The sequence below is a fragment of the Chionomys nivalis genome, chromosome 17 (assembly GCF_950005125.1).
Source record: "Chionomys nivalis chromosome 17, mChiNiv1.1, whole genome shotgun sequence".
NCBI lineage: Eukaryota > Metazoa > Chordata > Mammalia > Rodentia > Cricetidae > Chionomys > Chionomys nivalis.
The window spans coordinates 57,782,583-57,925,173 of NC_080102.1; the positions used below are offsets into that span (position 1 = coordinate 57,782,583).

Below are 142,591 nucleotides of genomic sequence, written 5' to 3' on the forward strand. Positions count from 1 at the left end.
GCAGCTAAAATGGAGTTCTTTCTCAGAATAGAGTTTGTCCTGCTCCTTCATTCTCTTTCTTGTGCCTACGAGAACCCAATCATGGGTCTTTGTTTTGTCCCAGATCATCTAATTTCATCAAGCCCCCCTGAGTTTCCTCTGAAATCTGGCAACCACTAGTTGAATATTTCCAAGTCTTTCTTTGATCAGCCTACTTAAAAGAACTTCCCATCCTTCTCTGTAGTCTTTGAGTGCGAAGGGATCTGCAGGTCTGGCAGGAGTGTAATAGATTCAGGAGACTGTGCCGTCAACCTTAATGGCAGTGGGTGTTGTCAGCAGGGTGACGAAAGGTCCCTTCTACCTGGGCTCTAGCGATGCCTTCTAACATAGACCCAGTCCCCTGGCCAGAACCTGTGGGTTCAGGAGGCACACCAGACTCATAAAGGGCCCTGAGCTTTGGCCGTACGTGCTTGTGTGCCCATTGGACTCCTTGTATGGCATCAAGGAGGTCTCTATCATCCAGCTCCGCCAGGAGATCTGTCTGCAGGTTGGGAATAATAGGGGGTTGGGTCCCAAACATAATCTCAAAGGGTGTCTGCGCCATCTGATGGGGCAAGTTCCTAACCTTACACAAGGCAAAGGGGAGGAGGATCGCCCAGTCTGCGCCAGTCTACGGGGTTAATTTGTTTAAGGTCTCCTTTAGAGTTCCGTTCATTCTTTCTACCTGCCCTGAGCTCTGGCGTCTGTAACCACAATGTAATTTCCAATCACTCCCCAGTGCAATGGCTAAATTCTGACTTACATGGGACACAAAAGCTGGTCCATTGTCTGATCCTGTCATAGTGGGAAATCCATACCTGGGCTGGATATCTTCTAGGAGCATTTTTTGCCACCACCTGTGCTGTCTCGTGCTTGGCGGGGAATGCTTCCATCTACCCTGAGAAGGTGTCTATAAACCCTAGCAGATATTTCTGCCCATACTTGCCAGGTTTAATTTCTGTGGAATCTGCCTCCCAATACACACCAGGCTTCTCTCCTCTGAGCCAGGTTCAGGATCTTTAGGACTGGCAGCAGCATTGGTCAGCACACAGGCCTTGCACTGAGAGACTATGTCTGCAATTTTTTGCTATTCATCTCTGACTTTAGTTTTTGAGTGTCTCAATAGATCTTGTATCCTACAAATCCCCATGTGAGAGGAGCGGTGAATCTTTTGGAGCAGTGTTGGCCCAGATGGTCAGGCAGAATAATTGTGCTACCTGCTGATCGCCACCATCTTTCCACGCTTTGCACCATGGGGAGGGATTTTATCCAGGCCAGATCCTCCATGCGTATTTGTGAGTTTCAGGTAAGGCAGGGGATCCTGGTTCTACTAGGGTTGTAGCCAGGATCAGGCTGGTTTGCACTGCTACTTCCTGGGCAGTTTTATCTGCCAAATTGTTGGGCCCATCCCCTTTCTGGTGCTCCGGACGATGTATGATGGTCACTTTCTTGGGTTTCCATAGGACCTTGAGGAGGGCCAGAATTTCTTTATTATTTTTAACAGTTTTTCCCTCCACAGTCAGTAGTCCCCTTTCTTTACACATCGCCGCACGTAGATGAGCAGTGGCAAACGCATAGCAGCTACTGTCCCTGTCTCAGTTCTAGAGCTTTGGTCAAGGTCACTAATTCTGCCAGTTAAGCGGAAGTTCTTGTAGATGTTGGCTCAGCCCAGATCACCTCCTCTGAAGTGGTCACTGTCCCTGCACCCCTCTGTCCATTTTGTACAAAACTGCTCCAGGTGTACCGGGTGACTTCCACATCAGGCAGAGGAGCGTCCCTCCATATCAGATCAGACACAGTGTACCTAAGCCAAGATTCCAGAGAAGGCATGCAAAGGCACTTCCAAGTCTGGGTCAGGTAGTAGGGTGGCTGGGTTCAAGGCTGTGGGCACCTGAAACGTTATTCTGGCGGGGCTGAGTAACAATGTCTGATACTGAGTCATGCTGGCGTTGCTCAGCAGCCTGTCAGGGGGCTGCTTGAAAACTCCCTCCAAAGCATGATGGGTAGTTATGATAAGATTTTGTCCCAGATTCAATTTATCTGCATCCTTTACCAGTAAGACCACAACAGCTATTATGCAGAGACAGGGGGCCATCAGCTGCCACAAGGTCTAACTTTTTGGACAGATAGGCCACAGGTCATTTTCAAGGACCCAAGATTGGGCCAAGACACTTTTAGCTATTCCTCTATGCTCACCCACAAATAAGTGAAAAGGCTTAGTCACATCCAGCAGACCCAATGGTGGGGCTGAGAGAAGATTTTATTTGAATTTGTCAATGGCCTACTGATGATTCTCTGTCCATAAAAGGTTCTTGTTGCAGGAGGGCCCGCGTGTTCATCCTGGCCACCTGGCTAGTTTAGCCCTAAAATAACCACACAGAAACTGTATTAATTAAATCACTGCTTGACCCATTAGCTCTAGCTTCTTATTGGTTAACTCTTACACCTTAATTTAACCCATTTTTATTAATCGTGGCCTACCAGCAAAGTTCCAGTCTGTCTTTGGTGGCAGATCCATGGCGTCTCCCCTGACTCCACCCTTCTTTCTCCCAGCATGCCATTTAGTTTTCCCTGCCTACCTAAGTTCTGCCCTATCAACAGGCCAAGGCAGTCAGTCTCTTTATTCATTAACCAAGAAAAGTAACACACAGACAGACCTCCCACACCAGGTTCTGCCCTTCCTTGGTGGCCACTTATAGAGGCTTAGCCAATTCAGCAAAGCCTGGAATCCATAGTGGCAGAAGCTCGCTGTACCTCGGAACTCTCTCACTTGTCTAGCCGTGGTGCAGGTCAGGATCTTAAGCACCATCTTTTTGCGTGCTTCTGAGAGCCACCACTGTCATTCCTTCAGGAGGTACCTCAGGTACGTTACCTGCTGCTTACAGATTTGGGCCTTCTTGATTGAGGCACAGTACCATAGGCCCCATAGAGTTCGCCTTAGCCATTCAGTCCCAGTCAGGCAAGTCTCCCCATCCATGGCTGCAATCAGTAAGTCATCTACATATTGCAACAGACTAACATCTGGGTTCTATGCCCGGTACTCACCCAGGTCCTCATGTAGAACTTCATCAAAGTTGGTGGGAGAATTTTTGAATCCAAATGGTAGACTGGTCCATGTCAGCTAACTGCTGACCCCAATCTCTGGGTCATGCCATTCAAAGGTGAAGTATGGTTGGCTTTGGGGGGCAGAGGCACCCTGGAAAAGGCATCTTTTAGGTCTAGAACAGTGTAGCACTGTCAGTCTGGGGCAACGAAGTGAGTAAGGTATATGGGTTAGGCACTGTGAGGTGTATGCCAATCCCCTTTTATTGACTTCCCTTAAGTCCTGAAGTATAGGCGGAGGCTGCTTGTTCAGTCCTGGCTGCCCAGACCAGAAATAGTCACACAGAAACTGTATTAATTAAATCATGCTTGGCCTATTAGTTTGTGCCTATTTCTAGCTAGCTCTTGCATCTTAAATCAACCCATCTCTATTAATCTGTGCATCACCATGAAGTCATGGCCTACTGGCAAGGTTCTGGGGTTTGTCTCCTCCAGTAGCTACTTGGTGTCTCCCTGACTCTGCCTACTTTCTCTTCCTCTATCTGCTTGGAATTCCTGCCTTGCCCAATTCTGCACTGCAATAGGCCCAAAGCAGCTTCTTTATTATCAAATAACATTCACAGCATACAGAGGGCAATCCCACATCATTGGAGTGGCCTGATATCATTGGTATGAGATTTCTTAATAGACAGTAAAGGCATGTTCCAGACCGATTGCATGGGCTGTAGGACTCCCAAGTCCAGCAGCTGTCTGACATGTGGGGTGATGTCTTTCTTGGCCTCTGAGGGCACAGGGTACTGGGGGACTTTGACCAGATCTACCCCCGGGCTTAATTTCCACATAAGCAGGGGACAATGCACTGCCAGTTTCAGCCCTCCTGTTTGGCCCAGGCTGATGGAAACTCCTGAAGTCATCTCTCCAACTGTAGATCAGGTTCAGGGCCATTGGTGCAGCCTATACTCTTCAGTCAAGCTGCTAGTTACCAGTACATGAATAGGTTTCCCGTCTTTACTGAGTTTGTCTTCTTCATCAGAAAAGTGTGTCTGAGCCTTCATTTTAGCCAATAGATCAAGGCCTAACAAGGGATAAGGACATTCTTGGATTACCAGAAATGAGTGGGTTACCCAACCCATTCCTAAATCGGTGATCCATGGGGCCCCTTTGGCCCCTTGAACCCAGATCTTTTTATTTGTCATAGGCCCACTGGCCTTTAATAATACTGAATTCTCAGCTCCTGTATCCACCATGAAGTCAGTCTTTTCCCCTTCACTCTCAGGGTCACCCTGGGTTCAAGGAGGGGAACCAAACCCCATCTCCCCTCATCACTGTCCATCTCTAAACTAAGGACGTTGCTGCTGCCCTTAGCTTTCCTCCAGGGGCATCATCTCGCCCAGCACCCTTCCTCCTTTCAGAAAGCACAGATTCTTTCCCAGCCAGGGCCTTTGCGTTTACTACCTTTTGGTTTCTCTCTCTCTCTCTCTCTCTCTCTCTCTCTCTCTCTCTCTCTCTCTTTCTTCCTTTCTTTCTGTGAAAGCTCATGATTTTATTGTCTTCATAACAAGATCAGCTTAGAACTGGATCACTTGGCCCTTTCTCTTCTTATCACGTCCCAGTTCAAAATGCTTGCATCTCTTAATAGCCAGCATCCTCTTAGATCTGCAGTTGGGCTCCACACATCCCATCTCAGCACAATCTTCTTTGCAGTTTTTGCCTTTTTGCGGAAAATAGGCTTAGTCTGCCACCATAGTCACTCTGTTTCCTGTCATAACGCCGCTTTCCCTGGGCATACAAAGAATCTTTGCCCTTCTTGTACTGGGTCACTTTGTGGGGTTGGTGCTTGCCACATTTCTTGCACAATGTCTGGCAGGTCTTAGGAACATTCACCATGTTGGTGGGTGCAATATCGGCACAGAAAGAAAGAGGGGGAAGGCCAGCAATGGATGTTTATAGGCGGTCCTGATGGTTCTCCTGCCGCTCTTTTCTCCTCTGCTCTTCCCTCTGCACTCTCCCTGCCATTGCACACTTTCTCAGTCTCTGCAACGAACTCTCCAACACCTTTCCCTCCTAAGTGCTCTAGTTTCTGCAGTTTCCTTCTAAGACCTGGGGCTCCCTGGTTACTAAAGGCCCAAGCCAAGGCCACCACACTTTCCCGTGACTCTGGATTGTGTGGTGTCTATCTCTTGAAAGCCTCCTGTAGTCATTTCCAAAAACACAGCTGGGCTTTCATCTGGTCCCTAATACTATAGACCTTGCTCAAATTTGCAGGCTGACCCAGGGCTGCTTTGAGACCCACCAATAGAGTCTGGTGATAGACAAGGAGACTCCTCTTACCTTCAGCCATGTTGTAGTACTTTTCGGGGTGAGCTAGAGGGAATGTGGCATTGCTGAGAGCCTGGTTGGCTGTAGGCTCTCTGTGGGGCCCAGAACCAATTTTCAGGCTCCCATCTAGACCCAGTCTCTCTCCCCCATAGTGAACACAATCATCCCAAGCGGGACGGTGGGTGAAGAACAGTTTTGAGGAGAGTAATCAAGCCTGGGGGTTCTCAGAGAAAGGAGCATTCTGAGACTTCCAATCGTAGAGATCACTGGTGTCAAAAGGCCAGTAATGAAAGGGTTGATTCCCTTATTGACTGAGAGCCCAGTGGCCCTCAAATCCAGTTCATGGATCCTTCCTCTCTATCTTCTGGTGCCCCTGGCCAGGCCTTCCCCCTGGATGGGGTCTATGGGGAGTCCCCTTGGGCCACTTCTGGCTCAGGCCTGGGACCTGGGGTATGGGTATAAGGAGGGGGAGGGAAATATCTTCTTCAGTATTCCTACCCTGAAAAACTGGAGTTGGATGGGCTGAAGGGCCCCCAGTCAGTGGGAGTTTCTTCTCTGTCACCAATACTTTAACCTGTTGGGGAAGAAAAGTGTTAACCCAAGAGGGAGGCTCTTTTACCAGACTTTTCCATGTTATTATGTAGGGTATCTGATCAGATGTTCAGTTCTGGGTTGAAACACAATTTCCTCCACAGCCCAATGGTCTGGCATCAAAACTCCCCTCCAGGGACCAGTTGAAACCCAAAGTGAGCTATTCTGAGGTGCAAAACGTAACCAACTTTCCCTTGTGAATTTCAACCCCTTGATAATGAGCTGTGGTTTGCACATCCTTCCAATGGGCTAGGCAGAGATCTAGGGGAGAAGAGGGGCCATGTCCCACTATTTCCATCTCAGTCAGATACACAAAAACACCAAACAAAGGACAACACATAAGACCAAGGGCACAAAAAAAGATTTTGCCCCAATAAGACAACCAATAAAGCTTCAAAAACCATAATGGCTTGGTGCTCTCAGCAGGGAGCAACCCTCCAGGTTCAGTCACACCAAAGACCATCCAAACATGAGACTCTGTCCTCAATCAAATGTGCCTTGGGGGTTTCCACATACCCGTATCCAGGGTGTGAAATGTCTCCTGGACCCCCACGATCCTGGTCCTCCAACGCCTCTCCTGGCTGTCCCAGACACTGACGGTTACTGGACCATGTTATAGATCTGACACACTTCAGAAAGTGAAAGTACAAAACGACATAGAGACAAAGACAGGAACAGAAACAAAGAGACATATCGGCTGGTCATGAACTCCTCAGGCCAGAGTCTGGGGGTTGTGGGGATCCCGAATGAGCCCCCAAATGTTGTACCTGCATTGAGAGACCCCCAAAAAAGACCAGCACAGAGCTTGTATCCAATGCAAGGACACAAGAGGGGTTTACTGAATATGAATCCAGCACTCTGATGCAGCAGGCAGAGAATGACCCTGAACCTCTAAAGCAGGAAAAAGTCTTAAGCAGGGTGGTACAGCCTTGGTGTTACATGATTGGATACAGATTTGGTAAGGGTAGGCAACCTTCAAGTTAATTGGCTGGGTCTAGAAGAATTTCCAAACAGCAATTATCAGATGCCCACAAGAACATCTTAAGCAAGCATTATTGCTAGTCACTGGCTGGCCACCAGGTGGGGTTACTTTAACCGTGGCAGGCACAGCTTGTTTTTCTTAAAATATTATTTGGGGAATTGAACAAGACTCCTAGGACAGAGACAGTTGGAGGAAACGAGCTCCACTGGGAGCAGAAGCCAGAAGCAAATCCAGCCCTGGGAGCCAACACAATCCTGAGACACTGGGAAACCAGGATTGAGCCAACGACCTGTTTCAGAGTCTGCAACCTCCACCAGAACGAGAGTGGGACTGAACCAGTTACCTAAGACACAGAGAGAACAAGCTCCACCAGGAGCAGAAGCCAGGAGCAAACCCACTCCCGGGACACGGGCGGATCAAGGTTGACCCAGTGACCAGATCCAGAATCAACAATCTCCACCGGAACAGGTACAGGGGAGAAACCACTGAACGAATGAGCCAGAGCCAGAGCCTGCTGAGGATCCGGACATGAATCCAGGACCTTCAAGGGAGTAGACCTAAGCCAACACCATGGTGGGTCTGGTGAGAGTCTAGGACCTCCCAGGAACTAGGCCAGAGCCAGGACCTCTGTCAGCCTGGGCGTGAGTGAACCTGGGTCCTCCGAGGCAGAAACCAGAGACCTCAGCGGGGCCAGGCCAAGAGTCTGGGACCTCAGAGAGAGTAGGCCTGAGCCAGGTCCTCTGTGGGTTCAGGCATTGGTCTGGGACATCAAAGGGAATAGGCAGGAACCTGGAACCTCTGTGGGTTCGAGTGCGAGTCTGAGACCTCTGAGGAAGTAAGCAGGTCCTCTGCGGGTTCGGGCACACCCGAGCCTGGAACCTCCAAGGAAGTAGACCAGAACCAAAAACCTTTCCAGGTCCAACTCCAACCCAGGGACTTCTGCAGGAGGGAATCCAGACCAGGATTTACAGATACAGGTCAAAGCCGGTAACCTAAGTCAAAGTTCCCAACAGCCTACAGAATGGGAAAAGATCTTCACTAACCCTACATCAGACAGAGGTGTGATCTCCAAAATATACAAAAAACTCAAGAAATTGGACACCAAAAGATCATATAATCCAATAAAAAAATGGAGTACAGATCTAAACAGAGAACTCTCAACAGAGGAATCTAAAATGACTGAAAGACACTTAAGGAAATGTTCAACATCCTTAGTCATCAGAGAAATGCAAATCAAAATAACTCTGAGATTCCATCTTACACCTATAAGAATGCCCGAGATCAAAAACACTGATGACAACTTATGCTGGAGAGGTTGTGGGGAAAAGGGAACACTTCTGCACTGCTGGTGGGAATGCAAGCTGGTTACAACCCCTTTGGATGTCAGTGTGGCGATTTCTCAGAAAATTAGAAAACAACCTTCCTCAAGACCCAGTAATACCACTTTTGGGTATACATTCAAAAGATGCTCAATCGTGCCACAAGGACATGTGCTCAATTATGTTCATAGCAGCTTTGTTTGTCATAGTCAGAACCTGGAAACAACCTAAACGCCCCTCAATTGAAAAATGGATAAGAAAAATGTAGTACATTTACACAATGGAGTACTACACAGCAAAAAAAAAAATATATGGCATCTTGAATTTTGCAGGCAAATGGATGGAACTAGAAAACATTATTTTGAGTGAGGTAATCCAGACACAGAAAGACAATTATCACATGCATTCAGTCATAAGTGGTTTTTAAACATAAAGCAAAGAAAGCCAGTCCACAAACCACAATCTCACAGAACTTAGACAACAACACGAACTCTAAGAGAGACTTACATAGAGCTAATCTACATGGGAAGTAGAAAGTAGAAAAAGACAAGATCTCCTGAGTAAATTGGGAGCATGGGGACCTTGGGGGAGTGTTGAAAGGGGGAGGGGAGCAGAGAAAAATATAGAGCTCAATAAATATCAATAAAAAAATAAAACATTGATTAGCCATAGCCAAGCAGGAAATATAGGCAAGTTGACCAGACCAGGAGAATCCTGAAAAGAGGAAAGGTTCAGTCTGGATTCACCAGTCTGACACAGAGAAGCAAGATAAGAATGCCTCACTGATAAAAGGTACAAGCCATGTGGCTAATCATAGATACGAATTATGGGTTAATTTAATTTGTAAGCTAGTTAATAAATAAGCCTGAGCTAATAGGCCAACCAGTTTATAATTAAAAAATAAAGGAATATTGTTTTGATTTTTACTGAAGCTGGGTCAGTCCTGGATCAAGTGCAGCTAAAATGGAGTTCTTTCTCAAAATGGAGTTTGTCCTGCTTCTTCATTTTCAAGGTCAAACAAAGATATATTTTAGATACACAGGTTATCTTCAAACTCTTCAGAGATCTACAGAATATGGTATTCAAGATATTTTAATAAAATAGGCTCTTTTTTATGACAATGAGAAATGTCTGCTCCTGGCAGCACAATCTACTTTAGAGAAAATAATGGGCACTGAAGAAACTCCACATGGAGTTTACTTTTTTATAAAGTTTACTTTCTTTGTAGCAAAAGTAAGCCATTGGGTAAGAAAAGCTCTTGCCTTGCCTGCTGACAGTATGCTGTCCAAACTGGATAAGCAGGACATAAGAGAGAGTGATTGCCAAACATTGTAAAGACAAGGAGAGACAGCCCTTCAGAATATCCTGCTTCACAGAAAAGTCTGTTGGATATGCTAGGCCTGTAGGTTGAAGATGGATGCCCCAACATTGCGAAGGAACTTTGGGTGTCTGTCCAGGCAGCCAGTTGTTTCTGTCATTTCTCACATTTTTTGAAAGTCACTGGCTTACACTTCCTTCCTGCTTACTCAGTTAATATTATTTCCTTCTTGGGTCTCTGAGGGAGCTGATGACTAGATAGTTACAGTTTTCCTTGTTTACCTGATGCAGAAAGCAAGTTACGATAGAAAGTAAATTAGGTACAAGACTTCGAACTCACCAAGATAGGATAAATATGGAGTATTTTCTGTGAATTTGTCAAATGCAAATGGACTAGACATTGTTGATGTATTTATTGCCTGTATATATTACATATAGTCATTGTATTTATTGTACATAGATTTTCTTATGTTAGTTATAACCTTCTTTTTCATTTTAGACAAAAAGGAGAAATGTAGTAATATTTCATTTGTATTTTAATAAATAAAACTTGCCCAAAGATCAAAGAGTTAATTAGTGACCTTGGTCACAGACCAGGCAGTAGTGACACACACACACACTTTTAATCCCAGTAGTCACACTAGTTTTCCATAGAAACCAGATGGTAGTGGTCTATGCCTTTAATTCCAGCACTAGAGAGCAATATAAGACAGGAGGAGACAGCTCTCAGGCTCAGTCTTATTCTGAGGATTCCTGGAGGCAGGATTGCCATTTTGGATTGAGGTAGAGGTAAGAGCTTGCTGTTTTTCTTTTCTGACCTTCAGGTTGAAACCAATATCTGTCGCTGGGTTTTTATTAATCGTGCTACAAACGATCTTCTCTGCAGTCATCCCTACAGCTTAGTCAGATTATCACCTACTCCTACTAATCTTCCTGTCTGGCCGGGGATACAGAGTGTCATCCTTTAAGGTCCAGCTGTCCACCCCTCAGGCCATCACCTTAGACAGAAAATGCCTAATCTAATCACTCGCAGTTCCTACCACCAAGGACAAAATTCTATCCTTCCTAGGGGGGACTGACTCTTAGATTTTTTGATCCCTTTTTTCTCCTTTCTTGCTCGCCCTTGGCCCCTCACCCAAGTTCCCTGTACCTATTGCCAAACCCTTGTGTAAACTTCACTGGGCCCTCCCAGCCCAGACTACTGGCCAACAGCTTCATCTAACAGCTCTTGCTGGGCCTTTCAATAGCAAAGGAGCGGCTGTGAACCGTGCTCTGATCTGACCCAAGCTGCAGTATGGAGTGTGTATGGATCATTTGTTTCTGTTGCCTTTGGTCACCCACCATGTTTGATTCCACATGCCAGAGTCTTCCTCTTTATCCATTTCTTCCCTTCCCCTGCTCTGACCATCTGTCTCTTCTTGTCTACTTGGTAAGTGTGTTGTTCTCTGGCTTCTGGAGCCTGCTATGCCCTCCAGAGCACTGAACACACGGGAATCTCCCTGCTGTGCCTTCCTAGGCCCTACCACATGGGATACTCTCTATACACTATGACACCTGCTCCTCTCCCTCTAGTGGAACCCTCCCTGTTTCCTTGTCTCCTCCCCTAGGAGCTGCCTGCTTGTCCTGCAGCTTCCTTAAGTCCTTCTAGGCCTCCGTGACCTTGTACCTCCCGTCTCCCTCCTGGAAGTCTCACAGCTTCTCTCTGCCTTCCTGGGCTTTTCTCTTGCCTCTCAGCTCCCACTTGGAGCTTATAAAAACTCCCTTGCATGGGCTTTGTCTGCAACCCTTTCTCTCTTCCTCTCTAGATTCAGATTTCATTAAAGCCTTGCTCTGGTACTACAAACAGGTTGACCCCAGTACAGCCCAATGACCAAATTTGCATGTTCAATCTTCAAATTCTCTCATATGGTAACTCCTTCTGCCACTGCACAAACGAATGATTTGAAAGTCTCTTTTATCTCCACTTGCCCTCTCCTCCTCTATTTCTTATTTACACCTGTCTGGGGTGGCGCTTACATGTGAGTGCTTAATGTTCAATAGACCCCTCCCTACCTCTAACCAACAGCCCATTCTAATATGTTGAGAAATTGCTTTATATCAGGCTGTCAAATGCCAGTCCAGTTCCCTATAACTCCCTTATCCATCTCTCCCTCACTGGGGCTTACTCTCATGCCTGTGTTCTCTATAACCAAAAGGAATATTACTGTAAGAAATGGCCAGAAACTTAGGGATACTGCCCATATTTGTCTTGCAAATATCAGGAAACAAATCTGGGACATCCAAATTCCCCCTCTCATCTTTACATAAGGAAGGATTGATTCTTCCACCTCTACATTCAAGACCCACGGGATATCAGATGAGAGGATGGTGTCACCGGCAAACTGTATTATGACCTGTTCAATAAGTGTACTACAGGCATGGTCAAAACACACAGAGAATACACCCCATCCAATCCCAACATCTAGGTATAGGAAAAATAGAAGGTGTGATCTCATTCATCAAAGGTTCTTGCCTCCCTAATGTCTCCCATCTTGGGTGACACTGATCCCACCTCTCAGTCCTCATGGTCACTCCATCTCTTGTTTCAGACCTCTGCATATCAGCTACTGAATAACACTCTGCCCGGCTGCCTTGGAGATTGCTCCAGGGTCAAACTCACAACTGGCATTTGTGCCTTCCCCATCAGTCTATTAGACTCTCTTACCTCGCTGCTCATTAACTGCTCTGAACCAATTATCCTGCGACCCCTCATCTTTCCCACATGTCTCTTCGGTATTGCAGGCTGCTTTAACTCCCCAGCATGCTATGGGATAATGCTCTTGTACTCTGTAAAGATGTGTCACTCATATTAGTTTAATAAAATGCTGATTGGCCAGCAGCTAAACAGGAAGTATAGGTGGGTCAACCAGACTAGGAGAATTCTGGGAAGAGGAAAGACAGAGACACAGTCACCAGCCAGATGCAGAGGAAGCAAGATGAGAATGCCTTACTGAGTACCAAGCAGCATGGCTAAACATAGATAAGAATTATGTGTTAATTTAACTTGTAAGAACTAGTAGTAATAAGCCTGAACAATAGACCAAACAGTGTATTATTATTATAAGCTTCTGTGTGTTTATTTGGGACTGAAGGGCTGCAGGACTGGGCAGGACAGAAACTTCTGTCGACACCCCAGGTACTCATTTTATGGGCGCACTGGGTTCTTCAGACTAATAATACCCTAATCCTCAGCACTACCATTCAGCCCATATCCCCAAATGTTCACAACACTTCTGTCATTTATGGCACTCAAATTTGCTGCTGTATACCTGCAGGTGGTCTGGGACTTGTACCCTGTTGTTCTCTTTCCTAAATTAGGGGTGATACCTAATTGGTACCTTTATTGGGTCACATCTTCATTCAGGACCTCCAACCCATAGCTCAGACCATCCTCACCCTCCAGGACCAAATAAGCTCACTGGCCACCATAGTACTACAAAATCTGCAAGGACTAGATCTTCTAGGGTGGCCTTTGCTTCTTCCTCAGGGAGGAATGTTGCTTCTAAGTCAACCAATAGGGCATGGTAAATAAAAGACAAGACCCAACACTCCAGACTAATCCCCAAAGTTATACTGAACACCTCCATGCTTCTGGCTGGTGGAACACAATGCTCCAATATGGAGCTTTCTTAACTCCCCTTCTCTTTCTTTTCCTAATCCTACTAATTGTTCCCTGTCTTATAAACTTCTTATCTAGACTTCTTCAGCAACAGATTTAAAAAATCTTCTAACTAACCCTTTAAACAGTTGTTATTACAGGATGATCAACCCCGCCCTACAGAATCAGAGTCCTACACCCCTGATTACACACTGACAGTGAAGATCAAGCTTGTCTCGAGGACTTCGATGCTGCCACACAACAGGAAGTAGTCTAATGATAACTTTGCCCTCTTTCCTGACCCCTTATCAGTTATCAATAATAAACACAAAGTGTGGAATGTAGGGTAACAGACCAGTGAAAAATCACCCTGCTCCCTGCCTGTCCCCAAACCCGAGACTTGGAAATCCCCACACCCATCACTCAGGATCAAAGGCCAAGCAATACTTTAGCCATGCTGTGCTTTTCCACCAGTTCACTGCACATGCTCCATGGACCCCACAAAAGTCCTCCCAGCCTCTCAGGGGCGGCCACCATTCTGTGTTTCTCCCCCAATAAATCTCTTGTGTGAGGTTTGTTGAGTGGTGTGACTCTGTGGTTTTCCTTGGCTCCCAATTGCCAAGGTATTCTTGCACTGGAAAACCATTTCATTGGTGGATCCTAGGTCCCAGGGATAGAGCATAAGTTCTCAACCATGGAGTGGATGAAGAACAAGGGTCAATACCTGCTTCCTTTCAAACATTTTTTTATTTTTTTAAAAATTTGTTTTATGTGTGTGGATGTTTTGCCTGCATGCATGTCTGTGTACTTTGTGTGTTCCTGGTGGTGCCCTCAGAGGCCAGAAGGGATGTTGGATCTCTTGGAACAGTTGCAGGCAGTCATATGGGTGCTGGAGATTGAACCTGGGTCTTTGGAAGAGACTCCATGCTCCCTGAAGACTTTATTTTTAACCATGGGGGGGGGGGCATATGTGCATGGGAACAACAGAAGCCAGCAGAACGGGACCACTCTCGGGCTTGCGCTGTACTCACATAAGGGTTCGGTTCAAGCAGTTTCTCTCTTAACCTCTTAGCCATCTCTCCAGCCCCTCCCTCCTTCCCTCCCTCCCTCCCTCCCTCCCTCCCTTCCTTCCTTCTTTCCTTCCTTTCTTTCTTTCTGACAGGGTCTCACTCTATAGTGCAGGCTGGCCACCAGCCTCCTATATAGCTCAGACTGGCCTTGCAAGTACTTGCGATCCTTATGCCTCATTTTCTCAAGTGCTGAGACTACAGGCATGTGCTACTAGGCTTGGCTTTTTATCTACTTTTTTTAAACACAGGGTCTAGTAGCCCTTGTAGACCAGGCTGGCCTCAAACTCCTATTCCCCTGATTTGCCTCCTCAATTCTGGGATTAAAGGTGTAGGCCACCACACTAAATTTCCCCGAACTTTTAGGAGTAGACATCTCTTGGGACAAGTAGGTTTCTACAAAAATAAAAGTCAAAGCAGATTGTAAAAATATTGAGATGAACTACAATAATGAAGGGCATTTACATGTATAGCAGTCTTCCAATGAGAGTCCACTTTATCGTGACAGTTTAGAGCTGCTAATTTAAGCCCTCCATCCGTTTTCTGATGGATAAAGTCTGTTCCATTTACCTGTAGAGTTTGCTTTAAGACACTAGGTAGACCTGGTTGTCCTGGAACTTGCTATGTAGGCTAGCCTGGCTTGAACTTGTGTTGATCCTCCTGTCTCAGTCCACTGAGTGCCAGGGTTATAGGAGCGCCCCACCATACCCTATTAGCGTTCTAATTACAAGCCCGTCTTGAGGAATTTTAGTAAAGTAATACTGTTCATAGCATACAGGTATATAGCCAATGATTAATAAAAATGGCCATAATTTCTTAATCCCTAAAAGAGCAAGGTGGAGCTGGTACCATTTCATCCCCCTGCTCCAGGGTCTTCACTATGTAGCCCTGGCTTACCTGGAAATCAGATTAACTTGCCTGTCTCGGGAATACTAGGATCAAAGGCATAAGCCACCATGCCTGGCTACGGTTTATTTATTTACAATTAAGTAAATTCAATCTCTGTGAGACTATTCTGGTTATCGAGCTATAAATAAAGACACCAGGCCTGACTTTGCTCTGCAGATCTTTCCCCAAAACTCCTTCGTCATAACTTTTAAAAAAGCGGGGCACGGTAGGCAGAGGTTGCGAATGTCTGACTTCCAGGCCAGTCAAAACTACGCAGAGACCAAGTCTCAAAGCATCAACAAACACCCCAACAGTTTCCCTGTCTCCTGCTCGAATGCATTAGGAGAAGGGTGAAGATACGGGGCGGAAAGTGAGGAGAGTTTGAGACAGCACCAGGGACACAATGTCCCTCCAGGGAAGGAGGCGGGCGGGGTACGGCCAGACCGACAGCTCTCAGATCGCCAGACTCCCAGGCAGCGCGACCAGAACCCCACTCTAGAATCCCACTCTAGAATGTGCCACGCCGTCCACACCTGGGCAAGGCGGCCGCCCACCGCCTCGGGGGCGGGGACCATTAGCTTCGATAGCCTATCACCGCTGCGGAAGCCAAGCCAGACTCCGCCTCTTCACTGGTGCGCGACAACGTGACGTCACCTTCGGGCGGCAGAGGGCGCCATGATTGGTTGGCGCTGGGACGGGTTAGCGCTTAGAGTCTACGCCGAACTTTTCCCGTCCAGGTTTCCGGGCGCTCGGAGGCGCTCCCGAGGGCGTGGGGAGCGCTCTGCAGAAACCTGGGCTTTCTTCTGAGGACGGAGCACGGGAGAACCGGTGACCGGAAGTGATCTGCTGACCGGAAACGAGGCTTGAAGGGAAAGTGCGGCCCCCCTGGAGGGAGGCGCTCTCCGCGGCAGGGGGCGGAGGGGGAGGCCAGGGCGACTGGCGTGCTGCGCGCCTCGGCTTAGAGGCTGTGTGGAGGGCGCCGAGGGGCCCGGAGGACTTAGCCGCATTCGGGCAAGTTCGGCGTAGTTGAGACCCAGGCGCCTCGCGCTCCCGAGAGCCGAACGAGAGGGATCCTGGCCATCGGGGCACCCGGGGTTCTGGTGTGCTGCGCGAGGGAGCTTGTTTGTAGGTTCCCTGCCTGGTAGAATTACGCTCCGTGCCTTTGTACAGGGCGAGGAAGGAGCCGTTATGGCCTGGGCTCTGAAGCTGCCGCTGGCGGACGAGGTGATTGAGTCGGGGCTGGTGCAGGACTTTGATGCCAGCCTGTCCGGCATTGGCCAGGAGCTGGGCGCTGGTGCGTACAGCATGAGGTGAGTGATAGCTTCCTCGCACCTTACCTTCTCAATAACAGGCAGGATCGTGAACGTGGGGAAGGCGGGCGTAGAGTTTAAAAAACTGCTTGTAGCGGGGTGGGGAGACCTTTTTCCCTTGTGACTTGAGTGGTGAGTGAGAACTAGAGAAAGACTGTGCGAAGTGTCAGCTCTGCAGGGTCTTGGGGTGGGAGGTGTCAGCTCTGCAGGGCCTTGGGGTGGGAAGAGTCAGCTCTGCAGGGCCTTGGGGTGGGAGATCTGGCACTGGCCTTGTATGTGTATGTGGTATGGTATGCCTGATTCATGTGAGGAAAGGGTTACATTGAACACGTGAGGGGTGTCCAGGCAATTGGAGAGTTGGAAACTGGGGTTAAGTTAACTCGGGTAAGACGTCGACACATAGCCGTCTTTTATGACAAACTTGTTTTAAGGCTTCTCTTCCAGGGTTTCTGTCTTTGGAAACTTGAGCTGAGAAGTTTTTAAACAGTGACAAAGTCATTAGAACTACATGAATTATCAGGGGGTAGAGGCAGGGGAATCAGGAGTTCAGGGCTATCCTCGGCAACATAGCAAAGTTGTCATGGGCTACATGAGATCCTGTCTCAAAAAAATGTAGCAAAGATAACTTCTAGATATTTCTAGACGCCTATGTATTGAGCTAATTGTCAGGGAAGATGTGGTGGGGACAGTGCCCCACACTGCTGGAGCAGCTGGAGTTTTCTCCCCCTTAGAAATTGTTGCCACAGAAAGAGAATTTCAGGATAAGCTACTATGAAGCAGATTTGGAGTTTATTAAAATGTTTTTAAACATCCATTTAACCATGGGGACTAAAGAAAAGAAAGGTGCTCAAGGAAGACACACCTGAGATTGGGGTTCAGATCTGTCTTTACTGTGACTATATGTAGTGGTTTTGGTGGTGCCTGAGTTATACTTAGCAGGATCGCTAACCTAACAGATCATGGATCATGCATGGGATTACTCTAGGTCTCAAAGGCTGCAGGAGAAGTTAAGATGTTTTTCTGTGAACAAAAATTTAGTCTTGTTTTGTATTCCTAGAAAACATCTGGGAAAGAAGAAAGGCTATATTTGAAGATAATGTAGGCATAGGTCTTAAACATGGTTCACTATTTTAACATTTTTTCTATGTAAAAGGAATGTTATTTCTATGTTGATAACATTCTTTTTATATAAATAAATATTATTTCTATGTTGATAGTCTTCACACCAAATATAGTTACTTGTGTTGGAATGTGCCCCCCATTGATTTGTGTGTGTGTGTGTGTGTGTGTGTGTGTGTGCGCCATGGCACTTGTGGAGATATTTAATGGAAATCTGGAATAGACGGTATTGGGTCATCGGACCACATAGCAATACAGCCAATACAATATAGGTGTAGTGCGCACACACACCATCATTAAGGTTTACCTTTTTTAAAAAATATATAAGTTAACCAGACTTTCTGAAATGTACTTAAACTTGGTTTTGTTCTGACCTTTTTTTCTATTTCTGCTTTGGAAAAATCTTTAGGACCATACTTCTGTCTGAAACCCCTTTTCAGGGCTGGGGAGATGCCCAGGGGACTCTGCTTTACAAGCATGTGCTTGCTGCACAGAAACATCTGTGTTTGGATCCCCAGCACATGAGAGAGCCAGGCCCAGCTGCTCCAGCGCACTCCCTAGCCCGGTCACTGGGGCTCACTAACTAGCGTGCCTGTGTAAATGCATGTGGAGGCCGGAGGTTGGTGTCCAATGTTTTCTTCATGGAAAGAAGGTGTGGGATCCCCTGGAACTGGAGTTGCAGGTGATTGTGAGCCACCATGTGGGCGCTGGCAGTTGAACCCGTGTTTTTTGGAAGAGCAGGCAGCGTTCTTACACTGAGTCCCAGTTGATTGTTTCACTGGGCAGAAGCTTCTTAGTTTCATGAAGTCCATTTCCATTGTCCTTGATTCGTAGGCACTTGGGTCCTTCTCAGGAAGTCCTTGCACACACCTGTGTCATGTAGGGTTAGGAATACAGGCATATGATTTGCTTTATTCCAGCAGTTTCCGTGTTTCATTTGTAGGTTTTTGATCCAGTTGGAATGAGATTTCGTGGAAGGTGATAGGTACAGGTATAATTCATTCTTCTGCTTGTGGACAACCAGAGTTCTCAGCACCATTTGTTGGAAATGCTTTTCCTTTCTCCAGCGTGTTTTTGGCACCATTGTCTAACACAGTAGCTGATGTTATATGTTTGCTTATGTTTGGGTCTACAGTTTTGTTCCACTGGTCTCCATATCTGTCTTTGTGCCAGTGCTCTATTGTTTTATTGCTATGGCTCTGTGATGTATCTTAAGACTGGATCTGTAATCCCTTCAGCATTCTTCTTTTTGTTCAGGATTGTTTCGGCTATTGGGAGCCTTCTGTGGTTCCATATGAATTTTTTGTTGTTGTTGTTTTATTTTGTTTTTCTATTTCTGTGAAGAATGAGATGGGGATTTTCATTGGGGTTGCATCGACTCTGTACATAGCTTTTGGTAGAATGGTCGTTTTCACAGTGTTGATTCTACCAGTTCATGAACATGGGATGTCATTCTATCTTTGGTGTCTTTATCTCTCTCTTCAGAGGTTTAAAGTTTTCATTGTTGAGGTCTTTCATGTCTTGCTTAGGTTTATTCCTAGATATTTATTTTCTTTGAGGCTGTTGTGAATGGGAATATGTCCATGACCTCCTTCTCTGTATGTTTATTGTTGGTGTATTGAAAAGCCATTGATTGTAAGTTGATTCTGCATCCTGACACATTCCTGAATTTGTTTATTGTTTCTAGAAGTTCTAGTAGAGTTTTGGGGATCTCTAATGTATAATAGCATCATATTACCTGCAAATAGGGATAGTTGACTACTTATTTCCCTATTTGTATCCTTTAATTCCTTCACTTGTCTTACTGTTCAACCTTCAACACAGTGTTCAAAAAGAATGAGAATATTGTTTATCTATCTTGCTCCTGACTTCAGTGGGATTGCTCCAAACTTTTCTCCATTTAGGACAGTGGTTCTCTGCCTGTGGGTCGAGATCCCCTTGGAGTTGCATATTAGATATTTGCATTATAATTCACAATAGTAGAAAAATTACAGTTATAAAGTAGTAATGAAATAATTTTATGGTTGGGGTCACTATAACATGAGGAACTGTATTAAAGGTTTGCAGCATTAAGTAGGTTAAGAACCACTGGCCATCAAAATCCCAGCAAAATTCTTCAAAGACCTCAAAAGAACCGTACTCAACTTCATTTGGAAAAGTAAGAAACCCAGGATAGCCAAAACAATCCTGTGCAGTAGAAGAACTTCTGGAGGCATCACAATCCCTGACTTCAAACTCTACTACAGAGCAGCAGCAGTACTGAAAACAGCCTGGTATTGGCATAAAAACAGACAAGAGGACCAATGGAACCGAATGGAAGACCCGGATATCAATCTACACATCTTCAAACACCTGATCTTTGATAAAGAAGCAAAAAATATGAAATGGAAAAAAGAAAGCATATTTAACAAGTGGTGCTGGCATAACTGAATATCAACATGTAGAAGAATGAAAATAGACCCATATCTATCACTATGCACAAAACTCAAGTCCAAACGGATCAAAGATTTCAACATAAAGCCAGCCACACTGAACCTTATGGAAGAGAAAGTGGGAAGTACACTTGAATGCATTGACACAGGAGACCACTTCCTAAATATAACCCCAGCAGCACAGACACTGAGAGAAACAATTAATAAATGGGACCTGAAACTTGAAAAGCTTCTGTAAAGCAAAAGACATGGTCAACAAGACAAAATGACAGCCTACAGAAGGGGAAAATATCTTCACTAACCCCACATCAGACAGAGGTCTGATCTCCAAAATACACAAAGAACTCAAGAAATTGGACACCAAAAGATCACATAATCCAATAAAAATGGAGTTCAGAACTAAACAGAGAACTCTCAACAGATGAATCTAAAATGGCTGAAAGACACTTAAGGAAATGCTCAACATCCTTAGTTATCAGAGAAATGCAAATCAGAACAACTCTGAGATTCCATCTTATACCTGTAAGAATGGCCAAGATGACACTGATGACAACTTATGCTGGAGAGATTGTGGGGAAAAGGGAACACTTCTGCATTGCTGGTGGGAATGCAAGCTGGTACAAACCCCTTTGGATGTCAGTGTGGCGATTTCTCAGAAAATTAGGAGACAACTTTCCTTAAGACCCAGTAATACCACTTTTGGGTATATATCCAAAGGATGCTCAAATCATTCCACAAAGACCCGTACTCAACTATGTTCATAGCAGCTTTGTTTGTCATAGCTAGAACCTGGAAACAACCCAAATGCCCCTTGATCGAAGAATAGATAAGAAAAAATGAATTTTGTAGAAAAACGGATGGAACTAGAAAACATCATTTTGAGTGAGGTAACCCAGACACAGAAAGACAATTATCACATGTACTCACTCATAGGTGGTTTTTAAACATAAAGCAAAGAAAGCCAGCCTACAAACCACAATCCCAGAGAACTTAGACAACAATGCAGACACTAAGACTTACATAGATCTAATCTACACGGGAATAGAAAGTATAAAACAAGATCTCCTGAGTAAATTGGGAGCATGGGGACCTTGGGGCGGTGTTGAAAGGGGGAGGGGAGAGGCAGGGAGGGGAGCAGAGAAAAATGTAGAGCTCAATAAATATCCATAAAATAAAATTTAAAAAAAAAACAAAATTCAAAAAGAAGAACCACTGATTTAAGATGATGTTGGCTGTGGGCTCCTTGTATATAACTTTTATTGTGTTGAAGTATGTTTCCTCTAGCCCTACATTCTCTAGGACTTTTATCATCAAGGTTTGCTAGGTTTTGTAAAAGGTGTTTTCTGCATCTATTGAAATGATCATGTGATTTTTGTCTTTAGGTCTATAAATGTGGTTTACTGCATTTATTGACTTCTGTTGAACCATCCCTGCATTTCAGGTACAGCACCTACTTGGTTATGGCGTATAATCTTTTTGGTATATGTGTGTGCTGTTTGGAAGTATTTTATTGTGTATTTTTGAGTCTGTATTCATCAAGGATATTTGCCTATAGCCTTCTTCTTTTCTGTTGTCTTTCCCTGATTTAAGACAAGATGGAAGCAGAAGGTGTCTTGAGAGTGCTCCTTCTGTCTTCTCCCCTCTCTTTGTTAATAGATAGGAAGGACTGGCTGCAAATCTTTACTATCTAATAGAATTCTACTATGTGTCCATCTTACTCTGAATTTTCTTTTTAGCTGAAAGGTTCTTAGTATTATTTCAGCCTCCTTGTTTGTTATGGGCCTCTTTAGGTTGTTGCTTCTTGGTTTCATTTTGGTGGTTTGGGGGGAATCTAGAAATCGATTTATTTTCGGTTTTCCTGCTCAATGGAGTACAAGTTTTAAAAATACTCTTGCATAGTATTCTGGATTTCTTTGATATCTATTGTAATGTTTCCCTCTTCGTTTATGACTGTTAATTTTGGGTCCTCTCTCTCTCTCTCTCTCTCTCTTTTTTTGTGCAGTTGGACCAAGTGTCTACCAATTTTGTTTATCTTCTAAAAGAAACTGCTCTAAGATTTGTTGATTCTTTGTATTGTTTTCCTTTGTTTCTGTTTTGTTGGTTTCTGCTTTGATACTATTTCTTGCCACCAACAGGATTTGGATTTATTTTGCTCTTGTTTTTTTCCAGTTTTTAAAAATGCTTTATTAAGCTATTTATTTGTGATTTTTCTGGTTTTTTAATGGAGGCATGTAGAGCTGTGATTTCTCATGCAGGACTGCCTTCAGGGATCTGTGTTCTGTTTTCATCTTCATTTTAGTACCAGGAACTTTCTTTCTTTCTTGACTTCTTCTTTGACCCACTTATAATTTTGTAGTGAGTTATTTAATCTCCATGAATTTGCGTAATTACCAGACGGTTTTATTATTTATTTATTGCTGCCAATTTTAAGTTTTATTGCATTATGGTCAGATAGGATACAGGGAATGGCTTCAGTCTTTTTGAATTTGGGAAGATTTGTCTTTTATCCCGGGATGTGGTTTATTTTAGAAAATCTTCCATGTGCTTTTGAGTATATGTGCGCTTGTGTTCTTTAGTGTTTGGATAGCTGTTCTGTAGATGGATGTTATCTTCGTCTGATGTGCTGCTGAGTCTATGTACTCTTGTGTTCTTTAGTGTTTGGATAGTTGTTCTGTAGGTGGATGTTATCTTCGTCTGATGTCTGATGTGAGTTGTTTCTGATGTTTCTTCTTTTTTCATCCAAATGACCTGTCTATTGGAGAAAGTGGAGTGTTGAAATCAACTGTTATTAATGATTGATGTTAATCTGTGTTTTTAAATCCGCTAGAACATTTTTAATGAGATTAAGTGCACCAGGGTTTGGTGCACATGTGTTTAGGATAGTAATGTCTTTTTGATTAACTGCCCCTTGATTGGAATGAAGTGTCCCTTTTACTCTCTTGATTAGTTTTAAGTTGAAGTCTTTTTTTGTCATATAAGAGCAACACCTGCTTGCATCCTGGTCCCATTGATTAGAGTACTTCTGCCCATCCTTTTTAGTCTAAGGTAATATCTACCTTTAAAACTAAAATGTGGTTCTTGTTGTTGGCAGCATATAGATGGAATTTGTTTCTTGACCCATTCAGTCAGTTTGTGTCTTTTGATTGGGGAATGGAGACCATTGATATTTAAGGTTGTTATTAAAATATGTATGTTCGTTGGTCATTGTATTGTCAGTTTTTGGTGTTGTGTTCTCAGTGGTACTTTGTGTTTTAATCATTAGGGTTTTGTGTTCCCTTTGCTGTGCTGTTCCTTCCTTCAGCTTGAAATAATGTTTTATTTAAGTTTGTCTTTTTGGGCTGTTTGTATCATGGAAAGTTTTTCTCCTTCAGATATGTAGATAGTTTTGCTGGGTATATATTCTAGGATGACCATCATTGTCTTTTTTAGTACTTGGGATGCATTGTTCTAGGTTCTGCTGGCTTTCAAAGTTTCTGTTGAGAACCCTCCTGTTATTCTAATAAATTTTCCTTTATATGTGACTTGCATTTCTTCTCTTGTGGTTTTAATACACTGCCTTTATTATGTATACTCAGTGTTTTAACTATGATATGCTTTTTTTCTATGATATGATATGATATGTTATGCTTCTTGTCATATGGATGTATCTTTCTTTGGTTTGAGGAAGTTTTCTTGTATGATCTTATTGAAAATTTTGTCTATGCCATTGACTTGGGATTCTTCTCCCCGTCTTTGCCTGTGATTCAAAGGTATTGTTTTGGTTTTTTGTTTGTCTTGTTTTGTTTTTTACATGATCCCACGTTTCTTGTACATTTCTTTCCTATGCTTTTTTGTTTGTTTGCTTGTTTTTGCTGTTGTTCTTGCGTATTTGGTTTAGAACCTCTCTTTTATCTCTGAGACCTAATACTCTGTCTTTTGCTTGATTTATTCTGGTTATAAAGCTTTCATTTGAGTTTTCTAGTTGGGCTCTTGGGATTTTCAGTTCCATCCTCATGTCAGCTCTAGTTCTCTTCTGTGTCTCTGTCTCCGACTGAATCTCACTCTCAGCCTTGTCTAGTCGCTGTTATTGCCGTCAGCCTGTGTTTGTGGTTTCTTGTGTCACATTACGTCACTCCTCATTTAGTTTCCTTAAGCTCTTTCTCCTTGCTTCCCCTGAGCTGTTTCTTTGTATCTCCTTTAAATTATTTGAGGAGGTTTATGATGAGTCTTTTAAGTTCATCAAGGTGATTGTCGTTGGTGAGCATGTCTAAGTGAGTTTTGGAAAAAAGATCCTGACTTGATCTTTCACAGTGTTGTTATTCCTGTGATGAGATCTGGACATGTGGACTTCCTTTGTTAGTTCAAGCTAAATCCTGCTGAAGGATGTGGGGAGTCTGGGTATGGAGAGCTTACATCTTGATGTTCAAGTAGGAGGCAGAGAGAGAGTTAACTGGGAATGGTGTGGGCTTTTGAAGCCTGCTCCCAGTGACACACATTCTTCAATGAAGCTACACCTCCTAATCTTTCCTGAACACTCCTCCAGCCGGGGACCGGGTATACAGACATGTGAACCTATAGCCATTCTCATTCAAACCACTCCACACAAGGCACTGTGAGCACATGTTAACAGTCAGTGGTGCCCGTTTGACCGTCCACGCATGGACGATAACACTCGGGAAGCTGTAGACCACCAGGACATTCACACCTACTAAGAGCACCTATGTAAGTTTATGCCACATGGCATTGTAACACAGCATTGCCTCCTGCACAGTTAATACATGCACACCTGTAAAATTAGCACTTGGGAGGTAGAGGTAGGAATTTAAGGTCGTCCTCACCTACCCAGCTAGCTTGAGGCCAACCTGGAGTCTTTGAGACCCTGCCTTAAAACATGGACAAAATCTTGCTGCTTTTCTCATATTAGCCCCTCTCAGATCCTCCTTCCACACTGAATATGGGCATGTGAGCTGCAGAAAGTAGTACACTAGGTCTGGTATAGGAGCTCATCCCTAAGGAAAATTCACTTCTCCTGCATTGTGGGGAACCCTGAACTGCCAGGGAGAAGTTTGATGATATTCTTGGAGCAACCATATATTTCCATGAACAGAGAGAACTTGAGACTACAGGAGAGGTCCAGCCACCCAAGTATCCCGACAAAGCCCAGAACCAGTTTGTGAGTTTGCCATCCTGGATGCTCTAGTGTAGGGCCCAGATGATTGCAGCTTTAGCTGACACTCATGAAACAGATCATTAATCCAGCTAACTCACAAATTCATAAGAAGTCATAAATTATTTCTTAAGCCACTGTGTTTTAGGAATATTTTTGTTATTCATTAAGATAGCAGCTAAGCTCTATAGAATTTTTTTGCTCCCAACACATGTGTGATGAATAAACACATAATGGAAGATACTAAGTTTTACATTCACACACACATGGGCACACACATGCATGTACACATACATGTGTGCGTGCACACACACAGAGAAGATAGGACACAATATATTTTTAAATTGCTTATTCTAGTTAAAGAAATAAAACACATAGCCATCTCAGAATATACTATAACAGTTTTCTGAGACAAGGTCTTAGGTAGCTGAAGCCAACTTCACACTTGCTGTGTAGTTAAGTCTGTCTTTGAACCGATCCTCTTGTCCCATCTGCTGAGTGTTGGGATTATAGATGTGAGCCCCCATGCCTGCCTTCTTTTAAAAGAACAAGTTAATGCTATAAAACAAACTATATATTTTTAATAAAATACATGCATTTTCCCTCTCTAAAGAGTAGTTTTAGCTGGGCATGGTATCATATGCCTTTAATCCCAGCACATAAGATGCACAGGCAGGCAGATCTCTGTGAGTTTAATGCCAGCCTGGTCTACAAAACTAGTTCAAGGACAGCCAGGGCTGTTACACAGAAAAGAGAAAAGCCCTATCTTGAAAAACTCAAAAAAAAAAAAAAAGTTTTTGTAACAAACATAGAAGAACAGGAATGGAGAGCCCTCCTGTCTCCTTCATATTAGTAACTATATCAGAGTAAGTCTGACATCATGTTTCAGCTTCAGCTCCTTCTGAGTGTGTGTTAATGCATATTCTATACACTTTACGTACCATTGCTTCAAGAAAGTTTCCCTTTTTGTGTGTTGTGCAGATCCATCTCACAGTTGATTAGTGAGTGCTGAGTCTGGTTTTAACCTCCCTCTGTTTTCTTTGTCTCAGATAATGTGTACCTGTAGAATTCCATTCTAAGTGAGGCTTACAGAAATAAGCATGGCGGGAACCTGGAGGCAGGAGCTGATGCAGAGACCATGGAGGGGTACTGCTTACTGGCTTGCTCCCAATGGCTTGCTCCCCATGGCTTGCTCCGCCTGCTTTCACATAGAACAGGACCCCTAGCCCAGGAGTGGCCCTGCCCACCTCAACTGGGCCCCTCCCATCAATCTCTAATCAAGAAAATGCCTTAGAGGCTTGCCTATAGCTCCATCTTCTGGAGGCTTTTTGTCAGTTGAGGTTCCCTCCCCTCTGATGACTCTAGCTTGTGTCAAATGAACACAAAACTAGCCAATTTACTGGCTTTTATACTTCCAAATTGGTTTTATTTTAAATGCATTTTGTTTAAGAGACTGACTGCTCTTTCAGAGCTTCTGAGTTCAATTCCCAGCACCCACATGGTGGCTCACAACCATCTGTAATGAGATCTGATGCCCTCTTCTGGCCTGCAGGCATACATGCAGACAGAGCACTCATACCTAAAAAACAAAATACACAGGGCTGGAGAGATGGCTCAGCGGTTAAGAGCACTGGCTGCTCTTTCAGAGGTCCCGAGTTCAATTTCCAGCAACCACATTGTGGCTTACAACCATCTGTAATGAGATCTGGTGCCCTCTTCTGGTGTGTGTATACATAATAAATAAATCTTTAAAAAAGAAACCTAAAATACATAAATAAATAAAATTTAAAAAGGAAAAATAAGTAGGGACCTTGGATTGTGTTGACCAGGGATGTGTAGTCTCCATCTCTAGGACTGTGGAACAAATGCTCTTTTGCTCCAGCAGTAAAGAAATGTAGTATCTCCTCCTCGTTCACCAGTGCATGTGCTGCTCTCGGGCTCAGCTTCCACAGGATCTGGAGGCTGCTGCCATTTCACCCACGAAAATGGCAGGGTTCTGTATCCTGTTCTCTAATAAAGTGGTTTAACTAAAAAAAAAAAAAAAAAAAAAAAAAAGGCCAGGCAGTGGTGGCACATGCCTTTAATCCCAGCACTTGGGAGGCAGAGGCAGGTGTGAATCTCTGTGAGTTCAAAGCCAGCCTCGCTAGTTCCGGGACAGCTAGGGCTACACAGTGAAACCCTGTCTCAAAAAAAAGGGAGGAGGGAGGGAGGGAGGGAGGGAGGGAGGGAGGGAGGGAGGGAGGAAGGAAGGAAGGAAGGAAGGAAGGAAGGAAGGAAGGAAGGAAGGAAGGAAGGAAGGAAGGAAGGAAAACATAAGTAATTCTAGATTGTTCAGTCTCTGATGAAGGACTGGTAGACTTGCTCAGTAGATACAGGCGCTCACTGCTAAGTCTGAGAGCCTGAGTTCTGTCCCAGAAACCACATGATGGGTGGAGAGAACAGACCCAGAAAGTTGTCCTCCCACCCTAGTGTGCACTGTGTGTGCACATGTGTGTATGTGTGTGTGAATATAGACATATTTGGGGTAGTTGTACTGCTTTGAAAACGTTAGAATCTCAACCTTAAATGACAGATCTTTGTTTATCATGGAGACTTAAGTGGGGTGCCACACACTGTGAACCACGACCTGTTGCTGTATGTTAGCCTGCCAAGGCCCTGAGCTTTGAGAAGGAAAATGCCAGTGTGTGTTAATGAGGGCTGAGCTGTTGCTATGTCAAAATCCTGATTCCTGGTAATTTTCTATAATCCTTCATAGAAAGCAGCAGAGCTGACTTATCTGTCACCATGAGATCTCCCAGAGCCCAATCGCTGTTTTCTACAGTGTTGTAGCTGGTCTTGAGAATTGTGACAGAGTTCTTTTCTAGAAGACTCCATACTCCTGTGATTTGAAGTAGTCTCCAGGGAACAAGAGTATTTCTCTGATTCTGAGTAATGGCTGCTCTTCCAGAGAACATGGGTTTGAGTCTCTGCACCCACATGGCAGCTAACAACTGTCTGTAACTCTGGTTTCAGAGGATCTGACACCCTCACACACACATACATGCAGGCAAAACAGCAATGCACATGAAATAAAAATAAATAAATTTAAAAAGAGATTTTGAATAATACCCACAACATCTATGGTTAAAGCTTGTAAAAGAATGTTTTTACTACTTACGTAAATCTATTTTATTATTTTATGGTTTCTAAGGTATTTCTGATATATTTTTGTTTTGTTGTGAGATTGAACTACAGTCCTGCCTCAGCATCCTGATAGCAGAGATTATAGGCATAGGCATTGTGACTTTTAAGGATTTATAAACATTGTTTTAGCTGGTGTAGGTTGCACACCCATAAAAACCGAGGGCTTGATAAGTAAAGATAATAGTATCAGGAATTCAAGGTCATCCTTGTTGACATAGGGAGTTCCAGGCCAGCCTGTTTTTTTGTTTTGTTTTGTTTTTTGATTTCTTGTTGTTTTTTAAAATAAAACAAAAACAAAACATTAGGGAGCTGGAGAGATGGCTCAGTAGTTCAGAGTCTTCCAGAACAGTTTGATTCTCAGCATGCACATGGCTGCTCGTAACCATCTGTAACTCCAGTTTTAGGGGACCGTACACCCTCTTCTAACCTCCACAGACACCAAACGTGCAAGCGATGCACAGACATACATGTAGTCAAAACACATAAAATAAAAAACAAAGCAAAGCCAGGCTGTGGTAGTGTGCACGCCTTTAATCCCAGCACTTGGGAGACAGAGGCAGGTGGATCTCTGTGAGTTCCAGGCCAACCTGGTCTACAGAGTGAGTTCTAAGATAGTCAGGACTATCTTGAAGAACCAAAAAGAAAGGGGAGGGGAAAGAGGTGGAAAGAAACTGTTTAAGACCGTGCAGTAGATCAGCTTACGTGTTTATAGAATTGTAGTTGCTCTTTGAGAGCACGTGTGTTGTAATAAAAGCAGCGGGGCTGCGTCCCCGGCCGCATGGCTTTACCCAAAATAATTACACGGAAACTGTATTCTTTTAATCACTGCCTGGCCCATTAGTTCCAGCTTCTTATTGGCTAGCTCTTACATATTGATCATTTTTAATATTTTGTGTAGTATGACGAGCTGGCTTACCAGGAAAGATCTTAACCTGCGTCTGTCTGGAATGGGAGAATCATGGCGACTCACTGACTCGGCTTCTTTCTCCCAGCATTCTGTTCTGTTTACTCCACCCACCTAAGGGTTGGCCTATCAAATGGGCCTAGGCAGTTTCTTTATTAATTAACCAATGAAAGCAACAGATTAATACAAGACCCATCTCCATCATTTCCCCTTTTTCTGTTTAAACAAAAAAGAAAGGCTTTCACTTTAACATAGTAAGATTACATATAGCAAAACAGTTATCAAGCAAGAATTACAGTTATAATATTTATATCTATTTTATCTTTTATTATAACTAAGGAAAACTATAATTATAACTAACCATTTTTCAACTCCATCAAAGACTCCAGAAGGATATAATATTACCTAAGCAAACAAGAGATCCAAAACTCTAGAAATGACAGAGACATCTCATTGCTTGGACAGTCACCCAAAGTTTTTTTGTACTGTTGGGGCAACCATCTTCAGCCTTCAGGCCCATAGTATCCAGCAGACATTTTCATCAAGCAGGAAATTTTAAAGACAGTTTAGTCACTATCTGCTGTGTCCTGCAGAATGTCTCGCAGACTCTTTCATGAGTCAGGAACCCCGAAAGACCATCTCACCTTTAGGAAAGTTCAGTAGTCCTCTCTCTGAGGGTTCTCTGTGTCCAGTTTATGTAACAGTCCAGGCAAGAGCAGTTTCTTGCCCAAATGGCTATCAAACTCCTTAAGGAGCCTCTTTAGTGCCCATCTTCCTCTTGAAGTAGATTGGTGCTGCCAGGAGCAGGCGTATCTCATTGTCATGAAAAGCCCTAAGTTATTAAAACATTAAATGCCATATTCTGCAGTCTTTGAAAGATATGAAGAATGCTTATCTAGCTGAAATATATCTATGCACATCTAGAAAATCTAACTAACATGACTAAAAGCTTGACAATTATCTATGATTATCCATTAACAACCTATATACATTACATTTTTAAATGAGCTATACAATCACAATATCTTACTCAAGATTAGAAATATGCATATACATATAACAAAATTGACCTTTAAATCCACACCAATGTAAATTATTCATATCTATATCATATCCCCCTTTAAATGTAAAAGAACATTTATAAACAATATTTGGGAACATGGGCGTGAAAGATGGTATCTCAGAGTCATTTTGATGTTGAAGTGGGAGCGGCGGGGCTACATTCCTGGCACCCGGCCGCCCACACGGCTAGCTTTATCTGAAATAATTACATGGAAACTGTATTCTTTTAAACACTGCTTGGCCCATTAGCTCTAGCCTCTTATTGGCTAGCTCTTACATATTGATCTAACCCATTTTTAGTATTTTGTGTAGTAGTACCATGAGCTGGCTTACCAGGAAAGATCTTAACCTGTGTCTGTCTGGAATGGGAGAATCATGGCGACTCACTGACTCGGCTTCTTTCTCCCAGCATTCTGTTCTGTTTACTCCACCCACCTAAGGGTTGGCCTATCAAATGGGCCTAGGCAGTTTCTTTATTAATTAACCAATGAAAGCAACAGATTAATACAAGACCCACCTCCATCACACGTGCATCGCCCAGTGATGCTTTCACCGTACCCAGTGCTGGATAACGAGTAAAGAAAGAGCTGTACTTGTACACTGTTGTGGGATTCGCCAGCAGAGGGCTGGCCTGCTTGGCTCTGTTTCCGGCATCATAGGGTGAGAACAAGTGATACTGCCCTAAGACTGGGCTTACAGGTTATGTGGCTATGTCTAGTGAGAGAAGTGCACCTAAAGGGGAGCTAGAGGAGGCCCCTTGTGAAATACCATGCTGTCAGGAACTGCTCCACGGGACTTTACTTCTCTCTCAGTGCATGTGCAGCCCCTTAACCTTGTATTTGTTTCATTTCCCCAATTCTGCTGTCTCAGTGTTACCACACCAAGGACCAAACACATAGCCATTGCTAAACCACTGCCCCAAATGTCCTAGATTTACATTTTGGAACCCTGGATGTTATTTTCAGTTTCTGTCTGTGAGTCCTTTAACACAGTCTTGACATGTACACATTAGCAGAGAATACTGTCACTAGTTGCATACTTTGTGTGTGTGGGGGTGACACAGTAATCTATTTGGCAGTTTGGATGAGGTTTCACTGAGTGAATAGTGTTTATGGCTTTTAAAGATTTTTGCAGTTAATTTTTTTAAAATTATGTATCTGCTTTTGCACTGCTATCAGATACTAATAGCAGGCATTTGTTTTATTTCAGCGATGTCCTTGCACTGCCCATTTTTAAGCAAGAAGAGTCCAGTCTGCCTCCTGACACTGAGAACGAAATCCTGCCGTTCCAGTATGTTCTTTGCGCCGCCACCTCTCCAGCAGTGAAGCTCCACGATGAGACCCTGACCTACCTCAATCAAGGTCAGGTCTCTCTCGTTTCTTGTGCACTAGAGACCACTGGGCTTTGATTGTGACTATAGATGCTTACATGACAGTGGTTAGAGCTGTGTAATGTGGCCTGTCACACTAGCGCCATGTGAGACGATGTGTCCCTGGCTCCTTTTGTCTTCTGACCACTTCCAGTTCATGATCCTCAGTTACCTATAGTGAGGAGGCGAGCAGGCCTGCTTTTTGTCCCGCCCGGCTCCCGCATGGTTAGCTTTATACCCGAAATAACAACACACAAATTGTATTCTTCTAAACACTCCTTGGCCCATTATTTCTAGCCTCCACTTGGCTAACTTTCATATCTTGACTAACCCATTTCTAATAATCTTTGTAGCACCACGAGGGGCTAGCTTACCGGGAAAGATTCAGCATGTCTGACCTGGCGGCTGGCTCCATGGCATCTGACCCAGAGAGGAGAGGCATGGCGATTGCCTCACTTCTCTCTTCCTACCAGCATTCTGTTCTGTCTACTCCACCCACCTAAGGGCTGGCCTATCAAATGGCCAAGGCAGTTTCTTTATTAACCAATGAAATCAACACAAAACAGAAGACCCTCCCACATCAGTTACCCCCGTGGATATTCTTCTACCCAGCTCTGCTGTCCACCAGTGTCCACGTGGCCTCGGGCAGGTTGCTTTGACTTTCTGTTTTACTTTCCTTATCTGTACAGGTGGGATTGACAGTAACTTAGAACACTGTGTCTGTTAGGTGTAATAGGATTTAGAAGTGCTTAGCACAGTGCCTCACTGCTAGTCAGTACTAGTAGTATTATCGTGTCTATTCAACAGTGTTTCTTTCTGGGTCTAGATAAGTGAATTGTGATTGGTGTAATTTATAATTAATTTTCTTCTAGGACAGTCTTATGAAATCCGAATGCTAGACAATAGAAAACTTGGAGAACTTCCAGAAATCAATGGCAAGTTGGTGAAGGTAAAATAAGCAGCCTGTTTTTCTGTGTATTAGCCTTTTACTGATCCTTTTAGTTTTACCTTTGCTTTTGTGTTTTGTTTTTTGGCAAAGTGCCATTATATATATATATCCTACACTGACTCGAATTCTGAACCCTGCCCCAGCTTAGCAGAGCGTAATTCCAGGAATGCCCCACAATGCATAGCTGTTGTTTCTTTTTGTCTGTTTCATATTCTTTTGGATCCTTGCGGGCAGGGCTTGGTATCTTTTGGCTGCCACAGTTGATGGCCTGAGAGATAAACTGATGATCTTTGGGATCACAGTAAGCCTTGCTGTTCACATGTAGTTTTAATTAACTATGTGGCTGTAGGTGTGTACACATGTCACGATTTGAGTGTGGAAGTCAGACACTATCTTGAGGGACTCAGTTTTCTCTTCCTACCACGTGGGTTCCAGGGATTGAATTCAAGGTTGTCAGTCTTACCTGCTAAGCCATCTTGCTGGACCTCACATGGGTTCCGCAGACTTGCTGAAGGCTTGCAATTGCAAGTCCTTGTTCAGGAGAGATTCCTACTGGAGTTGTTTTTGGGCAATGTAAAATCAGCTTCTTAAGGATTTTAATTTCAACGATAATTTTGTGTGTATCAGGGTCCTCACTTTTGACTTGTCTGCTCAGACCTGTGTGATCTGACCTGAAGATTAGGGCAGCACATGGGTCACAGTGTTTCCAGAAGTACGAAAGGATATTGACTCCACTAAATTGAATGCATCATCCACGACTACCTACCCAGTGAAGGAGACCTGCACACTTTTTGTCCATAAAATAAAAAATTTAAAACAGAACCAAAACCCCAGAGCTACTGTTAATGAATAAAGTTCCCTTTGTCAACTGACGGTAAGAATTTGGGGAACTCACAGCACTTGGTACAGGAGTTTTATCAGCGCCTGTAAGAGTATGTGGGGAGGCTGGCAGCTACCTCCACAAAGGGAGGCTAGTATAAGGAACATAGCCGGGAGTGGCCTATCGACCCGCAGTGTTCATAGGCTGTATGGAGGATTGGCGAGTGGGTCCTAGATTGTGTTTCAGACCTACCTGGAGGCTTAGGCTGGATTACGTGATGTGATAGAAATGCTTCATAAGGCTAGCACGATGGCTCAACAGATGAAAATGCTTGCTGCCAAGGGTGGAATACTTGAATTCTGTCCTTGGCACCTATGTGGTGTAAGGAATCTGTGGTGTGCACACACACCCCCCATAAGGAAAGAAAGAGGGAAATGTAATAAGCATTACAAAAAGAAAAAGTACTTCACGTAATGGTTCTGGTGGTATAGAAATTGGAGGACTAGGAGTCCAGGCCTATACTGGGCTGTGTCACAGTGAGACCCTCTCATCTTCTTAAGAGTGTATTCTCAGTTAACTGTAAAGATGATGTATGATCCCAGCATTTGGGAGGCTGAGGAAGGAGGATCAAGAGTCTGGTGCTAGGGCTAGAGACATGGCTTACTATATAAAAGTACTTGCTGCCAGACATGCCACCCTGAGTTTGATTCCCAGGACTTACCTGGTGGAAGGAGAGAAGAAACTCCCTCCCTCATTTTGTCTGCTACACATGAGTACTGTGGTACATCCCCAGATGCACACTTATATACCCACCCATGCACACATACAGATAAACATCCATGTTTATGGCTTAAAATGGAAAATCTGATGCCAGTCTGGGCTATGTGGCTTCTAATCCTCACCTGAAGCAAACACAGAGGTCGTATGTGAGAGTGTCTAAGACGCACACGGACAGCTTGGGCGTCTTCAGAAAGGCACAGGAAACGCTAGATTGTGTCTAGCCAGCTAGCATTAACTCCGCTAGTTTTCTTTTGTCTGGACTGGTTTTCTAGACTCCTGTGGACTGACATTGTCCTTCTTTTAGAGCATATTTCGGGTAGTGTTCCACGACAGGCGTCTGCAGTACACCGAGCACCAGCAGCTGGAAGGCTGGAGGTGGAACCGGCCTGGAGACAGGATTCTCGACATAGGTGAGTCAAGAGAAGCTGCTGCTTGGAGAACATCTGCTTGGGTCTAGATCTGATTCCCTATTAGGCTTCCCCATTGAGTCCTAATGGAGTGCTTCAGGGCTAGTTAGCAGGGACCCTGCAGTGGCTTACTGCTTCACTTGTGAAGTTGGCATCAGGATTGAGTAAGACATGGACATCAAGTTCCAAAGCAGTTTGTCTATTGTTTCAAAGTGCATTTGTTTTGAACTGTGGTAATATAAAATATGTATTCATATATAATATAAAACTTATTTTTTTCCATTTTAGAACATTAAATAATATTAAGTGCATTTACTTTGTTAATTATCACTATTGTCCATTTGCAGAACTTTTTTTGTCTTGCAAGACTGAAATCTGTTCTCCACATAAATAGCTCTTCATTCTGTTTATTCCCAGCCTGTCAGTCACTCTCCTGCCCTGTCATTGTCTGCTTCAGGCACCTCATGCAGTATTTGTCCTTTGTGACTGGCTTCTGTGAGTTGGCATCAGCCTTTCAAGATTCAGCCATGTTGCAGCGTGTGTCAGAATTTCTTTTCTTTTCAAGGCAGAAGAGTAATCCAGTGTCCACTACATTCTGTTTACCCCTTACCTGTGAGGGACACGGACAGCTTTTACTGTTGGGCTCTTTTGAATAACATTCCTGTGCACATGGACATAATAATATTTGTCTGAGCCTCTGCTTTGGTTTCTTCTTTTTCTGAAGCAAGATGTCACTCTGTAGCCTGTAACCCAGGCTGGCCTTGAACTCATGACGACCCTCCTGACTGTCTTGAGAGCAGACTGCTAATAATAGCCACTACACTCAAGGCTTCTGTTTCATTACTAAGAAGTGGGTGTGTTGGACCATATTCTAGTTCTATTTTTAATCTTTTTTTCCCCAGAAATGCCTGCAATGCTTTTTACGAGTAGCATTCAAATATTCTCTATATTTGACAATATTTATAAGTTCTGTACCCAGTTCTCAGGAGGTAGAAGCAGGATGATTGAGTCTCAAAAAGTTTCCTAATTTTCATATTAGAGCTAGTAGATAGACTTAATCCATCACAGTCAGTTGCTCTCTTACTTCAAACCACGGAAGGCATGGATGGCCATGGTGACACATTCTTACAGTCCCAGCTTCTCAAGTGACTGAGGCAGGAGAATTGCTTGAGCCTAGGCAGTGAATCAAGACCCCCCCATATTTAAAACAAAAACAGGGAGTCCTCAGAATTGTTCAATGATCCTGTTATATTTCTCAGATATTCCAATGTCTGTGGGTATAATTGATCCCAGGGCCAATCCTACCCAACTAAATACAGTGGAGTTCCTGTGGGATCCTGCGAAGAGGACGTCTGTGTTTATTCAGGTAAGGCATTGCAGTTGCTATCACAGCTTCAAAGAGCACCTATTCTACCAGTTTGTATTTTTAAAGACTAAAACATACCAGGCCTGGAAATGTAGCTCAATTGGTAGAGTGCTTGCTTAGCATACATGAGGCCCTAGATTTGATCCCCTGCACCCCATAAATCTGGTGTGGTGATACACACCTCTGATCTTAGCACTTGGGTAGTAGAGGTAGGAAGATCAAAGTTGCATAGTGAGTTCAAGGCAGTGAGCTGATATCTCAAACAATAAACTAGCAACACTATAGGTGGACATGGTGGTGCATGCTTTAATTCTGACACTGGCAGATCTCTATGAATTTGAGACTGGCCTGGTCTACATATCGAGATCCAGGACAGCCAGAACTACATAGAAAGACTCCCATCTCAAAACAAAAGATTCTTGTTTGCACATGAGTTGTGTGCATGCATGTGTACTACACATCCTGGGGATTTAACCTGCAGCCTTCTGCATGCTAACCACACATTCTTTCACTGACTTGTACCCCTATTTTTCAGGGTTCTAGCCTATCAGATTCAGGCATCTCAATATGAAGAGTCTTTTAATTGCTCTTCTGATTTTACGCAATTAGAATGTTTGTTGTTGTCTATATAATATACCATTCATTGATTGTAGGTAATTTACATGACAATTATGTAACTGGTAAATTGTTCGATTTTTTTTATTGTTATCTATAGTTATTTTGAACACATATATACTTAAAGTTTGATTTGCATATGTGGTTATGTCTTTTGGATTAATTCCTCAGAATTTGTTTATTTGTAATAATTTCAATCAGTAGTTCATTGAATACTTACCATTAAGGTTATCACTATGTTACTACTTTGTAAACATTAAGACTTTGAATAATAGTTCTTTAGAATAAGGAGAGTCTTTGAAATATTTATTTTATAATTTTATATTTAAAAATATTCTTTATTATTTTTATATTATGTTTATGTGTGTTAGAGTATGAATTTGTGCATGAGTGCAGGTGCCCACAAAGGGTTTGGGTTTTTTTGAGACAGGGTCTTTGATGGCATTAGGTTTGTAAATTTCCTTGCTTACAGAGGCCAGAGGCATTTGATCTCACTAGAGCTGGAGTTATAGGCAGTTGTGAGCCACGTGATGTGGATGTTGGAACTGAACTTGGGTCCTCTGTAAGAATAGTGTGTGTTCTTAACAGCTGAACCATCTGTGTAGCCCCAAAATAGACTCTGAGGCCTATAGTGAGTAAGCAACCGAGCCAAGCCAGTGAGTGGTCAGCAGGAGCCAACCAGATCTTCCCTATTCCGTCTGAGCTTTCGTATTTACTGTTTTCCAAGCCTGATTGTGCCTCCTTTTTAAATCTAGATGAAAGTTCACTAACGTTTTGGTAGCTCAGTGTTCTCAGAGGAATTAATACATTAAGTTCCTCCAGCAGCCTTTCTTGTTGTTTAGTTTCTTTGAGACAGGGTCTTTGATGGCATTAGGTCTGTAAATTTCCTTGCTTACATTTGTAAATTACTAATATGTTTCTAATTTCCTCCATTAGACTGTAAGAAGTGGAAAGAACTTAGTATATATTGATAAATGTCTATTAAAAGTTTTGCCTCTGTTAGTTGCTCCAGAGTGTGGCTGGTGGTTTGGCTAGTGGCACTGGAGCCATGGTGTCACTTCCTTCCAGGTGCACTGCATCAGCACAGAGTTCACTATGAGGAAGCATGGTGGAGAGAAGGGGGTGCCATTCCGAGTACAAATTGATACCTTCAAGGAAAATGAGAATGGGGAATACACTGAGCACTTGCATTCAGCCAGCTGCCAGATCAAAGTCTTCAAGGTATCCTGAACCATGCACTGGCCTTAAACCTCTTTGGGGTGGGGTGTTGAGACAGGGTTTCTCTGTGTAGCCCTGGCTGTTCTGGAACTCACTCTGTAGATCAGGTTGTTCTCGAACTCAGAGATCTGCCTACTTCTGCTGAGATTAAAGGTATGTGCCGCCATGCCCAGCTAAAGCCTTTTTCTTTATCATTCCATTTTAACATGACGTGCCAAGATAATGAGTCAACTTGCCTGTTTTCAGAACTACAAACTGTCTGAGCTAGATGCTAAGACAAGCTCTGAAATACCACTTAAGGTTGTTTACATGGGGTGGGGGTGGGAAACAAGAACTTGTAAAGCAGGCTGCAGGCAAAGCTGGGTTCTCATTAAAGCCTGTTGACTTGTAAGCTTTTCTGTATCTTGGAAATCATCCAGAGTTGATTGATTTAGGTACATGAATAGTTTGTGTTTCTGCTATTTATTATTTTTGTTGTTTTGAGTCAGTCATGAGGCAAAAATATGTTTTAAGGTAGCCTACAGTGACCTCAGATTTGCTAAGTAGCTAAGGATGTCCTTGAACTCCCGATACTTTAGTTTCTGCCTCTAAGTACTGGGACTATAGGTGTGTACCACCATTCCCTGCTTTGTTTTTATCATATGAATAAATATATTCTCATTGCAAGAAATTCAGGCCAAGTGTAGTGGCTCACATCTATAGTCTTAGCCCTTGCAAGCCCGAGTCAAGATTGCTATAATCAGTACCAACCTGGGCTACATATCAAGGTCAGGTGAACTAGGAGTACGATATAGCAAGTTTCTTTCTCAAAAAATCAAGAAGGAAGCTGGGAGGGAGGGAAGGGCGGCAGTGAGTCGGTGATCTAAAATACATGGGACACTGCACTGTAATCTCCCTCACTTAACTCTTCCCGAGCCTGTAACCTCTCTCCAGAGGTTACCATTGTCACAATTTGTTACACATGTCCGGTCCCTTCTGTTCTTTAATGAACGTGTATGCATAGGTACACATATTTTCTCATCTTTGAAACGTAAGTGGGAGTATACTATGTGTGTGGTTTTGAGACTTTATGTTTTTTTCAGTTAGCTATGTATTTTAGTGGTCTTTCTATCAAATTTTCCAACTGCATCAAACATTTAAATATCCTATTTTCAGACGGTGAGGGTGATGCACAGAGTCTTCACAATACTGTGCTCACACATTTGTTTTATTTGTGAGTATTTAAGAGTTTTAAAGTATGATTTCTGGGTCAAAGTGTGATTATTTGAATTTAAAGCAACTTATTTCTCATTTCAGCCTAAAGGTGCAGACAGAAAACAAAAAACTGATAGAGAGAAAATGGAGAAACGAACACCCCATGAAAAAGAGAAATATCAACCTTCCTATGAAACAACCATACTCACAGAGGTAAAAGGACTTTTCAGTTCATAATTTTTACTCTCATTCATTCATTCATTCTGTGGGCCTGGGATCAGACCTAGGGCCTTGTGTATGTTAGGCAAGCTCTCTATTACCGAGCTGCATCTCCATTCTTGTGTCATTCAGAAAAGAAAAAATAAATTAAAAAGCATATATATGTATATATTCCTTTCCAGCCTAGTCTAAACTTGGTCCTGCACATATTTTCTTGACTGATGGTGTGCTAGTGAAGTGAGAGTGTTTAGGGGAGCACTGACTGACAGCATCCTTTCTTGTTTCCCACATTCTCCTTTGTTCAGTGTTCCCCATGGCCTGAGATCACCTATGTCAACAATTCCCCATCACCTGGCTTCAACAGTTCCCATAGCAGTTTCTCTCTTGGGGAAGGGTAAGTCTAAGAAATACATTTGGGTTATATTTGAATTAAATATGTATTCTTTTATTACATTTCCATCATCAAGTTCTTTCTAAATTAATAAGTGCTTCCATTTGGTCATTCTTTGACCAATTTTTGTACTGGTTAAGGTTTGGACTCTCCTGAAAAGAGATGGAGTTTTATCTAAGAACTTTTCCCCTCAGATGGTGTCAGGTAACATCAGAAGATGTCAGGTAACATCAGTCAGTCAGGTAACATCAGAAGATGTCAGGTAACATCAGTCAGTCAGGTAACATCAGAAGATGTCAGGTAACATCAAATGGTGTCAGGTAGCATCAGTCAGTGTCAGGTCACATCAGAGGGTGTCAGGTCACATCAGAAGGTGTCAGGTAACACCAGAAGGTGTCAGGTAGCATCAGACGGTGTAAGGTAACATCAGTCAGTGTCAGGTAACATCAGAGGGTATCAGGTCACATCAGACAGTGTCGGGTAATATCAGATGGTGCCAGGTAGCATCAGAGGGTGTCATGTACCATCAGACAGTGTCAGGTACCATCAGAGGGTGTCAGTTAACATCAAACGGTGTCAGTTAACATCAGAGGGTGTCAGGTGACATCACATGGTGTCAGGCAGCATCACATGGTGTCAGTGTCAGGTACCATCAGAGGGGTGTCAGTTAACATCAGAGGGTGTCAGGTGACATCACATGGTGTCAGTGTCAGGTAGTATCAGAGGGTGTCAGTTAACATCAGAGGGTGTCAGGTAGTATCAGAGGGTGTCAGGCAGCATCACATGGTGTCAGGTGACATCACATGGTGTCAGTGTCAGGTAGTATCAGATAGTGTCAAGTGACTTCTTCTATGGGAGATTTTAGTTTTGTTTTTTTGATGAACCTTATTTTGTTTGCTTTGTGTTTGTTCCCTTTCCTTTTCAGACTTGCCCCAGAGAGTGGACCTGGGAATTAGAAGCACAGTTGTATAGACATTTTTTTTCTTGTTTTAAGAATCGTCATGAGGCCGGGTGATGGTGGCGCACGCCTTTAATCCCAGCACTCGGGAGGCAGAGGCAGGCGGATCTCTGTGAGTTCGAGACCAGCCTGATCTACAGAGCTAGTTCCAGGACAGGCTCCAAAGCCACAGAGAAACCCTGTCTCGAAAAACCAAAAAAAAAAAAAAAAGAATCGTCATGAGGCCTGAGGTTACTCAATAGCAGGGCATTTGGCTGACATGCATTAGGCCTGGGGTTTGATCTTCAGTATCACAATTAAGAAGCATATAGAAGAAGGAAACAACAACAACCACAAGCATATTAAAAAAAAAGGAACAAACTGTTGGGCTGTGATGTTTCAGTTTGGATTTAGATTTGTTTATACTGTATTTAACCTACTTCTTAAAAGATTTAAAAAGTAGCTTAAATATTTGAATATAACAGTTACTCTTTTTGGTATTAGTTAAAAAAGGAATACATCTGTCTAAAGCCCCGATGTCATTACTGAGTTTGAATAACTATAACAGAAATGAAGAAGAAAGGGGGATTGGTTTGTTTAAGACAGGGTCTTGCTGTATACTATTTCAGACTGGCCTTGAATCATTATATAGCCAGACTAGCCCTAAGTTCACAGCAGTCCTGCTGCCAGACTCCCTAATCTTGGGGTTATAGGCATGAGCTGCCATTGCTACACTATGTTTCATTTTTTTGTCTATCTGTTTGTTTGTATACGGTGATCTTTGCTGTGTTTATAAGCTGGCCTTGAACTCCTGGAGCCAACCATCCTCCTGTCTCAGCCTCTCAGGTAGCTGACTACATGTGTGCACTACATCTTGACAAGAGGAGCTCTTGAAAGAAAGGGATTTTTATTATTATCCTTTAGGGCATGATGCTGTCCATTTGGAGACAGTTTAAAATACCTGCAGTTAAAGGGTTGAATTTTACATTTTTTTTCTCCTCAACTTTTTCTCTCATAAAGAAAATAAATATTAAACAAAAGAAACTATAAGAGAAACAAACTGTGAAGATAAATGTTGAATGACGAATTAGCACTAATTTTGAATCAACTTTAACCATAATGGATTGGCGAGCCAGAGATATGGTTCAGTAGGTGAGAGTGCTTGCTTCTCAGTCGTGAGAACCAGAGTTTAGAACCTACACCCATGAGATCAGCTAGACATCTCACAAACTCCTATAATTTAGCTTCACCAGCGCTCTCTTCTGGCTTCCATATTTATGTATATGCACTGACACGGATCTGTGAGTATACTTTCACAGACACACATACACACACTCACAGGTGGATAGATGCATGGATGCATGGATGGATGCATGGATGGATGCATGGATGGATGCATGGATGGATGGATGGATGGATGGATGGATGGATGGATGGATGGGTGGGTAGATAATTAGGTATACACACTGACATGGATCTTTAAATATACTCTCACAAACACACCCATACACACTCACAGATGGATGGATGGCTGGTTGGGTAGGTAGATAATTAGGTATACACACGACACAGATCTTTGAATATACTCTCACAGACACACACACATGTACACTCACACACACTCACGGATGGATGGATGGATGGATGGATGGATGGATGGATGGATGGATGGATGGATGGATAAGTAGGTAGATAATTGGATAAGTAAGTAGGTAGATAATTAGATATACATACTGACACAGATCTTTGCGTATACTTTCACAGACACACACACTCTCACAGATGGATGGATAGGTAGGTAGGTAGATTATTAGGTATACACACTGACACAGATCTTTGGGTATACTCTTACAGACACGCACTCACTCTCACGGATGGATGGATGGGCGGGCAGGCGGGCAGGTGAGTAAATAAGTAGATCTAAAAATGAATTGGACCAGCAAGATAGCCCTGAGCGAACAGTTCTTGCCTCTCAAGCCCAGCAGTCCTTGATCCTCAGAACCCATGTAAAGATGAAGGAGAACCGACTCCACAGGACTGTCCTCGCACCTGCACCACCCAGCAGCATATACATACAGCAACAATAATTAACCAACATTTAAAACTAACAAATAGGGGCTAGGGAGATGACTCAGCAGTTCAGAGCACTGGCTGTTTTTCTGAAAGGACCCAGTTCAGTTCTTAGCACCCACATGGTAGCTCAGAAAAATAATTGTTTTGAAGAACCACAGTAGTGCGATGGGATAGCAATTACTAGCACATGCAAAGAAGGAACTGGCTTCAACCCCCAGGACAGCAAAATAGTTACTATGTTGTTGTTGCTTTTGTTTGTTTGTCTTTAGATTTTTTGAGCAGGGTCTCACTTAGCCTTGGCTGACCTGGAACTGGCTATGTAGATTAGGCTTTCCTTGAACTCAGAGATCCACCGCCTCTGTCTCCTGAGTGCAGAGATTTAAGGCACAGGTCAACCTGCCCAGCCCCATGTATGGTCATAGCATACAGTTTCTTCTGATTCTTCTGTGTCGTGTGTGTGGCTGCTGATAGGGTGAATATAGTGATGCATAATTATAGCAGTGAAGCACTAGGACTTTTATAGCCAGTGTTTTTCCCTTTGTGGAGCTCAGAGCTTATGCAGCCTAGGAGATGCTTTACTGCTGACTGTATCTCTAGCCCCTTGCAGATATTTATTATGCCATAATTTAATCTCTCAGTTTCTATTTACTGAAATTTTGATGTTTTTCCTAGTTTCCACAGTTATAAAAAAAAATGTTTCAATGACGTAGTTTCTCCCTTTCCCTGAAATTTCTGAGTTAATCAGCACACAGCTGAAGCACTGGGTTAGAGAATGTTTTCAGATAAAGTAGAGATCCTTTTAGCTCTCAACTTAAGAGTCACCATGACACGGAAGCATGGTAATCTACAGAGTGTACCATGGACTCATCCTTTCATTTCAATGTCTCTCCTTAGAAATGGCTCACCAAACCACCAGCCAGAGCCACCTCCTCCAGTCACTGACGTAAGTCTAAAGCAATGTCAGTTATCGTAATGTGCAGTGCTGTTGTGGTGACTGTGTTTGCCAGATGCCAGTGGGCTAGCCGGCTAGAGACTGTTACTCACCCACGCTTATCGAATTTCAGCCAACTGGAAATTATCCTAGGTACCGGAAACAAAATAAATGCAAGCAGGACCTTGAAAGCTGTTGTGTTTGTTTGCTTGTTCTTAGCCAGACTTTCATGTACATCACAGGCTGTCCTTGGACTCACTATGCAGCCTGGACTGGCTTAGAATGCATAGTGGTCATCCTGCCTCAGCCTTGCAAGTGCTGGGATTACAGGTGTACATTGCCCCAGCTGGCTGCTTTTCCTTCTCTTTTTATGGATCTCATTGTTTTGCCCAGGCTGGTCTAGTGTGAGCTGTAGGCTCATGGGATTTCCCATGTAGCTGCCACTACAGGATCCCTTGACTGTGAAGATCTTATAGTTTGATAGTGAAATATCTCTGTCATGGTTAGAGAAGACCCTGTGTGATAGAAACAGTTTCCAGACACTACCTGTGTGGTTGTAGGGTGCAGAATGATTGATTTTTTTTTTTATCTAATGAGGTATCAAGTGAACTATTCAGATACAAAAGAATGCATTCTCTTTCAGAACCTCTTGCCAACAACCACGCCTCAGGAAGCCCAACAGTGGTTGCATCGAAACCGGTTTTCCACATTTACCAGGCTCTTCACCAACTTCTCAGGTCAGATTAGTTTTTCCTTTTGCCTTCTCCAGCATGGGGTACTCATGTGCATCGTAGGGCCTTTTGGTGTCCACATGGTGTATAGCGGTGTCTCAGTCTGTTTTTTCTGATAAAATGAATTTCATCAAACACTTTGAATTGGCTGCAATTGTACTGGGAGACTCTTAAAAAGAAGCAGCTTCGGGGCTGGAGAGATGGCACAGTAGTTAAGAACCCTGGCTGCTCTTCCAGAGGACTTGGGTTCAATTCCCAGCACCCACATGGCAGTTCACCACTGTCTGTAACTGTAGTTCCAGGGGACCAGCCAGGCACCCTTACCCAGACTTAAAATGCAGGCAAAACACCAATGCACACAAAAATAAATAATTAAAAAAATAAGCAGCTTTCAGTTTGAACTCAATTAAACCATAAAATGTTTATTCTATATAGCACTTTTTAAATGTGTATTCTGTGTAATACCTTATCAAGGGGCCTCTCTGCGCATCTGTGTAGGAACATATAGTTGATAAGATGTACTGATGAGAGTACTCTTTCATCATCTGTGTAAAAGAAAAATCCAAATGGAACCTACTAGGTTGTAGGGATAAGCCCCACCCATTAGGGGGCGTGTTCGCCTCGGGCTAAGTACTAGTGCAGCAGTGTGTGAGGTGACGCTGGGAGGGGCGGGTCTGAGTCTGTCTTACTGTGGAAGGTGTTTCCAACAGAAAAAGCAACCGGCCCGTTCAGCACCCTGTCTGGTCAAAGCATAGGGTTAAGTGGAAAAGTTAATTGGATGAGGATTAAGACAGAAGATGAGGCAGAGGCCATGTCACAAGGGCTTTGACCACTGCAGAAGACTCTAATGGACTGCTGATGAGGTGTCCTCAAAGTAGAGCCCACTTTAAAAGTCACTTACGAAAGTAATTTTTGCCTTTATTATTAACCTTTTTGTCCCGTATTTATTCCAGGGGCAGATTTATTGAAACTAACTAGAGATGATGTGATCCAAATCTGCGGCCCTGCAGATGGAATCAGACTTTTTAATGCATTAAAAGGCCGGTATGTGTTCTAAGATGCCAGTGGTTAAGATACCAGTCAGATTGGATTTCAGATGAATTTACATTCTGGAATTTTGCACAATATTCTACACAGATAAATACGTCTTGTCAAAACTTAAAAACAAAAAAACAAAAAAACAAAAACAAGTTCTAGCTGGGCGGTGGTGCACACGCCTTTAATCCCAGCACTCAGGAGGCAAAGGCAGGCAGATCTCTGTGAGTTCGAGACTACTCTGGTCTACAAGAGTTAGTTCCAGGACAGCTCCAAAGGTACAGAGAAACCCTGTCTCGAAAATTCTAGTCTTGGTCCAGTGACTTCAGTAGGTAAAGAGGTGAAGGCAGGTGGAGGAGGTGGAGGAAGTACTCATTCCCAGAAGTTGTCCTTTGACCTTCACCCTCCACGTATACTCTGAGATGTGCCCCACTACAAACACACAGACACACTTGCACACAGCATGTGTGCATGCTAAAGAAATGTTTTATTTCTTTTAAAAGAAAAAAAACTTGATTAAAAAAATCCCATTATGGCCGGGCGTGGTGGCGCACGCCTTTAATCCCAGCACTCGGGAGGCAGAGGCAGGCGGATCTCTGTGAGTTCGAGACCAGCCTGGTCTACAGAGCTAGTTCCAGGACAGGCTCCAAAGCCACAGAGAAACCCTGTCTCGAAAAACCAAAAACAAAAAACAACAACAACAAAAAAATCCCATTATGTACCAAGTAAATATAAATGTAGAATATCATTTCTTACATTTGATTCAAATAACTCCTTATGGTAGGCAGTTCTCAGAGTAAATAGTTAGTGTCTTTATCAGAAGACAGGTACTGTTGCAGGCTCTGGAGGTACACTGTGGACAATGTACCCATAAAGAAAAGCAGTAGTTGCTTTAGGTAGTGCTAAGAGCTTTGAAAGAACACAGACAAACTGCACGTAGCTCAGCTTATAGTTCCAGTTCCTAGGAGGGTGAGGCAGGAAGACCAAGAGTTCAAGGCCATCCTTGACTTTGTAGCAGCTTCAAGTTACCTTGGACTATCAGAGACCACGCCTCAACAAAACAAACAAAATAAAGCAAGTTTGTGGTCTAATAGAATACCCTGATGTAGTTAGAAAGAACAGTCTGTGGAGAGTATGTGTGTATATATTAAATTCCAGACCAGCTATGTAGTGTGAGACCCTGTCTCAAAAGAAAAAAGGGTCATCTTAATCCTTTTTGAGATGGGGGGATTGTTTTTTGTTTTTTTGTTTGCTTGGTTGGGTTTTTTGTTGTTGTTGTTGTTGTTTGTTCTTTGTTCTTCAAGACAGGGTTTCTCTTGGCTTTGGAACCTGTCCTGAAACTAGCTCTTGTAGACCAGGCTGGCCTTGAACTCACAGAGATCCGCCTGTCTCTGCCTCCCAAGTGCTGGGATTAAAGGCCTGCGCCACCACCACTCGGCCCTATTTTTTTTTTCATTTTTAAATGTTTCTTATTTTTTATTTTTTTGAATTTGCTGTGTAGCCTAGTTAGCCTTGGATTCAGAGCTTCCAGCTCTAACCACTTAAGTGCTGGGATTACAGGCATGTAGTATCATGTTTGGCTTAGTAATAATAATTGATAGGGAGAAAATTAGATCAGTGACAACAGAATCGAATCAGTGAATAATTAATTATTAAGAGTTTGTATCTCCATACCTCACAAACATAATGCATTGAACTGACTGTAGTCTCGGAAATCTTGTTTTTGAGACACAGTCTCATGGCTCAGGTTGGCCTCAACCTCTGTCTGTACCTGAGGATAAAGCTTTGAGTTCCTGGTCTTCCTTTATCTCCTGATGCTGAAGTTACAGGAGTGTGCTGCCTGCCACCCTGGCAGTATTGGAAAACTTAAAGGAAAGTGTGTTAGTCAGGGTTTCTGTTGCTGTGAGGAGACACCATGACCATGGCAACTTTTATAAAGGAAAAACATTTATTTGGGGTGGCTTATAGTTGAGAGGTTCAGTCCATTATCACCATCATGTCAGGGAATATGATGTGTGCAGGCAGACATGATGCTGGAGTAGTAACTGAGAGTCTTGCAGGCAACAGGAAATGGTCTCAGTGTCACACTGAGTGAAGCTTGAGCAAGAGACCTCAAAGCCCACCCCTACACTGACACACTTCCTCTAACAAGGCCACACCTAATAGTGCCACTCCCTTTGGGGGCCATTTTTCTTTAAACCACCACAGAAGGAGATAAAAATTCAAGGATTAAGGGCAAGAGAGATGGTTCAGAGTTCAGCGTGTTTCCTGCTCTTCTAGAGAACCTGTGTTTGGTTCTCAGCACCCACATTGGGTGGTTCACAATTACCTGGAACTCCAGCTCCAGGAGATCCGAAGCCCTCTTCCGGCCTCTGTGGGCACACACACACACACACACAAAACTTTTTAAATTCAAGCATGAAGTTGGAGATATGGCCTAGTGGTCAGAAATTCAAGGATTAGACCCAAGGAAAGATTTTTCAAAGACTGGGACTGTAGCTCAGTGGAGAAGCCTTTGCCTCACATGTGCAAAGCCCTGGGTTCAATCTCTAGTACAACAAAAATGAATATGATAGGTAATAGAATTAAGAATTTAAAAGTTAGTAACAGATCCTTTATTTTTAAGGGGGTTATCTAAGAAGTGTTTAGAAATGGAAAAGAACGAAGTGACCAGATGAAGAAGTGCTGAGGGTAAGTGGGAGGGAGAGAGGCTGCTCGGCAGGCGCTAGGGAGATGAGATCATCTACTTTACTGTGCAGTGTTTCTCTCTCTCTCCCTCCCTCCCTCCCTCCCTCCCTCCCTCCCTCCCTCCCTCCCTCCCTCCCTCTCCCCTCTCCCCCTCTCCCTCTTTCTCTTCCCTCTCTCTCTCCCTCCTTCTGTCTCCCACCCTCCCTCCCTCTCTCCCTCTCTTTCTCCCTCCCTCTCTCCCTCTCTCCCTCTCTCTTCCCTCCCATGTGAAGGTCATATGAAGATCAAAGGACAACTGCAGGAACCAGTTCTGTGCTTCCACCCTGTGGATCTCGGATTAAACTCAAGTGACAAGCACCTTTACCAACTGAGCCATCTTGCCCGTCATATATTAGTATTTTTAAGTAAAGAGCATATCTAGAACCTGACCCTTACATAAAACAGTGACTCTTACATTTTGAATATTTCTAACCATAACTCCAAAACTCACAAACTCCGTTGGCTTTAGGTGCTACATTGTCATGCAAAGAAACAATAGTCAAAGTCAGGGTTTAGTGAAGAAATCTTGGGAGAATGAGGAGCCCGAATTACCTGGTCTAAGCTAACATTAGGATTCTCTTCCTACTGCTCCTCTTCTACCCTTCCCCTTTCAATGCTGAGAGCAGAGCCCAGGGCCTTAAGCATGCCAGGCCAACAGTCTACTACTAAGCTGCAGTTCCAGGGAAAGCAGAATTTAGAAGCTTAAATGGTGCCTCTTGTTGGAACCAATCAACTTAAATAGCAAAGCCCACCGCTGGGAGATAGGAAACAAATAGCACTAACAGAGTTCCTCTCTGCTCTGCTCAGTGATGTAGGGACTCAAATCCTACCTGCAGGCGTGCTTACAATGGGAAGGCAGTGTAAAGCCGACGGTCCTTTTCTTCCCCTCACAGGATGGTGCGTCCACGACTAACCATCTATGTCTGTCAGGAATCATTGCAGTTGAGGGAGCAGCAGCAGCCACCACAACAGAAGCAGGAAGATGGAGATTCCAATGGTACTTTCTTCGGTAGGTTGTTCTAGGCAGACCAGCACAGATAGGAAGAAAGAAGTGATGACTCATGGGCAGGTGTAATGGAGTTTAGACCAGCTCAGCATTAGAGTTCTGGAAGTAATGGCAATTGCCCACATTTATTGAGCTCATAATCTATGCCAGGTGCTATTCCAGTACTGTTTATAGCTTATATAGTGATAGTTTATTTGAATTTTATTAAATAAAACTTGCCTGAAGACCAGAGGACAAAACTAGCTACACTAGTCAGCCATACAGCCAGGGAATGGTGGCACATACCTTTAATCCCAGAACTCAGGGCCATCCTGAGCTACAGGAGAGTGAATCAGTCTAATAGAGAAACAGAGGTCATGCCTTTGATCCCAGCACTAGAGAGGAATATGAGGCACGAGTTCAGTGCAGTCTCAGTGCAGTGCAGTCTGAGGATTCATGGAGACAGGATCTCACCCTTTCGGTCTGCAGAGTTGGTAGAGGTGAAAGATCCCTCTAGTGGTTGGCTGCTTTGCTTTTCTGGTCTTCAGCTTGAACCCCAATATCTGTCTCTGGGCTTTTTTGTTTGTTTTTTGAGACAGTGTTTTTCTGTGTGGCCCTGGTGTCTTGGAATTTACTCTGTAGACCAGGCAGGCCTCAAACTCACAGAGATCCACCTGCCTCTGCTTCCCGAGTACTGAGATTAAAGTTGTGCACCACCACCTGGCTATGCTTGAATTCTTAAAACTAGTAATGTCCATCGTGCTGTAGATTTTCTCTGCTCCAGTCTTTAGAAAAAGAAAAGGACTAGATTTTTGAGTAACTTCTGCTAGTTCACATTGAAAAAGGGCAGCGGAGGCAGGGTCTGCAGGCCGGCTGTGTGATGTGTGGGTCTCTACAGGAGCAGTTACCTGCAGGTGCAGACGGCCTTCCCACTGACTGCTGTGCTTTCTTTTGCAGTGTACCATGCTATCTATCTAGAAGAACTGACAGCTGTTGAATTAACAGAAAAAATTGCTCAACTTTTCAGTATTTCTCCTTGCCAGATCAGCCAGATTTACAAGCAAGGGCCAACAGGAATCCATGTGCTCATCAGTGATGAGGTCAGTTTCTCAGTCCTGTTGAATTACCTACCGTACCCTAGTTTGTGACGGCACCAAGACCAAGAGTACTCTGCCAGGGTTGGACTCTGTTTTCTACTGAAAGGTTTAGCTTTTTAATTTTAATTCTTTTAAAAATTTTAACAGACATGGTCTTGCAATTTTGGCCCCATAGATCCTGAACTTCTGGGTTCACATGATCCTCTTGCCTCAGCATCCTTGGTTTCTGGGACTATTGGCATGAACCATTGTGTCTGCCTTAGATTTTGTTGTTTGTTTACCTCTTAATTTTTAAAAAATTATATATAAAGTTGGGGGTGGTGATGCACCCCTGTAGCCCCAGCACAAAGAGAAGTAGAGGCAAGAAAATCATGTATACAAGTTCATCTCTATGTAGTAAGTTCAAGGCCCACCTGGCATACCATACATGAGATGGTGACTCCCCCTCCCTCCTCAAAAAAAGACAAAACCAAAGTCTGGTGAGGGAGAGGTGGCTCAGCAGTTATAAGTACTTGCTGCACAAGTGTGAGGATAAGAGTTCAGATCCCAGCACCATGTTTTGGTTTTGGTTTTACTTTTTTTTTTAAAGATAGCTGTGCTCATCCTCCATGTGCCTATAACCCTAGCAGAGGAGGCTCACTGGAGCCTAGGCTCTGCCAGCCTGGCTGATGGGACTAGATGGAGGAGTGAGCTCCAGGTTCTGTGAGATTCCCTTAGGAAAACGAGGTGGGCAGCGATATTGGAGTTTGGCCTCTGTGTGTCATTATATAGTCATACACGTGCGCATATATCTCATATATACACCATACATACATATATACCTCATACACATGCATACGTGCATGCTGGCGCGCGTGCGCATACACACACACAAAAAACTATGCTTTGCACATTTTTAAGTCAACTTTAAAAAGTTTCAACAATTATAAGTTTTATCACTTGAGTAAAAAATGTCATTCCTAGACACACACACACACCCCATTTTAAAATTAGGTTAGGGAGATGGCTCAGTTGGTAAAGAGGTTGCTGAACAGATGTTAGGACCTGAATCAGGACACCCCCCCACTACCCATGTAAAGCCAGTCATGAGCTCCAGGACCTGCTGGTTTACTGGCACATGCCAATGCTCAGCTTTTTATGTGGGTTCTAGGAATTCAAACTCAGGTCCTTACTTACAGGCCACAGCAAGCACTTTACCACTGATTTAACCATTGCTCCTGCCACTTGATAGCCTTAAACCCCTTGATAGCCAAGGATTAAACTTCCAATCCTCCCACCTCTGCTTCCCCGTTGCTGGGATTATAAATCTGTGCTAGCCTGACTTCCACAGAGTTGTTTTTGTTTTGTTTTTAAATGGTGTGTGTGTGTGTGTGTGTGTGTGTGTGTGTGTGTGTGTGTTCAGAGGAGGGTGTCCAATCCTCTGGAGCTGCTGTTGCAGGTGGTTGTGATCTGCCTAATGGTGGTAGGAACTAAACCCAGGTCCTCTGGAAAAACAACAAGTAGGTATTTATAAAATATCAAGTTAAAGGGCTGAAGTATATATACAGAGGTAAACATGCTTAGCATGTACAAGGCATCGAATTTAATCCTTAAAACCTCAAAAGAGGAGAAGAAAAAGAAAAAATTATACATGCATCTCTTGTGGGGGTGTGGTTTCTGTTTTTGATTTTTTTTAAAGATTATTTATTTATTTATTTATTTATTTATTTATTTATTTATTTATTTATTTATACGGTGCAGGCCAGTAGAGGGCACCAAGTCTCATTACAGGTGGCTGTGAGGCACCATGTGGCTGCTGGGAATTGAACTCAGGACCTTTGGAAGAGCAGGCAAAGCTCTTAACCACTGAGCCATCTCTCCAGCCCCTGTTTTTGATTTTTTAAGATGGGATCTCATATATGACAGGCTGGCTTCAAACTCACCATACACTTAAGAATGATCTTGAAGCCAGGCGGTGGTAGCGCACACCTTTAACCCCAGCACTTGGGAGGCAGAGATAGGCCGATTTCTATGAGTTCAAGGCCTGCCTGGTCTACAAGAGCTAGTTTCAGGACAGGCTCTAAAGCTTTTCCCTATTTCAAAAAGGAAAAAGCAAAACAAAACAAAAAAGAATGATCTTGAACTCCTGCCTCCATGTTGCAAATGCTATGATTACAGCATGCACTAGCATGCTCAGCTGTGCAGTGCTGAGGTCAAACCTAGGGCTTAATGCATGCCAGACGATTTCTGTACCAGCTAGGCCTCTTCCCAGCCCTAGCATCCATCTATTAGAGATACTGATGAAATCACCAATTCCCTTTGCCCATGCTATACATGCTTAATTAATCTGTGGTTGAGTGCTGCCCCGGATTGTGAAAATGGCACAGAATTCAGCATCAGTTCTGTCCCGCTTTCCGCTCTGGATGGAAGCCCTGTGAACTTGATTTTCCTAAATTGAGAGATAGGGATGGATAGTGCATTGGATTTTTAGAGGCAGGAATGGATGGGGTTTTGCTAGAACAGAATCACTGAATTTGTTTTATTTTTTAATTTCTTAGTTATGTACCAAAAATTATATGATAATATTGCTTCAACATCATCCATCTTTTTGTTTTGTTTTGGTTTGGTTTTAGTTTTTGCTCTTTCAAGACAGGGTTTCTCTGCATAATAGCCCTGGATCTAGCTCTGTAGACTAGGCTGCCTTTGAACTCAGATTCAACTGCCTCTGCCTCCCGAGTGCTGGAATTAAAGGCATGCGCCACCACTGCCTGACTCAAGCCATCCATCTTTTGACAATTGTGGTTGGGTCACTCAAGTTGGACACTGACACTCACATGTGGAGAAAGGTATATGGAAGTTGGAGATTTGGAAGTTGGGTCCCCTATATGAGCCTGTTAATATCCTTGTACCTCTTACAAAGTCTTGGGGTTCACCCAAAGAAGCGCATGCTCCACATTACAAACCATTGTTCTAGATGGCCTCCAGGAGGAACTTATCAAAACCCAGCTTTTATGACAAGGTCTTATACCCTAGAGCTCTCAGCAGCTGTGGTTTCCTGCATAAAGCTGAGCCTGGCCACATTTTGTCATGGAGTTAGGAGGCTCTCTTGTAAACGAATCCTGTGATAGGATCACAGGAATTGTAAAGGAGTGTTTTAGCCTTTAATCCCAGTTCTCTGGAGAGAGAGGCATGAGCATCCCTAAGTGAGGCCAGCCTGGTCTACAGAGTGAGTTACCCAGAGATGCCTGTCTCAGGGGAAAAAATAAATAAAAAGAAAGGAATGTCTTTGTTGTTGTCTTTTGAAATGCTGGAGTTGAGCCTAGAGGCCAGGACAGGCATGGTAGGCAAACACTCAGGACTGGAGTCTGCCCTCCTTTGCTTTTTGAGACAGTTTCACTCTGCAGCTCAAGCAGCTCTGGATTTGTGATTCTCCTGTAGAAAGGGTTCATTTTCAGCTCCTGGAAACTGCTGACCTCATTGCATCATCAGAACTCCCTGGACACTGAACATCTAGAGAAAAGGTGTCTGTAGTGGTAGCTCAGCACGGGAGCAGGGCTGCGGGCAGCAGTACTGCTTGAGGGGCCACTTCACTCTCCATCAAAGGTGGAGTCTGGACAGAGGCTGGAGAGGGGGCTCAGTGGTTTAGAGCTTTCGTTGTTCTGTGAGAGAACCTAAGTTCAGCTCTGGGCACTCAGATGTTGGCTCACAACCTACTGCTACTCCACTTCCAAGGGATCTGATACCTTCTTCTGACCTCTGCAGGGGTCACAGACAAGGATGCAGGAAAAATGATCAGCCATGTAAAATAAATAATTCCTTCGAAAAAAAGGAATCTGGCTCCTTTGGTCCTGCTCCCCCAACCCTTCTGAGGTGTCCACGGTCAGCTGATAGAGCTTGCTCAGGCAGCTGCTGCTCTGGACTGCTTAAAGGATGCTCTTCATCTTTCTTCAGGGCTGTGGGGCAGAAAGTGGTCTGAATCCTACCATGACTTGTTCAGCACCACATTTTCCAAATGCTTTGTTTCTTTTGCTATTGATTTTGGAGGAAGGCTCAGGTAAAGCTATTTTAGCTTAAAAATAGAATAGTTCGTAAAGTTATGATTTATTTTGAAAAATTTTTGAATTGATTTTAGGTTTTGCCAATACCTTCCAAAGTAAATGATATTAAGGCAGTATTCAGAGTTAGTTGTTCTTTAATTTGAAGCTTGCTGACTAATGGTTATCTTTAAGCTAACTAGAGCTGCAGTGTTATTCTTACACTGTTCAAAAACTTAGTTATAAATGTAAAATTTTACACTATTCAGAAGAAACAAAAGAGCTTAATTTCTGCTTCAGGACAATGTCATGAAAAGAAACACTGCAATGATCAGCAAATCTTGTTGCTTTTTTCAGATGATACAGAACTTTCAGGAAGAAGCCTGCTTTATCCTGGACACAATGAAAGGTAATGAAATACTAAAACATGCTTTAACACTTATTGTCTGTTCACGTGTGTGTGAGATGGGTTATCATGTGCCATGGCACACACAGATCATACGACAACCTATAGAAGTTAGTTCTGTCCTTCCACCTTGTGGGTTCTAGGAACCAAACTCAGGTCATTAGATTTGGCAGCAAGTACCGTTACCCCACTGAACCTTATTGTCAGCCCAAAATAAATACAAGAGAGTGAGTACATGCATCTGGGTGAGCATGCATGTGTTGAGCCAGAGGACAGTCTCGGGTAGTGTTACTTAGGCACTAGCTACCTTTTTTAAATTTATGTTTTCTATTTTAATATAAATCTATTAAAATTATATTTAAAGTTTTATTTTTACATGTGTACCTGTTTTGCCTGCATGTATATCTGTGCACCACATGTGTACAGTGTCCTGAGAGGCCAGAGAAGGGCCTTAGATGCCCTGGACGAGAGTTACAAATATATGAGTTGCTCTATGGGTCCTGGGAATTGAACTGCATTCCTCTAGAAGAGCAGCCAGTGCTTTAAACCACTGAGATACCGCTCTAGACCCCCTTTAAAAAATTATTTATTTTGTGTATGTGCCTGAGTGTATGTAATATGCACCATGTGTAAACAGCAGGGCTGTGTTGGTCAGAACTGGAGTTAAGAACTGTTCTGAGCTGCCATATGGGTGCTGGGAACCAAATCCAACAAGTGTTCTTAACCACTGAGCTGTCTTTCCAGTTCCATTGGGTTTTTATTTTGTGTTTTTGCTGGCTTAGAACTTGCCAAGAAGTCTAGACTGACTGCCATTAAAGATGTGTCTCTACCTTCCCAGCACTCTGACTAGATACACTCAGCACCATCAGGACAGGTTTTATATTTGTTCTGGGACTCAAGAACAGCTATTCCTTAGCTCCACAGCCCCCTTTGTAAGGAATTTTAAAGGTTTTCCAGACTAGGGTTTTAACTTAGCATACACAAGACCTTGGTATGAATTCTAGTTCCTAAACAACAAAAAGATCTTTAATGTTTTACCTTTGTGAGATAAAATAGAGAAATTTTTTTATTTTAATGTGATCTATGAACCGCAGGCTGGCTTCAGACTAGGAAACTCCTAACTCAGCCTCCCTGGTGCTTGGATTAGAGACATGCGCATCGCTCCCACTCCCAAGTGTATATTTTCTTCCCTAAGAGGGAGATGGGAAGAGTGTATGGAGAGAAGCTTGGTTAGTGTTCTCTCTGTGAAGCGGCTTCCTGACACCACTGAGGGAAGCATACTTATATTTTTGGTTGTGAGCCTAGCCTTTAACGGCTGAGCCATCCCTCCAGGCCTGAGGGAAGCATACTTGGCAGCACTACCATTCTCTTACAGCTTCCCTTAGCAAAGGAGGAATACAAGGTGTGTTGTTTTTATTACACATACTTATTCATTTATGGTAAGGCCCCATCCTGGTAAGCCCAGTATAAGTAGAAAATGCTGAAAATCGATAATGCTTAATGCCAGCACTCCGGAGAAAAGGCAGTGCAATCTTGGTGAGTTTGAGGCTAGCCCCATCTACATAGTTAGTTTTAGGACAGCCAAGGCTATTTAAAAAGACCCTGTCACACCCTACGCCACCCCCTAAAAAAAGAGTATTTAAAAGCCAGGCGTAGTGACACAGACCTGAAATCCCAGCACTTAGGGGGTGGAGACAAAAGAATTAGGAGTTCAGTGTTACTCTCTATGTAGTGAGTTTGAAACAAGCCTGGACTATGTAAGATCCTCTCTCAGAAACAAATAAGCAGGGCCCGAAGAGGTGGCTCAGAGGTTAAGAGCGTTAACTGCTCTTGGGGAAGACCCAGGTTTGGTTCCCAGCACACATACTATGTGGATAATAATTGCCTATGGCTACAGTTCAAGGGGGTCCAACACTCTCTGGCCTTAGAGGGCACTTCAGGTACACATGTGATACACATACATGTGTAGTAGGAGCTGCGGGCCTCTTCCCACAGTCCAGCTCCCTGCTCGCCTGGCTAGCTTGTGCCCCAAAATAATGACACACAAACTGTATTCTTTTAAACACTGCTTGGCCCATTTCTGTTCATGTGTGTAGCACCCCAAGGTGTGCTTACCGGGAAGATTCTAGCCTACGTCCATCTTGGGTCAGAGCTTCATCGTGTCTGCTCTGGATAGGAGAGCATGGCGTCTGTCTCTCAGAGGAGCTGCCCTGCATCTGAGCTCACTTCCTCTTCCTCCCAGCATTCTATTCTGTCTACTCCACCCACCTAAGGGATGGCCTATCAAATGGGCCAAGGCAGTTGTTTATTGACAAATGACCTTCCTCCATCATACATGCATGTAGGCAACACATACACACACAAAATAAAAATAAAAACTTTTAAAAATAAAATAACCCTTTAAAACAAATAAATAAAAAGCCTATAAAGAGCCGTGGGATGGCACCCAGCCTGATGACTGGGGTTCAGTCTCTAGAACTCACGTAGTGAAAGAGAAGAACCAACTCCCACAAATTGTTCTCTGACCTCCAAGTGCATGCATGCCATGGCACACGCTCCCCAAAAATAAATAAATGTAATTATAAATATTTGTAAAGCATTTAATAGGCCTAATCTTTCTAGCGCTATTGCTTTGCAACATAGTACATTGTAGAATACCAATATTTCATCTTGGTGAGTGTGTGTCTGATGTAAATTGTTTGTTGCCACTGCATACTGTTGTAAGAGCATCATTCTCTGTATCTCTGAGCACTGCATACCACTGTAAGAGCATCGTATCTCTGGCCCAGGAAAAGTGTAAGATTGATATCTTTACCTGCTCTTGCCTCCTGCAGAGTGGGAACCAAGGTCTGTGCCACCACACCTGGCCATCCGATTTGACTCTGTATTCTCTCCCACAAGGTAGTTTTCTTCCTTCTAAAGGTGGCTAAAGATCACCCCTTCTCACTAGGCAGTGGTAGTGCACACCTTTAATCCCAGCACTCTGGAGGCAGAGATAGGTGGATCTCGGTGAGTTTGAGGCCAGTCTGGTCTACAGAGTGAGTTCCGGGACTGCCAGGGCTACACAGAGAAACCCTGTCTCAAAAACAAAAAACAAAGAAACAAACAAAACTCACTCCTCTCTCCCATCTTTTTTACAGCAGAAACCAGTGATAACTATCACATCATTCTGAAGTAGGAGGAGCATTCCACATTTGCTGGCTGCTGCTTTCGTCCTCTTGACGACTGCCCTTTGAAGGGGACATGATCAGACATTGAAGGTCTTCTGGAACCCAGCTTATGTGAATGTTGGGCAGGGGCATGCTGAGTGACCAGGCCCTAAAGTGGAATTCCAGCCCCCTGTGTTGGCCCAAGCAGTATGGCACCCTCAGATCCTGCCAGACATGGAGTTGAGCAGCAATCTGCTTAGTTTCTGGTCCCTGTTGGATACCAGTATGCACTTCCGTCATTAGGGTGTAGAGGGCAGGGGAGTGGCGTGACGTTTAATGGGAAGAGTTTAATCTTGTGAATAGAGCTCTTGTCATTTTTCTTTTTTTGTTTTCATTTTGTTTTGTTTTTTGAGACAGGGTTCCTCTGTATAACAGCTCTTTGTCCTGGAACTTTGTCTGTAGACCAGGCCAGCCTCAAACTCACAGAGATCTGCCTGCCTGAGTGTTAGGATTTAAAGGTGTGCATCACCACCTCCCTGCCATTTTTCTAATATAAACGTGAACATGTGTATTCATGGAACTTAGGTTATCAGTCTCTTTTGTATCGAGCATATGTCAGCTCTGCTTTGTTCACGTGTTGTTTGTTTTGTGGAGTGGGGGACAGTGGTCCATGTTCTTGTGTCTACTCTCAAGTGCTGGGATTATAAGCATTTGCCACCTTCCCTGTTTCTGCAGTGCTGGGCTTGAACCAGAGCCTCATGGTGCTAGGCAAGTACTCCAGCTAAGCTGCAGCAGGCCCTTCCTTTTATGTTAGGACAGAGTCTCAGGATTTATATTTTGTTCACCTGTGATACCACAACTGAGGGTGATTTTAGCTAATATTTATTGGGGTGGGCAGAGTGATAAATTGTATAGATGGATGATCTTGTTTTCATCCCCTTCATAAACTCATAATAACTAGGGGAAAAAGTGACCCCTAACTGAAGATGAGGAAATGTGGAAAAGTGGTGGAGCTTGCTGGGGGACAGGCAGCTGCAGTGACGCTCTTGGCCCTGCCACCTGATGTCCCATCCCATCAAGTGCCGCTGTTTGTTGCCTGTGCTCACCATCACTTTTTACTAGGACTCTGTGGAAACCCTAGTAAACTAACCCTAGTTAGTCAGTCAAGAAGGGAGGACATCCCTAAGTAATGATAATCAAGACCTGAAAACCAGATAGGTGCCTGTGACCGCGAACCTCAAGCACAGAGGTTCCCGGAGGCGGGAGAGGCCAGAGTGTCTCTGACTCCCGGAGCTCCTTGTTCTTGATTGGGGTACTCTGTGTGTTTATAAATGAGCAACTATTCCAGCCTCACTTTTTCCTCCCCTGTTTTATTTTGGCATAGTGTTTTTTTTATGTAAGCTTTACAAAAAATACATTCTTTTCCCATTCAAACTCCTGCTGTGTCTATGTTCTGCCTTCCAAATGACCATGTCTTTGTGCATGTGCAGAATTGTAAAGTATTAGGGGTCTTTTTGTTTTGTTTTGTTTTTTGAGACAGGGTTTCTCTGCATAATCCTGGCTGTCCTGAAATTCACTCTGTAGACCAGGCTGGCCTACACAGAGATCCCCCTGCCTCTGCCTCCAGTGCTGAGATTAAAGGCGTACATCATCACCTGGCCACATACAAAGTTTTATCCAGAAATTTCCTCAAATTTTGTTGAGATGAACAAAGATAATGTTAAAAGATTCTGTATTGGATTTGAATTTATGTGTGTATGTTTTTGAAGCATTTGATAAAGATTACATACACACACACACAGTGTTTTGTTGGTGTTCATTAAAATCAACCTGTAATGTGGTTTCTCATTTCTTCTGGTTTGAAACAAGTTTAAAACCTTGAAACCTGAAAATTATACTGATGCAAAACATTGAGGGGACATTTCTAGTTGTGTTATGGGGGGCTGGTTCCCAGTCATTCCCAACCCTGTCAGGATGGTGAGTGGAAGAGCTGAACTAGGTAGGTGACTCCAGTGACACACTCGATGTACAGCCCAGGCTGCTCCCGAACTTGTGCCTTAGCCTCACACAAGCTGAGACTAAAGATGTTTGACACCATGCCTGAACTTGAACTAGTAACTTAAGGTTCCTTCCAAATTCATGATTCTCATATTTTTGTGAAGTACAGATGATGCATATAATTCTATTGTCATAATTTATGTGTTCTAATTTTTATTTGAAGTTAGTTTTTATTGGAGTAGTCTTCAAAATTTTAGAAGTGAATTTGTATACTACTGTAGTTTTAGATTTTATTTTTGGTTTTTTGAGACAGGTTTCTCTAACTTTGGAGTCTTCCCACCGCCCGGTTTGTTTTGTTTCTCGAGGCTAAGATAGCCTGGAACTGCGACTGTAGACTTTGAATGGTCTGGAACTTGCATTGACTCTGTCTCTTCTGCCCATATTCTGGGGTTCATCCCCGGTGTCACACCTGGAACAGATCTCTTAAGACCAGAAACTCCCATGGGCTTTTTAAAATCCCCCTTCCAATGGTGTGGGAAGTCCATCTATCTCTGTGTTGTTTTTCTTGGTTAATGAATAAAGAAACTGCCTTGGCCTGTTTATAGGGAAGAACGTAGGTAGGTGGGGAAAACTAAACTGAATGCTGGGAGAAGGGTGGAGTCGAGAGACACCATGGATGGGCCGCCAGAGGTATATGTGCTGGAACTTTGCTGGTAGACCACGACCTTGTGATGATATACAGATTAATAGAAATGGGTTAAATTAAGATGTAAGAGTTATCAATACTCTTGGGAATATACCCAAGAGATGCCCTATCATACAACAAAAGTATATGCTCAACTATGTTCATAGCAGCATTGTTTGTAATAGCCAGAACCTGGAAACAACCGAAATGCCCTTCAATGGAAGAATGGATGAAGAAAGTATGGAATATATACATATTAGAGTACTACTCAGCAGTAAAAAACAGTGACTTCTTGAATTTTGCATGCAAATGGACAGAAATAGAAAACACTATCCTGAGTGAGGTAAGCCAGACCCAAAAAGAGGAACATGGAATGTACTCACTCATATTTGGTTTCTAGCCATAAATAAAGGACATTGAGCCTATAATTCGTGATCCTAGAAAAGCTAAATAAGAAGGTGAACCCAAAGAAAAACATATAGACATCCTCCTGGATATTAACCTTCATCAGGCGATGAAAGGAGACAGAGACAGAGTCCCACATTGGAGCACCAGACTACAACCCCAAGGTCCAAACCAGGAGCAGAAGGAGAGAGAGCACGAGCAAGGAACTCAGGGCCATGAGGGGTGCACCCACATACTGAGACAATGGGGATGTTCTTTCAGGAACACCAAGGCCAGCTGGACTGGGTCTGAAAAAGCATGGGATAATACCGGACTCACTGAACATAGTGGACAATGAGGACTGCTGAGAAGAACAGTGGCACTGGGTTTTGATCCTACTGCACATACTGGCTTTGTGGGAGCCTAGGCTGTTTGGATATTCACCTTAATAGACCTGGAAGGAGGTGGGAGGTCCTTGGACTCCCCACAGGGCAGGGAACCCTGACTGCTTTTAGGGCTGATGAGAGAGGGGGAGTTGATTGGGGGAGGGGGAGGGATATGGGAGGTGGTGGCGGGGAAGAGACAGAAATCTTTAATAAATAAATGAATAAAAAAAAAGTAAAAAAAAAGTTATCAATAAGAAGTTAGAGCTAATGGGCCAAGCAGTGATTTAATTAATGCAATTTCTATGTGGTTATTTTGGTTCTGGGCAGCAGGGACAAACAAGCGGCCCCTCCTACATTCCAAGGTATTGCTATGCCTTGCTGTGTAACTGATAAGGCTTAGTGATAGAACGTTGCGAAATTACAATATTCCATTATTGACCTTTTCAGTTAAATGAGAAATTTCAGTTAGCTTTTCCATTGTAAAAGTCATATTTACAATTATTATAAATATGGATAATAAGGTTATAACTTTTTCTTTTCTCCTAGTTCTGCTCTAAAGACTGTGGGTGGTTTTCTCATCTCAACACTCAGGAAACAGAGGCACAAGGCTGCATGATTGGACCGCCTTAACTTCTTTTATTGCCATGGCAAAACATCATGGCCAGGACAACTTGTAAAAGAAAGTCTCTAATTTGGGGCCTTACTGTTCCAGAGGGTTAAAGTCCATGGCCATCATGTCAGGGAACGTGGCACAGGCAGGCAGACATGGGGCTGGAACCATAGTTCAGAGCTTTCATCCAATCCCCAAGCAGGAAGCACTGAGAGAGAGCTAACTGGGAATGGTGTAGACTTTTGAAACCTCAAAGTCTGCCCCCCCCCCCCCGTGACACAGCTCCTCCAATAAAGCCACACCTCCTCATCCTTCCCAAACAGTTCCATTGACTGGGGACTAAACAAACATACATGCCTGTGGAGACCATTCTCATTCCAGTCACAGAGACCTTATCTCAAAATTAAAAAATAAAATTAATCATTGCAAGAAATTTTTCCTCAACACATTTATGCACATACATAAATCTCAGAGACTCTAATAATCCATGATTTAGCTTTAACATCTTGAACGTCTTTCTATACTAGAATCGCTAGTTCTATATTATTGTTTTGCAGAGTGAGTTCTCCATGCTCCTGAGCACCTACTTCCCAGCTCTGTAACCCACCTCTATTGTTGTGGATCCCTCTTCTAAGTAAACAGCCTCTAATTCTGAGTGGGATATTGAGTTTTCTTAGGAGTAGATTCAGGATGCCATTTAAGTTAAACATTTGGAAAGATTTTCTTCATACGTGTATGCACACATCTCAGATATATTCTCGAAGCAAGATTTGATGGTGGCTGGAGGTAAAACGGGAACTCCAGGAAGCTCTGCATCCAGTCCCTGGCACCACCTACAACCAGGCAGGCATACTTGTTCTCCTAGCGCTTGAGGATGGAGCCAGAAGGACGAAAGTTCAAATGCAGCCAGTGTTTGAGATCATTCTGTGCTCCAGTGACGCCCTGCTTTAAAAGGGGGGGGGTTATGTTTATGTGACTGATGATTATATATTAAAGTTTAAACATCCCATTCAAATGAGAATGTGAAAAATGAAATCATATCCTATTTGACTCAATATTGTCTGTATTTTTCTCTTGAAATAGAATGGGAAGACCTGGTGGTGGTGGTGCACACCTTTAATCCCAGCACTTGGGAGTCAGAGGCAGGCAGTTCTCTGAGTTAGAGGCCAACCTGATCTACTAGAGTTAGTTCCAGGACAGGCTACAGAGAAACACTGTCTCAGGAAAAAAAAATAGAATGGGATCCTTTTAGAAATATATGTATAAAAACATAATAGTGAAACAGGACTTACTGGGAAATAAAAGGGAGAAGTGGGTCATTATAGGGCACTTTGGTTTTTTGAGACAGGGTTTCTCTGTAGCTTTGGAGCCAGTCCTGGAACTCGCTCTTGTATACCGGGCTGGCCTCGAACTCATTATAGGGCTTTTTAAGAGTTGTTAGTCACTGTCTTAGTTAGGGTGACTATTGCTATAATAAAACACCATGACCAAAAGCAAATTGGGGAGGAAAGGGTTTATTTCCCAAATCACTGTTGTCAGCCGGGCGGTGGTGGCGCACGCCTTTAATCCCAGCACTCGGGAGGCAGAGGCAGGCGGATCTCTGTGAGTTCGAGACCAGCCTGGTCTACAAGAGCTAGTTCCAGGACAGGCTCCAAAACCACAGAGAAACCCTGTCTCGAAAAACCAAAAGAAAAAAAAAATTCAAATCACTGTTGTCAAAGGAAATCAGGACAGGAACTCAAACAGGTCAAGAACCTGGAGACAGGAGCTGATGCTGAGGCCATGAAGGGGAGCTGCTTATTGGCTTGTTCCCCATGACTTTCTCAGCCTGCTTTCTTACAGAACCAAGCACTAAGGGCTGGAAAGTTGGCCCAGCAACCAAGAGTACGGGCTGCTCCTCCAGAGGTCCTGAGTTCAATTCCTAGTAACCACATGGTGTCTCACAACCATCTATAGTGGGATCTGATGCCCTTTTGTGGCATAAAGGTGTACATGCAGAGAGAGTGCTCATATACATAAAATAAATAAACTTAAAAAAAAAATAGAACCCAGGACTACAAGCCCAGGGATGATGGCCCCGCCCACAATGGACTGAACCCTACCCCGTAAATCACTCATTAAGAAAATGCCCTGCAGACTTGCCTACAGCTTGATCTTGTGGGGGCATTTTGTCACTTGAGGCTCCCTCTTTTCTGATGACTTTAGCTTGTGTCAAGTTGACATAAACTGTCCAGCATTGTCACTAAGTGCATTGATTGTTAGTAATAAGGTTTCCGATTTTTATGGCCCAGTAAGAATGTTTTTCCAGGGACAGCAGGGTCAGCTCGGTGGAGACAGCATATGCTGCTCCTCCAACACCCACGTGGTGACTTCAGCTGTCCAACTCCAATTCTGGGGTCAGCCTGGGAACGATGTTCACTGATTAAGGGCACTTGCTGTGCTTAAAGAGGACTGAGGTTTCATTTCCAGCACTCATATACTAGACCACAACCATCTATATATAACTCCAGGTATAGGGGATCTGATGTCCTCTTCCGACCTCTGTGTGTGTGCATACATGCTGGCCACCCCATAAACAAAATAAAAATCCTGAAAAACGATTTTTAAAGTTTTGTTGTTTTTGTTTTGTTTTTCGAGACAGGGTTTCTCTGTAGCTTTGGAGCCTTTCCTGGAACTAGCTCTTGTAGACCAGGCTGGCCTCAAAGTCACAGAGATCCGCCTGCCTCTGCCTCCCTAGTGCTGGGATTAAAGGCGTATGCCACCAGCGCCCACCCTAAAGTATATTTTAAAAAGAGAATATTCATGTAAATGATTAAGAAACCATTTATCTGGCTGGGTATGGTGGCACACATCTCTCCTCTTACAGCAAGCACTTCACTGACAGCTATTTCCCCAGCCTTCCTTTCCTGTAAATGACTTTTAATTAATTATTAATTAATTTAGGTAGACTTCTACTATATAGTTGTGGTTGACTTGGAACTCACTATGTAGACCAGGCTGACCTCAAACTCTGCCACCCAAGTGCAGGGATTAAAGGCATGAGCTACCATCATCCAGCTGAGATTTTTTTTTAAAGATTCATTCTTGCCGGGCCGTGGTGGCGCACGCCTTTAATCCCAGCACTTGGGAGGCAGAGGCAGGTGAATCTCTGTGAGTTCGAGACCAGCCTGGTCTACAAGAACTAGTTCCAGGACAGGCTCCAAAGCCACAGAGAAACCCTGTCTCGAAAAACCAAAAAAAAAAAAAAAAAAGATTCATTCTTATTATTTTTAATTACATATAGGTGTGTGTGTGTGTGTGTGTGTGTGAACACACAGGCACACAGTCTCGTGCATGTGGGTATGTACACAAGAGTGCAGGTGCCTGCAAAGGCCAGGGCATTCAATCCCCTGGAACTGGATGGAGTTTCAGGTGTAAGCCACCATATGAGTGTTAAGGTAGAGAGGTTTTTATCATGTGTCCTCTGAGTTTCAAGCAGGTAGGTCGATGATCGGTGCTTGCTGTCCTAAAGATACTTTTTATGATCTGCTCTTTTCCCTCCTGTGCTGTTGTTCCCTTCCTAGACAACTTAAAAGTCTCTGATGTCACCTAGGGAAGAAAATCAGAATTCACGGCACTTTTTAAAATAGCTTGGTAGCCATTAGAGATGGCTTCATGGTTTCTTGGCTACATGGAGACTGCACTAGGATTTAGAACCACCATACACACCTACACGCAATTTAATCCTGTCATCCGTCTGTGCTCCTCAACATCAAGGAAGCAGATTGTTTTAAAACCCAGTATTGAGAATAAAGTACACAAACAACTCCTTAGTCTCATGGAGTCTAGTCAAGGGATGGAAGACTTAAAAAAAAAATCAGTAGTGATACCAGAGAAATGAGAGAAAGAGACCAGGAGAAGCTGTTGTTTCTAATGATGGCTATGATTCCAGCACTCAAGAAGATGAAGCAGGATCATTAAGAATTCAAAGCTAGGGGCTGGAGAGTGGTTGGAAGTGCTAGCTGCTCTTCCAGAGGACCCAGGTCCAAGTTCCAGCACCCACATGGCAGCTCACAACTGCCTATAACTCCTGTTGCAGGGAATTCTGACACCCTCTCACAGGCATACTGCATGTATGGCAGAACACCAGTGTACATAAAATACAAATTAAGGTCTGCCGGGCATTGGTGGCGCACGCCTTTAATCCCAGCACTCGGGAGGCAGAGGCAGGCGGATCTCTGTGAGTTCGAGGCCAGCCTGGTCTACAAAGGGAGTTCCAGGACAGGCACCAAAGCTACAGAGAAACCCTGTCTCGAAAAAAACAAACAAACAAACACAAAAAAGAAAACAAATTAAAAACTATTTTCTTTTTTTTTTTTTTTTTTTTTTTTTTTGGTTTTTCGAGACAGGGTTTCCCTGTGGTTTTGGAGCCTGTCCTGGAACTAGCTCTTGTAGACCAGGCTGGTCTCGAACTCACAGAGATCCGCCTGCCTCTGCCTCCCGAGTGCTGGGATTAAAGGCGTGCGCCACCATCGCCCGGCAAAAACTATTTTCTTAAAAAAATTCAAAGCTGAGATGGCGGAGGCAGGTGGATCTCTGCGAGTTCAAGGCCAGCCTGATCTACAGAGCTAGTTCCAGGACAGCCAGGACTGTTAACCCTGTCTTGGGGGTAGGGGAGAGAATTCAAAGTCATCTTGAGCTATATAGACCTTATTCGAAACAAAAAACGGTGTGTGTATGAGAGAGACCTGATAGGGAGACATTTGAATAGTTACTAAATGAACCTGCATATGATTGGTTGACATAAGACCATTAAGGCAAAAAGCTCAAGGTAGAAGCATGATTGTTGAATGAGCTACAGGAAAAGCTGATTTGTAGAGGCAAAGAATATAAATGAGGAGAGTAGCGGGAAATAGAATGAGAGATTATCAGAGGGGAAACCACAGGATGGACCTAGATCTTGACTTTATAGGTCAACGGAGAAACAGGAGAAGAAAGGAATGCTATAGGTCATTGACAAATCCCAAATAATTTCTTGATCCTTCCCTATCTTGCCCATTTTAAAGATGAGCTACAAAGCTAAGATTATCAGAGATGAAAGTAAAAAGGTTTGTTTTGTTTTGTTTTTTAAAGAACATGGAGAAAGCGGCAGAGAGGTGGCACAAGCCTTTAATCCGAGCGCTCAGGAGGGTGGCAGGCGGGTCTCTGAGTTTGAGGCCAGCCTGATTTACATAGTGAGTTCCAGGATAGCCAGGGCTACACAGTGAGACCCTGTCTGAGAACAAAAACAAACAAACAAACAACAAAAAAGGTGGGGATGAGGTATATCAATTCATCATATAAATAGATAGGTCATTTTGTAATTCCTTTGATTAATTTAGGCCCGCTGCAGCAAGTCATATGGAGACAGTCCCATGGACAAGGATTACGTTCTTCAGGCATGGGCATGAGGTCATGGCGCGAGGAGAAGGAGGGCTTTATAGGAGAATTTGTTTAGTTAGTGCCAGTGTGTAGCCGAAGGTCGGCAGCCTTCCTTTTCAAAAGGCTGCAGTTACCCTGATGCCTTTCTCCAGGGGTCCGATGTGGATGTTCCCTTTGCAGCTGGTTCTAGGGAGGGCTAGGGCTTTGCTAGGGCTTTGCTAGGGCTTTGCGGCACTCGCCGCCTCCGATTCCCGGCATGCCATTGGGCGTGGGCCGGGTGTAGACTCCATTTCCCAGGCTGCCCCAGGTCCCGGCCACGACGCGCCGGCGCCTATAAGAGGCAGAGCGCCGCAGTCGGAGCCTATTGTTAGCCGGAGCCGGGGCGGTTCTGGGCTGTGCTGCCCGGGGTTCCCGAGTGCAGAGCCGCCCGCCCCCCGCCGCCTGCCGGCCGGTCCACACACCCTGCAGCCCGGGGAGCTACGCGACGGGCCCGGGGACCGGCGCGCCTCGATTTTCTCTCAGTGCGCACGGGCTGAGGCGGCAGCGGGGGTGGCGGAGACCCTGACGGGAGAGGCGTCCGCGGCGGGGCCGGTAATGGGCCTGGGGTGCGGGGCGAGGGGTCAGCCTCGTCCTCTCTGGGCAGCGGCTCCCAGGCTGTCGTGGAGCAGCGCTCCGGCGCAGAGCCGTGCGGAGCGAGGGGGCGGGGGGCGGGGAGCCGGGGCGCCTCTGGAAGAGGCGTGGGAGCGAGGGGCGCCGGGGACGCCGGCCGGGCTGCAGGCTAGCTCAAGGGACAGCTGGGCGTCTTGGAAGCCGGCAGGATTGCGGCTGACGGCTGAGATCGGGATGGAGTGGGCAGTGATGTAGGATGGAGAGAAGTGAAGGAAGGGGAGGGGGACCGGAGGAAAATGTGGGAGGAGTGGTTGGGAATTTGTGAGTAGCGGGCAGGAGGATGTGGAAGGCTGTGTGGGGACTGCAGATGATCGGAATGAGCGGGAAGGCTAGCGGAAATCAATGGGTTGAGAGCTGAAGGGTTCCTCAGCTGTGTTAAGGTGAGCTGGTGACTTCACATGTCCCTTCTGCTCTGGTCTTGATGGCTTCCATTTTTCTGGCGTTGTGTGCAAAAATGAGAGCATCACTTGTCCTGGTTGCTAGCTTGATCTTTTTTTCAGGCCCAAACACGCACCCGCCTGCCTTCCAACCCCATTTGAGTGCTATGGTCTTGATTCATCCTTTTGGAAGGGTTTGGAGTGGCAATGTGACATACAAACTGTTCTTCAGTATGAAAGGTTAGAAGTTCTCCCCAGGAGACAACACTGTTCCCCTTGTCCCCCAGTTTTCAGTTCATGGTAAAAACCGCAGCCGATTCACATTCTCCTTTTCTTTGGTGGCTTTAAATCTTAGGCATCTCTAAAACCAGGGTGTTGGTATGTGGCAGTTACATGACGCTGTCCTTTAGAGGAGAGCTAATGCAGCATCATGTTCCAGGTCTCCCACAAATATCTTGTGTCTTCCCTAGGATGTGGCGTACACGTGGAAAGCCGGCTTCTAACCTAGTGTTAGTAAACCGGTAGAACCCCGGGGTGTGGGGGTGGGAAAGGGCCCTCTTTAAACCTAGCAGGAGGTTTTCTGTGAGCACCTGAAGTGCTTTTCCGATTTCATGATCTTGGTGAACACAAGGACACGGGGGTCCATAAAATCGTAGTATTTGAGAATCACCACTGCATCTTGTAAAAGGGCAGCAGGGTAAGGCGTCTTACTCGATTACTGTGTGGAATGACAGCAGGCTTTCTACCCCAGTCCTGGCTGGTAGTCCAAGAGATTCCTTGACCTTTAGCAGAACACTGGGTTCTAGTTGAGTGGAAAGGCCTTTCCAGTGAGGTGAGCCTTGCCTTAGGATTTTGGACTAATTTAAGAAAAGGCTCACACACCCAAACTGTACAAATAACTCTTGGGCCACAGCTCCACAGTTGCCCTGAAATGCGCCTCACATGTTTTTTGTTTTTGTTTTTGTTTTTGACCTTGTCCCTCCCTCTGCATAGGCTGTCCTGGAACTCACTCTGTAGACCAGACTATCCTCAAGCTCACAGAGATCCACCTGCCTCTGCCTCCTGAGTGCTGGGATTAAAGGCGCTTTATTGCATTGCCACACCCAGTTTTTGCTATTCTTATGGAAGTTGGGATTTGGGGTTTGCAGTCCTTACCTGAAGAAAGCATAGACCTAATACTGAAATACACACACTGGTTTGACGTCCTCTATGTACTGCAGCTGTGAACTGTATTGTGTACCTTTGGGAAGTGTTCAGCTAGAAACACAAGGCCATGTGGCATGTAGTCAGAATGTGTCAGCTGACTTCATCTCAGCAGCCTGTGAAAGCTTTGAGGGAGACTCCATTATTTGTTGTGTGAGATGTTTATTTAGACATTAAGTATTCTGACCGGCATTTCTAGTCTCACCTGGGTTATTTCTATATAGGTTTGAGTGCTTGGATATAACTCATAAAAGTGGAGGGGTAGGGGTTGAGACAGGTTTCATGTAGCCTTGGGTAGCTACAAATTTGCTTTGTAGCCAAGGGTGACCTTGAACTTTTGCTCCTTCTGCACTTAAGTGCTGGGATTACGTGCACGTGCCATCAGGTGAGGGCTAAAGAGTATCCTCTGAACTCATGCATGATCTTTTACCAGTAGTTAAGGGAATAGCTAAGCCAGTGGGAATGACTGATTCTTGATGGAACCTGTTCAAGTGGTTACTGTAGTGTATGTGAGTTCTTCAAGGCACTTTGGGACTAACTAGGTGGGAAGTTCATGGTCAAGTTCACACCAAAGAGCTGGATAAGGAGAGCTGAGTTGAAATATAAACTTCCATTGTTTGCAGGAAATAATAGGAATTTAAGTTCTCAGTGCTGGAGGGCTGCACTTGGTACACACACCTTGATCCTAGCACTTGGGAAGCTGAAGCAAGAGGACTGCTGTGAGTTCCATACCTTTCTCCAAAACAAGCTGGGGCTTTGTAGGGCCAATCTGGGCCATATAACTAAATGTAAACAATTTTCAGTAACAGGTAACTTTACAGGAGTGTCGTAACATCCTGAGTAAGGGGATGGGACCTAGAACAGTGGAGTTTCAAGACTGTTGCAGAGTAGCACCCATGAACAGGTTTTTATTTTGTGGTGCTGGGAATTGAAGCCAGGGAAGGCTTCAAGCGTGGTAGGTAGGCAACCGCTGTCCTACCGAGGTCCCTCCCCAGCCCTTTCATGGAATAGGCCACATAGGTCTGTATACACAGTATTTACTCATGTAGACCTGGTTATTGGCAACTTAAGGAAATTACTTTTCCTTACGTTTTACAGCTTTCCCCTCCCCATTTCTTTCCTACCTTCCTCTGCCATTGCCCAAACCACAACCCCAGAAGTGAGAAGACATGAACAAAGAGGCTTAGAGCAAGGAGCCAGCGTTGCCACGCTCAAGGGCACAAAGTAACCCTGATGAAAGGGTGCTCTTAAGGACAGCTGGGCTAAGATAAGGGAGAATTTTACTAATAAAGATGGTTTTGGCCCAGATCCAAGTTCATGTGAAACTTATAGAGTAACAGTCAAAGGAAATCCACATTACCGGAAGCAGAGGATCCCAAGGAAAGAGCAGAGTGCACCTTTGCTTCCGGTCATAAATCCCTGAGTGCTTCCAGGCTGAGGAACAGCAATTTTCTACAAGTGTTAGCCGGAGCCGGTTAAACGGAAGGAGCGCTAACGCCATTTCCAAGAGGCAGGTTTTCTGCTCAGTGTTGGCTTCTGTGTAGTTGAGAAGGCACTGGTGGTGTGTGTGGTTGGACTCAGCAGCCAGCCCTCTCCTTTTTCTCTGTAGTACCCACATGAATATGTAATGACAAACATGCCCCTCCCGGCGCACACGCCATGCTCCTCCACCCAGAATAGAACGGAATGAGGCATTTGTTAGCTGAAAGGCATCATCTTTAAGCCCAGCTAAAGTCTTACCCATAGAAAGTCCCTTCACCCTCACTCTCGTCATTTCTAAGAAGGTGTGGTCAGACCCAAGGATCACAGCTGACACGCTGGACTCATTCGATTCTTTTAAAAAATGTTTTGGTTGTATTTTATGTGAATAGACTTTTTTTTAATCTGCATATGTGTCTGCATACCACTGTGTGCCTGGTACCCGAAGAGGCCAGAAGAGGGTTTCAGACTCCCTGAAACTGGAGTTAAAGGGTTGGATGCTGGAACTGAACCTGGGTCCTTTGGAAGAGCAGCCCGCACTCTTAGCTGCTGCCTACCAGCCCTTTGTTATCTTTTACACACACTTTTTTTTTAAAAGACAGTTTCTGTGTAGTCCTGACTGTCCTGGAACTCACTCTGTAGACCAGGCTATGCTCAAACTCACAGAGATCCTCCTGCCTCTGCCTCCTGAGTGCTGGGATTAAAGCTGTGCACCACCACACCAGGCTCCTTGATTTAAGTTTTCTTCTTAGCCGAACTTACTTGAGGGATTGCGTGCCTGCAACCGAAAGCTAAGACGCTTCAGTTCGTCTTGTGACTTGAACGCAGGATTTTTATGTGACCTGAGTATGTATTTTAGGAAATCCCTGAAGCATGTACCAGGTCTGGCTCACTTTGTAGAACTGATCTAAATTGCTACTAAAGTAGTCCAGAAAACCAGCCATCTCTGTCTTCACAGTGAATCTGGGTAGCTACTCCGCAGTAAGGCAGTGCTGGTAATCCCGCTGCAGTTAACTGCCTGTGAGATTGCCGCGTGGAAAGTGTCTTACCTCACCACATGGGGGTTTGGCTGGCAGCATTTCTCCTGTACAGATTCTTGTCCTTTCGGAACTTAAGTCCAAAGACAGAGACAGAGAAAAACCTGTGCTTGCTGTGTTGATATAACCAGTTTTAACTGTCACCTCTTTATCTGTATTCCCTTGATGGTTTCTTTTTAGAGACCAGAGATTGTAAAGTTTTATTTTCTTTTTGCACGGGGAGGATGAGAGGCCAGATTGAAAACGAGCCTGGTTTTTGTGTTGTTTGTGGAGCTGGGATCAAACCCAGGGCCTAGTGTACACTAGGCAAGCGCTCTGCACAGAGCTGCACCCATAGCCCCAGTTTCTGGGTTTGGAAGCCAGTACAGATTCTAATCTTGGCTCCTTTCTTTAGTACTAAATTTGCCCTTTCTAGGAGCCTGGTGAGACACTTCACACTTGCGAAGATCTGGGTCAAGGGTTTTCCTGACTGCCAATGTCCTTCAAAATTGAGAGCCTGGAGCAGAATTTCCCAAAGTGTGTTCCAGGGACTATCTGCCCCATAACATACTTTGGCAACAGTGGGTTCCACAATCAGGTTTTGAAACACTGCACTGTTTTCTTGCAGCCTTTACCATGCAAGCTCATAAGTATATTAAAAAACCCCTAGGCGATTCTGCCATAGCTGTTTCAGCTATTTTAACAGCAGACCTATTTTCATTCAAGAAGCTATTAATACCGTGGAACTAGTGTATTTAAGATACACACTTGGGGACATGCCAGGCTGTGTTATCACTGGGATAAATATTTGGGCCTGGCTTTGGTTTAAGCAGAGGGTTTGCTGTCTTTGAACAGTGAATGCTAGCCCAGTGACTGCTGTGGCCAGCAGGGTTGGAAGTGAAGCCACTCCTCCATTGGGAAGGGGTATGCAGACTCACTCAGAGTAACTGAGGCTGGAGGAGCCAAAGGAAGCAAGTAAGAATGCTGGCCAGAGTCAGCAGAGAAATGACCTGGTCCTGAGAAGCCAGACGGTGCTAGGCCAGGTGCTTAGCTTTTCTTCAGTTAGAGCAATGTGTTTACAGACTTGGCGGGTGTGTCTCTGGACAGCAGTGCTGACTCCTCTTCTCCCTTGGGCAGAATCCTAATGCTCCTGGCTAACTGGTGGTGAGCAGCTTCGGGGCCATAGTGGTTGACTCCCCAAGCAAACCATTTGAATCCAATGGATGCATTCTCGGGCTCAGGGCTCAAGAGGAAATTTGATGATGTGGATGTGGGCTCATCAGTCTCCAACTCGGATGATGAGGTCTCCAGCAGTGACAGTGCTGACAGCTGTGACAGCCTCAACCCTCCTACAACCGCCAGCTTCACACGTGAGTGAGCTGCCCCTTCCTGCCTGCACCCTGTCCCTGAGAGCCCCTGCAGCCTGAGACCGCTTCTGTCCATCCTGGGGATGTGCCCTTTCCATAGCGTGTCCTTGATTTTTGGCAAACCTCACTGCTCCAATAGCATAAACTGGTCTGATTTATTCTACTTGTGCTGCAGTTTGGGGTGCCCAGAATGGGTAGGATGTGATGGAGGAACAGGAGCTCAGTATTCTACTTTTACCTCAGAGGACTTGCCCAGAGGTTCAAGAAATTGTAACTGGAGCAGGAGTGGGTATTTGGTTTGGACACTGTGGCATCTCCAGATCTCTTCCTTCCTATTATCTTGATCCCATAGCTCTCCAAGGGTCTGAACTCGGAAAGGAAAGCTGTGAGGGAGGGCACTATTGGTTCCATCCAGAGCTGCCTGCAGCTTTTCCAATGGCACCTAGCCTGGGCACAGTGGCATCTCCCTGAACCCCTGGTAGTGAGGCCGGGGCCGTGGACTAAGTCTGGTCTGCTGCTCGTTTCCGTGGTTTCGTTGGGACACTCACACCCATTGTTTGTGGTTGTCTTTATGCACTAGCAGCATGCTTGAGGAGTTGCGTCAGAGACCTCATGCCCTAAAGAGCCTAAAATATTTCTCAGCAGGCGTATTGGAGAAATGCTCCACTGTGGAGCGCTGTCCGGTTGGACGTCCTGGGTGGAAGTGGTCCTCGTCAGCGTGGTCCACTGCTAGTTCTTAGTCACGCGTGCCGACTGAAGTGCAGACTGAAGAGCTGGGGTTTCTAAATTGAGTTTTAATTAGTTTCAGCTATCACATGGCAATTTTATTTTCTCCTGAAAAGAACACCTAGTATTCCCAGTTACTGTCTGAAAATAGATTTTGTGGCCATCTGTTTAGATGAAGTCAGTCTGGAGGCAGTAGTGTGAACCAGCCGAGGTCCAAGGCTCTTTCCAGTTTTGCATACTTGGAAGTAGTCTACTATTTGGGGACAGGTTAAGAGCCTGGGTGGATAGCAGCAGGTGAGAGCCCTGTGTTCCATTCACAGCCACATCCATCCTGAAGCGGCAGAAGCAGCTGCGGAGGAAGAATGTCCGCTTTGACCAGGTGACTGTATACTACTTTGCCCGGCGCCAGGGCTTCACAAGTGTGCCCAGCCAGGGTGGAAGTTCCTTGGGAATGGCCCAGCGCCATAATTCTGTTCGCAGCTACACCCTTTGTGAGTTCGCACAAGAACAAGAAGTGAACCATAGAGAGATTCTTCGTGAGCACCTGAAGGAGGAGAAACTTCATGCCAAGAAAATGAAGGTGCCTGTGGGGTGTGGGGTCTGGTGCTTCCTGCATGCTGAGGCCAAGGTCTTCAATTAGATCATAGTTTGAGTCTCCTTGCCATCTCTGGTGGCACTGGCAGCTAAGACAAAAACGACTCTCCCTGCACTATCCCTGTCTCCCTAGCACAGGGACACTTTGGAGAATGTGAACACTTAAAACTTCCCAGTTTGTCAGCAACTGTCCTTGCCCATGGGAGTAGAACAGAGCAGGCTTTGACCCTTCACTCCACACCATCAGCCCCGAAGACTGACACAGCCTCCTTGGTCTAGAGAGTGGCATTATTTCATGGTTAGTTTCACAGACCAGTACACCACGGTACTGGAGAGATGGCTCAGCCTTACAGCATGTGCTATTCTTTTGAAGGATCTGGGTTTGGTCACCAGCACCTACATGGTGATCATATGGCTGGACTGGAACTTGCTATGTAGACCAGCTAGCTTCAAATCACTAATAGATACATGCCCACCTCTGTCTCCCAAGTGCTGGTGTTAAAGACATACGCTACCAGACTTGGCCAAGTATATCAGTCTTTAAAAAGCACTTACCTACTGTACTGTGCTGACACTACCAGAAGACCCTCCGCAGACACCCATACCTTAGAGTGCTGACACTCCATTGTCAGTGTTTCTGTAAGCCCTCCAATTTTCCCCAGAAATGGGGCATTGCTTAGTGGTTGAGCAGTCAAAGTCCCCAGTTCAGGAGACAGAGAATATGAATGATAATGGATTTCTGAGCCCAGAGCATGAGGTGGCTGCCTTATTTTCAGGGTGTAGGTGGAACTGAACAGGCTATGGCTGGCTGGAGACCTGGCAGCAGAGGGCAGAGACTGCCTGGGTCTCACCAGTTTCATTCTTTGTAGGCTCTCAGTCTGCTCCTAAGGTCTTACACCTGTTACTGTAATGACAATGACATTCGGCCTGCCTGCCCTTTCTTCTGAGGAATTCTGTCACTGACCCTGCCGCCTTTCTGTTGCTATAGCAACAGCTAGACAAACATTCTTCTCAGTTACAGTGAAGGTTCTCTGCCCCTTTCCTATAAGACAGCTCTCCCAAATGAGGCAGAGGAGTGATCTAAGTAGCGTCTGTCTGTCCCTAGCAGGACATACTGAGTGCTGGCGGTGCTGACAGGGATGTCAGGAAAATGCTTGCCTTCCTCTCCAGGAAGGTTTCCTGTCTTTAGCACCTCTAAGGGCACAGTCTTCTCGTGTACCACTCGATGTCTCTTTTCCTTTAGAGCTGTTCTAGTCAACTGTTAGAACTCCGTAACCTTTATTACATATAATTTTCTAATAGTTTGGTTTTGTTTTATCCATATGGGATTCATTATTGTAAGTAGTTTGAATTAGGTGGTAGTTGTTTTTGTTTTGGGAAAATCTCGTGGAGTCCAAGCTAGCCTTGAACTTGCTGTGGGGCAGGGCATAGCTTTGTGCTTTTGTTCCTCATGCCTCTACTTCCTAAGTGCCAGGATTATTAAGTGGGAACTACCACTCCTGGCCTTGGCTTTTCTTTCCCCAAGAATATCTCATCCCAGCACTGTAATTGCTAGAAGCCTGCACTGCTCCGAAATACCCCTTCCGTGGAGATCTCGAGTCGGCTCGCTTCCCTTGATCACTTTCCCTTGAGAGCAGCAGGAATGCTGGGGATGAGCCACGAACAGGAACGGTCCTAAGGTCTACAGATAGGAACCTGGCAGCTGCTTGCCTGGTACAGAGGTAACAGACTGGAGAAGTCCGAGTGGGGTTCCCAGTCCCCCAGTTCCACCCGCAAGCCTTCCTCCTCGGGCTGTTGCATCACATCTCCCGCGGGAGTTGTTCCTCTCCCAGCACTCCTGCTGTCTGATGAAACAAAGCAAAGACTCCAGCCGCTGAGCTTCCAGCCTGCTAGCAGCTCCCGGGGCCCCAGGGGCTGGGGCCTCTTTTCTTTACTTAGATCCTCTAGTGAGTTTGTAGAGCTCATTCAGCCAGAAATTGTCTCCAGCCTGTCCTTCCAGAGTCCTGCCCTGACTCTCCAGATCAGTGCAGAAAACCCAGATCTCTGCCCATAGATAACACACACCATGTTATTTACACTGCCCACCTCGCACAGGTTTTTCTCTGGTGTGAAATAAACCAGGATCAGAAGGAAGAAAGCGTTTCTTCTAGACTCTGTAGGAAGTGAGGGCTTTATAGTGGTCAGTAACTGGCACAGGTAATTGTTTACAGTGTGGGGGATCAGTTTGTTGACGAACACCCTGGGAGCTGGTGTTATGTAAAGTACCCTTTTTCTCTGAAGATAGTTTCGGGTTCTCCAGGGTTTAAGTTGAGGGTGTTTTACACGGTTACCGACATCACTGAGGAACACGCAGCCACTGATACACATCCACTGCAGTGCAGGTAGCAATCTAGAGATGGAGGAATGTTTGTGCTGTATTCTAAACATTTCTCTAGACAAGACCATGATGTTGCCTGTGCCCCTAGCCTCAGCTTCCTGAGTAGATGGGGTGATGGCTGTGCTGCCAGACTGGGCAGAGAGCCGTCTTTGAGGACCCAGAACTCAGGTGATGTCTCTGCTGTTGACAGCGTAGTGTTAGAGCCAGATAAAGTTTCTGTCTTTCTGCTCTGGTGTTAATCATGTCCTGTGTGCTCTAGTATGGCAACCATCACTTATTTTGGCTGTGTAAGTGTAAAATTAAATAAAATTCAGTTTCACAGTCTTTACCTTTCTGCTGCTCTGCTGTGGTGTAGGACATAGCTCCTCCTGGCTGCAGACCCGGGATCTGTTGTGGTCACTGCATTGCTGATGCTCCAGCGCTGACCTTTCCTGTCTCCCGGCAGCTGACCAAGAATGGGACAGTGGAGTCAGTGGAGGCGGATGGCTTGACGTTGGATGACGTTTCAGACGAAGACATCGACGTGGACAGTGTGGAGGTGGATGACTATTTCTTCCTCCAGCCCCTGCCCACCAAGAGGCGGCGGGCCCTGCTGAGAGCATCCGGGGTCCACCGGATTGATGCCGAAGAGAAGCAAGAACTTAGAGCCATCCGCCTATCTCGGGAAGAATGTGGTTGTGACTGTCGGCTCTACTGTGACCCAGAAGCATGTGCCTGTAGCCAGGCTGGAATTAAGTGCCAGGTCAGTCATATTTGGCCTGAGATGGTATATCTGCCCCAACATTGGGGGTGGGTTGGGTGCCAGTGAGGACAGGAAGCTTCCAGTCCAGGGATAGTCCATGGCTGAGAACTGTGCTCCAGTTCCACAGCCCTCCCAAAGAAAGCAGGCAGAGGAAGACTCTTAGGCCATGGAGGTGCCCATTATCTTTTCTGACTATACCTCAGAGGTGCTAAGCAGCTGGCAGCAAAGGAAAGAACAGGGTAACTCCCTTTCCCACTCGGCAAGTGTGAACAGGGTAACTCCCTTTCCCACTCGGCAAGTGTGAACAGGGTAACTCCCTTTCCCACTCGGTAAGTGCGAACAGAGTAACTACCTTTCCCACTCGGTAAGTGTGAACAGGGTAACTCCCTTTCCCACTCAGCAATGTGAACAGGGTAACTCCCTTTCCCACTCAGCAATGTGAACAGGGTAACTCCCTTTCCCACTCGGCAAGTGTGAACAGGGTAACTCCCTTTCCCACTCGGTAAGTGCTCCTCAGATAGGGATTCTGAGAGGGAAGGAAACAAGTAGGGCAGCCTTCGGCTTCTCATCTGCACACAGCATCTCCTTCCAGTTTTGTGAAAGGCAAAGTAGTTTTGAGTCTCTGATTCAGGACCAGACCTGAGCTGACAGAACTCAGTTTCCTCAAAGAAAGTATCTTCTTGTTGGCATTCGAAGGGATTGTTTGAAATTCCCACTTTCCTGGAAACCATCAGTGCTACCCAAAACAGTGAAACCTTCGGAACTTCGTGCTGGGGCATGGTATTGAGTCCTGTAGTTGAGTCCTAGAACTCATTTTCCTTGGCTTTATTTAGTAACAAAAGAACTATAGTAAGTCTGGCCAAATCTTCCTTTCCAGAACGCAGTCCCATGGTGAGTCAGTTATTCACAAACCTGAGAAGAGTCTTATCCACTGCTGGGTCTAGATATGGGTTCCTTTTGCAGGAGAGGGACAGGCCTCATTCCAGGCTGGCCTAGACCTGAACTTGCTTGGCTTACCAAGGATGACCTTGGACTCTTGGCTCTGCTTCCACCTCCCAGGTTCTGGAATCATCGGTGTGCATCGCCACACTGGGGGTCTGGAGAGTTCAATAAGCTGATACCATAAGACGTGTTTGTATTGTTTGTTCCATGATTCTTATGAGTTTCGATTTTGGGCATTAAGGGGAGATAAAGAGGCAGAAAGCATCTCCTTGCTATTTTTTTTTCTTTAAAACTGTGTAGCCCAGGCTGGCCTGGAACTCACCATGTAGACCAGGTTGGCCTCAAATTCACAGCAATCCTCCTGCCTCTGCCTTCCCAGTGCCGCCACCGTGCCAGCACATCTCCTTTCTAGATAGCCCTGGCTGTAAGTTATCTTGGTCACCGCCAGAACTACACTGGTAACCCTCAGGGAGAAGCTGGTGGCGAGAGCTGGTCAGTGTGACCCTTCACCGCAGCACTAAGGCACCTCTGTTTAGTTTCCCTAGAGTGTATTGCATTGAAGTAGCAAGATCTCCACTCATTTACCACGCCTGTCATTGCAGAAGGCTTGGGCCCAGCCTTTTATTGTCCCAGTGAACCAGGTAAGTTCTGCAAGTCCCTGAGGCACAAACTCTCTTCTCTGAGACAGCAGCGTTCAGAGAGGTAGCACTGGCTTGCTAACTGGAAGGAGTCTTTGATGGGATTTTTGTCTTTTGATTTAGAAGAGGAAACAGAGCCCAGGGGAGAGCTGCTGGAGCCGAGGTGCAGGCGTTCCTCTCACCACTGCCTAGTGCTGTCAGCTTGGGCTGCATGTTACGCTTAGACCTGGTCACTGCTCAGATCCCAGCTGCCTGTGTGTGCCAGCTGATGTCACCTACTGCTAGAACTATTGGTCTAATCTCACCACAACCTCATATGTCCCTCAGGTGGATCGGATGTCCTTTCCTTGTGGCTGCTCCAGGGATGGCTGTGGAAACATGGCAGGGCGAATTGAGTTTAATCCGATCCGAGTGCGGACTCACTACCTCCACACCATCATGAAGCTGGAGCTTGAGAGCAAGCGACAGGGGAGTCGCCCAGCAGCCCCTGAGGATGAGCTCCTGCCCACTACTGGCTGCAGCCTGCCAGGAGCCCAGAGTTCTGAGACGCAGGACTTCCAGGAGTTCATCGCCGAGAACGAGACTGCAGTGATGCACCTGCAGAGCGCGGAGGAGCTGGAGCGGCTCAAGGCAGAGGAGGACTCGAGCGGCTCCAGTGCTAGCCTGGACTCCAGCATGGAGAGCCTGGGGGTGTGCATCCTGGAAGAGCCCCTGGCTGTTCCCCAAGAGCTGTGTCCTGGCCTGGCCACCCCCATTCTCATCCAGGCTCAGCTGCCCCCAGGTTCCTCCGTCCTGTGTTTTACCGAGAACTCAGAGCACCCCGCTGCCCCGCCAGTGAGCAACCCATCCTACTTGAACAGTGGGCCTCTGGTCTACTACCAGGTGGAGCAGAGGCCAGTCTTGGGAGTGAAGGGAGAGTCTGGGTCGGAAGATGGCACAGCCTCCTTCCCTAAGGAGAAAGATCTGAGCGTGTTCTCCCTCCCCGTTACCTCGCTGGTGGCTCGCAACTCCTCAGACTCAGCTGCCCCCTGCAAACCAGAGGTGGGAAAAACACCCGCTCTCGACCAACTGCTACCTGATGACTGTAACCCTAAGCAGCCCGAGAGCGAAGGCTTCCACCCGTCTTGGTCTCCCTCAAGTCTACCCTTCCGAACGGACAATGGAGAAGGCTGTGGAGTGCAGAACTCCCAGCAGAGCGAGGATCGGACCCCTGAAGACTCTGCCCTAGAGCTCCCTCTGGCAGTGTGACCTGAGGTAGACACTACCCATTCTCTATTTATTATCTAACACCATTTCAAAACAGGACTGCTGCTCCAAGGTTATTTTATTGAAACTCTAGGAAAATGGGCAGGAAAGGGTAACTGTTAGTACATGTGTTTTTAAGAAGGGAAAGAGACCAGCCCCAGCTGTTTCCAGTACTGAGCTCACTGGACCACCAGAACAAAGATGTCGCTCACACAGTGAGCTGGGTAGCTCAAGTAGCTCTTCTTTATGCACAGGGCCAGAACTAAGGATGTGAGCAGCTCCCTGCAGGGCACGCGCTCGCTCCTCAGACAGCCATCTCGGTGTATCAGTCACACTGCTGGAAAGGCCACTCCAGCTGAGTCTAGAACAGAGGCTGCAGAAGTCTCCACTTCTCTACAAAGCCTCCAGTTCTAAACATTGATTCTGCCTTTCTCCCACCTCCTGTCTGGGAAGTAAGTTCATTTTCAGCGTGTTTGGTATTCCCTGACCTGCTCTGCGGACAGGATTCCTGGTCTGTAACTTGAATTATTTCTTTCTATGTTCTTAGACACTAGAGTTAAACTTTTCTGCCTTTTCCTCTATCCTTTTTCCTTAAAAGAAAAAAATGCAGGTTGGACGTGGTATAGAGCACAAGGCTTGCACACCATTAGGCAGGGTCCAGTGTGGAACAGTCTGGACGATGACTGCTTGTCTTCTCACCTAGTGCACCCACACACTCCTTTTGGGAGAGCTTGGCTCTGCATGGGAAATAAAGTACAGTACAAAATCATCAGCTAGTTAGGACCCTCTCTCTGTACCGACCCTCACGGTCCTTGGTTACCTAGGGTTAGAAAGCCCTTTTGGATATCACAGTTCAAACCCGAGAAGTGCGGGTGTTTATTGGACCCTTCTGTCTTGGAGATTTATGAAAACAAACTGATTCTTAGTAATATGACATAGGACTCCCAGACCGCAAAGGATTCAAGGTCTGATTATAATCTTTGAGACGTACAGACTGGGACTCAGACTCAACACTTACCTCAGTCAGTAGGCCTTGCTCCTCTCGCCATAATTAAAGTTCCCAGATCCCCATTCAGCACTGACTTTTACTGGCGATGTCACCTCTGCCCCCTGGTTCAGTGGAGGGGAGTGAGACAGTTTCCTCTCATTCTCCACCAACCAGGAAGGAAAAATGGAACTTGCTTTGATTTTCTGAGACAGGTTCTTGGTAAATAGCCCTGGCTGGCCTGGAACTTAATGTGTGGGCCAGGCTGGCCTCCAGCCTGTGGCTGTCCTCCTGACACGCATCCTGAGCACTGGGATTGCTGGTGTGCACCGCTTTGCTCGACTCTTATTTATTTTTGGTGGGATACTAAGGCCTTGGGGTTGCAGAGCGAGCTTGACTGTGTGTGGCAGCAGAAGCACCTAGTTCTCTCTCCAGCCTCACAGGAGTTACCTGAGTACCAGAGGCCAAGGTGCTCTCACCCTCAGCTAGAATTCTTAAACCCAAGACCGAAGCTAAACTGAGACTGGCTGGTGGAGAGAAGAATCTTTTTGAAGGTTTGTTGGGAAGGAGGGAACTCAGCACCTTTCCTCCTTAAGACTCCAATGTTCTCATCCCTTGGCCTTGGATTTTCATTAGGAGACATACCTACCACTCATTGTCATCAAGACAAGCCAACCCCCAAGATATTTGATATAATTCTAGTTTCTATTCTAAATGCATCTCGTCATTAATTCCATCTTCTGATTCAAACTGATCCCCAATCTCTGAGTGCTAAATGTTTAGCACTGGCAAATGTCAAGCAAAGGACCTTTCTACAGCTTGGTCCATCTCGTTTCTGGTGCTACCTGCGCTGGGCAGAAATGATAGTTCCTGCTAGGAAGGCTAGGCCTCTGACGGAAGCAGAACCAGTCCCCCTCAGTCTAGGCCTGCGGCTCCTTACCGCAGCTCTTGTTCTACTGTCTCCTTGCATACTGTGCACAGGTCGTATTTTCAATGTGAATCCAAAGCTTGTCTGGCTCTCTGAAAACAGTTTCTCCCCCTCTAGGTTCTTTACATGGTAATGATGCTGTATTTAAAGAGAATATTTAAATGTAATATTAAAGAAATATTCAAAAGAATGGTTTTCTTTGCAAGGCACAGTTATTTGTTAAGAGAACGGGTGCTTCTCTTGCTGCAGGTATAAAACTGTTACTTAGGGACTAGTATCAGTGATAGGAGTATTCTGCCTTTTGCTACAGGTATAAAACTATTAGTTAGGAACTATTAGATAGGAATAGTCTGTGATGGAACTGTTGATAATTGTCTTTTGAGCACCGAGAACCTGTCCTGCCCAGGATTCCCTTATAAACCACTTCCGCTTAAACAGACTTGGCCTGCTATACCCTGCTGTCTGCAGTTGCCTTTTTCTCTATTTCTTTCTTTTCTTTTTAAAAAATTTGCTTTCATTTTATGTGCATTGGTGTTTTGCCTACAGGTAAGTCTGTGTGAGAATGTTAGATCTTGGAGCTACATACAGTTGTTAGCTGCTAAATGGGTGCTGGGACTTGAACCCCGGTCCTTTGGGAAAGCATTCAGTGCCCTTAACCACCGAGCCATTTTTCCAGCCCGTTTCTCTATTCTGATTACCATTCTAGTATGTCTGGTAGATAACACTAAACAGAACCCTCCAGATTTCCTTTCGTCACATCAGAAAACTCTGTTCCAGCCACTTAAATACCCTCTAGTTAGGTCACATCAGCCTTAGGAAAAATGAGTAGAGTGTGCATAAGTAATTCCCCAAAACTGGTTTCAGGCAGTCTTTACTTGGTTTAAAAACAATGCTTCATGCATTTACAGTAAGTTACAGATGTACACACGACAGCCAAACCCAGCTCACTATCTTGATGCAGATCTCCTGGTCTCCCAGGACTAGGCAGTAGTAAGTATCTTACGACCCATGACCTAAAGAAGGCAGCCACTGCTGGCTACAGATGGTTTAGTGCAACACAGTGGAGGTAGCAAACACGTAAGGTCCTCAGGGACTGTGCGACAGCCTGAAAATTAAGACACTGGAGGGAGGGGCCAAGCGGCCGTCCTTTAGCTTTTCACCTCCTTTAGAATGTTCCCTTAAAAGCAAACAAAAAATAAAAATAACAAAACAAAGAAAAGCATGTGTTGAGAGAATATGAACAGGAAGAAGGTGAACAGTCCATGCCAGTGAAGGGGAAAGTGTCTCTACTTTTGGTCACATCAAAAAGTGGCTCACGCCCGTAATCCTAGTACCCAGGAGGCTGTGGCAGAATTTTCAGGATTGCCAGGAACTGAAAACCAACCTGGGCTATATAGTGAATTCCAGGCCAGCCTGGGCTATACAGTGAGACTCTGTCTCAAAAAGGCCAAAAAAAGAAGAGGGGCGAGGAAAAGACTGGCAGGGTGTCAAGGTGCGGGCCCAGGTGTTAGTGCTCCAGTCTAGGCAGTAGGGCTCCTGGCACCCAGAAAGCCTGGGTGGAGAGCACTTGCCTGGCACAGCAAAGCCCTCACAGGCTCTGTGTGGTACTTCATCCTGTATCCCAGCCCTGGGAGCTGGGAGCAGGAAGACCAGGAGTTCACGGTCATCAGTTACATGAGACTGTCACAAAAACCCCTCACGGCTGTAAGGAGTGCGGCAGTGAGGCCAGTGTGCTACAGACCTGAGTCCCAGCACCCAGAAGCCTGAGGTGGGAGGATCCCATGAGCACAGAAATTTGAAGCCAGCCTGGGCAACATAGACTTATGTCAGAAAAAATAAAAATTGAAGAAGAAACCATGGCAGTCATGGATTTTAGGTCAGATGGTTCCCACCTGGGCAAAAACTGTTAACAGGACCTAAACATCACATCACAATAAAAGTCCAGTACCAGAGGTGCTTGCCAGCTCCTGGTTAGCATGGCGGGATGGCAGCACACGCAGTTTAGTTCAAGCTGTGAGGGAATGTCGTGCCTCCCAGATGGGTAGCGTGCTTCAAAGCCCATGGAACCTGTTCCTCTGCCTCCCACACTAAGTGCAGACTGCTGCCAAGTGCGGCTTGGTCCCACACTACAATACTATGTGACTGCAGGACAGTGTCATTCTCTCCAGGGTTCACTCAGCGCCTTGTCTCAAGGTAGTTGGTGGAAAGCAGGACCACGTTGTGCAGCAAGAGGGACAGCTCAGCTTCTGCAAACACCATCAGGGTTAGTGCTTGGCTAGGACTCAGTTTCCCTTCTAACTGCCCTGGAGTTCAGAGCTTGGCATGAGGTAGAAACCAGGGATGGGGAGTGCAGCAGCATGAGGCTGACCTGCGGACCCTGGCTTCACTCCAACCCCACACGCATGCCCCTCTGCTTCCATTATTTATTCATGCCCACAGTGTCCTGATTGATTCTCATATGATGGCAGTCACCTCATGGTAGAAGTTGGTGCTGCAAGGACATCCCTCAGCTTGAAGACTGCTTCTCACCCAGGACAGGTGTGTCCCTCTCCCCTCATTACCCCAAGCTCAGGAACATCTGCTAGTGTCTGGAGATATCTTTTGTTTGGCACACTAGAGATCCAGGGCTGACTGGCATGGAATGGGTATAGGCAAGTATGCTTGTTACATACTCTCCTGTGCATGAGACAGCCCCTAACAGAATGCCAGCAGCGCCCAGGCTAGGAAGCTCTGCCTCAGCAGCAGGCAGTCCTTTGGTCTTACACGGTCTGTGCTACTGTAGGCACTCAAGTTTGTGCCCTTTCAATTACAAAATAAATACATGTTAGATAAAAGCTTCATGATACTCAGCAAGTAATCCCAGGATAAAGTACAAAAATGAGCTGGGTATGGTGGTGCATACCTATCCCAGCATTCAGGAGGAGAGGCAGGACAGCTGCAAGTTCAAAACCAATCTGGTACATAGTGAGTTCCAAACCAGCCAGAGCACACAGTGAGGCCCTGGGTTTTGGTCTGTTTGGTTTTTATTGTTTGTTTTCTAAAGTTCTGATTTCAGTTAGCACAGCCATAAAGGTTTGCCTTACCTTTTAGGCTGCAGGAAATCTGCAACCATTCTCCCAGCCAAGCCCGACACCTGTCATCAGCAATGTGGGTAGAATTCAAGCCACGAAGATAGCAAGCCTGTACCACTCGGAAGAGAAACATCCTTAATAATCACAGTATGCTACAGAAACAGACATCCACAGTGACTGGATCTTTTGAACAAGTTCCAATCTCATCCTCATAAGAAACAGCTGGGCAGTGGTAGCGCACGCCTTTAATCCCAGCGCTTGGGAGGCAGAGACAGGTGGATCTCTGTGAGTTCGAGGCCAGTCTGGTCTACAAGAGCTAGTTCTAGGACAGGCTCCAAAGCTACAGAGAAACCCTGTCTCTGAGGGGGGAAAAAAAACCTTCACCATGCAATGAAAACTAGAAATGATAACCAAACAGGCCTATTGCTCCACGTCCTGCCAAGGCCCACGTGCCGGGTTAAAAACATGTCCCTGGTAGAGTGCTCCTGCAGCTCACACAGGCCTGCATGACATGTCACAGGGAAAGCCTAGTCCGGGCAACCATGGGGGAGGCTTAGTCCTCCACTCTATGCTCCTGGGAGGCAGGAGGAGAAACTAGGAGATGAAGCCTAGCGAGCAGTCTGCGTTCATGAGCGCATGTCCTTGCAGGGCACCATGTGATGCCAGCCTTCCTCTTCCTGTCTCTTGCTGCCCAGCTGCCAGGACATGAACAACTATGCTTCATCTCATACCCTGAGATGCACCGCTGCATCATGGCACCAAAACCAATGGGGCCAACTGATCAGGACCAAAACCTCCAAAAGTGTGAGCCAAAAACACCAAAAAACTAAAACAAAAACACCACCTTCCTTCTTTTTAAGTTGATAGACTCAGGTATTCACTACAAGAATGGAAAGCTAACTGGTACATCTACATGACCTAAAATAGCAAGCTCAAGATATATTGTCCTTGAATTGTTTTAAACAGGTTGTGCTGGGGCCTCCCAAGTGCTGGCTCACAGGCATATGCATCATACCCTGCCCATGGGCCTGGCTTTCTTTTTTTCTCTTCCTATTAGTTATGTACATTGGGGGAAAATTCATAAAAATAAAATAAATTAGCTTAGAGCCAGGTACTATATATAACCCCAACACTTGGGAGACTGAGACAGGAGGACTGCTTTAAGTTTGAAGCCAGTCTGTGCTGTTTGAGGACAGCTAGCTATATCGTAAGATCCTATATCAAAAACTACAACAACCCAGAAACAGCTTGAATTTTGGTACAAGCAAGATACAGAGCCCTGTAAGCTTCCAGTTCACTCTGGGACACTGCTTGACGCTGCAATCAACCTCTTACCGATTTCACCTCCTGAGCAGTCAGCTGGCCAATCCCCAGCTTTGCCAGAGCCCTGTCCAGCTGGTGAATCACTGTGGTATGACTCTTTAGGCGCCATCTCAACAAGGGCAGAGGCAGGTAAGGTGTAAGGAGCATGGCCCGGCTCAAGGCTTTCTGTGACACAGCAGAGGAGGAAGAATTGAGACAGTTTTACTTACAGCCTGCAACACAGTGATACTGTGGACACACAAGACCTCTAAGTGCTCACCATTTGCAGAGCCTGCAGTTGACTCAAGCCCAGGGGATAAGTTGAGAAGCACTCTCTGAGAGCCAGGACGTCATGGGCTGTTGGGTGGGTACCGTTCTGCACCTTGTAAGTAAGAAGTGGGTATGTTTTAGAGACCCTAGTCAGCTGCTCCTAGCAGATCCTGTGCAACGCAACCAGCTGGAGAAAGGCTTGGCTGAAGCAGTACCTTGGTGCACACGTCTGTCAGATGCCAGCGAAGCCTCTCATCAGAAACAAGTGCGCTGGCCCTTTCTAGATAAGCAATGATTTCTGAGTGGGACTGCTTCCGGAGACTGTGATATATGTCTAAGAAATCAATTTGTTGTTTGGGGGTCCAGAAATGCTTGACAAGCAGTTGCCTAGGAAACAGATACCTACAAGGAGAAAGCATCACAAAGTAACTTCCTGAAAGTGGGCTCATCAGGCATCTGGCAGAGACATGCTCCTCCACCCCATTCTTTCTCCTGTAATTTTGGCCTGATTGCAAGTGGAATTACTGAAGTGAGGCTGGAAAGAAACCCTGGTGGGCAGCACTCAGATAGAATGCCTCTTTTTGTACTAAAGCACGTGGAGAACTTACCTGGGACAACTTCATAGAGCTGCGTGCTGTGTGTGATGCTGACAACCTACCCCAGGACAGTCATGAGGACACAGCACCAAAAAGGCCATGGACTTTAATTCAGTTACTCAGTGTGAGGTAGTTTTTTAAAACATGGCTATAAATTCTCTGGTACTTCTTTTATGGGTAGGTAAGATATATTTACCTCTTTTTCCCACTCTGTATGATTAATTCATATAACAGAGCTGAAAGGAGTCTGTGACCTCTAAGACAAAGCTATCGAAAGGATAGAAGGATAGGCTAGTGAACACTTCGGTCCTGGGAGGCAGAGACAGACAGACCTTTGTGAGTTTTAAGACAGCCAGGACTACATGGTGAGACCTTGGGTTTTGTCAGTACAAAGTTACGTGCTCGTTGGCCTACTCATCCCTGGAGCTCTGGTTGTGCTGTAAGGCACTCCAACATCCAGCTGCCAGCCTGAAGAGGCAGTCCATCTCCCAATGTTGGCATCAAGACAGAGTGACCGCAGGCCCTCGTCTGGTTCACTCGAGCTAAACACCACTGCAGAGCCTGTTAGCATCACCTAATAAGGAAGCTGCTCACCCTCCTGAGACTGTCCAAATACTTTTCTTTGATTTTGCTTGTTTGTCTGTTTGAGACAAGGTTTCTCTGTGTAACAGCCTTGGCTGTCCTAGAATTCACTATGGAGACCAAGCTGGCCTCGAACTTACAGGGATCCTCCTGCCTCTGCCTCCCAAGTGCTAGGATTAAAGGCGTGCACCACTCCTCCTGGCTAAATACTTTCTTTTAAAGTATTGTTTTATTTATTTTACTTTTGTGTCCATGTGAATGGAGATATTAAGGGTCTAGAAGGGGGTGTCAGACCCCCTGGAGCTGGGGTGACAGGCAGCTGTGAGCCACCCAGGTTGAGTGCTGGAAAGGAAATGAGGTCCTCTGTAGGAGCAGTGCATGCTCTTAACTGTGTAGCTTCTTTCTGCTCCTCTTCCCTTATTCTTGACCCCAAAATCACGAAAAGAATGGTGGTTTTCATCTAGTATGTTCTGAAGCTGTCATGATACCACCATTGACAGCTGAAGTAATGCACAGGGTCATAGCTTAGAAGTGACATCTTTGGCTGTAAGATAATAAAGCCATGATATCAGATTATAAAAATTATTATTTTGCGTAAAAAAAAATTTCAAAGTGCTGTTCCTGGGGACAGGGAAGGCACAAAGGTTACTTCATATACCAGGGCCGCTGAACCACCTACACCTGAACTGCGCTGTATCTGGATCTGACAGTACTCAGCAGCACTTACGGAGAACCCAGGCTCAGTTCCCAGCACCCACATGATAGCTACAGCCATATGGAGGCCCTATGTCATGTATATACATCCTCATAAAATAAATCGGAAAAAAAGAAACTTTGAGATACTAAAAAGACTGAAGTAGGAAGTCTGATGACCTTTCAACTTCTGAGATAAAAAGGTTTTTTTTTGTTGTTTTTTTTTTTTAATATTTATTTATTATGTATACAACATTCTGCCTCCATGTATGCTGACACACCAGAAGAGGGTGCCAGATCTCATTACAGATGGTTGTGAGCCACCATGTGGTTGCTGGGAATTGAACTCACGACCTGTGGAAGAACAGCCAGTGTTCTTAACCACTGAGCCATCTCTCCAGCCCGATGAAAAGTTTTTAAAATAATTTTCTTGGGGTTGAAGAGATGGCTCAGGGTTTAAGAGCACTATCTGTTCCTTAGAGGACCTGGGTTCAATTCCCATCATCTAGATGACAGCTCACAAGCATCTCTAACTCAGGTCCAGGGGATCTGATGGCCTCTTGTGTTCCACAGGATCCTGCAGGCACGTGGAGCACAGGAGCTCACACACCCACACAGACATAAAAGGTGAAAACAAGTAATTTAAAAATAAACAAATAGTTTAGTGGCCTTTTTTCCATTTTGTTTGTTTGAGAAAAGGTTTTATGTAGCCCAGGGTAGCCTTTAACTTCTGATCCTCCTGCCTCCGTCTCCCAAGTGCTTAAATCATGTGCCACTACCTTAGGCAAAATGATTTTTAGTTGTTAAAAAGTCTATAGTTTCGGGACCTGGTGTTAGTACATACTCACATTAGCAGGAAGACCAAGTAGTTGGCAAAGGGTGGGATGGAAATGACACCTACGAAAAGACACTTGGTGACATCGCGACGGAACTAAACAGAAACAGACAGAGACGGCTTTAACCCAGGTAAGCTCTCGGTAACATGGTCAGCCCTCCATCCCACTCACTGTGCAGTGAACCTGAACTGCAGCCTCGGAAGGACCGTGTTCACTTCTGTCTTCTAAATGGGAAGTTCCTGACGGTAGACCTGATATTAATTTCTCTATCCCAAACCCCTCAGTGAGCTCACTGACCTCAGAATGTCTCCTGACTCTTATCTCAGCTTAAACTGCCTTTCAGCTCACTGCCAAACACTTTCCTGCTGCCCTAAAGCTCTGTGGAGATCTTTGTATGTTCAAAACCAAACTGGATCTTATTACTTACAAATGGAATCAGAAAATGTGCCAGAAATTATATATAGCGCTGCTGTGAAGTTCATTCTCAACGAACCTAATTCTGACAAATAACCGAATGCCTCACTGCCTCACGGCCAAGGGAAATGTGTGACCAGTGATAAACAAGAAACAAAAGAAAAAAACGTAGGATCTTGGTTAATTACCTCACCATGAACGTCTGGGTATTTGTCCCTGGCCCATACCTGTCTCAAATGCTCCATCTCCCGGTAAGAAAGTTGATGAAACTTTACATTGTGCTTCCACATATTTGCCTTTATTCTTCTAGCCTTTTTGGCATCAGCCCATAACATCTGTATTCCTGCCCCATTAAAGCGGAGGACAGAACGCGATGTTACCCCAGTTTGAATCTCACCATGGCGTCCTAGTCTGAGCTCACTCACATGCACACACACGGCCCCGCCCCTGCATTGCCTGCACAAGCCTTCAACTAGGAAGCTTGAAACCCCTCCTAGACACCCCCGTCCTTTCCCCCAGCAGAATTATGATCTGCTGTGGCAAGGTCCCCTTTGAGCTCATTACTCTTCCCCTTGTTGTAAACCCTAGCTCCTTAACACCAGTGCATCAGTGCATCATGATCAATTTTTTTGTTTGTTTTTTCGAGACAGGGTTTCTCTGTGGTTTTGGAGCCTGTCCTGGAACTAGCTCTTGTAGACCAGGCTGGTCTCGAACTCACAGAGATCCGCCTGCCTCTGCCTCCCGAGTGCTGGGATTAAAGGCGTGAGCCACCATCGCCTGGCTATGATCAATTAACCCTATGTTTCCCAGCCAGATTAACTTGCTGCTGTCGGAGGCATGTTTACGAGTTGCATAAATCGCTATGATCCTATTTTGAATCTTCATTCTATGATAATCCTTACATTTATCTAGTTTTTAAAAATGCTTCCAGAGCTGGAGAGGTGGCTCAGAAGTAAAGAGCACTGGCTGCTCTTGCAGAAGACCCCGGTTCAGTTCCCAGCACCCATCCACAATTCGTATTCCTGGGGATCCAATGTCTTCTGACCTCTAAGAGCACCAGGCATGAACATGGCACACATGTATACATGCAGGCAAATGGTCATGCAAATAAAATATTTTAATGCTTCCATATTTATAAACAAAATGTTATCAAGATTGGCTTCAAATAATACTGAGTGTTATTTGTGTGTGTGTGTGTGTGTGTGTGTGTATGTATGTATGATTGATGATCATTAACTCTTTTGTTTTGAGTTTCTTGCTTTTACAGAATCTTGCTATGTAGCTGAAGCTGGCCTTGAACTCCTAATCCTCCTGCTTTGGATTGCTGGGTTGTGAGATTATAGACATAGAACCATCATGTCTGATAAGCAAGCCATTTTTACCTCCACTTTTTAGATAAAGTAGGTAATTTTCCAAGTCTATGAAGCTAATAACAATTATAGTAATATTCAGAGTTGACATTCTGTTTTCTTTTCATTAGTGGATAAAAGTATAGATACCATATTAATATAAATCAGGCCCTGTTCTAAGCACTTTATAATGATGATTTAATCTTCACAGTTAGTGTGGTGACTCAAGCTTGAATCCCAGTACTCAGAAAGCGGAGGCAGGGAGATTAGAAGCTCAAGGTCATCCTCAACTACACAGGAAGTTCATGGCCAGCCTTGAACTATGTAGCCTAAGTTGCATGACATCCTTCTAAATAAATAAATAAATAACATTCACAACTATATAACCAATAGGTAGGTTCTATTATTGTTTCATAGATGAGAAACCCAAGAGACAACCAATTTAAGTCACTAGGGCAGGTGCACAGTCAATAAGTCAGTCACGAACTGGCATTTGAATCAGACATTCTGGTTCCTGCGTGGCCAACTGACATTATAGGTATCTACCGGACCTCCATTTTAAATCAAAACATTCAGAAATCAAGTATATACAGTGCCATTTCCCTACAAGTTCCCTCAGCTGGCCATCTGATAAGCACGTCAAGCGTTTTCTTACGACAGCAGATAAATCACTGGGGCAGGTCTGCACAGCCACAGGTCCTTGCTCTTGTGATGGACAAGGAAATTACAACTGTTCCTATGGTATCAGAAGTGGTTTATAACATCTTTGTAGATATTTAAGATGACAATTTGTAAGAATTAAACACATATGAAAGAGAAGACATCCCAGCTCACGTCCGTGCAGCAGAACCCGCCCGTGATCTCACTGCCTGTACTCTAGCTCACCCGGGGATTTCTTAGTGTTTACCTTTCATGAAGACTGTGTATAAGGCATAGAAGCGGGGGAAATGACGACCCAAGAAACGATGGTATGTTCCATTAATCGCTTTTGTCTTGGTCACCACGTAAGAAATCAAATTCTTCACGTCTGCCTTGGGAGAGAGATGAAGCTTTGAAGACCTACAAAGAAGATCAAAGAGACTGTCTGTGATCTTGTAGAAGCCACTTCTACCTCAGGCTTCTATTGTAAAATACAAGTTTCTGAAAAGCAAAGCTCTTTGGTCTGAGAGGGGGCAGATCAAGCAGAAACGTGATGACATGGGCTGAGCATGGCGTGTAAGCAAAGCCTGTGGGGCCAGCAGAACGCAAGCTAAGGCCATGGAGGGATCGGAGAGGGAAGCTGAATGGTGAGTTCAGGATGCGCGGGAAAGAGCAGACAACAAGGAGCAGGCAGGGTCAGGGACCCGCATTCAGTAGGGACTCTGCGTGGAAAAACAAAACCCCCGGGAGCAAGGCGCGGGACCCCGAGAAGCCGAGGTTGAGCCGCTCCAAGGCTTCTACGTCAAGAATGCTCTTCTCTCTCCAGGGCCCTCACCGAGGGGCCCGCCACACAGAACCAGAGCGACCCAGCTGCAGCCGCCGGGTGACAAAGGGTCCAGGGGCGACGGCCGAGCCCCACAGAGCAGCCCGAGCCCAGCACACCCTGGACAGCGCCATGTTCACGCGGAGGGAGGGGTCGTCTCCGGGTCAGAGTGCACGCCTCAGTGCGCGCGCGCCGATCCCCAGTGCTGCTGGGCGCCCCCCGCGCGCGAGCCTGGAAAGGGGAGAAGGACCGGATTGGACGCGGCGCCGCTTCCGCTGGCAGGACCGGAAGCGGGCCGTCCCGAGGACGGAGCGTTTGTGAGCCCGAGGACGCCTTCTCCTTGAGGGGCCCTGTGCGCTCGTGCTGTCCCTAGGGCCCCGGGGCTCGCGGCGCTGCCCTTGACCTCTGCGGCGCCTAGGGCGTCGGGCTCCGGCGGGGTCGGGTGGCGGGGACTCGGGGTGGCGCGGCGAGCGCCCTCTGGTGGCGGCGGCGAGACTGTCCCTGTGCCGCCTGTGTCTGTCACCTGCGGCCCTCTCACTCCCCACCCAGCCCTCGGCTGTGGGCCTCAGGTCCCCTTGTCACATAAGAGGTGCGCAGTGACTATTTTGGGATAAATGACCACGTGAAACTAGGAAGGATTCTAGGCGTTTAGCTGCTGTGTCCGTACGCGTTTTAGCCAACAGGGACGTGGTGAAAGCAGTGTCTAAAGTCAGTTACGACACTCACATCTCCTTTAGTGTATGTGACCTTGGACACGACCCTTCAGTGTGTTTCCTGTGCAGTGTACCCTATGTTACAAGAACTCCGTGAGGATGGAAGGATGGGATGTTTGCATAAGTTCCCACTGTAGTGATTCAGTCACACAACAAGGCTGACACTTCCAGGTTCCAGGGCCAAGCATGTGCAGACAAGTCCTCAGGCAGAAGTGCCTAAAGGCCCCGGGAATCTTTTTTTTGTTTGTTTGTTTAGGACCCCCGTGACCCATGTGCAACATGGTTGCATCATCTAGTATGACTCAGCTGTGTGAGCCCTTGCGAACATGCGTGAGCTCCATCATCTGTGTATGATGTAACCACGCCATCCCCCTGTGTGCATGTGCTATGCAGCCCTTAAAAGCTGGAGGTACCATCTTCAGTTCTCTCTCTCTGCACACTGATTTTCCCAGGCCTGAACACACCCCTTCTAACAAACTCCTAGGTGGTTTGTGTTCCGCGGTTCCTTTTCACTTCCCTCAGGTAATTGGTGCTGAAACTCGGGAGACTCTCCTTCCCCGAGCCCCTCTCCTGGAGTTGGGATCCAGACCCGGGTATTTTTTTCCATAACAACCATGTGTTCCATCTGCCTGAGCGCAACCTCTACACACACCACCATCTTCAATTGGTGAGTTTCCCCATTCTGGTCAGCTTAACCATTTCTCTAAACTGGAGGAATTGACCATTGAGCTCCCGGAAATCTTCTGGTGGTCCTAGAAATGGGGTGACAGCCCCCACCCACGGCCTTCATGGCTATGGTTGAGCCCTTCGCTGACATTCATCTCTGGATTGCTTCCCTTAGCTAAAATCGTGTTTGGACGACCCAGGGTCAGTCCTCCCGCAACTGGGGACCCAGGGTCCCTCAGATTTTTCTTTCTCCTTTTTTTCTTTTCTTTTCTTTTGGACCAGTTGTCAGTGTTCCCCGCTGTGGCCTCTCTGGCTTCTGAGTTGACCCGACGGGAACCAGTCAGGCTTTAACACCATGCTTGTAGATAGAGGACTCTCCTACAAGCCCTGCAGTGTTTGCTGCCATTTTACACCTATCCTATAGAGGGGTGACGTCCCCCTATAAGCCTTGTGGTGTTGCCATTTGTTTAAAATTATTTGTTATATATACAGTGTTCTGCCACCATGTGGTTGCTGGGAATTGAACTCAGGACCTTTGGAAGAGCAGGCAGTGCTCTTAATCTCTGAGCCATCTCTCCAGCCTGTGGTGTTGCCATTTTCGTGGGTTTTCACAGTTTCAGCTGTGGGTAACAAGCTATGGGTAACAAGACCACCAATCCAGCCTCCTCCTGGGATGCCTTTTAGAGGCCTGAAACCCCAGGCCTTAATGCCCTACTCACAGATTCCCACACTTGTCCATCCTTGTTCAAAAAATGGTCTCCTTACAATTTAGATAACCATTTAAAGTGGCCACCTAACGGCACCTTTGATCCCGATATTCTACAGGAGCTCTCTCACTACTGTCAGCACACAGGCAATGGAAGGAGTTTCCTTATGTCCAAGCTCTAAGTCCCAGTCTTATAACCTTTCATGATATCTATATGATCCTATCTAATAACCTACTTCCTGGAGAGCACAGGTGAGTTTGGGAACAGGCCAGACTATATGCAGGCGAAGTTCACCAAACACATGCAACATAGCCCCTGGGGGCAGGGGTGGTCCCCAAGCAAGAACCACGCTGGAATCACAACACCCCAGGTGGAATTTTAGCAAGGGATGGGTTTTTAATTTGCCTTCTGGCAGGTCTCTGTAAGGCTGCCCTCAAGCCAGTAAACTATAATAAGCTCTCAGAGGTCATTCAAGATATGAAGGAAGCCAGGCAGTGGTGGCGCATGCCTTTAATCCCAGCACTTGGGAGGCAGAGGCAGGCGGATCTCTGTGAGTTCGAGACCAGCCTGGTCTACAAGAGCTAGTTCCAGGACAGGCTCCAAAGCTACAGAGAAACCCTGTCTCGAAAAAAACCAAGATACTAAGGAAAATCCTGCATTTTTGGAGCGCCTCACTAAAGCCCTGTTACAATATATTAACTTAGATCCAGAAACCACAGAAGGCAGACAGTTACTCATGACTCATTTTTTTCTCCCAGTGCTACCCTGACATTAAGGCTAAACTTAGACATTTGGAGAAAGGCCTTTTGGCCCTACAGGCAGAAGTCTTAGAGTTGGCTTTTAAGGTGTACCATGTGAGGAATCATCACTGTCACGTGCTAACCATGGCCCTCTGACCGGCCGAGGTGACAGACCACCTGATCCGTGCTGTCCGTGCTGCTCCCTTGCCCCCTGGGGCTTGAGAACCACCAGGCCCATGTTTCAAATGTGGTAGAGCTTGTCACTGGGCCCGAGCATGCCCTAATCCTCATCTTGGTCCCACAAGACCTTGTCCAAGATGCCATAGGGAAGGACATTGGGCAGTGGATTGTCCTCGTGAACATCATGGCATGGAGACATCAAGCCCAGAAAATTCCCAAGTTGACCTTCTAGGTCTGGCCATGGACGAGTGGGGCTGCCCTGGCTCCTTTGACCTGACCACAACCGTCATCTGTAACTGGGAGCCAAAGGTAAACATCATGGTATCAGGATGACCCATCTCCTTTCTCTTGGACACCGGAGCCACATACTCGGTACTGAGGGAATTCTGGGGGCTACCTCTCCTTCTAGTTTCCCTGTTGTCGGAGTAGGGGAACAGCCTTATCTGCCTCAGCAGACCCCACCACTTAACTGTGTTTTTAGGGGTGTTTATCTTATTCATTCATTTTTAGTCATGCCAACCTGCCCAGTACCTCTTATGGGAAGAGATGCTTTGTCATAAGTAGGAGCTTCCATTTCATTTGCTCCTTCCATTCACGTTACCCCAGACTCGCCAACAGCTCCCCTCCTCCTCCTTCTAGCCTCCCAACCTCCCAACTCCAGTGTGTCTTTTCCTCTACCAGCCTTTCAGGTGGACCCCCAAGTCTGGGACACCCCAAAACCCCTCTGTTGCTAAACACCATTCCCCCACTGTCATCCAATTACAAGACCCTACTAAGTCCATTACCCAAGCTCAGTACCCCCTCTCTCTCCAGAGCCTTCGGGGACTTAAGCCTATTATCTCTGACCTTCTAAGAAAAAAGCCACTTTGCCTCACCGCCTCTCCCTTTAACACGCCTATACTTGCTTTTAAAAAAACTAACGGAACCTATTACCTGCTTCAAGACCGCCAGCTCATTAACTCCACAGTGGTCTCTCTTCATCCTGTAGTGCCTAATCCTTACACATTTTTTCCACTTCCCCCTAGGAACCTCCCACTTCTCAGCTCTAAATCTCAAGGATGCTTTTTTCTCTATTCCTCTCAGTTCTCAATCTCAAAATACCTTTGACTTCACCAGGCTGACCAAGCAGCTAGAACAGCAGCATTCCAGAGCCCAAACCTACCTCAGTCACCTCAGGGGGTTCATACAGTACAGCCCACGTTCTCACAGATACCCCCTGACACCCAGAAAATTCTGTCCTACCTACATCAGCTCTTTTATCTTAATGGCAAAGCTCTGTTTTATTTTGTCAAGGCTCACCTCCAATCTACCCCTGAGAACTTAGAGTTTTTAAAAGCTATCACTGCCTCTTGTAAAATCTGTCAAAAGTCAGATCTCAAGACCAAATATTGGAGCTTCCCTTTTCCACTCACCAGGCCAGGGGCTCTCTTCCAGGAACTGGCTGGCAGCTTGATTTCACTTTTATGCCCATAGTCAGACGAATTAAATATCTTCTGGTTTGGGTGGACATGACTGGGTGGATTGAAGCATTTCCCACCACCAATAAGAGGGCCCAGACAGTTTCTGATGTTCTTCTCCGAGAAATTATCCCCCGGTTTAGAATTCCAACTTCTCTTTAGTCGGATAATGGCCCAGAGTTTACCTGCCAGATCTCTCAAACTTTATCTAAGGCTCTTAACATTCCCTGGCATTTTCATATCCCATATCAACCTCAGTCTTCAGGGAAGGTAGAATGAACTAACTGTTCCTTAAAAAATGTTCTTGTTAAGATGTCACAGGAGCTTCACCTTGACTGGGTAAAACTTTTGCCTCTGGCCCTTCTTAGGCTTAGGGCTCTCTCCAAAAGCCCCCTGCACCTCGCCCTTTGAACTCACATAAAACCTCTCCCCTTCCTGATCCCCTGCTTACTCCGCTGTTATCCCATCTTTGCTCCCTATTATGGGATTTTACCGACTACTCATTACCTCAACCATGTGCCAATTCATGCCCACCGCCGATTAAAATAGGGGATCAGGTACTATTCTCTCCCCCAGACCAACGCCCCTCACCCCTTCCCCTAAATGGCAGGGCTCCTTTAAAGTAAGTCTTGTAACTCCCACAGCTGCCAAGCTCGAGGGACTCTCATTGGATCCACCTGTCCCACCTTAAACCTTTTACTCTTCCAGCTAAAGATACCCCCTCATATACGGTAACTCAAACAGGTCCCTGCTCCCTTAAGTTCCAGAGAACACCAAGATCAGTCACTTTTCTCCAGTTCCAGAAAAATAAAAGTTTCATCACCGTACTCAACTCTCCTGTGCCAAAAACTCCACATACTCTCCCTCGTCCTCTTCCTCCTGTCTGCTTTGCTAACTTCTCTATATCTCCAATGCCATGCTTAAATTTCCAGCTAACCACTCAGCTGTTACTACAGGGACCATCGTTAACCATAGAGCCAGAGGTACAAGGGCTGCCAAAAGCCCAGGCGGTAAGAAACAGTAACGAGTTTGGGGACATTCACAGCCCCAGACTCCAAAATTCACAAAACAGACTTTAACATAACAGGTTTATCACTGACTGCAGCAGTGTCTCCTGATGTTAAGGTATTACCATGATGCTAAAGAGAACAAGCGCCTTAAGATCTGCTTCAGGTAAAACATTGAGGGGTCTAATAATTCCCCTTTCCAATAATTCCCTCTTCTCTTCCTTCCTTCCCCCTACTGTCTTCCATTATCATCATAATCATAAGCTTTTAATATGTCTAAAATTTATTTCTTTTCACACATTTTTTCATAAGCTCCAGGGAGCCCATTGGACATATCTAAACAGACCAGACTTGTCCAGAATAAGTATCATTTTAATTCTTCCCTTATCATTCCTGGTCTCAGGAACACCTGAGAAATTCCCTCCTCCACCCCTCCCCCAAAACCCCTCTATCTACCATCTTGGGACTCTCCTCCCTTAATCACCAGGATCTAATTTTTTTCTAGACATAATTTTCTGCCTTTCCAGAATCTTGTGAGGTCCAAGCTGCCAGCCAGCCAGTTCCACAGAGCCCGGAAAAAACACAAAATTAATCAACACCTCAGGACGTACATGGTCAAGCATCTCAACTCTCTGACACCCACAAAATCATCACAAAGCAGTCTTGAGAGACCTGACAATGACCCATTCCCACCCATTAAAGACCCAAACTCCCCAAATTTATATAATAAACAAAAGGGTGGAATGTAATGATTCAGCCACACAACATGGCTGACACTTCCCAGTTTTAGGGCCACGCATGTGCAGACAATCCCTCAGGCAGAAGTGCATAATGACCCTGGTAATCTTAAAGGACCCCTGTGACCCACATGCAGCATGGTTGCACCATCTATGTATGACGCAGCTGTGTGAGCCCTTGCGAGCATGGAGGCGCCATCTTCAGCGCTCTCTCTCTGCACACTGACTTCCCCAGGCCTGTACACGCCCCCTCTAATAAACTCCTAAGAGGGTTTGTTGCGTGTTCCATGTTTCCTTCTCACTCGCGCCAGGTAATTTCACGCACGACTGTCAAATGTCTTCATGTTAGAAGGGGCTGGTTATGGTTACACGGCTCCAAGGCTGTACACAAGTACTAGGCAGATGAGGTAGGCAGGATAGAAATTGACCGAAAGATGGTTTTTCTCTGTTCTCAGGCAGCTTGAGTCCTCTAACTACTGTGGTTTCCAAGAATATTTGGTTCAATAATAGCAGAACTCCCAGCAGAAAAGGGTGGGCAGAACAGACAGTTTTGTAAAGCAATCCAAAGGAAGAACTAACTAAAGGGAAGGGATTCAGTGGTGGGGGGGCGGGGGGGCTTGGCTGGGTAAAGTGCAGTATGAGCCTGACACCCATGGCTAAAGCAAGGTATGGTGGCATGTGACCCATGTGCAGCGTTAGAGCCCAGACACTCGAAGGAGGAGCCCTGGCCTTGCTGGCCAGCCAGTCTAGTCAAGTTAGCAGGTTACAGGGTCAGAGGGCAGCCTGTCGCAAAGAAACTAAGTGGAGAGGATTGGCAGGCACTGCTGGGTACAGCGGCCCAGCAGCACACGCTCGAATGTACACAAACACATGTAAAGAGAAAAGTGACAGGGACTCATTCCACACAACACTGTTTACTGCCTTCTTTCCCCTTACTCTAACACACACGCATGCATGTGCACACACACACACACACGGCCTTGTTACTCTAACTTCTGTTCCTTCAGCTAGCTTCCCTGCCTTTTTGCCCTCATGCCTCACCATTACAGTAGCCTCCCACTGCTCTCTCCGCCATTTTTTCTTTCCTCTTGTTCCTCTACCTGTAAATACGTAGCCAGAGAACACTTTGTTTCTTTTGTGTTGTGTTTTGAGACATGAGCTCAGTATACTCAAGCTGGCCTCAAATCCCCAACTCTCTTCTCCCAAGTGCTAGAATTATGGGCATATAGAACCATGCATGGCTCAGAGAACATTTTCAAAATAGTCTGTCAAGCATGTTAGCATATGCCTGTAATCTCAGCACTTGTGATCCAACATATCAGGAGCATGAGTTTGAGACCAGCTTGGACCACATAGTGAGATCTCTCACCTGCTTTCTTCCCCTCTACCCCTCCTCTCCTCTCCTTCTCCTCTCCTCTCCTCTATTTCTCCTCTTTCCCTCCTTTCCTCTCCCTTTCTCTCCTCTCTTCCCTCCCTCTCCTTCTCCCTTTCTCTCTCTTCCCTTTCCTTCTCTCTTTCTCTCTCTCTCTTTCTCTCTCTCTCTCCCTCTCACACACAGAGTTAAACACGCATGGAGTTTAAATATTTTGTATACAAGAAAACTACTTTAGAGCCAAGTTACTTGTGATTTTTACCTTTCATCCATCTCTGCTTGCATCTGTGTTTCCATAGCAACTCCCTCTGGTTGTGCCCACTCTTTAAGTAGGTGCCCAGCAGCATCCCCTTTGGTAGTTTGCCTTCTGCTCCGAGGGCGACTTACCGTCTGCATCTGTTACTCCACATCTCAGTTTCTTTGCAAGAGAAGTGGGTGGCCTGAATGCTCTGTTGACGAGAACTGAGTGCGTGGGCCCCTTGAGCTCCTTGTTCTCCTTTGGTGGGGATAGAAGTTTTTATTTGTCTTTCACGATGGGCCTTGCTCGCCAGAGTCAGATTTTCCTCTCTGCTGAGAGGTCTTCCTCCTCCGAGCACCACTGAAAACTCCCGCAGCTGACTGCAGCACTGTGTGTACTTTCCCGGCAATCGGCACAGAGAATGCTGGTGAGGATCTCTTGCCTCTCCCCTTTCGAAGGCAGAGGGTTGTTCCACTCTTCCTCGCCACAGCCCTGTGTATAGAAAACCAAGCTCACCACGTCAGATGCTTGCAGCCAGCGGTGCTCACTCATTCCGTGTGCGAGTATGTATGTGTTCACATGTGCGTGCATGTGCAGACTAAAAGCAGACCGCAGGTGTCTGCCTTACCTGCTCTCCACTTTGTCTTTCGGGACAGAGTCTCTCGATGTCTAGGCCGGCTTGCTAGTGAGCTCTAGGCTCTTGGCATCTGCCTATCTCCGGTTCCCCAGCACTGGATGGGCCTCTGAGTGCTTCCACGCCTGGCTCTTTGTGTGGGTGGGGATCTGAGCTAAGGCCCTCACGCTCGCTGGAAAGCACTTCGAACAAATCCATCGCCCTAGCCCCCTTGCTCGTTTCTCACAGTCTTAATAGAATCATAATTAGCTCCAATATTAGACATTTCATGATGATCTACCCCAAGAATTTAGTTCATTATACTTTCAGTTCCTTGGTTCAGGCTAGTGTGCTGCTGGCTTTTATGTCAACCTGACCCAGGCTAGAATCATTGTGGAAGAGGGAACATCAGCTGAGAAAATGCCCTCACCAGACTGACCTGTAGGCAGGCCTGTGGTACAGTTTTCTTAGTTATTGATGTGGGAGGGCCCAGTTTGTAGGTGGTACCACCCCTGGGCTAGTGATCCTGGGTGCTATAAGAAAGCAGGCTCCTTGGACGTGGTGGCACACACCTTTAATCCCAGCACTTGGGAGGCAGAGGCAGGTGGATCTCTGTGAGTTCAAGTCCAGCTTGGTCTCCAAGAGCTAGTTCTAGGACAGGCTCCAGAGCTACAGAGAAACCCTGTTTTGAAAAACAAAACAAAATCAACAGAAATGAAACTCAACAAAATGCAACAGAAGCTAAGTGTGTAAACTCACACAAGTAATCTCAGCCCCCAGGAGAATGAGGCACCAAGGCTGAGACTTCAAGGTCATCTTGGGCTACGTGGTCAGTATCTCTGTGTAGCAAAGCCGTGTCTCAAAGCTGACAGAACTGTGCAAGTGCGGGGTCCAGAGTCTAAACCACAGAGCTCGTTACATGAAGTCAAAGGCAGCAGTGCGTACACTTTTCCATCTTTATTTTAATTTTATGTGTGTGGTATTTCGCCTGGTTGTGTCTGTACCATGTGTAGACAGTACCTGTGGAGGCCAGAAGAGGGCATCAGATCCCGATGAGACTGGAATTACAGACAGTTGGAAACTCTCAAGTCATCTGAAAGAGCCATCTCTCCAGTACAAAGTGCATACATGTATAATCCCAGCATTCCTGTGGGAAGGTGGGAGGTCGAAACGGGAGAATCCCAGAAGCTCGCGGTCAGCTGCCGGGAAAAGAGAAAGACAGCTTGGGTTGTCCTCTGTGTGGCACGGGAGTGGATGCTGACACTCACATATGCATGCTCACACACAGGCATAAGTTAAAAATGAAAAAGGAGTAGAGAGAAACCCTGTCTCGAAAAACCAAAAAAAAAAAAAAAATTTGCTGAGGTCATGGTGGCTCGTAAAACCCTAACTGAGACAGCTGATGTGTTTGAACGCTTGGTCCCCAGTTGGTCTGTTTGGGCAGGATCAGGAGGCGTGGCCTTCCTGGAGAAAGTGTGCCACTGGGAGTGGGCTTTGAGGTTTCAAAAGCCCAGGCCACTCCAGTGAGCTCTCTCTCTGCCTCCTGCTCTCAGCTACCACTCAGCACCATGTCTATCTGCCTGCTGCCGTCCTCCCCACCATGATGGCTACAGACTTACCCTCTGGAACTTAGGCCCCCAAAGTGCTTCTTCTATAAATTGCCTTGGAATGGTGTTGTCACAGACAGGGACCTTCACTCAAAGACTTAAAAAGCCCCACAGCAACAAAACGTGCCTTGATTCATGATTAAGAATTGACATAACTTTGATGAAATCTGAGTTAGTAAACACCTCTAAATACATGTATATGCATGTGTATAGACACACACACACACACATTCCTATGTGATGTGGTCTCCAGGTGGGCTTACCTTTCAGTCAGGCTGGCTGAGCTCCCTGGCACACCCTGGGTAAAGGCACAGCCATGGCCAGCTTCACGTGGTCCTAGGAGGTGATCTCAAGTCTCTCTGCTTGCACAGCAACACCCATATCCCCTAAGTCATCACCCAGTCTCAAGACAGTCCCCTTTGTCCTGGCCATTTTCCCTGATGCTCTAATAAAATGTCTAGAGCAGTATTGTGGGGGTTCCTGCAAGAGTCACAGCCAGCTGGCGGGAAAATTGTCTGTGTGAGGTAGGAAGGGAACCTGACTCAGCCTGATTTAGCTGCAGCTGATTCAAACTTCTGGAGTCTGACACAAGGCTAATTTATTTAAGACATATTTAAGCAAAAAAGAAAAAAAAACAAGAAAAACAAAACCAAAAAAGACACATTTAAGTCCAGTACCATTCTGGAAAAAGTTTCCTGGTAACAATTTATTGGTGCACAATAAAGCTTAAGGCTTGACTATACTGAAACTGCTTTGCAAAGTACATGTGAACTCTTCAATGAAGATAGGTTCTCGAGTTTAAGGGCCTAGAATTGGGTGTGGTCTCTGACTGAGATATCATGTAGGTCAGTCGGCTATAAAGTACATGTGACATCTCCCCTCAGGATGGGTTCTATTGGCTGAGAAAGAAAAGCTAAAGATCTAGGGAGGGACATAAATGTTCTGGGAAGCTGGGGTATGGCAGCACACACCTTTAATCCCAGCACTCAGGAGGCAGAGGCAGAGGCAGAGGCAGAGGCAGAGGCAGAGGCAGAGGCAGAGGCAGGTCTCTGAGTTTGAAGCCAGCCTGGTCTACAGAGCAAGTTCCAGGACAGCCAGGGCTATACGGAGAAACCCTGTCTCAAAAAAGCCCCCCCCCCTTCAATTTTTTTTTAAAAGGCATATCAGTAGTTAATGAACAAACAGAAGTTGGGGTGGGGCAGGTGCTGCGCTTCACACCTCTATTCCCAGCACTCAGGAGGCAGAGGCACCTTGTTCCAGGCCCATCAGTGCCGCGTGCTAAAACCCTGTTTCAAAACAATCAAAAGTATGCTGGGCGGTGGTGGCGCACGCCTTTAATCCCAGCACTCGGGAGGCAGAGGCAGGCGGATCTCTGTGAGTTCGAGGCCAGCCTGGTCTACAAGAGCTAGTTCCAGGACAGGAGCCCAAAAGCTACGGAGAAACCCTGTCTCAAAAATCAAAAACAAACAAACAAAAAAAATCAAAAGTAAAAACAGGCTGATAAGATGGATCAGTGGATAAAGACTCTTTGAGTTCTCTCTCCCAGGTATACATGGTGAAGGAGAGAACCACCTCCTAAGGGTGTCGTCTGTGCTCCACAGGGAACTGGGGCATGAGTGTCCCTGTTCCACGTGCATGCCTGGTACTAGAGGAGGCCAGAAGGTCCCGGATCCCCTGGAATTAAAGTTTTAGAAGGTTGTAAGCCACCATGTAGAACTGAGCTCTTAACTGCCGAGTCATCTCTCCAGGCCCCAAATGGTATTTTTAAATAGTTCCAGATTTATGATGCAGTAAATGGGGCCAACTGGAGATGTAGCTCAGTTAGGAGCATTTGCCCAGGATGCAGGAAGCCCTGGGTTCCGACGCTAGTACTGTAGACACTGGGTGTGTTGGTACATGCTGTAATGAGGAAAGAGGCTCAGAAGGTCAGGGTCGTCCTTGGCTTAGCAGGAGTTGAGGCTAGACCTTATCTCAGAAAAGGCTATAGGGCTGTGAGTGACTACAGTAGGTATTTAGTATATATAAATACATCATATTTAGGATGTAGACTACAGATAGATACTAACTACCCCAAGGCACATGGTGTTTACCCATCCCTGCCTCACCATGACCTTTTGCTGTTTGTGCTTCATCTTGATGAGAGCCTGCTCTGTAGCCATTCTGCTAGGTTTCAGGAAAAGAAAGGTGAGTTCCAAGCAGGCCTTTCTCTTAGAAAGCCCAGAACTTGGAGAGAAAACTGGCCATTGAGGCTGACTGCGGTAGGGCTGGAGAGATAGATAGATAGCCCAAAGGGATATGGGCCTGGCAGTCCATCAGTTTTTAGGGTTTTTTTAAATACCTTATTTTATTTTATTTTATTTTATTTTATTTTATTTTATTTTATGTGCATTGCTGTGAGGATGTCAGATGCCTGGAACTGGAGTTACAGATGGTTGTGAGCTGCCATGTTGGTGCTGGGAATTGAACCTGGGTCCTCTGTAAGAGCAGTCAGTACTCGTAACCACTGAGATATCTCTCCAGCCCTTAGTTTGGTTTTGGAGACAGGGTTTCTCTGTATAGCCCTAGCTGTCCTAGAACTCACTATGTAGACCAGGCTGGCCTCGAACTCAAAGATCCACCTGCCTCTGCCTCCCGAGCGCTGGGATTAAAGGTGTGCCCACCACTGCCCAGTTTGCAGTCCAGGGTTTCTAAAGGAACAGTTTCCAAAGATAGCAGAGTCAAGGCGGGCACTGCTGTTTTTTTGTTTTTGTTGTTATGAGACAGAGTCTTACTATGTAGTTCAGGCTTGCTTGGAGCTTATTATGTAGCCCAGGCTATCCTTTTATCCACAGCAATCCCTCTGCTTTAGCATCTCAAGTGGTGGGGTACAAGTGTAAGCTAGCTACCTGCTGCAATCGGAGGGCAGGGCCGCCGCAGCAGAACCTTTCCTAGGAGGCCTGCAGGTCTTGGGGTTGACTGCTTCTTAGTCTTTGGACTGTTGGTGCAGTCCTGGCCTTGTGCTTTCCAGGTTTCATTCAGGACATTTCTGTAGGGATATCTTGCACATAATGGATGTACCCCATTTCTGTGGCTTTATAGATCCCTCCCTTTCTTTTAGAGGGGCAGGGGAAAGGGGTCATTCTATGTAGCCCCGACTGTGCTAGGACTCACTATGTAGACCAGGCTACATATTCATTATGTAGACATCGATCCACCTGCCTCTGCAACCCAAGTACTAGGACTAAAGAGTACTTCCAAAGCTCCCTTGTTTGGTATTATTCCATTTTGTTTTGTTTTGTTTTTCGAGGCAGGGTTTCTCTGTAGCCCTGGAGCCTGTCCTGGAACTCACTCTTTAGACCAGGCTGGCCTTGAACTCACAAAGAACTGCCTGCCTCTCCTCCCGAGTGCTGGAATTTTTAAAGGCATGAGCCAATATCATTCCTTTAGATTCTTTGTCCATGTCGGTTCTCTGGTCAAACTATTTGGAAGGGCATCCTCGGGACACAGGTTGAGTTTCTGCTGTGTGATATGGAGATCCTCCGTTGTTCTTTGCTTTTCAACGATGGGATTCAAGGCATCGAAAGCAAACATATTGAGAGAGAGCTGGCCAGGTGCCGGTGGGCTTCTAGGAGCTTCCGTGTGGCCCATGGGGAAACCACGGGAAGCTGCCCACCTTGTCCACCATGGCATCTCCATCACTTCTTGGCTTAGGCTTTCTTCTGTCCCACCACTTTCCGTGGGGTGACGGCAGGATCTTACAGGTTGTCGGCATTACATTGGTTAATACATGTAAAGCAAAGTTAATACATGTAAAGCAAAGTGCTTAGGCCAGTCCCCTGCCACCAGGTGCTTTTATTACTGCCTGCTCGTGCCTGCTGTTGCCTGGCTTTGACCTTCTCAGGAGTCTCTGCTCGGAATCCCTTGGGCTGTTGCCAGAGGTTCCCCAGGCCAGTGCTTCCTAGCCATATTATTAGTCTGAAAGTGCAGTTAATTACTGGTGAAGACAGGCGCTGAGCTAGTCTGAGACATCCGCTCTGGTAACTGTCGGACTGTCTGTAATCGAAGCTCACCGACTATCTGGGCTTCATTAGCTAACAGCCTCAATCCGGCTTGTTACAGGTAGTATGTTTGTTCATTTGGTGTCTGTTTAGTTTGGTTTTGCTATATGACCCAGGTTGGCCACAGACTCGAGCCCCGCTCCACAGTGATTAAATGACTGGTGCGGGCAGTTTATTTTGGACACATACCTAAAAGGCTGGGGCTGCTGCACACCTGGTTTCGCATGTTTCCAGAAGGCCTGTGGGACTCAGAAGGGGAATTCCTGAACACCCTGGCAGCACCTCTTGTTGAGGAACAGGGAAGCTGCATGTGACTCTGAGATTCTACTCTGAGGAAAGCGGTGGTTCCTCGGGTTACAGCAGAGCTGGCGGGAGGCTTTGGTTCGGTGACTCAGGGAATCAGGTTCCAGAAAGCAAGGCATCTACAAGTCTGGGAAACTGTGGATTGTGTGTTTGTTGGCCAACAACAGCAGCTAAAAAACAAACAGAAAACAACAATCAAAAAGCATACTGCTTGCTATTTTGCAGTGCATTTTCATAAGGATTTAAGTACTCTGAAGAGTCCTTTCCTGTCAGTCCCCTGCCCTAGCACACTCTGCAGATAGTGAGAAGCATGGGGCTTGTTGTTTGCTGACCGGAAGGCGGCGATGAGGAAGTTGACTCCTAGAATCCATTTCTGTTTTGGAATGGTACATTACTGAGATTTCAGAAAAGACCATGGGTCTTGTGTTTCGTTGGCCTTCCTCGCTCACTCTCAGCACCTAGAGCGCTGTACGGCTCTGCAGTAGCCACAGCCTGCTCCCAGAGCTCACGGCAGCACCACCTTACAGGCAGGAAGGGAAGTATTTGGAAGGCGATTTGATGGGCACATCATTTACACGTGGCAATCCAGTAGCAGCAGCTTGTCTTCCTGGGCCCAGGACTTCCCCAGCCAGGGGCTTTGACTAGCTTTACCGTCCCTGACATGAGTGCTCTTCTGTGGAGCAAGCCCCAGGTCGGTCAGGCTTGGCTGTTTACCTGACAGCCCTCATGCCGCTGTTGATCCTCCTGGCAAGTTCAGCAGTACAACACGCGGGGTCAATGACTGATTAGGTGTTGATGACGATCATCAGCCCTTCCCCCACCCCTGCTTAGCACTAGACAGGGAGGGAGCTCCAGATCACTTCAGCTTGTATTGTTAGGGGCCAGGAGCTCTTAATTGCTTAAGGAGCTGGGATGTAGGTGAGTATTGGCTCTTGAGGTGTTTTGGTGTTTAGATGTGTGGTGATTTGAATGAAAATGGCTCCATAGACTCAGGGAGTGGCATTATTGATGGTGTGGCCTTGTAGGAGGTAATGTGTCATGGTGGGGGTGGGCTTTGATTTCAGAAGCTCAAGTCAAGCCCAACAGCTCACTCTCTCCTCGAGCAGCCTGTGAATCAAGATGCAGAACTGTTTCTTCCCCAGCACCACGTCTTCCCTCTGCCATGTCCTGCCATGATGATGAGGACTAGCCCTCTGAACTGCAGGCTAGCCTCAGTTCAGGCTTTGCTCTGAAGTGTCCCTATGGTCGCGGCGGCTCTTCCCACCTGAGACAGCTTGTTTGCCACTTTGTTCTCATCTGGTAGATTGGCTACACCGGTGAGAGACGGCGGCTCTTGCCGTTATGGTCTGGACAGATAAATGTGCTGTCAATAAACAGCAAGTCTGAGAAGCCATACAAACCCTTCACTGACTTCCAGCTTGCTCCTTTTGTCTCCTTCATCTCCAGTGTATTTGTTGTCATTTTTGTTTGTTTGTTGTTTTGGGGGGTGTTGGGATTTTTTTTTCTTTTTTGAGACAGGGTTTTTCTGTGTAGTCCTGGCTGTCTTGGAACTCTCTCTGTAGACCAGGCTGGCCTCAAACTCACAGAGATCCGCCTGCCTCTGCCTCCTGAGTGCTGGGATTAAAGGCGTGCGCCACCATCGCCCGGCAAAGAGCCAGTTTTTTTCCCCGCCAAAATCTGCGTCTTCTGCATTGCTGGTTCACATGTGGCAGTATTGACAACCACGCTGATAAAGCCAATCAAAAGTTTTGAGTGCTTACTTGTTGAAGGCCAAGCCAAGAGTGGGCTCGTGTCTCTGAAAAGTCTCCTGGTGCCCAAGCCAAGAGTGGGCTCGTGTCTCTGAAGTCTCCTGGTGCCCAAGAGTTGTTAAAGCCACATTGCCGCAGCGCTGGGCAGGGGTTCCATCATGGCACATTGCCAAGGCCTGGTAACATCTGCTCTCTTTGCCAGGTTCCCCGGTGTCTTCCAGACACTACAAATTTGTCTGGACCATAGTCGAGGTCAGGGACCCCAAAACCTTTGTTGAGGCGAAGTTGGGCAGGATTAGTGACACCTTAGTCATTCTCTTTCTTGTTTGTTTCAGCTTTTGTTTATTTTGTTAGAATTTTGTTAGGGTTTTTTTTAGGGGCTTTGTTTTGCTTTACTTTTAGACAGTAACACCATAAGCCAGGAACACACTGTGAAGCCCACCATACTGTGAAGCCTGGAACGCACTGTGAAGCCCACCATACTGTGAAGCCTGGAACGCACTGTGAAGCCCAGGTTGGTCTCAAACAAGTAGCAATCCTACTACCTCAGCTTCCAGGTGCTGGAATTTCAAGAACTAGACCGTCATGATCTGTCCTTTGTTTTTTTTTGTCAGCTCTCACTAAGTATCCCAGGCTGGCCTACGACTTGCTATGTAGCTCAGAGTAGCCCAAACTGACCTAGAACTTTCTATATGGCCCAGGCTGGCCTAGAACTTGCTATGTAGTCCAGTGTAGCCTTGAATCATAATCCTCTTTCCTCATTCTTCCCATTGTCCACATATTCACGCACATGCGTGTGCACGCACACACACAGACACACACACAATTTTTTTTTAAAGATAATGGGGGACTGGAGAGATGACTTAGAGGTTAAGAGCATTGGCTACTCTTCCAGAGGACCCAGGTTCAGTTCCCACCACCCACCTAATGTCTCACAACCTCTGTAACTCCAGTTCCAGGGAATCCAGTGCCCTCTGCTGGCCTCCAGGGGTCCTGCATGCACATGTGCACAGACACACAGTCGGCAAAACATCTGCACACATAAAATAATAAAATAAAGCAGTAAGAATGTTTAAAGACAATGGAGGGCTAGCAAGGTAATTTAATTGGTGAAATTGTTTCTTGTGCAAGTATGAAGACCTGAGTTCAGACCTCCAGCCTCAGCAAAAACCCTGTCATGAACCTGTAACACCGAGAATGAGGGATGAAGCATTAGGTCCCTGTGGGCACTGACAGCCTTCTCAGCCAATCTGTGAGCTTCATATTTGGTGAGGGGCACTGTCTCAAAAATAAATAAATGAATAAAATAACATGAGACAGTCAGTCAGCATAACCTCTGACTTCACACACACACACACTCACACATCTGTGCACCCATAAATAAGTAAAAGATATAAGCTGGGCAGTGGTGGCACATGCCTTTAATCCCAGAACTCAGGAGATAGAGGTAGGTAGATCTCTGTGAGTTGGAGACCAGCCTGGTCTTCTACAAGAGCTAGTTCCAGGGCTGCCTCAATAGCTACTGAGAAACTTTGTCTCAAAAAAAAAAAAAAAAAAAAAAGAAGAAGAAGAAGAAGAAGAAAAAAAAAGGTATGGAGGCTGAGTGTGTAAACCCAGCACGAGGAAGGCTGGAGGTTCAAGAGTTCAAGGCTATCCTCAGCTATATAGCAAGTTCAAGACCAGCTATAGCTACATGAGATCCTGTCTAGAAGAAGAGGAACAGGAAGAGAAGGAGGAAGAAGAGGATAACAGGGGGCTGGAGAAATGGCTTAGCAGTTAAGAGCACTGTCTGCTCTTCTAGTAGATGCAGGTTCAACTCCCAGCATTCACATGGCAACTCACCACTGTCTGCAGCTCTGATTCTGTGTGATCTGATATCTAGTTTCCTCATTTACACACTTACACATTTACACACTTACAGTCAGAACACCCAGACTGTTCTCAAACTCACTGAGACCCACCTCCCTCTGTCTCCCAAATGCTGGGATTAAGGTTGTACACCACTGTCCCCAGCAAAATTTTTTATTAAACAAAGATAATAAATGTTAAAGGTTTCAGAGATACTTTCATGCATACCCTTTCAAAAAAGATTTGTGTTAATTTCATTTATTTGTTTGTGTGCAAGAATGTGCACCTGAGCGCAGGTGCCCTTCGATGCCAGAAGAGGGTGGTGAATCCTCCGGAGCTAGAGTTACAGACACTGTGAGTCACCTGACATGGGTGCTGGCTAACAAACTCGGCTCCTCCAGAGCAGCAAGTGCTTTCTGCCACCGAGCCAGCTTTCCAGGCCCCTCAAGTTAAAAAAAAAATCTTCAAAGTGTTTCCATTCATAACAAAATAAAATTAAGACATATCCATCTTCATCTGGCTCATGATTTTATTCTATCCTTGAATTTCTCAGTGGAAGGTGAAGGGCAAGGAAGTATCACCAAGGTGAAGAACAGACAGACAGACAGTCACACTTGTGGGAAGTGGTTGCTAGTCACCTAAAGCCTCCCTCACAGGATAAAGGCTCATAGGGTTTTCTTGGGGTTCTTAGAAAGCCTAAACTTTCCTCCCTGTTAAATGACATTTCACAATACTACAAGTACAGACAGTCCCATCTTCCATTTGGGGCTCACCAGCAAGAACTTCTAGACCCAGGAAACAATCTGCATGAGCTTGGGTCCTCCCATGCCAGCAAGGGCCGTGCCCTTTGGCAGTTCTGCGCATGTGGAATCTTTAAAAGACTGAGATCACCAGGCCCTGGGAGATGCTTCTGGTGATGGGTAAAGGCACCTGCCTCCCAGCCTGAAGACCTTGTAGGAGACTCTTGAAGGTTGGTTGGCATCTGACGCCCACCATGCATGACAGCGTGTGTGTATATAGTTCCACTGGCACTCACACATAAATAAATAAATAATGCCATTTTAGAACTGAAGATTAGGCACCATGGACTGCTACAGCCTTCTGGAAATCAGCCCGTGAGCGGAGAAGAGCTTCAGGCTCAGTAACTGTTAACACTGTGCCTTCCTAAAGTTTACTTTTGAGCACGAAATTTTAGATGGTGACCGGGCCCCTCTGAGAGGGTAGTGGTAAGACACAGAATGTTCTTGGGATGCTCTGAGGGAGGGCGGGCACTCTAGAAGGACTTGGGGGCAGTCTAGAACTTACTGCTTCCTGATGGACCACTGTGACTGATCTCCGTTCCCTCTTCTAGCCAGTCGGTAGGTGTCACTGTGGTCGTGAAGGTCTCAGCAGCTCAGAGTGCGGTTTGGAACCACAGTGGCTTATGACTGTCATCAATGTGCCTGTGGAGACAAGCGCAGCAGAGTCTTCCAGAGCTGTTGTCTTGGTAACAACAGCAGTAGGTGTAGGGTAAAAGAGCCAATCAAAGAAACCCACCCTGGCTCTGAGACCTGAGCCAGTGAAAAACATACTTTAGCCCTGAACCCAGAACCAAAGAAACCTGCCCTATTCCTTGGCTCCCACTGCCAGGATCCCTTTCCTTCTGAGCTCTGACACTTCCAGTAGGGACAGCTGGTCTTCCAGCTCTTCTGGCTGAGAATGGCTTCTGTTCCTCTGTGCCCCAAAAGCATTTTTACTATCGCCAATCATTTCAACTGGCCAGTGGTGGCACTTTTAATCCCAGCATTTGGGAGACAGAAACAGGCAGATATGGCCAGCCTGGTCTACAGAGCAAGTTCCAGGACAGCCAGGGCTACACAGAGCAACCCTGTCTCAAAACAACAACAAAACAAATATGACAATCTTGTCTGCTTACAATTTCCAGGAGGATCTATATATGTTTTTCTTTGGGTTCACCTTATTATTTAGCTTCTCTAGGATCATGAACTATAGGCTCAATGTCCTTTGTTTATAGCTAGAATCCACTAATGAGTGAGTACATACCATATTCATATTTTTGGGTCTGGGTTATCTCACTCAGGATAGTGTTTACTATTTCCATCCATTTGCATGAAAAATTCAAGATGTCGTTTTTTACCGCTGAGGAGTACTCTAATGTGTGGATGTGCCCACACTTTCTTTATCCATTCTTCAGTTGAGGGGCATCTAGGTTGTTTCCAGGTTCTGGCTATTACAAATAATGATGCTATGAACATAGTTGAACAAATGCTTTTGTAGTATGATTGGGCATCTCTTGGGTATATTCCCAAGAGTGGTATTGCTGGATCCTGGGGTAGCATGGGAGTGGGAGGTGGTTGGGGGGAAGAGGAGTACCCAGAATCAGCGTATTAATTTCGAGCTCTCCCTTTTGGAGGTTATATAAGGAACTGAGCCCAGGTCCCCATGAGGCTAGCTGAGCACTCTACCACTGAGACTCATGATGAAACTTTTTAAAAAAATTTTGTCACAGCTTCTTACCTACTGGCCGGGATGGACTCAAATTCTGGATCTTCTTGCTTCACCAACCGAAGCAGTTAAATCACCACACCTGACAATTTAGGCCTCTTTTTTCATAGTTTTGTTTTTGTTTTGTTTTGAAATAAACGTCTTTCTTTAGGCACAGTGGTGTCTAGTGTTTAAACTCTCAGACACTGAGAAGATTAAGAATGGAGACAACGCCAAATGCATTCTGATGATCCTTGTGACCCAGCTTCAAGATGGGACTCTCCCTCAGGATGACGTCAATAAAAACATGAATGCTTCTGTATTTTAGTCCTGTGTGTATGGGAAACCAGATTTCAAATGCTCTAAGTCCTGAGCCCTGTAATTCTGGCTCCATTATCCTTTGATGCCTGAGAGGAGAAAAGGCTTTCAAAGAGTTGCTGATGGGCATGGTCCTAGCCCTCAGGAAGGGAGGCAGGAGGATCACGGTCCACTGAAGGTCAGAGTAGTTTATATTTAAGTTCTAGGTCTTTGTTTTAATACAGCCTGGGCTAATCTGGGGTAGCAACTCAGCCTGTGTCCAACCTTCTCCACACCTGGATGCCGACAGCCCAAGAGACTGGAAGAACACTTTCTCTGAGACCATTGGTGTCAGACGCCTGGGAACAGCATGTCTGTTAGTTTGTTTGGTTTTCTTCTCTTCGTGAACAAAGGCAAAGATTACTTCTTGAGAAAGGAGTTAAAAGCTCACAGTTACAGACCTTGGCAGGAGGCCAAACCCACTCTTACGTGGTGCAATTCTGTCCTAGCCAGTTCTCAGCACAAAAATAACCTGACGGCTGTAGGAATGGGTCAGAGGCAGGCCACCGCTCCAGGCACGCAACCCCCTGAGTCCAGTGACCGGCCTGGGACAGCCACACCCCAGTGAGTATTTGCATTTGACTTTCATGAAAAGTACAGTGTCAGGAGAGATGGCTCAGCAGTTAAAAGCACCTGTTGCTCTTGCAGAGGATCAGGGCTTGGTTCCCGCAACCACTCGGTGGCTCACAGTGCCTGAACTTACAGTTCCAGATCTGATGCCTTCTGACCTCTGTGCTCACTTGATACACTCATAGTGCACATGCAGACATGCTAGCAAACTTCTCACATACATCATATACATTCTTGCTGTTATTTTGTTTTTAGATTTATTGTATGTGTATGGGTGTTTTGTCTGCATGTATATATGTGTACCATGTATGTGCCCTGTTCCCACAGAGATCATAAGAGGGTATCCAGTCCCCTGTAAATGTAGTTGCAGCCATGTGGATGCTGGGACTCAAACCCAGGTCCTCTTCAAGAGGAACCAGGGCTCTTAAGCTCTGAGCCATCTCCCCAGCCGCCCTGGGACAGCATTTTTACATCTAGCCTAGCAGGAATTTACAGACTTCCTGCCCCACCTTCCCAGTTACTAGGATTACAGGACCATGCCAAGATGTCTGGCTCCTTTTCTAGTTTCTTTTTAAATACAGACTTCTCCTTTCTATTTTTTTTTTATTCTTTTTTACTTAAAATTTCCAACTGCTCCCCGTTTCCCATTTCCCTCCCCCTCCTCCCACATATTGCCCCCTCCCCCCGCTCCCCTCTCCCTATCCCCACTCCACTTCTCCTCCCCCTAGTCCACTCCCCCTCCCTCTCGATACTGAAGAGCAGTCCAAATTCCCTGCTCTACAGGAAGACCAAGGTCCTCCCACTTCTATCTAGGTCCAGGAAGGTGAGCATCCAAACAGGCTACGCTCCCACAAAGCCAGTTCATGTATTAGGATCGAAACCTAGTGCCATTGTCCTTGGCTTCTATCAGCCTTCATTGTCCGCCTTGTTCAGAGAGTCCAGTTTCAACCCATGCTTATTCAGTCCCAGTCCAGCTGGCCTTGGAGAGCTCCCAATAGATCAGTTCCACTGTCACAGTGGGTGGGTGCACGCCTCGTGGTCCTGATTTCCTTGCTCATGTTCTCCCTCCTTCTGCTCCTCATTTGGACCTTAAGAGCTCAGATGGTTGATCCAAATTGGGTCTCTGTCTCTCTCTCGATCCATCGCCAGATGAAAGTTCCTGTGCCATTCTCCTTGGCCTCTCGTCAGCAAGGAAGTCAGGACCATGAGGGGTGCACCCAACCACTGAGACAGGGGGGCCGATCTATTGGGAGCTCACCAAGGCCAGCTGGACTGCTACTGAAAAAAACATGGGATAAAACCGGACTCTCTGAATGTGACAGACTTCTCCTTTCTAAAACATTTTTTAGTTTATTTACTGTTTGTGTGTTTGAAGTCGGGTACCCATGCGAAAATATGTACATGAACGTGGACAAGTTCGTCGAGTCATTCTCTCCTCCCATCTTTACAGGGGTTCCAGGACCGAACCCAGGCTGCCAGGCTTGTGTGACAGGCACCGTTACTTCTGAGTCATCTCCTGCCCGCCCCCAAATATATCCTTGTTGATGCATACCTGTAATCCCAGCACAGGGAGGCCAAAGAAGGAGAGTTTCCAGTTTGAAGCCAGCGTGGGTTGCATAGGAAGTTCTAGGCCAGCCAGCCTTTGCTCTAGAGGGAGACCTTGTCTCAAAAGAACTTGAAACAAAATTTTTTAAAAAATGTTTACATAGATCTTTGTTTGGTCTAGGGCAAGAAAGGAAGGCTGCTGCCTCACAAAGAGGCATCCAGTTGCTGTCTTCTAATGAGATAATGTACTGTGCAGCTTCCGTCTCACCTCGGCTGCCATCCCTCGAACAATTCTCGCAGGCAAGGCAGTTTTCTTCTTTTAAAAATGAATTAACTGACTTTTTGGGTATGTGGGGCATTGTGCCATGGCATACCTGTGAGTGTCACCGCTGTGGGACTAGGGTCTCTCCTTCCACCACATGAATTCCAGGGACTGAACTCAGCTTCACCTTTGCCCCCTCCGCCATCTTGCAGGCCTTTTCTTGTTTTCAGTTTAGTCTAAAAGTAACGGTCTTTATTGTGGTATTGTTTCTGGCAATCCCCCTCTGACTCCCCTTCCCGGGCTCCCTCACCCTCCCTGGACCTTTCCCCCCCCAATTGTCCCCCTTCCACTCTCATGTCACCCCCTTCCTGAGAACTTCTTTCTTCAGCCAGGAAGTGGAGCACACACCTTTAATCCCAGCACTCACGAGGCGGAGGCAGGTGGATCTGTGTGAGTTTGAGGCCAATCCGATCTACAGAGTAAGTTCCAGGACAGTCAGGACTACACAGACAAACCCTGTCTCAAAAACGGAAAAAAAGCAAAACAAAAACAAAAACCCATATATTTGCAGGGCATGGTAGTGCATGCTTTCAGAGGCAGGTGGATCTCTGTGAGTTCGGGGCCAGCCTGGTCTGTAGAACAAGTTCCAGAGCAGCCAGAGCTACACAGAGAAACCCTGTCTCAGCAAACCAAATCAAAATAAAACAAAAATCAAATCTAGGAACTGAAAGTGAGAGAGAATATATGACATTTATCCTTCTTAGTTTGAGTAACTTCATTTAGTAAATGATTTGCAGTTCACTCATTTTCTTGGAAATTTTATCTCATCTTATGTTGGGAAAAATCCGTTGTGTTTATGCTCCACATTTTTATGATCCAGTCACTTGTTGATGGGCCCGCGGCTGGTTCCCTTTCGGGGCTGTCTTGAATAATACATCAATAAGCCCAGAAGTGCAAGTATCCCTGCGGTAGGAGTTAGGATCCTTTGGCTTTGTGCCCAGAAGTGGTATAACTGACCCATATAGGGGTTTTGCTGTAGGCAGATTTTTCTGTCCCGCCTACCAGCTCCCAAATCACGACACAGAAACCTATTATTAATTATGAAAGCTCAGCTGATAGCATTGGCTTGTTCCTAACTAGCTCTTATAGCTTAAATTAACACATTTTTATTGAACTATTTTCTACCATGTGACTTTTACCTCTACCCCATTGTGTGTGTCCAACCCGTTCTGTGTCTGTCTGTCTTCTGTGTCTCTGCCCTTCTTCCCAGCATTCTCTCTGGCCGGAAAATGCCACTCAGCTGGCAATCATTCAGCTTTTTATTAAACCAATCTGAGTGACAAATCTTCACAGTGTACAAAAGGGTTATTCCACAATGCTTTTCTGTAAGGTTGTTTTTAAAGATTTTTTTAAAAATTTAAATTATTATTTGTGTGTGTGTGTGTGTGTATGTGTGTGTGTGTATGTACACACGTGCCAATATACTCAAGCTTTCTTTGGCCTGCTAGCTCCTAAATAATGACACTGAGACCTCTTCTTAATTATGGAAGCATGGCCTTAGTTTAGCCTAATTTCCAACTAACTCTTAAAATTTAACCCGTTTATATCCATCTGTGTTCGCATGTGGCTCATTACGTCTTCTCCACACTGAATGTTCCACTTCCTCCGAGTCTGGCTGGCAAATCTCTCACGCCTCAGATTCTGGTCTCCGCCCAGAAGCCCCGCCTTCTTCTCCAGCCTAGTTATTGGTCATTCAAATCTTTTTTTAAACCAATCAGAAGGTGCCTTAGACAGGCGAGGAATGACAAAGCCACATTTTCGCGCAGTGTACAAAAAGATTATCCCAACATGCCACAGTGTTGTGTGTAGGTCTGAGGACGTCTTCCAAACGTGGGTCCTGGGCGGTAACCTGGGCTTGCCAAGTTGGCAGCAAGCACTTTAACCACCCGAGCCCTCCCTTCTGTGTTTAGTTCTGCTGGGAAATCTCTGTGTTGGCCTCCACAGCTGCCTGCACCAGCTTCTCTCAGCACTAGAACCCGCTTTCCCCACATCCTCCTAGCATCTGCTGGCTTTTTTTCTTGATGACAGCTATTCTGATTGGGATAAAATGGAATCTCAAAGTAGTTTTAATTTGTGCTTCCTGACAGTTAAGAATACTTGTCACGAGCTGGAGTGCACTTCTGCTCTTGCAAAGGTCCCCAGCATCTGCTTGGCACTGGCAACTGTCAGCAACTAGTTCCGGCGAAACAGCACCCTCTTCTGGCCTCCGCGGGCTCCTGCAGACACAGGGTGCACAGACACACATGCAGAAAAGCACTTCTATACATAAAATAAGGCAGAGTTTGAAGTCGGCCTAGTCTGCAGAGTGAGGAGTGAGTTCCAGGACAGCCAGAAAAACCGTGTCTCAATGCCCATGCCCTAATATAGGAAGGAAAGAAGAAAGGAAGGGAGGGAGGGAGGGAGGGAGGGAGGGAGGGAGGGAGGGAGAGGGAGGGAGGGAGGAAGGAGAATCTAAAGAACTAAAGAATACTGGACCTTTTTTCATTCTTTTTTTTTTTCTTTAGTCGTGGCCTCTTGTAGCACAGGTTAGCCTTGAATTCCCTCTGCGGTGAAGAATCACCTGGGAATTCTGAGCCTTCTAGCACCACACCTGGTGTGTGCAGGGGAATCTGACCTGGAGTTTATGCCTCCCGTGCAAGCATCGTACCAATTGAGTTGTACATATCCCCAGTCATAAACTTTTCTTTTTTTGTTTTTTCAAAACATAGTTTCTCCGTAATTTGGAGCCTGTCTTGGAACTCACTCTGAGGACCAGACTGGCCTCGAACTCACCTGCCTCTGCCTCCCAAGTGCTGGGACTAAGGGCATGTGCCACCTGCCCGGCCCAGTCCTGAACTTTTCATATTTAAGACTTAAATGACTTGGGGCCATGACCTGCTCAGTCACCCCAGTTTGTTAGGCCTGTACTGCAATGGCCCACAGTGGTGGGCTTCAGTGTGCCCTGGCCTGTGTTGTACCCACCCCCACCCTAGCCTGCAGATCCTCTGCCTGGGTGCTCTGGGTATTGGAGAAAGGGTGGAGCATTGTCTCCATGGTGGTACTGACCAAAGCCTTGGTCCCTGTGACAGCCTGTGAGAGGCAGGCTTTCCTGCAGCTAATCTTCCTGAACTAGTGGAATTTGTTAAGGTTGGGCCAGTGTTGGATGTGAAGTTGTTCCTAAGCTGATGGCGAATGGAACCTGTGGTTCGTTTTCATGTAGAACACGAGAAAGCCCAGGGAAGCCCCCCATTCACATCCCTCGATGACTTCCAAAGGGAAATCTCCGCACTGCGAGTGAGAGTTGGCTCCTCACCCTAGAAAAGGACATATGAGTTGTTATTTTTTTCCTATTGAGACATGGCTGGACTCAGACTTACCATGGACCCAAGAACAACCTTGAGTTTCTGATCCCCCTGCGTCTACCTCCCAGGTGCTGGATGCACTCTAGCACCCCGATTTATGTGGTTCTGGGACTGAAACCAGGGCTTTGTGCTGCCGAGGCAAGTACTCTACCAACTAAGCTACGTTTCCCAGCACCACACAAACCAGGCGTGGTGGTGTGTGACTGTATCCCAGCCCTTGGCCCTGGTCCATTCTCATGGAACCCAGTACTTGTTCCCTTCCCCCTTGGATCATTTTGTGTGTGTATGAGGCCGAATCTCATGATCACTAAGGTCAGGAGGACCTTGACCTCTGATCTTCTTACCTCCATCTTGAAAGTTTTCGAGATAGGGTTTCTCTGTAGCTTTGGTGCCTGTCCCGGAACTAGCTCATGTAGACCAGGCTGACCTCGAATTCACAGAGCCCTTAGAAAATTTTTAAAATAAGTTATTTAACTTTATTTTATGTTTTGTGTGAAGGTGTCCAATCCACTGGAACTGGAGTTACAGACAGTTGTGAGCTGCCATGTGGGTGCTGGGAATTGAACCGGGTCCTCTGGAACAGCAGTGCTCTTAACTGCTGAGCCATCTCTCCAGCCCCCTTTTATTAATTCTTAGTTGGTGTAAAATAATAGATTTCATCATGACATTTTCAAATATAGTATATGTATATAATTATACCTGGCTTGTGTTTTCTCTGTGAATGAGATAATTTAAAGACATCTGACAAGGACTTGTAACACGGGGAAAAGATTTATAAAAACTTCTAGTTAAACAATCTTTTATTTTTTTTTACAAGGTGTTTTGTTTTGTAGTTCAGGCTGGCCTGAAACTTACTTTGTAACCCTGGCTGTCCTGAAGTTTGCTGTGTAGCCCAGGCTATCCTGAAGCTTGTTGTGTAACCCTGGCTGTCCTGAAGTTTGCTGTGTGACCCAGGCTATCCTAAAGCTTGCTGTGTAGCCCTGGTTGTCCTGAAGCTTGCTGTGTAGCCCAGGCTATCCTGAAGCTTGTTGTGTAAACCTGGTTGTCCTGAAGCTTGCTGTGTAGCCCAGGCTATCCTGAAGCTTGTTGTGTAACCCTGGTTGGCCTAGAACTTGAATTGATCCTAGACCCCCGCCTGTCATGTGTTACGGGTATGAGCCACTATGCCAGGCAGTTCATACTTTTCAGATTTCTTTCTTTAATCTGTAACTTTTGTCCCTTGGATCTTTCTGTTTGTCAGTGTAAGGTTTATGGGAGAAGCAGACCACTGTAGCTGCATTGTAGCCCAGAAGGAAACGCCTGGCTCGGGAGCAGCGGGCACGCCTGGCTCGGGAGCAGTGGGCACGCCTGGCTCGGGAGCAGCGGGCACGCCTGGCTCGGGAGCAGCAGCCAGGAGGGTACATCTTGATTCACAAGCAGGTAGCTGAGAGACTGCACCGGATACTGACACATGACTTTGAAAACCTCAAAGTCCCCAACACATATATTTCCTCCAGCAAGAGCGCACCTCCTAATCCTCCCCAAGCAGCCACCAACGACGGACCGCATATTCAAATGCCCCAGATTTATGAGGACATCTCTTTCAAAGCCTCCACCACTAAATACTTATAAAATGGATAGAAAATGACCGAAAGCTACTGGAGAGGAAGAATAGATAAATCCAGCTGGACTGTGTTTTACTTTTCGGTGTACAACAAATAATGTAGCTTCTGGCTAAATAACATAAATAATAAATGAAATAAATATAAATTGTTATATTTATATTACACTGCCAGTGTTAGAACCCAGATCTACAGTGCCCAAGTAAAAAGCTGGGCATGGTTGCACATCCCAGTAACCCAACACTGTGGGCTTCAGGGACAAGAAAATCTCTGGAACTTGCGACTTGTCAGCCTATCCCTAGGTCCAGTGAGACTGTCTCAAGGGAAGAAGGTAAGAGGACGACAGCAGAGAACACCCACATCCTCCTCGGTCCCCTGCCTGTGTACACATATGCCACACACCCTTCTCTCCCCGCTCTGAAACACACACGCCCCACAGGAGATGTGAGCCTTTCTCACCGTTTAAGGGCTCAGCTGTTCACACAGCAATCCTGGTAGCTTCTCTTCCTGCACTAAAGCCGTGCTGATCCAGACTGAGTGGAAGGAAGGGAGGACCAGAGCAGGGCAGGGAACCCGAACTGCCTTCGGCTTATTGCCCACATTAGACCTAAGGGCATTTAAAGGCCTTCTTTTCCCCCAGCGATAAGGTGAATGCTGTCAGGCCATGGCATACAGTAGCGAAATGGTATCGGGTGGAGATAACTTAATCAAATGGGTACTTTGGCCAAGTTACAGAGAGCCAGCTTTGAGGCAAGCAGGGATTTCCTGCCGTAGAACATTTGTAAATAAGGAATATAATGAGCTTCCACCCTCAAACGGAGGATCCTGTTGCACGTGTACATGAACACACATACTTATGCATGCATGTGTTTACATCTATAGCTGTATAAATACACACACAAACATGTGCGTGTACATGAACACACATACTTATGCATGCATGTGTTTACATCTATAGCTGTATAAATACACACACAAACATGTGCGTGTACATGAACACACATACTTATGCATGCATGTGTTTACATCTATAGTTGTATAAATACACACACAAACATGAATTTTTATTTATTTGTTTGAGTCAGCTGTCCTGAAACTCCTCTGTGGACCAGGCTGGCCTTGAACTCAGAGATCCACCTGCCTCTTCCTCCTGAGTGCTGGGATTAAGGGTGTGCGCCACCACTTCTGTAGTATTATGAATCTTTTTTTTTTAAGCCTTCCCAGGAAACTGGGCCATTCATCTGGACAGTTATCTACCAAGGAAGGTGGGGAAGTCTCATTAATGAAATATTTAAGTTCCCCCATTTGTATATAGAGGTCCAGTTCACTTCCATTTGTTTATTTGTGTGTACGGAGGTCAGAGGTCAATTTTTAGGAGTCCGCTCTTGCGGTCCACCATCTGGGAAGTCAACTTAGGTCAGTAGGCTTGGTGGTGAGTCGCTTACCTTCTGGGCCACCACTCTGGCCCTAGTGGGGAATCTGTAAATATTGATTCTGGAAGGACACTGATTCCTATTCTCTCAGAATTGCTATAAACTCAAAGTAGGAACTCTGGGCTGGAAAGATGGCTCAGTAGGTAAAAGCACTTAAGCTTTTGTAGAGGACCCAGATTTGATTCCCAGCACCTACATGGTGGCTTCATCTGTTTCTCCAGTTCCAGGGGGGGTCTGATGTCCTCTTCTGGCCTTCTTAGGGTCTTGCCCAAATGTGAAACACACTCACTCAGGTACACACATATGTACATAATAAATAAATGGCACCCGCCTTTAATCATGGCTCTTAGTAGGCAGAACAAGCAGATCTCCGAGCTCCAGACCAGCCAGAGCACATAGTGAGAAACCTGTCTTTATTTGTTTGTTTGTGATTTTTTTTTGTTTGTTTTTTGAGACAGGGTTTCTCTGTGGCTTTAGTGCCTGTCCTAGAACTAGCTCTTGTAAACTAGGCTGGCCTCAAACTCACAGAGATCCACCTGCCTCTGCCTCCCAAGTGCTGGGATTAAAGGTGTATGCCACCACTACCTGGCTCAAAATTGAATTTCTTGAATTTGATGAGTTGAGGGCTGGTGAAATGGCTCAGCAGGTAAAGCCACTTCCTGCAAATCCTGACGACCTGCGTTCTGTTCCCAGGATCCACATGGATAACCAAGTCCTGAAAATTATCTCAAGACCTCTCCATTCGTGCCACGGCACCTGCCCTTGCTTACAGTTAAAGCTGGCAGTGCATCCTGCCACGGTGGGAGGCAGACAGACAGGCCACTGGAGCAGTAACAGAACTGTACAGCCTGATCCCCAGGAGGCTGGCGGAGAGACACTGGGTCTGGTGAAGTCCACTCCCCCAACAAGGCCACACCCCCTAATCCTTCCAAACAGGTCAACTGGAGACTAACCAAGCTTAGGGCCATCCAGGTACACCACCACATTCCACTGTCTGGCCCCACAGGCTTGAAACCGTACCATAATGCAAAATGCATTTAATCCAGTCTCAAAAGCCCCCCATAGTTTTTAAATCCCAAGACTGCTGAGAAGTCCTGGGTCTCTTCTGAGACTCAAGGAAAGGTCCTAACCCTAAAATCCAAATCAAAGAGCAGACTGCATACTTCCAACATACAATGATACAGACTGTTCATTACCATTCCAAAAGAAAGGGAAGAGAAGCACAGTGAGGGAATACTGGACCAAAGAGACTGAAACCCTTGATCTCTCTACAGAGACCAGTCTGGCCTGAACTCAGAGAGGCCCGGCTGCCTCTGCCTCCTGAGTGCTGGGATTAAGGGCGTGCCATCCCTTTATATATATGATAATTTATTCTTTAGCACAGGGCCTTTGAAGAAATTTCATAGACATTCGGTAATGGGAGAGTAAAAACTGAACATCCCAAGGGCTTTGGGTTCGTCACTTAGGCCACTGTAGAGCGAGAGGACACAGCTGTGAATGAAGGGCACGGCGAAAGGAAGGGTTGTGGAACCAAAGAGGCTCAGAGAAGGTTCTGAGAGACCCGGTGTCCACTACAGTGTGGCAAAGACTTCAAAAAGAGATTTTGTTTATGTGTGTGAGCATATGTCTGTGTGTATCAGGGTGCGGTGCCTACAGTGACAAAGAGGTCACAGTGGTTCTGGAAAATTTGGTGGTGGTGATGATAAGGTGGAGGAAACTTCAGTGGTCACAGTGACTGGTGGGAGCCATAGTGCTGGCCACGGAGGCCACGGGAATGGCACTGGATTTGGTAATGACGGATGGCCACGGTGGCTGAGGGAATGGCTAACTGGATTTGGTAATGACGGATGGCCACGGTGGCCGAGGGAATGGCACTGAATTTGGTAATGACAATGGCCATGGTGGCCGAGGGAATGGCTAACTGGATTTGGTAATGACAGATGGCCACGGTGGCTGTGAAAATGGCTAACTGGATTTGGTAATGACAGATGGCCACGGTGGCCATGGGAATGGCACTGGATTTGGTAATGACCGAAGCTATTTTGGAAGTAGAAGCAATGATTTTAGTGACCACACAGTCAGCCATCAGTTTGAAAAGGAAGAAGCAGCCAGGCAGTGGTGGCGCACACCTTTAACCCCAGCACTCGGGAGGCAGAGGCAGGTGGATCTGTGAGTTTGAGGCCAGCCTGGTTTACAAGAGCTAGTTCCAGGACAGGATTCAAAGCTACAGAGAAACAGAGAAACTCTGTCTCGAAAAACAAAACAAAACAAAACAAAACAAAACAAAACAAAAAAAAAAGGAAGACGCTACGGCCCCTGTGGTAGTGGAGGCCAAACCAGGAAACCAGGAAACCGAGGTGGCAGTTTCAGTAAAGGCAGTAGCTGAAGGTTTCAATTACTGCCAGGAAACACAGCTAGACAAGCTACAGCAACGGGCAACACACAAACAAATAACCCCGCCCTCAATTTATGCTGATTTGTATAGCAGGTCCTTAAAGTTTCTGTTCTTTGCTTTTTTTTTTAATATTTATTTATTTATTATGTATACAATATTCTGTCTGTGTGTATGTCTGCAGGCCAGAAGAGGGCACCAGACCCCATTACAGATGGTTGTGAGCCACCATTGTGAGCCACCATGTGGTTCCTGGGAATTGAACTCAGGACCTTTGGAAGAGGAGGCAACGCTCTTAACCTCTGAGCCATCTCTCCAGCCCCAGTTTCTGTTCTTTGGAAAGTGTAGAACTTTAAAATAACTCTGAGGCCTCTCAGCCTTAGTGCTTTCCCCCTCCCCTGGGAACCAGGAGTCTAACAATTACCCACACATATACTGAAATGTTCTCCAGATAGAACTCATTTATTAAAATTGGGGCAAGAGCCGGGCGGTGGTGGAGCGTGCCTTTAATCCCAGCACTCGGGAGGCAGAGGCAGGCAGATCTCTGTGAGTTCGAGGCCAGCCTGGTCTACAAGAGCTAGTTCCAGGACAGGAACCAAAAAACTACAGAGAAACCCTGTCTCAAAAAAATCAATAAATAAATAAAATAAAATAAAATAAAATAAAATTGGGGCAAGATAACCTTAAGATGTTGACTCAGTTCCTGATATTTTGACTCAGTCCCTGGGAAGGGGTCAAAGTAACCCTCAAATGTTTTCTCTTACCTCACCTGATCTGGCAACTGCCCTCCAGCCCTGCCTCAGACCAATTATTGTTAATAGCCCTTTGAATAAGCCAATCCCAATAGTTGGAAAACAACCCCCAAGTTTCCCCCCTTGTTTCTGTGGCTTTTTGCTTTAAGAGTAGCCTGTACCAGCTATTCTGGGTCTTTCTGGCTTCTTGAATGCTGAGTGACCCTGTCATAACAGAATTAATTAAATCCTCATGCTTTTACATCAACTGAGGTGTGAGAATGTTTTCTTGGGGTGACTCCTCCTCGGTAATTGAACTCCAGGGTCCCACAAAAGTATGAATTATTCCAACTGTCTTAGTCTAATTTCTGTTGCTGTAACAAAAGCAACTTAGGGGAGAATGGGTTAATTTTAGCTCCAAGTTCCAAGTTGTTCTGGGGAAGTCACCGTGGTAGAAGCTTGAAAGCTAACACCCACAGTTGCCAGTGGAGAGGGAGCTCGTTGTGCCCACAGCTCACTTCCCCTCACAGGGAATGTGCCACTCACAGTGGGTGAATCTTCTCAGCTTGGTTAACATAATCAAAGTAATTCCCCACAAATATGACTTCTGACCAACCGGCTATAGACAACACCTCCACCCCCTCGTGTGTGTGTGTGTGTGTGTGTGTGTGTGTGTGTATTTCTTCAACGATCTCTTTCTGAGACTCTCTTTGCAGGTCAAGTTCATAGTTGACTAGACTGTGTCAAGTTCATAACAAAAGCTAACATTGTAAGATTTATGGCTCAAGAGGGATCTGGCAGGTGTGGGACCGTGTGGGAAACAGAATATGCTATGCAGAGAGAGCTTGGGTATGGAGAGTTTATTTAGTCGGTATTGGTAGGGTATGAAAAGTGGGGTTGGGGAAGGAGATAAAGAGAGGAAAATAGAGGGGCAGAGAGAGAGAGGCAGAGGGAGGAAGGGAGGGAGAGGAGAGAGAGAGAGAGAGAGAGAGAGAGAGAGAGAGAGAGAGAGAAGAAGGGAGGGGGAGAGAGAGAAAAATTGCCTTTTCAGAAGAATGGCAGGCAGAGACAGACAGACAGACAGACAGACAGAGAGACAGGGAGACAGGGAGAAAGGAAAGAAAGCAGCTTGCCTAGGTGGCAGGAAGGGAGAGATTGGAAGTGAAGGAAGCTTGTCTCTTACTGACAGGGAAGGCCAGCTTAATTCTAACATGCCCGTCTTTCTCTGTTCATAAAAAGGTGACGAGTTATGCATGACAGGTTAAGGGGATGTTGGCATCGAGTTCTCAAGACTGCTTTCTGCTACTGAGAAAGTGTTATTTTGTGCATGTGTTTACATATGAGGGTTCTTGTGTGTATGGAAGCCAGAGAGCATCCCTCAGAAGGTTTGAGCACTTGGCCCTTAGCTAGTGGCAACCTTGCTGGAGGACACCTGGAGGTAGGTTTTTGTTTTTTTGTTTTTGTTTTTTTGTTTTTTTTTTAAAGGGAACCCCTGGCCATTTTTATCACTTGCACACACTTTTTTATTTTTATTTTAGATTTGTTATGTATACAACATTCTGCCTCCGTGTATGCCTGCACACACCAGAAGAGGCACCTGATCTCATTATAGATGGTTGTGAGCCACCATGTGGTTGCTGGGAATTGAACTCAGGACCTCTGGAACAGCAACCAATGCTCTTAACCTCTGAGCCATCTCTCCAGCCCCTGGAGGTAGGTTTTGAAGTAAAGAGTTTTGCCTCTTTTCAGGCTACTCTCTCTTTGGGATTGCAGCTGAGGGTGTAAATACCTAGCTCTCTGCTCTGGCCTCTGTGCCTTCCACTTGCTGCCATGCTTCCCCACGTGATGGACTCTTGTAAATTGCCTTGGTCATGGAGTTTTATCACAGTAATATGAAAGTAGCTATGCCAGTTGTGGTGGTGCATGCCGGTAGGATTTGCTGAGGGAGGCAGAGGCAGGAGGATCACGAGTTCGAGGCCAGCCTGGGCTAGACACACACACACACACACACACACACACAAAGAAAGTAGCTAGACAGGCGGTGGTGGCGCACGCCTTTAATCCCAGCACTTGGGAGGCAGAGGCAGGCGGATCTCTGTGAATTCGAGACCAGCCTGGTCTACAAGAGCTAGTTCCAGGACAGGATTCAAAAAACCACAGAGAAACCCTGTCTCGAAAAACCAAAAAAAAAAAAAAAATAAATAAATAAATAAAAAAAAAACTAGTTCCAGAGCAATCTCCAAAACTACAGAGGAACCCTGAGATAAAGAGAGAGAGAGAGAGAGGGAGGGAAGGAGGCAGGGAGGGAGGGAGGGAGGGAGGGAGGGAGGGAGGGAGGGAAGGAAGGAAGGAAGGAAGGAAGGAAGGAAGGAAGGAAGGAAGGAAGGAAGAAACAAAGTAGCTAACACACCATTCACTTTGTCCTTTGAGCGGGACCTGTCACTGGTGTCGTGCTCACAGAGTAGGCTGGGACTGCAAGCGTGTCACTGTGCCCACGTTGTAATGTGGGTTCCAGGAGTTAACCTTGACTATGCTCCTAAGCATTTCACTGACTGAGCTCCTTCAAACCCACTCACAAACGCTGGCTTAGGTTTTCTTTGTGTGCGTGTTGTGTGCAGGCTGTGTACAAACTTAGAATAAGTGTGCACCAAGCTGTACATGTATGAGTACACATGTGTGAAGGCCAAGGATAGATGTTTGGTGTCTCTCTTTTTTGAGACAAGGTCTCTCTACATAGCCTTAGATGTCTTGGAACTCTATGTAGACCAGGCTGGCCTTGAACTCACAGAGGTCTATTTCTGCCTTCTAGTGCTAGGATTAAAGGCATGTGCCACTACATGGCTTAGACTTTCAGGTTTGTTTTTTTTTTAATCACTTTTTTGAGAGACAGGGTCTCTCACTGGACTCACACACAGATCTGGATCCTCTAGCAAGTCAAAGGGTTTGCTGTCTCCACTGTGCCCCTCGCCGTGCCTGTTACAGGCAGGTACTATGCTGGACTAAAATAAAATAGTTTTCACATTTATTTTGTTTTGGGGAGACGGAGTTTTGTTTTGGGGAGACAGAGTCCTTCTGTGTAATGCTGGGATTAAAGGTGTGTGCCATCATCATACCCCCCCCAATGTTTTTCATTTATTCCTTGAATAATTTTTTTTTTTTTTGGTTCTTCAAGACAGGATTTCTCTGTGTATCTTTGGAGCCTGTCCTGGCACTTGCTCTGTAGACCAAGCTGGCCTCAAACTCACAGAGATCCTCTTGCATCTGCCTCCTGAGTGCTGGGGTTGAAGGTGTGTGCCAACACTGCCCAGCGGTATGCTTATTCTTTGGGTTTGTGTAAGTATAACTTTTTATCTATTAATTTTTAAAAAAATATTTGTCAAGCTGGGGTGGTGGCACAAGCCTTTAATCCTGACACTCAGAAGGCAGAGGTAGGTGGGTCTCTGAATCCAAGGTCAGCTTGGTCTATGTAATGAGTTCCAGCATAACCAGGATTACATAGAGAAATCCTATCTCAAAAAACCAACCAACCAAATAAATAAATAAATAATATTTGTCTGCTGGTCAAGTTTGGTATAAAAGGAGACTATGGCTGTTGATATTTAAGCCCCCTAAAGCTATCTTTTTCAGGGCTGGGAGGTAGCTCAGTTGGTAGGGTTTGAGTAGCATTAATAAGCCCCGGTTCATCCTTAGCCCCATAAACCAAGTGTGTTGCTACACACCTGTAATGCTAACTGTGGGAGGAGGAGACAAGAGGATCAGAGATTGAAGATCATCCTGGGATGCACAGTGAGTCTGAGGACAACCTGGGATACTGCGAGACCACGTGTTAAACCACCTTCCCCTCTCCCCCCACATCTCAGAGCATCAGTACAGAAGAGTGGCAGTCAAGAATTGTACTGTTGCCACCAGCACTGGGCAGAGACATGACCAAGCTCAGTGTGAGTCACAGGAAGAACAATCAGTCTGGGGGCTGGGGACTCCTCCGGGAGAAGAGGCGTCAGCTTGCAGCTCTGTGGGATTTAAGCTGGACCATCTGCCCCTAGGCTAGTCTTCCTAAGACACTGGAGAAAAACCTCAGAATGAAAGTGCTTTTGTTGTTGCTTAAGCATTTATCACTGTGCATGTGTATGTCACATGTGTGTGTATGTCCACGTGCATGTCATGTGCATGCATGGTCATGTGCATATCATGTGTGTGTTTGGTCGTGTGTATGTTGTTGTAGGAGCTGCGGGCTGCGTTCCTGCCACCCAGCTCCCGGCCGCCTGGCTAGCTTATGCCCCGAAATAACAACACACAAACTGTATTCTTTTAAACACTGCCTGGCCCATTATATCTAGCCTCTTCTAGGCTAATTCTCACGTATTAATTTAGCCCATTTCTAATAATCTGTGTAGCACCACTAGGTGCGCTTACCGGGAAAGATTCCGCATGTCTGACCTGGCGGCTGGCTGCATCGCATGTGCCCTGGGGAGCAGCTGCATGGCATCTAAGCTGACTTCCTCTTCCTCCCAGCATTCTGTTCTGTTTACTCCACCCACCTATGTTCTAACCTATGAGGACCAAGCAGTTTCTTTATTAATTAACCAATGACCTTCCTCCATCAGTATGTCATGTGTGTGGTCATGTGAATGCCATGTGTATATGGTCATGTGCACGTCATGCACATGTTTGGCCATGAGTATGTTGCGTATGTGTGGTGATGTATGTCATGTGTGTGATCATGTGTGTGTCACATGTGTGTACGGTCATGTGGGTGACTGTGGATGCTAGAAGAAGGCAGTGGGACCCCTGGAACTAGAGTTATAGGGCAGTTGTGAGTTGCCTGAGGCGTGGAGGAGCAGTATGTACTCTTTTTTTTTGTTTTTTTGAGACAGAGTTTCTCTGTGTAGCTTTGGAGCCTGTCCTGCAGCAGTATATACTCTTAATCACGGAGCCATCTCGTCAACCCTTGGTTTTGTGTTTTAAGAGTGGGTATCCCAAGTGCGGTACTACCATTGTCCGGCCCGTACTTGGGAGGCAGAGGCAGGCAGATCTCTGTGAGTTTGAGGCCAGCCTGGTCTACAAAGCAAGTTTCAGGACAGCCAGGACTGTTACACAGAGAAACCCTGTCTTGAAACTCCCCCCCCCCCCCAAAAAAAAAATATCCAGCCAACCAGTGGTGGCACACTCCTTTAAACCCAGCAATTAGGAGGCAGAAGCAGGCAGGTCTCTGTGAGTTCGAGGCCAACCTGGTCTACAAGAGCTAGTTTCAGGAATCCAGAACAGGCTCCAAAGCTACAGAGAAACCCTGTCTAGAGCTACAAAAAAAAAAAAAAAAAAAAAAAAAAGGGTGTGTATGTGGGATTGTCTCACTATGTAGCCCTGACTGGACTGGAACTCACTGTGTAAACCAGGCTGGCCTCCAACTCACATCAATCCTCCTGCCTCTGCCTCCCAAATGCTGGGATCAAAGACATGTGTCACCATGTCCAGTGGATGAAAGTGTTTTATTTTTTTATTTTATTTATTTATTTATTTTTTGGGGGGTTTTTCGAGACAGGGTTTCTCTGTGGTTTTGGAGCCTGTCCTGGAACTAGCTCTTGTAGACCAGGCTGGTCTCGAACTCACAGAGATCCGCCTGCCTCTGCCTCCCGAGTGCTGGGATTAAAGGCGTGCGCCACCACCGCCCGGCTTGAAAGAGTTTTAATAACCAATGTGTAACACAATTTTGTGACATTCTCTCAGACCTCTGGGAAAGACCTAAACTCCATTCCACGTTCGTTCTTTCTTTCTTTCTTTCTTTCTTTCTTTCTTTCTTTCTTTCTTTCTTTCTTTCTTTCATTCAGAAATGCGTTGTTTAATTGAGATAGGGTATCAGGTATCCCAGTCTAACCTGCAACTTGACACTAGCTAAGGCTGGCCTTGAACCCCTGAGCTTCCTGTTTTTCTACCACAGCAGAAACACAGACCGTGTGCTGGGGTTGCGGTGCCACAAGGCGCGACTGGAATTTATTTTTGGCCTTCACTGTTTCGTGTTCTGAAGCTTTGGCCACTCTGTGGGACTCTTTACTGCTCTCCTTCTGAGCTGAGTGTCTTGGCTGCTCCTGGGTCTAGGATTCTGAAAGACAATAGGAATGTGAATGAGGTCCCAGGCTAAGAAGCATAGCATTCTGGGAAAGAAGAAACAGGTGGAAAAGATGAGGGAAGGGAGTTGTCCAGGAGCAATCTGCAGAGGAATGAGGCCCTCGGTGTGCCTTCATTCCAAGGACCTGCTGACGCTAGCAGACACCTGTTTGTAGGGGAGGTAAAAAAGAATACTCCAGAAGGAGGGTTTCAGGTGGTTTCTAGAGTGACCACAGATGCATGGGGGTTTCATTTGTATGCTAAACTGAACACCCGCCAGGTGGTTAAGGTTAAAAGAGCCATAAAAGTTGTAAGAAGAGGTAACTGCCAAATTCCCAGAAAAAAAGCTAAACACATATTCCTCCAGCCTTTAGCCCATCTGCCTCCCCTGGGCTTTATCTAGAATCTGTAGACTCCTCCCCCTCCCCCAGAGCTGAGAAGTGGACCTGCTAGGTTACTGCTCATCCCCACTGCTGCTCAGGGGTCTTTGGCCTTGTTATTGATTTCACAATTCAACAAAGAAAGTGGCATAGTTTGGGACAAGCACCAGTAAGAGGCAGAACGAAGTTTGGTTCTGAAGGACCAAAGTACAGGAAGTAGCCTTCAATTTCAATCATATGGTTGTGATTTTTTTTCCCCTTTTTGTTTATGTGTGTCTATATGCCCCGAGGTCTCCAGAGTTACAGATAGCTGTGAGCAGCTGGGCTTCCATTCCCAGGTTCTCCGGAAGGACAGCAGGTGCCATTAACCAGCAAGCCATCCTGAAAGTCCCTGCAGTCATAATCTGTCACCAATGCCTTGTGATTTCGTCTGCTTGTTTCTTCTAGAGCTGAGGACTGAACCCAGGACCTTCCCTTGCTAAGTGAATAGTCCGCCACCAAGCTGCATCTCCAGCCGCGTCATCAGGGGCTTATATATTGACCGTGCCTGCCTGGACCAGGCAATTAAGGAAGACATTGAACAATTTAGAACACATTGTTCATAAACACGGCCACAGTGTTTATACACTGAAAATTAACTGATAAGCCTGAAATATATCCTGGGACAGCTAAAAAGGTAGAGAAGTCTAGAACCATTGTACATGGTGAGGAGCTAACCAGGCCAATGAGAGACTGTGTTGGTTAGGTTATGTCAACTTGATACAAGGTAGAGCCATCTGAGAAGAAGGAACTTAAGTTGAGAAAACGCCTCCATAAGACTGTAGACAGGCCTGCCTGTAGGGTCTTATCTTACTGAGTGATTGACGTGTGGGGGGTAGCCCACCGTGGTAGGAAACACCCCTGGGATGGTGGGTCTGAATTTTGTGTGTGTGTGTGCCTGAGTGCTTCAAGACAGGGTTTGTCTGTGTAGCCCTGGCTGTCCCTGAACTCACTCTGTAGACCAGGCTGGCCTTGAACTCAGAGATCTGCCGGCTTCTGCCTCCTGAGTGCTGGCCTTAAAGGTATGTGCTATCTATCACTACTGTGGTGGTTCTGAGTTCTAAAAGAAAGCAAGCTGAGCAAGTCACGAGGAGCAAGAGAGTGAGCTCCCCTCCATGGCCTCTGCATCAGCTCCCGCTCCACTCTCCCTCCTGATTTCAGTTCTTGACTTCTCTCAGTGAACTCATTTGGAATATGTGAGCCAAATAAACCCTTTCGTCCCTAAGGTGTTTGGGTCATGGTGTTTCATCACAGCTACAGTAACCCTGACTAAGACCGATGGCTCAGCAGGTAAAGAAAGACGCTTGCTACCAAGCCTGATGACCTGAGTTTCATCTGTGAGACCCACAACGCGGAAAGAAAGAGCCAGCTACTACTGCCACACCCAAGTTACTCTCCCCCCCCCCCCCCCCCGCCTCCCCAAAAAAGAAATCCATGGAACCGGATTCCTATGCACAAGAAGGTTTTTAATATGCAAACTCGAGTTTGGACCACACCTCCAGCAAAGGCAGTGGGTGAGGAAGAGCAGTGGAGCTCAGAAAGGGGGAGCTTTTAGAGGGGAGACACCGTAATCAGGGGAGCTCATGTCCTGTTGTCTTGAAACGGGGTAAAAAGGACATAGGGTAAGGTAGTTTCTGAAACCACTGGTCAGTTTTTGGGTGCGAAACACTAACAAAGAACCATTAATAACTGACAAGGTGTCTTCAAGGACAGGGTGCCTCCTAGAACATCTGGACCTCATTAAATTTTATGGCCCTGCTCCTTAGTGCCTCAATTGGCTATTTTCAGGGTATCTGTTTACATTTCTGCTATCGCAGCACATTTCTGGAGCTGAGATCTGCCCCTGTTCACTGTATGGCTTAAGATGAAGCCTCTTCTTTAAAATGTTTAAAATGGAGTTTGCAAAGTTAGGTTCTCACACTACAACATCACACTTGTGCCATGACACATGCGTGTTCATTACACTCCCCCCTACTAAATAGATCAATGTAATAATGAAAAAAATAATGAGTCAAGCCTTTCAGAAGTCAGTGCGTACGAAGGACGCGTGTGCCGCTGGGGAGAGCAGTGCTAGTTAGGGTCGGTATAGGAACTGAACTGTTCAGTTAGGGAGGGCGTGCCACTCGCCTCTGACTCCTCCCAGCCTGCACACAGTGTGCGCCACCCTAAACTTTCCCTCTCCCAGGCAGTATAACCTTTGCTAAGGCTTGAGATCAGAGGAATTTTTACTTTGTGTAGTCCTTGGCATTAAATAAGGGAACCTTTACCCAGCACCAGCAGGCACCACCCTAGGGAGCCTCTTAGTGCGGCCCGGCACGTCCACAGCAATTAGAGCAAAGGGTCAGAGTTCAGGAGCCTCTTTGAGGGAAGCTCTCCAGAGCCAGCGCTGGCCCCATCCTCACTCCTGCAGGGCACGGTTCACTGAAGCTGCCTTTGGATTTAGTTCCTGTGGGAGACAGGATGGCCTTCCCCATAGCAATCCCCACACAGGCAAGACTCCTAAACCTGGCTGAAGTGAATCCGTACCAGAAAGAACTCAAGCAGGGCTGGAGAGATGGCTCAGTGGTTAGGAGCACTGACTGCTCTTCCAGCACACCGGGGTTCAATTCCCAGTGCCCTCATGGCAGCTCATGGCTGTCTGTAACTCCAGTTCCAGGGGATCTGACAGCCTCACACAGGCATGTATGTATTCAAAATACAATGTACATAAAACAAATAAATTCTTGAAAAAAAAAAGAAGGAATACAAGCATTTTTTTTCTGTGATGAAGATGAAATGTAAGGCCCTCCACATTGAGCAACATTCTAAGGCTAGACAGATCTCAAGCATTTCGCAGTTTGATTTTGCCTTAGGGAGAACTATTGCTTCATCTAGTATGGTGGCACATGCCTGGACTCTAGCTATCGGGAGGCAGAGGCAGAGGAAGGTTGACAGTTCAAGCCCATCTGCAGCTACATTGTAAGACTGTCTCCAGAACAAAACAATACGGTGTTGCTTCCGTGTAGGAAAATAACGTGTTGCCGTGTCCCATCAAATGCCAATATAAACAATGTATGTGCACATCGCTCCCAGAAGCTGCTGCCCTGTCTTAGAGTTTCTCTTGCTATTCCTCTACCTGCAAGTTCTCTCTCAGACAGGTATCGTATCAACTGCTCCTGTCTGTCAGCCAGACTTGTGCTTCCAGATGACTGAGTGGGGCAGAGTGAGGGTTCGTCTGGTAAAGAAAGGGCCTGCCTGGGGACCTGTAAAAGCCGGGCTTGATGACACACTCTGGTGATCCCAGTCCTGTGGAAGTGAAGACATCAGCGAGCTCCAAGTTCAGTGAGAGAAGCTGTCGCAAAAAATAATAGGCTGAGGCCCCGTGGTGGTGGCACACACCTTTAATTCCAGCACTCAGGAAGCCGAGATAAGAGGATCTCTGAGTCTGTGGCCAGCCTGGCCTACAGAGTGAGTTCCAGGACAGCCAGGCTACAGAGAGAAACCCTGTCTCAAAATAATAAATTTTTTTTTTTTTTTTTTTTTTTTTTTTTTTTTTTGGTTTTTCGAGACAGGGTTTCTCTGTGGTTTTGGAGCCTGTCCTGGAACTAGCTCTTGTAGACCAGGCTGGTCTCGAACTCACAGAGATCCGCCTGCCTCTGCCTCCCGAGTGCTGGGATTAAAGGCGTGCGCCACCACCGCCCGGCAAATCTATTCAGAGTGGTTTTTTTTTTTTTTTTTTTTTTTTTTTTTTGGTTTTTTGAGACAGGGTTTCTCTGTGGCTTTGGAGCCTGTCCTGGAACTAGCTCTTGTAGACCAGGCTGGTCTTGAACTCACAGAGATCCTCCTGCCTCTGCCTCCCGAGTGCTGGGATTAAAGGCGTGCGCCACCACCACCCGGCTAATAATAAAAATTTTAAAAAGAAAAAAAATCCATGTTTGTATACAAACACACACACATAGACTGTGGAGGATGAGAGAGGAAGACACCAGATGCCAACCATTGGCTTCTACATGCATACACATGCGTGCGCACCATCCCACATCACACACACATGAACCCATATGCGCACACACAAATAGGGAGGCCTTTCCTACGTCCCTTCTAAAATATCTTTGTCTCTACAGCATTTGCTGCCCCCGGCCACGCCTAGTTTTGGTTGTCAATTTGACTACACCTGAAATTAACTAAAATCTCCAAATGGAAGGCAGACCAGTAGGAAGAACAACTTTTAATCTGGATCTTTTTCTTTTTTTTTCCAAGACAGGGTTTCTCTGTAGCTTTGGTGCCTGTCCCGGAACTAGCTCTTGTAGACCAGGCTGGCCTCGAACTCACAGAGATCCACCTGCCTCTGCCTCCTGAGTGCTGGGTTTAAAGGCGTGCGCCACCACCAGCCTTATTCTGGATCTTGAGGAGGGAAGATGCACGCCTTTAATCTGGGTCACACCTTCTGCCGGAAGCCTAAGAAGGACGTGGTAGGAGGAAACACATGCTCTTTGCCTGTTTGCCCTCACCTCGTCGACGCATCTGCTCCTTCACTGCATGAGAGCCCCATTCTTCCAGAATCCAGCGCATACTGAAGACCAGCAGAGACATCCAGCCTTGTGGACTGAGCAACTGCTGCATTCTCAGACTTTGTGTTCATAGCCCATCATTGTTGAATTACCTGGACCATAGCCTGTAAGTTATTTCAGAGAGATTCATTCCATAAATTCTGCTTCTCTAGAGAGCCCTGAGTAATAAACCCCTTTAAAATTATTGTACATTTATGTGTGTGCGCACGTGTGTGCACGTGTGTGCACACGTGTGTAGGTTAGAGGACAACTTGTTGGTTCTCTCCTTCTCACACATGGGTTCTGGGGATCCAACTCAGGTTTATCAAGAAGAACCTTTACCTGATGAACCATCTAACTGGCCCTGGTTGCTTGGTTGGTTGGTTCGTTTGTTTGTTTGGAGATAGTGGTGCCAATGTACAGCCCAGTTGGGCTGGAACTCCCCAAACTCACAGAGATCGACCTGCCTCAGCCTCCCACATGCTGGGAGTAAAGGCTTTGAAGTCTTTCTAAAATAACCCTTTTCAATATTAGGTGTTGCGTCATCCCAACTCTCTGCCCATCCTCCTTGAGAAGACTCCGAGGGCCTCTGTTTCAGTTTGGGTGACTCCCCCTCTACCTCCAGGGATCAGTTTGTGTCCCAGGTACCCCTATTAACTGGTTTTGGTTGGAGATTTAGCTTATGACCTGAGGAGGTGGCAGGCATCACCATTTATCCTGAAAACATCAGCATATAGCTGGTGGCCTCTGCTTCCTCCACTTACAGAAGCCTACCTAAGAATGAAACCCTGCTGGTTCTGAAGCAGAAATGAAGGCTGAAGGCTGGCAGGTGGAGTGTGGCTTAGGGACCTGTCTGTCTGGGTCCCTACACAAGCCCTGCCCTGAACTCACTATGCCCTCCTGTTTCCCAATCCTGTGACTCAGTTCTTTCCCGGCACAACCAGTAACATCTGGTTTCTACTGAGGACCAGCTTATCAGAAATAAGGACGCAGGAGTCTTGAGGCAGAAGTCAGCGGGGCTCCACAGGGAGAACCTTGTAGCGGGGTTTTTGGGATCATCAGCCCTCAAATCATGGCATGGAGACTTACTATTAATTATGCAAGCTTGGTCTTAGTTTAGGCTTGTTTCTGGATGCTTTTTTTTTTTCCTGGTTTTTGAGACAGGGTTTCTCTGTAACTTTGGAGCCTATCCTGGAACTAGCTCTTGTAGAGCAGGCTGGCCTCGAACTCCCAGAGATCCGCCTGCCTCTGCCTCCCGAGTGCTGGGATTAAAGGAGTGAGCCACCACCGCCTTGCATGGTTGCCTTTTTTCTTTTAACTTAACCCATGACTCTTAACCTATGTACTGCCCCAAGGCTCGCTTACCTCATCAACACGTCTACATACTGTCCATCCTGCTTCCCTCCTTCCTCTGTGTCTGGTGGGCTGGCCCCAGCTGGCTAGCTCCCCTTTCCTCTCTGCCTAGCTATTGACTGTTCAGCTTTTTATTAGATCAATCAGGTGCCTTAGGCAGGCCAGGTAAAACAACAACACATTTTTATAAAGTTAAACAAATATTCCACTCCACAGCAGAATCTACCTTTTTTGTTTGTTTGTTTTGTTTTGTTTTGTTTTTTCAAGACAGGGTTTCTCTGTAGTTTTGGAGCCTATCCTGGAACTAGCTCTTGTAGACTAGGCTGACCTCGAACACAGAGAAATCCGCCTGCCTCTGCCTCCCGAATGCTGGGATTAAAGGCGTGCGCCACCACCGTCCCAACTCAGATTCTACCTAAAGGCCCGACTTGGGCCTCATATTCTTTGGTGTGATTTACAGAATAACCCTTTATTGTTGACTTGACATCTGCAGCATTTTACAATCTCATCTTCACAGAACTGAATTCTAACAAGATTATGAATGACAGGGCATATGTTCTGGGGGTTTACTTGTTTATTTTTAGGCAGGCTCTTGTACAGCCCGTGACTCAAACTCACTCTGTAGCTGGGGATGACCTTGAACTCCTAATCTCCTAATATTTCTGCTTCTCCCTCCTAAGTCCTGGAATATAGCCAACTTTTTTCAGAGAGAGAGAGAGAGAGAGAGAGAGAGAGAGAGAGAGAGAGAGAGAGAGAGAGAGAGAGAGAAGATGGCCTAGAACTCATTACATAGCTCAGGCTAACTCTGACCTTAGGACCTTTCTGCCTCAGCCTACCAAACCTTGGGATTAGAAGTGTACAGAATTACACCTAGCAAGTATATTTTTACTCATTAAACTAAAGTTTGATTTAAGACAGGCAGGGGTGGTGCACACCTTTAATCCCAGCACTACGGGAAGGGAGAAGAATCTCTGTGAGTTCAAGGTCAGCCTGGTCTACAGAGTGAGTTCCAAGACAGGCTCCAAAACTACAAAGAAACCCTGTCTCAAAAAACAAAACAACAAAAGAAATCAAGCACTTTATTCAATATCATACAGCTAATAAATAACAAAGCAAGGACTCCAGTGTGTTTCTCTTGATTCTGAGTCTGAGGCCTGAGGCCAGGTATGAGTGCATTTACCCATGTTTTCTTCTAGTCTAGGTTTGTCATATGCTTGTTTTCCTCTTAGTAGAAGAGTGGGTAACTTCAGGAAGGATCTGGTTTGTGCTCTGCTTAGGGCAGCTTTCCGGAGATGGACAGAAAACAGGTGGCACCCTCAGACTGTTTTGGAATCTTCTTTCCCTCAGCAGAGAGCATGTAATTCACTGATCAGAATAATGCGTTACATACTACATATGTATTACAGTGTCGTTTCCCACCTTTTTGATAGATTCTTACAAGAAGACATTTTGAATCAACTCAGTTTATATACATCCATGATGAACATAAGGTTCTGCAGAACAGAATCTTGCTCAGTACTTGAGGAATTTTCCCATGTTATGTATGGGTGTAGTAAGTTATTAATTTAGTTATTTAGTTAGTTAGTCAGTCAGATACAGGGTCTTGTTACATAGCTCAGGCTGTTCTCAAAGTTGTCATCCTCCTGCCTCACTTTCCAAAGTATTGTGATTACATTGTATTTTCTACCTTACTCTTATTTTTGTTTGCTTTGTCTTTTGGTTGTGGCAGAAAACCTGCCTAGAGCTTTTTATTATTATTATTTTTAAATGCTAGGCAAGCTGTCTGTCAGTGAGCTGTCCCCCTAGGACTCATACAGTTGACATCACAATAAAGTAGTGCATTAATGCACTCTTGGGCCCTGAGATGGTTCAGCAGGGAAGGTTTCTGCTACACAAGCCTGCGGACCTGCATTTGATCTCTGGGCCCCATGGTGGAAGGAAAGAACTGACTCCTAGGGGGTCTGCTGTGGCCTTCACACTGTAACCTACACACGTGTGCCGTGGCAACATGCACCTGCATTCACGTATGCATAATAAATACAATTTTTTGCTGGGTGATGGTGGCGCACGCCTTTAATCCCAGCACTCGGGAGGCAGAGGCAAGCGGATCTCTGTGAGTTCGAGACCAGCCTGGTCTACAAAGGGAGTTCCAGGACAGGCTCCAAAGCCACAGAGAAACCCTGTCTCGAAAAACCAAAATAAACAAACAAATAAATAAATTAATTAATTAATTAAAAAAATTAAAAAAATACAATTTTTTTTCAAGACAGGGTTTCTTTGTATAACAGTCCTGACTGTTCAGGCTGGCCTCGAACTCACTGAAGTCCACCTGCCTCTGCTTCCCAAGTGCTGGGATTAAAGGTGTGTGCCAACACCACCTGGCATAAATACGTAATCTTTGAAAAGTAAAATAATTAATAAAATAAAACAATGCAGCAGGGCGGTGGTGGCGCACGCCTTTAATCCCAGCACTTGGGAGGCAAAGGCAGGCGGATCTCTGTGAGTTCGAGACCAGCCTGGTCTACAAGAGCTAGTTCCAGGACAGGCTCCAAAACCACAGAGAAACCCTGTCTCGAAAAAGTAAAAAATAAATAAATAAATAAAAAATAAAACAATGCATTGCGTACATAGATTTGAAGATAATTGTTACAGTTAACTTATATGCAGTGTTAAAATTTGATGTCATAAGTATTGAGCACAATTGATATGCTAAACATATTTAAGGTACAATGAATAACATGTGATATACAATAACAATCTTTTTTTTTTTGTTTTCTGATACAGCGTTTTCCTGTGTAGACCTGGCTGTCCTGGAACTCACTATCTAGACTAGGCTGGCTTCAAACTCACAGAGATCCACCTACTTCTCCCACCCAAGTGCTGTACAATAATAAACTTCATGATACTTACAACATAGTAAACTAGAGACAGCAGAAGGGGCCCAGCCGGAGGAGAGCCAGTTGTGTTTAGAAAACAGGAGGTACGGAATTCCATGCAAACGAAGATTTGTATGATGGTCACGTGTAGCAGACTGCTGCTGTGTGATAGGGAATCTGTAGACAGTGTGGTGGTACACGCCCGTAATTCCAGCACTTAGGAGTCTGAGGCAGGAGGATTGCAAATTTGAAGACAGCCTGACTAAATTGTGCGATGCTCTCCAAAAAAGTATAAACACCCCACCCCCTACACACACATTTTCAGAAACCCCACCCCCTACACACACATTTTCAGGAAATAGGCATTCATCATGAGCTCAGGTCTCCTCCTTCCCTTAGTGTTGTAAGCTGTTTGGGAGCCTCTAACCCTTCCTAAGTGGGTGAGGGAGATAAATTGATCAGAGACATTGCAGTCATTAAGAGCGGTATCCTGGTCAGTTTGTGTCAACCTGACACGGGGAGAGTTATCTGGGAAGAGAAATCTCAGTTGACAAAGTTCCTCCATCAGATTGCCTGTAGGCAAGTCTGCAAGGCAGCTTCTTGATTAATAATTGATGGGGAAGGGTCACCGAACAAGCCACGAGGAGCAAGTCGTAAATAGCCATTCTCCATGCCTCTGCATCAGCCCCGGTCTCAAGTTCCTGTCCTGACATCCTCAGTGACAGGGCGACCTGAGAGTTCTAAGTTGAAACACCCTCTCCGCCCCACGGTGGATTGGGGGGCTCTGCAGGAGGAAGGCAGCCATGAGACCCTGAGAGCAAGTGAGGAGTTAGACCAGTGAACCCTGGAGTGTTCCAGCACAGGAACCGTACTGGAGTGCTAGGGAGCGTAAGAACATTCCCGGGAGGTATCCACTCGCTACAGATGGAGAAGTGAAACAAACTAGCCATGGTGGCATAAACACGCCACCCTAGCACTTGGGAGGTGAAGGCTGGAGGATCCAGGGCTCAAGGCCAGCCTCAGCTAAGGCAGGAGTTCAAGATCAGTCTTGGTTACATGAAAACCTGTCTCAAGGAAACATATATAAGAAACAGATTGGTTTGCCCAGGTTTTTTTTTCCCCTCCCCGCAACTGGAGGTGAAATTCAGCTCAGTCTTATCTTAAGACGTTCTTTCTACAGCTTCATCCTTTGCCTGGAATGTGTCCAGTGCTGGTGTAGAAACTGGAAATCAGACGAGGACTGTGGGTCAAGCCTAAGGAATGCCTCCATGGGAGGAGCAGCAGAGACGTAGCAAAGAAGTAGGGAAAGTAGGGGGACAGACAGGGGCACAGGATGATGGCAGCCAGGGAGAGGGGACAGACGGGGGCACAGGTAGAAGAGGAAGTTTGCCGTCTTGAATGCACACATGGCAAACGCTGTGGTTCTGCTGTGGATGGTCTCAGTGATCTCAATTCAGAAAGTGATTCCAGATTCACAACGGATGGGGAA

At 45.8% G+C, this 142,591-nt stretch overlaps 3 protein-coding genes across 7 annotated transcripts; 2 read left to right on the forward strand and 1 right to left on the reverse strand.

Annotated features, from left to right (window-relative positions):
- Positions 1-15,859: 15,859 nt before the first annotated feature.
- Tfcp2 (transcription factor CP2) lies at positions 15,860-59,535 on the forward strand. Of its 3 annotated transcripts, none has more exons than XM_057791869.1 (15): positions 15,860-16,490; positions 31,546-31,697; positions 32,578-32,654; positions 34,559-34,664; positions 35,921-36,027; positions 37,711-37,863; positions 39,157-39,267; positions 39,579-39,667; positions 43,569-43,617; positions 44,249-44,342; positions 45,290-45,380; positions 48,992-49,107; positions 50,041-50,183; positions 54,551-54,602; positions 57,740-59,535. In XM_057791869.1, exons 1-15 carry the CDS (start codon positions 16,369-16,371, stop codon positions 57,775-57,777), a joined length of 1,500 nt encoding a protein of 499 aa, XP_057647852.1. In that variant the 5' UTR covers positions 15,860-16,368; the 3' UTR covers positions 57,778-59,535. The 3 variants fall into 3 exon arrangements, with proteins under 3 accessions (XP_057647852.1, XP_057647853.1, XP_057647854.1); XM_057791870.1 differs by having other exon boundaries at positions 57,743-59,535; XM_057791871.1 differs by lacking the exon at positions 15,860-16,490 and having other exon boundaries at positions 31,561-31,697; positions 32,583-32,654.
- Positions 59,536-67,590: 8,055 nt separating this feature from the next.
- Positions 67,591-82,700, forward strand: Csrnp2 (cysteine and serine rich nuclear protein 2). Its single transcript, XM_057791278.1, has 5 exons — positions 67,591-67,802; positions 73,093-73,325; positions 74,369-74,628; positions 77,465-77,761; positions 79,669-82,700. Exons 2-5 carry the CDS (start codon positions 73,175-73,177, stop codon positions 80,587-80,589), a joined length of 1,629 nt encoding a protein of 542 aa, XP_057647261.1. The 5' UTR covers positions 67,591-67,802; positions 73,093-73,174; the 3' UTR covers positions 80,590-82,700.
- A 655-nt stretch (positions 82,701-83,355) lies between these two features.
- Positions 83,356-93,413, reverse strand: Letmd1 (LETM1 domain containing 1). Of its 3 annotated transcripts, XM_057791279.1 has the most exons (9): positions 93,087-93,404; positions 92,520-92,671; positions 90,491-90,606; positions 89,862-89,944; positions 87,358-87,544; positions 87,153-87,254; positions 86,906-87,058; positions 85,583-85,679; positions 83,364-84,745 (listed from the first exon to the last, which is right to left on the reverse strand). In XM_057791279.1, exons 1-9 carry the CDS (start codon positions 93,206-93,208, stop codon positions 84,675-84,677), a joined length of 1,083 nt encoding a protein of 360 aa, XP_057647262.1. In that variant the 5' UTR covers positions 93,209-93,404; the 3' UTR covers positions 83,364-84,674. The 3 variants fall into 3 exon arrangements, with proteins under 3 accessions (XP_057647263.1, XP_057647262.1, XP_057647264.1); XM_057791280.1 differs by lacking the exons at positions 87,358-87,544; positions 90,491-90,606 and having other exon boundaries at positions 83,356-84,745; positions 93,087-93,413; XM_057791281.1 differs by lacking the exons at positions 90,491-90,606; positions 93,087-93,404 and having other exon boundaries at positions 83,366-84,745; positions 92,520-92,547.
- Positions 93,414-142,591: the final 49,178 nt, after the last annotated feature.

What these genes read in the sequence shown, in the direction of transcription:
- Tfcp2 (XM_057791869.1), top strand. Translation starts at nt 16,369, where the DNA reads ATGGCCTGGGCTCTGAAGCTGCCGCTGGCGGACGAGGTGATTGAGTCG. An exon ending in AGACAGGATTCTCGACATAG is followed by an intron (nt 34,665 to 35,920) that starts GTGAGTCAAGAG and finishes TATATTTCTCAG; the next exon opens with ATATTCCAATGTCTGTGGGT. An exon ending in ATGTGCTCATCAGTGATGAG is followed by an intron (nt 50,184 to 54,550) that starts GTCAGTTTCTCA and finishes TGCTTTTTTCAG; the next exon opens with ATGATACAGAACTTTCAGGA.
- Csrnp2 (XM_057791278.1), top strand. Translation starts at nt 73,175, where the DNA reads ATGGATGCATTCTCGGGCTCAGGGCTCAAGAGGAAATTTGATGATGTG. An exon ending in TTCATGCCAAGAAAATGAAG is followed by an intron (nt 74,629 to 77,464) that starts GTGCCTGTGGGG and finishes GTCTCCCGGCAG; the next exon opens with CTGACCAAGAATGGGACAGT. An exon ending in AGGCTGGAATTAAGTGCCAG is followed by an intron (nt 77,762 to 79,668) that starts GTCAGTCATATT and finishes TATGTCCCTCAG; the next exon opens with GTGGATCGGATGTCCTTTCC.
- Letmd1 (XM_057791279.1), bottom strand. Translation starts at nt 93,208, where the DNA reads ATGGCGCTGTCCAGGGTGTGCTGGGCTCGGGCTGCTCTGTGGGGCTCG. An exon ending in ATACACAGTCTTCATGAAAG is followed by an intron (nt 90,607 to 92,519) that starts GTAAACACTAAG and finishes TTAATGGGGCAG; the next exon opens with GAATACAGATGTTATGGGCT. An exon ending in CTGCTCAGGAGGTGAAATCG is followed by an intron (nt 85,680 to 86,905) that starts GTAAGAGGTTGA and finishes CGAGTGGTACAG; the next exon opens with GCTTGCTATCTTCGTGGCTT.